The sequence below is a fragment of the Ascaphus truei genome, chromosome 3 (assembly GCF_040206685.1).
Source record: "Ascaphus truei isolate aAscTru1 chromosome 3, aAscTru1.hap1, whole genome shotgun sequence".
Taxonomy (NCBI): Eukaryota; Metazoa; Chordata; class Amphibia; order Anura; family Ascaphidae; genus Ascaphus; species Ascaphus truei.
This window is the reverse complement of record NC_134485.1, coordinates 89,621,271-89,765,449: the sequence shown is the minus strand read 5'-3', so window position 1 is coordinate 89,765,449 and position 144,179 is coordinate 89,621,271.

Sequence of the window (144,179 nt, the reverse complement as noted above, 5' to 3'; positions counted from 1 at the left end):
AACATCAGGCAACAGCTACAAGGTGTCAACACACACGTGTAAATTATACCTGCTACTCACTAGAAAATTTAAATAACAGACACAAATGTCGCTCATAAGGCAACAATCAACATTACAAAAGCTAAGACACACAAACACAACACACATAAAAACATTATTTATTCGTTCAGACACAGAAATAATAACACATGCCAACGTGTGACTGCTGGCACTCGGGTGGTCACAGCATTTCCACGGCACACACAAACCAGGAATAATGTCATGGACACACACACGTGCATACACGTCAAGTTACAAAGTGGTCTGTAAATGCATTTTACATGCATCGGATGCATATCGGGAATCTACAGGGCTGGTATTAATGGCTACCATCTCAGGAGACCCCCGGCCATGAATCAGAGGCAGGAAAAGTGCTTGTTTTTTTCTAAGTCCAGACATATCGCAGCTCATCGACCCATCTCACCACCAATCTGCCAACTTTTTTGTGGTGGATTGGATTTGGGGAGAAAATCGTCTTTTTGACCAGCGATAGGCTGCGATAGGCCGCGAGAACCGACTCGAGGGTCTCTGAATCGCGCAAGTTTATCAACCATCTGAAAATGGTCAATAAGCGGCTGATCGCATCTCAGTCAGCGAATTTCGGATAGCGATAAAATTTTGCGTCGATACAGGCCGTTATCGAGCACTTATCGAGGCTATCTAATACGAGTACCCATTTTGGGCGATAAGTGCTCGATAAGGGCCTTATCGAGGCTTTCTGAATAAGGCCCTAAGTGCCTATTTGGTTTTTAGATTGTCAGCCTTTGTAAATATAACCTGTAGTCTATCAAGAATTATTTGGAAATACAATATTGTCTTAGTCAATGCTAATGTTTACAAATTTTGAGTAGTTCTTTCATAATCTTCAGAACTGCGGTATGGAATATTTGTAGTCCAATTAGAATGGTGGCAGCTACTATATTGCTATCGATAAAATTCCTACTGTCAACTGCTTTAAAAAAAAAGATTTAGTTAAGACAATATTTTCTTCCACATACAAAATAATATCAAGGAAATCCATATTATTTTTGCCAGATTTTGAGGTAAACCTTAAATTCACTGTATTTGAGTTTAAATACTCCATAAATCTCCCGAATTAAGTATCATCCCCTACCAAATCAGGATCACATCATCTATATACAGATGAAGCCAGTTGTATCAATATATGTGCCGGTGAACTGTGGATCAAACGTGGAGAGTTCATGGCAAACTGAATAGCAGGGGGGAATGGCCCATCAGGATCAGCGCATTTTACACTTTGGTACATCGTTATTATTATAATTCTCTGTACTGTATAGTCTCATTGCTGAGTACACTGCAGGCACTATATAAATAAAGATGTGCAGCATTTGCAAATAAAACATTTCATTCTTTAAAAATACTTTTTGGTGTGTTCAAGTTTTTACTCTTTAGATTTCAATTAAATACACGCAAAGTAAATAAAGTACTGTACATCTGTGTGATATCGGATCATGCGCACATGAAAGGGAATAAGTGATGGGTTGCATTACAGTTAGATTTTTAAGACACACTAATTCGCGATTGCCGACTTGGGTTTCTGGGGCGGTATTGCAGATAACGCAAAATTTCCTTTTTCTTCCTGCGTTCAAACTACGAGCAAACCGCAGGGACAATTACTACTCACCGTGGTGCAAGACGGGAGGACATACGGGTAAAAATACAAAACTGCGAGCAAAACCAGGACTTTATCTGTACATGCATAAATACTTTTTAACTAAGCTATGTTAAGGTTAAACCTGGGAAATAAAATGATGTCATTTAAGTCACATCTAAATACGGAGGCAAGTAATGATATATACCTGCACATTTTTTGCAGCAGTGATCTGTATAAAGAAATTGACTCTATTGAAATTAAAGCTGATAGATAATTTACATACGATAAAGCCTAGAAGTTGCCCCACTTAATGTCTGATTTCTAAATAATAATTGTTGCTATGTTACTGACTGGTGGTTTGAAATAAAATTAAAATATTTCCAAAGCATATAAAATTAGGGAGTTAATCAAGTAAAATATATTTTATATACATGTTATTAAAAATATAATATCCATATGTAATACAATAAGTAGTAATATAACAGTTTATATTATTTGAATAGCATATGTATTTTAGCGTAAAAGAAAAGTACACTTAATGTTGGTTAAATAGGATGTTTAATTCCATTTCATGCCATTAAAAGGACTGATAACTTTTATTGAAATGAGAATTTCTGCACAAAACCAAAAACAAACTAACATTCAAAAAACAAGTGATTTTATTCTTGTGAAAGGACAAATGAACTTACATGATAAGATAAATTAAATGTAATGCAAATATAATGTATCACATTATGACAGTGGAAAATGCTTTCTAACTTTAAGAAATGACACAACCATTGCTCTTATTAGCAATTACACAAATGTTGTGGTTGTGAATCTTAACATTTTTGACATGCCAGAAAAAAAATAACAAAAGGATATAATTTCTTTTCTTTAAATCCTTATAACATCTAGAGATATTAGGTTTGCTAACCCAAAGCTATGAGAAACAAATTAGCATTTTATTTGTGGACTATGGCCAACGTTAAATGTGTATACATTATGTTTTCTATTGCAGAAAAAAAGTTCACAATTTGCTTTGGGATGTGGTTTAGTTCTAAAACATTTTTGTGTTTTATATACTGTACATACCTAATTTTTTACGTTAGTGCGTATTATTTTTTTATCTTTTAAAACTCTGCAAATGCAGCACCAGTGCGAAACTAAAAAAATAAGCTGAATCATAAACTATATTGGAAGAAACATAGATTAAAATGCCATTAACTGACAATACTCCAAGCCCCGCAAATACAGAGTATTGCTAATGTTGACCAGCTGTAAAAAAAGTATGCAAACTCTGCACAAAAAACTATTGTGGGACTCAATCAAGAAGAAACTACAGTACAATGCCAAAAGAACACAAGCCTACCTTGGAGTTATAAACATGTCTGATTATGAACTGTCAAAACCTGAGATTTCAGTTCACTCTAAGGAACTATCATTCTGTCCCACCACCAAACTAGATCAAATCCAATTATACTCCGACCTAGAACAAATCTTCTGGAAATTACGACAGAAAGAATATCTCCATGAAAAGGAGAGCACCCCGGAATAATGGAGTACCACTACACGTTAACATCGCAATCTATGTATAAGGTTACTACGGCCATCTTACGCAGCCACAATGGCTTCCTGTTTTGGAGAGAGAGGGAGAATGCTAGCCATCAGCTAGTTTAGCTTACACTGGTTGTGGGTCCTACGGTAATTATGTCTAGAGATGGGCAAATTTTGATCGGGCAGTTTCATTGATCAGTGAATTTTCTGCGGATCACTACTCAAATGGGAAATCTGTAATTGCGGATTTCCTTCTTCAAAAAGGGCATACAGGTTTTCGCTTACCAAATCATTAGACTCCACAGTAAATAAACAGACCAACACAGGATTTTAGGATCCATAAATTATAGGAACATTTAAAGTTTTTTTCCTCATTTAACCTTATAAAGGGAACTGTATCCAACTTAATTATCATTAAAGAAAGGGAATTATCCCTCCGAAGAATATTTTTTTCTCTATTCCCTCCCCAATTAGGCCGTGCGTATAGTGCCCGCGACAGGTGACGCGATGGGTGACATCACCCGTCGCCGCTAGCGATAGTTATATTTCGCTTTGCGGTGGTGGCGTGGGCATAGTGGCATTTGATTGGTTCAGGGGCTGTCTGTAAGGAATCTGGTGTCTCAGCGCCGTCAGCGCGACCATTGCCCACCCTCCGTCGGTACTCAGGCATCCCAGCGCCTGCAGCACAATTCCCACATACCTCCGTTGCCTGCCACTAGCACTCAAGCTCCTCGCCATCACAGGATTGCACCTACCGAAGAGGTGCCTGTTGAACCGCAGCCTCCGCGTGTATCTCCAGCTCCATGCCCTATGCACACACGCGCGTCTGTCACTGACCCCATGCGCATACGCGCGTCAGTCACCGAATCCACGGGCACACTTGCGCCAGCCCCAGATGTTATGCGCACGCATTCCCAGCTTACAGAGTACACGCCTAACAGAGGCCTTTTACCCACTGCCCCTGCAGTGAGGCGCCGCCCCCAAGCACTACACGGTTCCATGCAAATCAATGACTACACTCAGCTGGGCTGTAACACCTCCCTCCTATCAGGGAGGACTCCTTGCAGTCCTCCAGACCTGCCCCCTCTTCCCAGTGGCCTACCCAGCTTTATTATGCCTGTGCTTCCCATCTCTTGTCGCTCTACATAGTTCTGTATGGAAGCATTTGACTACTCTCTCAGTTACTCCTCAGGTATCGACGCGGCTTGGACGACTACCCCCTCTGGCTCTCGACTTCGGCTCTACTTGGACTTCGTGACTTCTGATATCTGTGACACACGGCTTATACCTTCGACCTTCCACAACTCTCCATTCCCTGATCTTGGCAACGGCAATAACTACTCTCCCTCGACTACCGGTACCGGCAAGTATTTTCTTCTTTACTATACCTGGCCTGGCAACACTAACACCACACTCCGGACGTGCTCCCTTTGCTGCGGGTGCGTGTATCCCTACGTCCCATCTCAGCACAGGGGACAGGTCTGGTCTGCGGGCAGCACCGGCGTAACACTGTCACATGAGGCGACAGCCCTTGAAAAATTAAATATTGCCAGCTACCAAAATTTGTGACGCTCCGTTGCTCCGTTGCATTGTCGCTGTCGCGCTTACTATAAGCACACACGCGGCGCCAATGCATTTGTTTTTGGGCGACGTCGACATCGCCCGTCACGAGCACAATATGCATGGCCTTAGGTAGAACATTTTGCTCAAGTTCTATCCCCTATATTATCTTTAACTGTTCATCAAATATCTTTAAATATAATGTACAATCCTGTTCATTTAATATAACCTTGTATTGTTATAGTAACTGGGCCCAGGACATATTTAAAAATGAGGGGTAACTCTCAATGTATTATTTCCTTGTAAAACATTTTATAAATAAATACATAATCCATTATAACTGTGCAACATTATGTCTTCCAAAATACAAATGCTTTCCTACAGGTAATCAAAATGGTTAGCCCACACTCAAATAGAAATTAACTACACACGAGCCCAGATAGAATAACGCAAAAAGAAGGTATATTAGCTCAGAGTGTATACATAAACACAAAAGCATATAAACAGAATTAGACACCAACACTACAATAAACTATGGAAGTTCACAATCAGAGGTAACTAAAACAGACGAGAAGATACTTATCTGTGAGCTCCTCAGTACTGAATAGAAAATAAAAGATACAAAATTAAAGTTGGTATAAAAGAGCGGTACACAAAAGGAATTAAAAAAAAGAGAAGGCACACTTATATCAAAGAATAAATAGACAATCACACAAGCATGGAAAAAGGGGTGAGGAGGGGAAAGTAGAAACAATTACGAAAAAAGTGACAAGCAGGGCAACGTTTCTGGGGTAAACCCATCATCAGGCTCATTCCTCCAGGTTATACACAACTGGAAGTACTTCCCTTAATAGAAAAGCCTCAAACTGTAACCCGCTTCACAAACCTGCAAAGGTAAAAATCAGGCACACAAACAGCATCAACACATAAGCAGTAACCAGGAAAATTTCCTTTGCAGTTCCGCATGAGAGTGAAGATGCCTGTGAAAAGTGCTGACTCCAAAGCAGCTGATAAAGGCCCAAAATGATGATGTCACTCTGTCACGTACTGTAGACGTGCCGATGGAGGCCAAGTTGATCCATTTATATATTTAGGGTCTAAATTGATTGCCAACATGGCTATCTAGTCCCCATTGAGTACCTAGGTAGCCAGAGTGAGAATCAATGAATTTAATGGCTTCGTTTTGATTATGTTATTGTTTATTGTAATGTCTAGTTTGTATAATGTATTTTTATTATGCTTTTCAATTTCCAAAAGCTTTATTAGCCACATTTGGCTAAAATGGCTCTTCCCCATTACAGTGGGGGGGAGGAGGATATTTTTTGGCAGGTAGGGAGGTTGAGGATGGGGTTTGCATCCCCGGGTTGGTAGCAAGGCCTCCAGTGAGGGTAGAAGGAGGGGTTAACCCCTTCAATACCTTAGGGGTAAGTAAAACATTGCTTAGCAATGCTTTACTAGCTCACAAGATAGTTAAGGGGAGTAAATATTGTATTTTAATATTGACAATGTTTTTTTAAAAAAAAATGTAAACAGTTTAATATTGATTTCCAATTTGGCTATTTAGGCTCACATTGAGAGGGCTTATCAACTTTATTACCTTAGTGGTAATGCTTTACTAGCCACAAAACAGAAAAACAGAGGGTCTTCCGCTCAGCTTAAAGTGAATGTATATGAATGTAAGGTGCTCCTCTGGGTAGAGAGATATATGATAAACTTTTACAAGACAAGTAAACCCAGTTGTGGGCACTCAGATCTGGTTGTGAATGTATTATGGTATAATTAAAATATAATTTATTAACATAATCCTTAAAATATATTGATTTAAAACAACGACGCAGTGTTGGATCCCTCAACACCTATGTAGGTGTCAGGATCTATATATTAAAAGGAGTATTTGTTGTAAACAATAGTCAATCTCCTTGGTTTGATAACCAACAAATGCAGTCTAATATCCCATCCATATATATGGGGATTGGTGTGGTAGTATACCTTAAATAGGCTTAAAGGATTTATAAGTCTCAGTATAGCAATAAGTAATTGTCAAGGAACTTGATAAATATTCCTCCTGGATATAGCTGCTTACAAGTATAAGGAGATTACCACCAGGTTCTGCAAATAAAGTGCCTGTTATATAATCCCTGGTGATGTCCTATTAAGGAAGCTAAATTATCCAGTTACTATTAATATCGGTCCGACTGAACTGTAAAACCATATCCCTCAAGCATAAAGCAAGAAAGGAGTCCAATTTGTATTGGATACAGTGTGCAATATAGGATCCTGCTTGAATGGGTTAGAATTGTTATTAAACCCTAGTATGTAATTGTCATGAGGTTATTCTATGTCAATGCCCCAAAATAAACTTGTATACCCTATTCAGAAAATATCATTTGCAAGTTCGTTTAAACCACCTATGTATAATAGTGGTAAAACAATACAGTTGGTAATAATATATATTATTGCCTCAAAATATTCCTTACATATAGGTTATGTAAAAAATCAGTTCAGACCTTCTTATACCATAAGGAACCTATAGCTGATGGAAAAACACTGTATAAAATGATTCAAGTATCCTAGGTACATTGAGTAGCAGTTCCCTGTAAACAAAGTATCCTGAGTCTGCTCACAAAATTTTTCACTGTTGTTGAATGTAAATTAACAATGAAACCATATGTAATAATGTGGTCATGTGTAGCAGATAGCATGTGAAGTCTCTAGGACTCCTCAAACTTGCAGGTGTTATAAAACACCCCCTTGCTTGTTCGGCTGCCTGGAGGCTATTATTGCTGAGTTTTTGTATATGCAGGGGAGCGCTGGTGAGTCCGTCTCTCACCCAGCACTATCTCGTTAGATTCCCATGCGTGTGCACATGAATTTATACAGCTTAATATTGATTTCCAATGTGCCTATCTAGGCCCACATCGAGAGGGTACAGGGACATACTGCCCCAATTCCACCACCCAGAAGAGCGTCAGTGTAGACGGAAGAAGGAGGACAATCTAAAGAAATTTTCTGACGGAGACACCACGTTAACATGGGATATCCTTGTTCCCTTACCCTGCACATGAGCTGAGGTAATATAGCTCCTAAGGGACTCTGATATTGTTGTTATTGGGCCTTGGAATACAGTATACTCTACCGGACTTATAGCTGAATTGATCCACTTCAACATCTATTACTATTTATGCAAATCTTTGCATTTTTGCGTGTCCTGATATTTGCAATTCAGGCTTTATATACATTTTTAATAAATAGACATACAATACCCACGCTCCTTATGAATCTCTGACCTACATTGGTATAAGAATTTATCATCTATATTCCTAATTGCAAGCAGATTGGGTTTAATTCCTGGTTCCTGAATTCATTAGAATTTGGTCCCAGTGTGTTTGGAGAAAGGCTTGGTTATTTCATGACTGTTATACTATCTTGGAGAATAGAAAATCCTGGTTCCTGGTTTTGGGTTCCAGGGGTACTGGAGAGAAGCCTTAATTCCCTATCCTGCTGTAAGTGGATCTCTCACCTATTTTGAAGGCCTATTGCAGACATACTACTCTATGTTTTTCCCCATCCCTCTTTTCTTTTCCTTTGCGCCTAGGTAATCTACAGTACATCATCCAAATCCTCTCTGCTTTTTTGGGGTCGAGACCTAATTGGCAGCATTGGAATAGGGAAAGCAATTTACTGGTAGTACCCCCCCCCCCCCAGTATATTTTAATTGTGTATTATATTCACACATTTTTGTGATATTGTCAGTTTGAAATTAGTTTTTTTGTAGCGCTTATTGCTCACACAAACACACACACACACACACACACACACACACACACATACACACACACACATATACAGCATGTGTATCATTATGGACATCAAATGTACACCGAACAAAACAAAACAAAAAAGAGAATCAGGGGTGAAGGAGTAAAATAAATATGCTGATAGTGATAAGTGGATAGTCATATAATTAATTTGATAATTACTATATTTCCACCTTAAAGCATTTTTTAAAGCCCTGTGTAAAGAATGTAATCTACAATAAGACTTTTCATTTTAAATCCATTTATTTTAAAGCTCCAAAGTGTCTTGCTCTGCCACTAATTTCAAACTGCCACATTCAAAGATTACTACCTTTGAGACGTAATAGTATATGTTTCTCTTCTAACTCATTGGTCCTGGGGTATGTGCATTTGATTGATGTGAACAACAAATAGGAAAGAGAAAATACATAGCACAATGCCTTTCATTGGATCAACAAATGGTTCTTCAGGTCAGGCAATTTTACAAAATTTCTAAGATACAATATTATACATTTTGCAGTATCATGGTTTAGATTTAGATGAATAAATTGCTGGTTAGCCATACAACACACATATACATTGATTGGGACAACTCTGGCAGTTTTCCAGGTCTTAGGGATATGGCCTGCAGACAGAATAGAGTTGACTATGGAAGCAATTGGTTTAGCAATGGCTGGGGCCCCAAATCTTAGGAATTTGGATTGCTGTAACTTAGGTCCACATTGGCTGCCCCACAAAGTAATCATTGAATGCATTTGCAATGTCAGTTGGGTTTGTCAGAGTAATATCCTCTTTAGTGATATTACTTGGTTGTTGATGAATAGAATGCTGGAATATATTGTTGATAACCTTCCAGATGTTAGCTGGGTTTGATGTATTTTGGTGAAGATTCTCAGAGTAATATTTTGCTTTTACAGGTCTTATTAGCCTTGTGCACATATTCCGCAGGCATCTGTAGTGATTAAGTGGTAGTGCCAGTTACTTTGTAGCTTTTCCACAGGGCATCCCTGAAATGGTAGACTGCAATAAGATCAGTTGTAACCCACGGAAGGTGCCCCCCCTCCCCCATATTCTTATTCTGTGCAGTGGAGCATGGGTATCACAGAGTTTTAAGAACTTGGATTGGAAATAGTCGAGCGCAGAATCAGGGTCGGGAATTAAATTGATTCTGTAACAAGGGCAGTTGGCAAGGTCAGCCAGAAACTGTTGCGGGTTAAAGTTTCTAAATATTCTAGGGAGGAGAACTTTAGGCTTGATTGGGATGGTTTAATTTTCCTTACACAGTACACTATTGCATGGTCACTGAAAATGTCGGGAAGGATGCCAGTGTAAGGATCGGCGAGTCATGCCGCCCTCGGGGTGCGCCCCACTCACCTCCGCTCTCTGTTCCGTCTTCCCAGCTCCCACCGCTGGCAGGTACGCTTTCCTCGGGGACCGCTCCGCAGGCGGCTCTTGCACCCTGCTTCGGGCTTTAAAGCTCTACTTCTGGTTCACGTCCTCGCTCCGACGTCGGGGGTGCGGCGTGCGTTCAGTGCACACAGGTCCCTCCTCCTCAGAAATGATCAATAATCCTCATCCCACCTGATTCCTTCTCCGGATTCGCCAACCACGTCCCTCGCTGCTGACGCACCTCCATGCAGCAGGTTTCTCATTGGTTGCTCACTCCTACTTATGCTCAGATGCCCCACTGGCAAATTGGCTAAGCATAATTCAATGTACCGTTGTGTTCATTGCTTCCTAGCCTCGCAGTCTTGTCTTGTCCTCTTGTTCGCAGCTCTCTGTTATTGACCCGGCTTGTTTTTTACTTCGCTCTTCTGTACTCCTGACCCTGGCTATCTACGACAATCCGCTCCTCTCCTACCCTTACTTCGGCATCCGTACAACGACTATTCTCCCCGCTCCAACCCGGGCACCGGCTAATAGTACTTGCAACGATCCGTAACTCTCCAACCCAGGTTTTAGGGGTTAGCCATGTTTCTGTGAGAATGATGGCTTTGGGGTTATGCATAAGGCACCATGCCCTTAGTTCACCCAGTTTGGGCAGCAGGCTCCAGATATTTATATGGGCGACAGGTAGACCTTTTTGGAATTGGAAGGGTTATTCCCAGGGGTAGGAGACAGAGTTGAAAAGGAAGGGCCTGGGTTAAGTTCAATATCACCTGCTAAAGAGAGTAATAGTATGAGTAGAAATTTGAGTAGTTCTTTACAAGTTGTAAATGTGTGATGTTTGCCATTAGAGTGAGCAGTGGTTGGTGTGCTGGTTTTGTGAGTTCTAATCCAACATTCAGTAGATAGTGCAAGGCATTTGAGTAATCAAGGGTGTACTGTTATGTTGGGTGTGGGACAGGATGGAGGAGTTTGTAGTGGATAGAGAGAGTAACATTTCCATGAGGCCACGAGAAAGAACAAAGTTGAGGTACATGCCAGGTTCATTATCATAGAGGTAGGTAATGTTGCATGAAGCTGTTGTGAACCACGTGAGTGAGTGCAGACTAAACAGCAGGGGTGTACCTTTTCCTTGTCAAACTGTTTTGCTGCATTGCAATGCTAGGGCCTATTCAGGGTTTGCAGAGGGTTGAGTGGGGTGAGGGGAGAGGGTAGTTGTGTGCAGTCACTAATGGGAGAGACTGTAGTAAAATAATGTGTAAAGTGGGGGTTAAATGTGCAGGCTAACAAGCATGGGATCATAGTGTGGTCATAGTGGATCACCGTTTGTTGCCTTGTGTAGAAGAGTTTGCAGTAGATCCAGTCCCCAGTCAAACTATAGTCTAACTATATATTCTCACTTAAAAATTATCATTTTAAAATGCATCATTCTTAAAATACCAATGCTAATGCCATCAATGCTAATGTTTGCCTTAAAGTGGTGTCACGTTTATACATCTAAAGCAGTAACATGAACCCCTGCCCCCTCATTACTTATTAATTTAAACACATTTCTTGATTGGAGTTACTGTAATGCTACTGATGATACATCCATTACTGTGATCTCTTTAACAGAATATGGAAAAGTCACCTGTTACTCCCTGATATTGCATTTCAAATAGATCATGTTGAACCAATGATGTGGATTTGATTAAACAGTATTTGAATTATATTTTCCTGCACAAACATATTCAATTTCATATCTTGTTATTATTTGCAATGCAGAAAGTATGGCTTTAAGATAACCCAAACGTTAATTGTATACCTCACTGTACTTACAAATGATGAAACATGGTTGCTCTGAAAAATAACCCACAACAAAGAGAAACATATCTGTGACTGAATGTGTTACATGCTACATCCTGATACACATCTGTTCAATTTGCTCTAAACCAAAGAATTATTTTCTATCATGTTTGCTGATCATGCTCACTTATGGAGTATGCTGTCAAATAGTCAAGATATATGATATGAACCAGATCCCTACTGCTTGATATATTGTCCCATTTATCAAGTCATGCTTGTCAAATTGCTTTATGAATTCATAAGTAATGATTAAATGAAGGATCTTGCTCAGCACTAATTTTAAAATAACAGACATAAAGCAAGGAATAACAATTTCTGATATCTACCATTTCTATGAGAACCACATTAAACTTGAAAAATTCTAAAATGTGTCAAGATTTACAAGGAGTTCCAAACAGTAATGGGAGTATCTGTGGCACATACACGAATAAGAGATAGGGTTGTTAGGGAGTGTAGAGTTATAGGCAACTAAATTAGTATATTTAATAAAGAGGTTTCCTAAAATCTGCAATTTCTCCAAAATGTTAAATAGTTGTGAACACCCCTGAGCTACAGTAGGTGTTTTTTGGACATATAAATGGGAATGTAAAAATGTATGGAACATGTTAATACTTATTTTTTTTCTTTTACATTATATCATTCTTAATGGTTTCCAACTCTTGCTCAAGGAATTGTTTTAATTCTATTTGATAGATAGTCGTTGGATCTTCCATAAGAATGGAGTAGGAGGCAGTGTCCCCCAAGAATCTGTGCATCTCTGGAATGTAGGTCGCCCTATCCTGAAGGACAATGCCCCACCCCCTTGTCGGCTTGTCTGTTTATAAGTTTATTGTTTACTGTTCCTAAGATTATCAACAGCCTCCAACTCTAACTTGGAAAGGTTCAAAGCAGCACATGTTTTGTGACATACATTTTCAAAGTCTCTTAACACTACACTATAAAATGAATCTATGTAACCACCCTTTGACTGATAAGGAAAGAATATCGATTTAGGTTTGAAGGGGGAATCCATAAGATTCAACTCTGAGTCCTCATTAATAATAGATAGACATCTCTCCTTGTCTCTGTCCTGGCAAGAGGCCCTGTCTAAAAAATGCTGCTGTTTGGGTAGTTTAGATTTAAGGTCCTTTGGTATGGCATCTAACTAACTGTCTCCTGAAACATTTCCAGGGCTATCTACTCTCAAAATGCTTAACCTACTGCCTGTTGGTGGGGCATCATCCGAACCTCTACAAGAAAGATTAAGTCCCACATGGTTACCCACCCCCATGGCAGCAGCATCAGCTGGCCTAACTACCTCATGTGATTCTTGTACATTGCTCACACCTGCCCACAAACGACCCCTAGGGGTGTTCCTATTGTGTCTTTTGTTGAGTAAATGTAAGGAATCCACTCCTGGAGTTGACTATAGCCTTGCAGACCTCTGCAGTTGCAAGCTTCCTCTGGCAATCAATGGCACATGTGCTGCCTTTCATTGCAGCTCCTGCCCTGTGCCCTATCATTGGAGGAATGCTCCCACACCCTTCCCCTGTGATTGGATCTCTGCTCTTTATATGTTGGGCTTTGGCTCTGAATCAGAGCCGAGCATAAATTCCTTCCTTGGACGTTACAGTGTTCAGCCACAAGCATTAAGGCTTCTCTTTTGTGTACTAACTCTCTCGTTCTTGCTGAGTATCCAGAGTCCTGACTTGCTGAGTATCCAGAGTCCTGACTTGCTGAGTATCCAGAGGCCTGACTTGCTGAGTATCCAGAGGCCTGACTTGCTGAGTATCCAGAGGCCTGACATGCTGAGTATCCTGAGGCCTGGTTCTATGCAGAGATCTGACTCTCTGAGTATCCTGAGGTCTTCTGCTATTCTCACGCAGAGGCCTGCTTTGGTTATCTGTGCTGAAGCGTTGATTTTCCCTGACGCTGCCCTGCGGTGTACTTCAGCCAGCCTGCTGTCTTCCCCTGCTGAGACTGGCGTTATGGGCTGAGGCTGCTCCTCGCACAGAGGCCACTCCCGCACTCATGCTCCTAAGCTGAAGCCGGGAACCCTCTGCATTCAAAGGTCCCGATCACGTGACCACGGCATGTAAACCAAGCAGAGGGATACCGGCACCCCCTAAAGGGGCCTGTATCTCGGGAAGCAGGGGGTCCCCGGACCTAAAACCAAAACATTGCTGCTCCGGAGACCCTCTGGCCCTTGGTGTGAGTTTAGGACTTGCGGGGGGGTTGCGGGTGCACTTAACCCCTTCACGACTGTAGCAGTTAATACCGCTACGGTCATGAAGGGGTTAACCCCTCCTGCTACCCCCCGCAAGCCCTAAACAACCACCATTGGGGCTAATACCCCCTTCACCCACCCCCGCTACCCACAATAAAAAAAATTCACACACAGCAGCCGCCCAAAAAATAAATAAATAAATCTAAATAAATAAAATAAATACATGAATATAAATAAATACATTTAAAATACATTTTTATTCATAGTGTAGATGTGCAGGGGGTCTCCGGAGCTGAACCGTGTTGGTTTCAGGTCCGGGGACCCCCTACTCCCCGAGATACATATGTATATATCAACAATCCCTATACATATATATATACATTTATACATTTAAAATCAACCCCACACTGATGAGACCCATTAAGGTCGAAACAGCTGTCTGTAGGTGGTTTTCTGGGTATGCACCTTAACCCTGGCTGTGATCAAAGCTGTGACAATGCAGAAAGCTTAAGCCTATAGGGAACCATGTTAAAAATGGTTTTTGAGGCAAAAAGTGACACTGTGCGTGCATTTGCATGTCATTTCCCAGAATCCCTTGCTGCAGTGGAAGTGCAGTATGCTGGGTGACAATGGGGAAAGGCGGGGTTGCAGACCTGCCTAAGACATGCAGATGAGCATTCAGTTGTATTTGCATATTTGCTTTCCTGTGGAGGGTTTTTGTAACTTTTTTTACTCACCACAACTTAACTCAGTATTATGGTGTATATATATATATATATATATATATATATATATATATATATATATATATATATATATATATATATATATATATATATATATACAGTATATACACACACATGATGAGCCAATATACTAATAAATGTAGAAGGGTTATCAAAATCATACTGGGACCCACCAGCAGGCCTCCAGAACCTGTTTAAAAAGGGCTGCTTGTACCCTGTAGGTCTGTACAGGTGCCCCGCCAGCCCACCGGGGACTCGCGTGGGGCTGCGTTATGAACCCTGTATGTAAAAGAATAAATCATGTATTTATGGGGGGGGCACAGGGGGTGGGTAATGTATTTAATAAATAGAATGATGTTTATTGTGGGTCACTGTATTGTTTTTATTGTGGGTCCTGGGGGTGGGGGGGGGGGTATGTGGGTAGGCCTCACTTGTGGGTAGTGGGTGAGGGGGGTTGGGTCTCACGGGGTGGGGGTTAGTGTGGGAGGGTATGTAGGCATCCCGAGTGGTGGGTGAGGGTGGGTTAACCCCTTAATGACTGTAGCGGTTAATAACTGCTATGGTGATTAAGGGGTTAGGGGACATTACTTTGGATGTTTTAATTTTTGTGTCTGTTTTGCAGAAGCGGAGGGGACATGGCCAGGAAGGGGGGGGGGGTAACGGTATGTGGGTAGGGGGTGAGGGTGGTTAGACCTCACAGTATGCACATCGGGTCCCCCCCCCCATTTACATACACTGCACTCACAGCAACACAGGCAGGGAGATTTAACAGAAACATTAGGGGGAGTGGGCTTTACACAGATCACAGTCAAGGAGGTGGGGTTATAACCCACTCCCCCTCCCCACATTTACATAAACTGCACTCACAGAAACACAGGCAGAGAGATTTAACAGAAACATTAGGGGGGAGGGGGCTTTAAACAGATTACACTCAAGGCAAAGAGATTTAACAGAAACATTAGGTGGGAGGGGGCTTTACACAGATTACACTCAAGGAGATATAGGGGATGTACTGTACTGTATGTTGTTTATTGCAATGCTTCAATGTGTGTACAGTATAATGTTTTTTACAATTAGATAGATGTAATCCTTGGTATTGTAAGGGTTAGCGTTGGTTTTAAATTTTGTATTCTGGTTGGTACTTATATATTAATTTTTGTTTACTTGATTGCTTAAAATAATTGACTTGTTTGGAGTTATCTGTATTTTGCTTGCAATGATATTGTTCACATTCATTTGCAGAATGTATATGGTGCATAGATTTTATGCATCATAAATACAATGTAAATGCAATGTATTGATTGGAATGTGAGGTTTTTCTTTGTCATTTAATGATTTAGATTGTAAAATCAGTTAGGATTATTAAAGGAAATTCATTGTAATGTAGTGTGTCTGTATGGAGAAGTGTTATTTGTAGTACAGTATGATTTTGATAACCCTTCTACATTTATTTGTATATTGGTTCATCATGTGTGTGTATATACTGTGTGTATATATATATATATATAAATATATATATATATATATATATATATATATATATATATATATATATATATATATTGTCACTTTTTTTACTCACCATAACTTAACTCAGTATTATGGTATAGCCTATCCCATAGCCTCTTTGCATACCCAGTTAAAATGAACCCCACACTGATGAGACCCATAAAGGTCGAAACAGCTGTCTGTGGGTGGTTTTCTGGGTATGCACTTTAACCCTGGCTGTGATCAAAGCTGTGACCATGCAGCAAGCTTAAGCCTATAGAGAACCATGTTAAAAATGGTTTTTGAGGCAAAAAGTGACACTGTGTGTTCATTTGCATGTCATTTCTCAGAATCCCTTGCTGCAGAGGAAGTGCTGTATGCTGGGTGATAATGGGGAAAGGCGGAGTTGCAGACCTGCCTAAGACATGCAGATGAGCATACAGTTGTATTTGCATATATATATATATATATTTTATATATATATATATATTTATCTTCATGTATTTATTTATTTATTTATATTTATTTATTAATTGTGGGGCTGCTGTGCGTGAATTTTTTTATTGTGGGTAGCGGGGGTTGGTGAAGGGGGTATTTGGCCCTTGGTGTGAGTTTAGGACTTGCGGGGGGTAGCGGGTGCACTTAACCCCTTCACGACCGCAGCAGTTAATACCGCTATGGTCGTGAAGGGGTTAAGTGCACCTGCTACCCCCCGCAAGCCCTAAACAACCACCGTTGGAGCTAATACCCCCTTCACCCACCCCCACTACCCACAATAAAAAATAATTCACACACAGCAGCAGCACAATTAATAAATAAATCTAAATAAATAAATAAATACATGAATTTAAATAAATACATTTAAAATACATTTTTATTCATAGTGTAGATGTGCAGGGGGTCTCCAGAGCTGAACCGCTGTGGTTTTAGGTCCGGGGACCCCCTGCTCCCCGAGATACAGGCCCCTTTAGGGGGTGCCGGTATCCCTCTGCTTGGTTTACAGGCCGCGGTCACGTGATCGGGACCTTTAAATTCAGAGGGATACCGGCACCTCATAAAGGGGGCTGTATCTCGGGGAGCAGGGGGTCCCCGGACCTGAAACCAACGCTTTATTGTGCTGCTACTGTGTGTAAAAAAATTTTATTGTGGGTAGTGGGTAGTGGGTGTGGGTGTGGTTATTTACACAGGATCCCCCTCCCCCTCCCCACATTTACATACAGTACACTGCACTCACAGAAACACAGGCAGGGAGATTTAACCGACACAATAGGGGGAGGGGGGCTTACACAGATTAGTCAAAGCAGGGAAGTTTAGCCGACACAATAGGGGGAGGGGGCTTACACAGATTAGTCAAAGCAGGGAAGTTTAGCAGACACAATAGGGGGAGGGGTTTTTACATAAATTAGTCAAGGCAGGGAAGTTTAACACACACAATAGGGGAGGGGGTCTTACACAGATTACAGTCAAGGCAGGGGGGTTTAACACACACATTAAAAATATGTATTTAATTTATTTATTGTTTATTCTGCCTTAACCCTTCATTGCCTTAGCGGCTATCAGCTATGGTAATGAAGCAGCATTTCTGTATTTTTAATAATATTCTGCAGGAGCAGGGGGTCCCCTGAGCATTAATTTCTGGCTCAGGGAACCCCCTGCTCACTGTACAATATTATTAAAATACAGAAATACTGCTTTAATACCATAGCACATAGCCGCAAAAGGAAAGAACGATTCTTTATTGATGTGTGTGTTTTATTCATACTGTAGATGTGCAGAGGGTCTCCGGAGCAGAAACTTTTGGTTTTAGGTCCGGGGACCCCCTGCTTCCCGAGATACAGGCCCCTTTAGGGGGTGCCAGTATCCCTCTTCCTGGTTGACAGGCCGCGGTTATGTAATCGGGACCTTTAAATGCAGAGGGCTACCGGCACCTCATAAAGGGGGCTGTATCTCGGGGAGCAGGGGGTCCCCGGACCTGAAACCAACGCGGTTCAGCTCCGGAGACCCCCTGCACATCTACTCTATGAATAAAAATGTATTTTAAATGTATTTATTTATATTCATTTATTTATTTATTTATTTAGATTTATTTATTTTTTGGGCGGCTGCTGTGTGTGAGTTTTTTTTATTGTGGGTAGCGGGGGTGGGTAAAGGGGGTATTAGCCCCAACGGTGGTTGTTTAGGGCTTGCGGGGGGGTAGCGGTAGGTGTTAACCCCTTCATGACCGTAGCGGTATTAACTGCTACAGTCGTGAAGGGGTTAAGTGCACCCGCAACCCCCCCGCAAGTCCTAAACTCACACCAAGGGCCAGAGGGTCTCCGGAGCAGCAATGTTTTGGTTTTAGTTCCGGGGACCCCCTGCTTCCCGAGATACAGGCCCCTTTAGGGGGTGCCGGTATCCCTCTGCTTGGTTTACATGCCGTGGTCACGTGATCGGGACCTTTGAATGCAGAGGGATACCGGCACCTCATAAAGGGGGCTATATCTCAGGAAGCAGGGGGTCTCGTACCTGAAACCAACGCGGTTCAGCTCCGGAGACCCCCTGCACATCTACACTATGAATAAAAATGTATTTTAAATCATTTTTAATGTGCCGATGTTTGCGCAGAGAGAGCAGCGAATCTCTCTCTGCTGCAAACACATCTCGCCCCCGCCGGCCTATAGTATCATTGATGTGCATATACAGTACTGTATGTGTACAGTACTGTATGTTAGGGGTTATAGGGGTTGTTGTTATACAGTATATATATATATATATATATATATATATATATACTGCATTACAATTCATGAATTTATGCCATCTGGTGGACACGCGAAGCATTGCAGCCTAGTAAATCCTGAACCATTATCAATTAACACATCAACCGCGCGTCAGCCGGGCATGCGCCTGGCAGGGAGCGCGGCATCCTCCGGGTGAACAGCGTGGCATTCCAGGAACATGCCAGGTTAAAGCCGGTTATTTGTTCGAATAAAAGCTGCCGCTGCTGTATCTCGAGAGTAGGAGTTTAAATTAGCCATAAACCCCTTGGTGTCATTTTGGTATCAATATAATTTGTCAAAGAGTAAGCGTCCCACCAATGACGCATCTCATTCTTGAGAAGTTTTTCTAGTTTGAAAAAAATATTTTTAATATCTATATTATCATTTGTTACATAGACAATCTCTACTGTTAAGGTGGCTGCAAATCCACTCCTCCTAGATACTCTTTCTTGCAAGGATTGCATCATGTTAAAAATCCACAATTATAATACTAATAAAACAATTTGGTGAAATAAATATACTATTACAGAGAAGCTGCCACTAGTTTGTTTAAACAAAACAAAACATAAAAGACAGATATAGTATCGCTAAACCTCAATACAAAAAAAAAGTATAATACTTAACCAATAAACTCAGTAATTGTGCAATATAAACTGGTGCCCACTTAGAAAGCAATATAAAGATAATATAGGGGGTCGGACAAAACATATACAATAGATAAGCAGGAGAGAGACATGCACAACACAAACATAATACAGTATAACATGAAAAAAAAAGTCCCAGATTCTTTGTCATACATGTAAACTCATGTTTGCGTATCGTCCAAATCCACATAGTAACCCTAGCTGATACATCCAACTACTAAAGCATAACAAATGTAAAAGTATTCTACATATAGAAAAGTGGGACAAAAATGCTCTATAGAAACTTCAAGGAACATCTTAAGACCTGTTTAGTAAACATACAGTAGAACAAAAGGTATACATGGAAACATATTGAAATACAGTATTAAAGGGAGGGGGTGCAACTTATTGGGAAGGTAACATCTTCACAGGAACACCATATTGAAAGGCATCATATTGAAAAACATGTTTGAGAAAAAGGAGAAAGGGGAAAGAGGGGGGCGAGTTCAGAACAGTGATGTTTAAACAGTGATCATAAGATAACCCCAATTATATTAAATTCCATTAGATTAAATAAAATAAAATGACCCACTAACTCAATGTAAGGATCCGCGCTGCGGGTATACCCGCGTCCAGCGCATCCTTAACTTTTTCTCAGGCCATTCAGGCTCCCTGGTGGCATTCCCCGCTCCTGGCTGCTGTCCACGCACCTCCAGCCCACGTGAGTCAGCCCTACGGGCGCGCGGGTACCCAAGCCGCCATTAGTTGGCACCGGGCGCCTGACTCCGCTGATGCCGCACATGTTCCTTGCGTGTCTCCGTCCAGTCAGCTCCGCCTCCCCGCTTCTTCTTCCTTACCTGACCCTTCCCCTGTCCGTCCCTCTGCTCCTCCCCTTCTTCTGTCTGCTCCTGGACCCTCCGGTGTGCCTTCCCCATTCTCCGCCTCCTCGAACGTCACGCACATGCCCTGCACGCCCCTTCCCCATCAGCCTTGCCTCTCAGGTTCTCCTTCCCTTTCTGTCCCTTCCCTTGTCTGTCCCTCTGCTCCTTCCCTTACTCTGACCACTCCCTTTGCCTCTAGCAATTCTCCTCTTTCTGGGTCTTACCTAGGTCACTCCTCTGTTCCTCCCCTCACTCCCATTGGTCCCAAACTTTCACACTCTGCTCTCCTATTAGGTCCTTTTTTGGGCCGCTCCTCAGTCACTCCCCTTTCTCTGATTGGTCCCAGCTCCCTATATAATCCCCCTTCACCAGTTCCTCTTTGCTCTGCATAGCTTCTGTACCTTTGTGCTGTTTGCTGTTGCCTTGCCTCTCTTGTCTTTTCAGTGCTTGCTCCTGTACCTGGAAATTCTGCTGACCACCTTGGATTTGACCTTTTGCTTTGGACTCTACTACACTGCTCTCTGGAACCCTTTGGACCTCGCTTTGGACTTTCTGCACTGCAGACTTCTACAACCCTTGGACACGGCACACGGATAATCTACTACGCTGCTCTCTCCACTCCACGACCCAGGCTTATGGACAATCGATTACGCTGCCCTCTCCAACCCACGACCCTTGGCATACGAACATAACCCTTCTACGCCGGGGCTGTCAAGTACGGTATCATTTAACATTCTAGTTACCCGGACCACCTACGCTACTTCCACACTCCGGCCGTGCCCCATTTGCTGCTAGGTGTGGTTTAACCCTTTCCACCTCAATCCTGGGGTCTCGTCTGGCTTGTGGGCAGGCCAAGTGTTACACTCAAGACAACAGATTGTTAAATTCAAAGTGAAGAGAACCCAATTGAAATACATATAGAAATTTCTTTAGAATTTAGAGTTTGAAAGTATAATTCATGTATAGAGGTACAGACCATGAGAAACTCAGTATTTGGGGGCATTCACTATAATATCATAACTCATATTGTGACAAGACCTGGCCATTGGGTGAAGTGTGATTTAATTGTCCAAAAAAGGACCCAGATCCCAATCGGTATTCAGGCCAAAGGGTATCCTAGTCTTGATAGTGAATATCCAAAAGAGTTCTCGTCGATTTAATGTACACTGGCGACACACTTTATTCGAGCTCGGTTAGTCCCACGAATTCTGGTATACTCGGGTGTATTGAGGTTTGTGACTGTTTTCTGCCCGAGTGCATTGCGTTATTTTCCAGGCAGGGATTGAAGCATTTTATTCCCGCTGGCTGCAATACTGCACAGTATATATATATATATACTGCATTACAATTCATGAATTTATGCCATCTGGTAGACACGCGAAGCATTGCAGCCTATTAAATCCTAATCATTATCATTTAACAGATAAGCCGCCCGTCAGCCAGGCATGAACCATGGCTGGGAAGGCAAACGCAACGGGGCTTGTCTGAGGTGAGGAGCGGCGCATTCCAGGTATCTGCCAGGTACATACTGGGTATTTGCTCGAATAAAGTGTGTCGCAGCAGTATTCAATTTATCACCACCTCTAATGGAGCAAGACACTTGCTCGATTCCCATAAATGAAAAACCTTCTTCACCACCCTGACAACAGCATGAGAAATGGTTAGACACTGGGTGCAGGAGGTCACCCCTCTCAATTAGACGCACATGTTCCATTATTCTAACCTTAAGGGCTCGAATAGTGCGTCCAACATATTGTTTTCCACAGCGGCAGGTCAGGAGATAGACAACAAACTTTGTATTAAAATTGATAAATGTCCTAGATTTGTATAGCTAAATGTCCTTTATTTGACCCCTTCTGGTTGATTAACATCATTCATAATAGAGTTAGACAGGGGGGTCTTTACAAATATGTTTTTCTTTGTTAACACATTTAAAAAAAAAATCTTACATTTTTGTTAAATTTATTGTTTTAATAATATGTTGTCTTTTTATTCACAGCACACTTTGTGGTCCAATTCCATGTTGTGCAGGATCTTGTGTTCCCCTTGTCACTCTCCCACCCCACACTCGTGGTATTCTGTGAGCCACTGGCGTCTAGGTTGGTTTTGTGCAAGCGCACTCCTCCTATGGTCCACGGCTCACTCTGTCTGCTCCGGCTGCGGGGAGGGATAAGTGTTTGGGCAATATAGATGCGTGCGCACTTGGAGCCCAGTGACGTGCACACTTAGGATATCATGATCACGCACTTCCCCCGCCTCTCACAGCCTCCATTGACATAGAGGACTTCCCCTTAGTTGGTCTCTGTGCATGCGCATACCATGGGGGGTTGATGGACCTCATATGCCTCCAGATTGGTAGCTAGGGGCGGTGCAAGTCATCGTCAACCCTGTGCAGGGACACAGGATATATATATGCATACACCAGGAGAGTATAAGCAATTAAAGAGGGCGGACCACATTGGGGCTGTGAGTATTGGTTTATTATATCATCTTGTAACTATATATATGTTAATAAAGTTGTGATATGTATACCTTGAGAAAGCACTCTGAGAAGCATGAAATGTTGGTGGGGCTCTCATTTGCCCTTTTTTCCATGTCCAATAAATAATTTTTTATGGGATACTCACCTTCCTCTCTACTTTTTTCTGCCAGTTTCCTTCCTTTCTACCAGCTTACCTTTTGGACAGAGGCACATCTGGGGACCGCTTACCTGCGGATCGCATGGACATTGCAGCACTCAGAGTGAGTTAACCGCTTGCTACATGTTTTCATGTTCAGGACTTTATTCTGACACTTGGTACATCATAGGGTGTGATTATGCTCATCACTCCTGGTTTTACTGTTTACATCAGCGTCACTTATTAGTGAGCTCATTATCCAGGATTTGCAACCCAGTACCTGTCTTCTATCAAGTTTATATTTAGGGGTCCCCCCACGATTATCTGATCATTCATTTACCCATCTCACTGTTGTGGTCTTTAGCATTACGCATTCATATGGTCTATTCCTGTTACCAGAAGGTATATGCAGCACATACCCACTAATGGCCACTATGTGCGAATGGGGGGGGGGGCACCTCTACATTTGGAGGCGCAGGTGAGATATATGTAAATGGATAGACTTTCAGCAAATCAAAGTTGGAAGTAAAAAGGTACGCTTCCAGAACAAGTGCTATTGAAGGAGGGAAGCTAGGTACAGTCGGGGAAATGTATTCCTCGCAAGGAACTATGAGCTAGATGGGCCTATCGGGTGAATGGTCTGGAGACACAAAAGGCTATTGCTGTTCTAAGTCGCCCTAAGGCAGATAGTCGATATACTTGGAAGGGGGGTGTACCTGGAAGCCACGAAGCTATTTAAGGAAGGGTCTGCGATACCGGCAGCCTAGAAGGGTTGGCGTAAGGGTACTGCAAAGGGAAGAAGCCAATAGTACTACTAGACAGTAGCCAGACTATAAAACAACAGATTGCTTGTGATGGACTGTAATTGTGTGCAGTGTATCGAGATGGAGCTTTGTTAGCCTGGGGTAAAACCTTCTCTGGGTAAATTGCTAATCTATATGCCGCAGAGACCACATGAAATGAATTCCCATCAAAACCACCCTGACCGCATGGTCCAGTTGCAAACTGCAGAAACCAGTGTGGCCACTTTATTATGGGGTAGCGCGAAAGCCATAACAGTGCCCTTTTTGTGTGGCTTAGGACTTCTGGGTCCACCAGGGGGAGCAGACAGTGAGGACATTGTGATTATGGGAGGGGCTGCAGACGATGTGCCTGCTCTTCCGATCGAGGAGCCTGCTGTAACTGGTCAAGTTCAACCCGTAGGTGAACTGTTTCAAAATGGGAACGGGGTGTACTGTTGGGCCTGTGGACACCCATGGGGACCACCCGGGGACTCCCGTTGGCCTGTGTTATTAATCCTGGGTCTATAAAAATAAATATTGGTTTTATGTGGGGGCACAGGGGGTGGGTTGTGTATTGGTGCTTCCTACATATTTTAAGTTTATGACTAGTGTATATGAGCAAGGTGTCTCCGGAGCAGAACCGAATTGGATTCAGGTCCGGAGACCCCTGCTTCCGAGATACAGGCCCCGTTATCCCTTATACATGGAAATGTCCTGATCACGTGACTCGAGACATTTCCATGCATAGGAGATACCGTCACCCCATAACGGGGCATTTATCTCGGGAAGTAGGGGGTCCCCGGACCTGAAATCAATGCAGTTCAGCTCCGGAGACCCCTGCTACATTTCTGTAATGTTTAAAATGAAATAAATCCCCCTCGATCGCCTGTGAGAGGCGTGCAGTTAGAGTGACTGTTTCAGCCCTCTTACTGTGCATCTCTTACAGACAGGCAGACCTCAATAGAACTCACACAGGAGGGACCCCTGCTGTGTTAAGCTGATGGGCCATTAGTCTGCCACAGCACATTTTGAGAGAATCTTGGGCAACTCTCAAAAACCATTTTGAGAAATGTTTGAATAACAGCCGCTGCATCTATACATTGTATCGGTGTGCCATTTTTCAGGTAGCTCATGATCATGACCCTTTAAATGAGTCATATAAATACTACAAATAATGTTTTACTACGTTATGTGAAGAAATACACGACAACTGTGTTATATAGTCGAACTTTCATATATTCATCAAATTCAACATTAATGTAATTGTATGAAGCATTGACATGAAATATGACTATTGCAGTGTGTCAAGTAGCCATACAACAAATGTAACTGTTGTTAGGGACACATGCCAGATTACTGACACAAGACATCCCCATTAGCTCATACTCTTGAAGGCATAGTAAAATAATGTATGTTATAATTGTTAATTAAGTGTCAATATACAATTAAGTATGGAATGTGAAGAATAACATTTATATAACTATTTGCTATCACAACAACTCCTAACTAATTGTAGTGAAGTATATAACAGTTATATATACTTTATAATATATATAAGTGTAAAGGTGATAAAAACATTATAAATGTTTGAATGTACAGTAGTTGGTAATAATAAATATAACTAATCATCTGCATATTCATCACTACAGCAATATCTCTTAGCTTAATGAACAACATTCAGCATTGTATGATGCACACATTGTAGGGGGGGGGATATGCTTTAGAGAATGACCAATGTGTTAAACACTCACACACCATTGTCAGATGAACTTGTGATAATTCAGTACAAAATGTCCACTCAAATTTAGACAGAGCAGGATCCTATGATTAGATTCACAAAATGAAATGTGCCACACATCACGAGATGAGGATATCTTCTCTAATATGTAAATGGAATTCTTACATGTGAAATAATTTTCTATTAAAGTCTTGCGGGTCTCCACCCCACTGGCTGTATGCTCCCTAACCCCTGCCGGAAGCACAGAAGTATGCTCCTCTAGATTCTCCTGAATGTTGCCTTGTAGATTGTGACATAGTGATTTGTTTTTGCAAACATTGCACTATGTCAACAACCTTCTGTGTCGAAAACTGTAGGGCCCCACCAGATCTATCAAGACATCTGAACCAACTTTTCAACAGTACATCAGTCCAAATGTTCTCTCAATCACTAAGCGGATGATACATGGGCCAAATTATATCGTTCCTCTGCAGGAGGCCATGGCCTGCTTCCATATCCTGAGTTACCTATATGAGAGTTAAAACACATGAATGTTAATATAATATGTAAGAAATATTACAAACATTGCCTATGACCATGTTCTAGTACATGAATCTAAAAGTGAAAAAGTACCACACATTTGCCATTACAATCCAATATTCTTGAATAATTAGCTTCCACATACTGTAATCAAAACATCAATTGAACATTATAAACTGACACCTCGGATGGCTATAGTATTGCTACTGAAATGTGGAAGCAATGACTGGGTGTTTTGGCCACTAATTCCCTGTTGTTGTGTGATTAGTAATTGCAGACAATTGAAAGCTCCTGCACATGAATTATATATTTTTGATGTAAGCTAAAAATGTTAAAATGTAAAAAAAAAAGTTGTTACATTATATATTAACAATGCATAATGAAACATTAACCTCTTCATGAAATGTACATATTAGTGCAGTTTGTAGAACATTGATTGACCCAATAGCCAACCGTCCTCAAATTCCCCCGCTTCAAATGCATTGAAGACTGATGAGTTTTGCAGGATATGGGAATCGTGGCAGGCACCTGGGAATAGGTCTACCACACTCAGAATTTACATGTGCGCGTCACATACGACCTGCAACATTAAATGAGTGGTAATGTTTCCTGTTACGGAAATGCCTCTTGCCTTCATGTAGCGGGGTAAGTGCAACATTTGTGCGATCTAATGCACCCATCACATTGGGTAGCCCTGTTACATTATAACAATCTTCATTGCCTGACACTCTGTCTGCTCTCTAGGAAAATGTATATAATTCCTAGTGCGTCTAGGCAGTGCACATAGTAACTGGCTAAGGGGCCGCTAGAATGTTGTCTGTGAAACTCCGCCTACTATGCCCACAGTTGTCTGAAAAGACACAGAAGCAAGAAATTGTAAAGAGCTCCGCAATTTAACAAGACCAGACACTGCTTGACTCCTATCTGCTCTAAATCTTCTCTTAACTCCTAATAGAGTTCAAGGATAGCTGCTAAGCTCAATTGATAGTGGCTGATGACCTTGGCCTCACTTAACCCCTCTAGGGAGCATCTTGTTCTGAAATGTCGGGCCTCCAATTCCCGACCTACAGGGAATTATAACTCTCTCTCCCTTTCCTTCTCCCTCTCCTCTCTCTCTCTCTTCCCTCCTCTCTTCTCCCCTCTCTCTCCTCTCTCTCTCTCTCTCCTCTCTCTCTCTCTCCTCTCTCTTCATATCCTAAATTGTAAGAGAATCTCCCTCCTCCTCACAAAGTACTCCATCAAACCACAATTCGCAATGACATCCATTTCTCCCTTAAAAGGTAAGTGTTTCCTTGTATCCTTTAAATAGGCAGCCTAATAAGCCACATTAGTGTAAAGGAGGGCACATGTGTTTTATATTATGTTGAACATTTGTATTGTAGTAATCCAAGCAGACATTATAGTTTGATTGAGATGTGTTACACACATAATATAAAATGATGTAATCCGAAAAGAAACACAATTCATTAATCCAGAGTCAAAGGTAGGATGTGACCCAATCTGACTCATTGTTGTTAAAAATCACATAATCATGACATTTGTATGTAACATGTTGAGTCATGAAGGTGTTAAATCACAGGAAGTTCTTTGTTGTATCTAGAGAGGTGTGGCAGAAGGTTAGATTAGTATCAGGGGGTTGTTTTCTGATCACGGGAGGATTGCTCTTTAAATTAACCTTCTCCTAATGTTTGTGGTTAGACTATAAAGTTATGAAGATGGATGTCATTCAATTGTTATTCATTTGATTCAATAACAGGTTCTCCTTCGATTAAAATTAATGTGAATCAGCTCCATGGACCCGGGGGACACACAGTTATTTACGCCTACAGCCTGGGATCCCAGGGGACACACAGTTATTCACGCCAACACCTGGAGCCCCCGGGAGACACACATTTATTCATGCCAACACCCGGGGAGCCCCGCCAGCCTTTTGTATTAATTGTGTGCATGGAAAAACAATAACAATGCTTTTATTCATGGCTTCATCTCCTTTGCGCCAGCATTTAGCTGGTGAAAAGAAATGCTGATTTTTTTAGTACGATACACTTATCACTGCTTTGTGAATCGCGCAGACTGGCAAAAAAACGGCGGGTTTGCCATTTTTTGCCTGACCGGGCGACTTTTTTTATCACAGAAAAAAAGCCTTTTAAGGGCGATACTGCACTTTTATCACTGCTTTGTAAAACGCGCAGCAGGCAGTATCGGTCTTAAAAGACATTTATCTCACATAAATGCAGTTATCACTGCTTAGTGCACAGCCCCCACAATATCATATACATTAACTAATTACTTAATTTAGTTTAAAGTCTTTAAAACACAATAAACCAACTCCTCTGGCAATAATTTTAAATATCATATAATTTACAATACGCAATAGTATGTTTTCCTAATTATTTCCTTATCTTAGATTCAAAAAGCGCACAATAACGTGGACATGCTTTTAAGCAAAATTATTGTCTTTGCATTGTTCACAGTAAATTTACTTATGTTTGCATCTAAATTGGAAGGCACATATGCCTAATTTTATCATTACATTGTATCATTTTTGTAAAGCTCAAATAAAATGACATGAGAATGAAGGAAAACATTTATCACACAGAAATAGCCTTGGCTAGAGATTCTGGTGCCTCAAAGGTGCCATCACTTTTGGCATATCAGAAAACTAGCTGTAGCTTTCCTTGTTAGAAACAACATCTGCCTCTTCAGTGGGAGAAACATGAATCTTAATAAAAAATATGGACATAGGATGTAAAAAGATATTTAGATACAATTTTTGCTCTAGTGACTGCAGGTTACTATCTCTGGGAATATGTGTTTTGTTCAGAGCTTACGTTACCAACAGTGCTTAAGAGCAAAAAGGTGTTGAGGCCAGTTTATTACGATGTATTTGATCATTTAAAAGGGTAATGCTTCCAATTATTTAAGCTGCTGCCAAACGATTGGTTCTCCTGTGATCGATTGTTAAAGATCCTGCTTCCCAGGGCACCAAATATGGCTGTCTATATCAAAAGAGGAAATTCTGTGGCTTCCTCAAAGGTTGTTATAGCAACCTAATAAAGCGTAATATATATATAAAAAAAAAAAGGGCATAAAGAATGAAAACAATGCAGTAAGTTTCATTTAATACTAAACAACAGATTTATAAAATAATGAAATGTTGCTTTAATCATTCTGTTTATATTTGTTATCGTTTTTGTTATTTTGATTTTTGATAGGTTATGATACATTTTAATAGACAAACATGATAGTTCTTCATAGATTACATCATAGTGAACAGAACTTTGCAAAAATCACAGACCTTCAGCTATACTGTTAACTACATTTACATAGTTTTCTTCTGCAAATATGTAGTTTACACTGAATACAGAAGGTTTAAATACATACTGTAGTGCCAGAGGTTAATCACAACAGGGATCTTTATAAGTGCATGATATATTAAGAAAATTTGCATATTGTAACTATAGTATTGCCCATTGGTGTACTCATCCATGGATCAGTGTGACATGTGAACAGATGTAGGTGTGAATAGGGCTGTAGACACATTCCCCCTAGAATGTGCTATAGGTGTTAATGGTTTCCATAATGAGCTATGAATCTACTGTCCTGATTCAAGCAATCTTCTTGGTATCCAAAATACCTTGGCATTTCAGATTCCATGGCATTTAGAATATCCTCCAAATCCACAAATTACAATAAAACCAGTTGGAAAATTTGGTGCTGTGGTAGTCATTAATATTAATGATAACATCAGAGAAGCAAACAACTTATAGACCACACTTTATATAAGAAACTATCAGCTGATCACAGGGAGCAACTTTGATCTAGGGGAGCAACATCCCCACTCGCTCTGTCCAGGGGAGAGAGGCACCGCAGCCTGCCATGGACCATGGGGAGAGAGGTCAGGAGCTGTGGGCCTTATAAGCAATATAATGCTGTCGAACTGAAATATACCAGCGCAAGGCAACGCCTATGTATTAATCTAAGCTGTACCATTTTCAGGTACATCTTCGATTGTCTGTGATGAGTTGAGATGAGTTGAGATCAATTGTATGGAAAACATACAGGACTCCTATAAGCTCATATTGAACCCCCAAAAGAACCACAATATATACATATATATATATATATATATATATATATATATACACATATATATACATATATATATATATATACATACATATATATACATATATATATATATACACATATATATATATATACACACATATATATATATATATATATATATACATATACATATACTGTATATATATATACATATATATATATATACATATATACATATATATATATATATATATATACATATATATATATATATATATATATATATATATACATATATATATATATATATATACATATATATATATATATATATATATATATATATATGCGTATGTGTCAAAGAGGAGTTGCTACTGAGCATGGCAATATATATTTAAAGATGATTACTAGAGAACAAAGACACCCTCAGGGCAGCACTCGTTGTATGTGAAAATGTAGTGATGATAAACTTAAAATTTAAATGCTTTAATTATGTTAGTTAAAATAAGTGTCAAAATCGTTGAAATAAATGAACAACTGACAGTGGTAAAACAACAAACAAAACAGACAGAAATACACAATACTAAAACTGAAATCTAGGGGGAGAGGTAGAGATCCTACCTATCTGCTGATTAGCAGTGATGAACAATCATTGACTGAATAGTTTGCCCCCTGGTTCAGCAATAACAAGGTTAAAAAGCCTGTAAAATAGATACAGGTGACGGTGGACTGACATGCAAAGGTATATGCCAAAAAATGCTATGCAAAATATACAGTAATAGAGTGAAAGCTCACTAATGATGGTGTAGTACAGCCACAATAGGCTAAAATGTTGAAGTAGCTCTGGTCGTGGAGGATCCCTCAATGCAGGGTTAATCAACCTTAACTGTAGGTTGGTAGAAATGGTAATCTAAGTGTTAATAAACAGTGCGCACAGGAGCTCACAAAGTGTGGTACTTAGCTCTGGGGCACGGATCTAGTCCGTATCCAGTTATAGCCCCCTAGTTCAAATGTGCCATTATCACGCTTATTAAAGCCTCACAACACGCAGAAAACAATAATAGTTAAGTAGTTATTTTGACTGTCGATAGCTAAGTGCACAAGAGCTTACAAAGTGTAATGTCCAGCTCTGGGGCACGGATCTCGTCCGTATCAAGTTATAGCCCCCTAGTTCAAATGTGCCACTATAGCAAGTATGGTAGCAGGTAGCAGAAACAAAGTGAGCAACCACATATAATTAGCAGAGGGAAGGAAGGGGTACATATACTGCACCGACACACTTTATTCGAGCAAATACCCGGTATGTACCTGGCAGATACCTGGAATGCGCCGCTCCTCACCTCTGACAAGCCCCGTTGCATTTGCCTTCCCAGCCTGGGTTCATGCCTGGCTGACGGGCGGCTGATCTGTTAAATGATAATGATTAGGATTTAATAGGCTGCAATGCTTCGCGTGTCTACCAGATGGCATAAATTCATGAATTGTAATGCAGTATATATATATATGTACTGTGCAGTATTGCAGCCAACGGGAATAAAATGCTTCAATCCCTGCCGGAAAATAACTCAATGCACTCGGGCAGAAAACAGTCACAAACCTCAATACACCCGGGTATACCCGAATTCGTGGGACTAGCCGAGCTCGAATAAAGTGTGTCGCCAGTGTAATGCAGTAATAATAATATGCAGCAGTTACATTTGAATATTCAGGGTAGGGTAATAATAAACACACCGTGCCCCTATCAAAAGTATATACCAAGCCCTCGTCAGAGCTTGCGCAATATAGTAACGCTGATGTAAGTTAGTTGCCAGCTCAGAATTCAACAGGCAGCGACACCACATAAAATACAGAGTGTCTATTGCATATAAACATTGTATCCCTTCATGCATACATCGGCACTTAGCGGCACTTTTAAAAAAAAAAGCGCCCCAGCGAAACGTGCGTCAGGTGGGAGGCGGCTACAGGACTGACGTCATCACGTATTGACTTGCACATGCCGGGCAGAGGGTGAGAGGCACTGCTAAGTGCCGATGTATGCATGAAGGGATACAATGTTTATATGCAATAGACACTCTGTATTTTATGTGGTGTCGCTGCCTGTTGAATTCTGAGCTGGCAACTAACTTACATCAGCGTTACTATATTGCGCAAGCTCTGACGAGGGCTTGGTATATACTTTTGATAGGGGCACGGTGTGTTTATTATTACCCTACCCTGAATATTCAAATGTAACTGCTGCATATTATTATTATTGCATTAAATGTACCCCTTCCTTCCCTCTGCTAATTATATGTGGTTGCTCACTTTGTTTCTGCTACCTGCTACCGTACTTGCTATAGTGGCACATTTGAACTAGGGGGCTATAACTTGATACGGACGAGATCCGTGCCCCAGAGCTGGACATTACACTTTGTAAGCTCTTGTGCACTTAGCTATCGACAGTCAAAATAACTACTTAACTATTATTGTTTTCTGCATGTTGTGAGGCTTTAATAAGCGTGATAATGGCACATTTGAACTAGGGGGCTATAACTGGATACGGACTAGATCCGTGCCCCAGAGCTAAGTACCACACTTTGTGAGCTCCTGTGCGCACTGTTTATTAACACTTAGATTACCATTTCTACCAACCTACAGTTAAGGTTGATTAACCCTGCATTGAGGGATCCTCCACGACCAGAGCTACTTCAACATTTTAGCCTATTGTGGCTGTACTACACCATCATTAGTGAGCTTTCACTCTATTACTGTATATTTTGCATAGCATTTTTTGGCATATACCTTTGCATGTCAGTCCACCGTCACCTGTATCTATTTTACAGGCTTTTTAACCTTGTTATTGCTGAACCAGGGGGCAAACTATTCAGTCAATGATTGTTCATCACTGCTAATCGGCAGATAGGTAGGATCTCTACCTCTCCCCCTAGATTTCAGTTTTAGTATTGTGTATTTCTGTCTGTTTTGTGTGTTGTTTTACCACTGTCAGTTGTTCATTTATTTCAACGATTTTGACACTTATTTTAACTAACATAATTAAAACATTTAAATTTTAAGTTTATCATCACTACATTTTCACATACAATGAGTGCTGCCCTGAGGGTGTCTTTGTTCTCTAGTAATCATCCTGTTCTCTCCCCTTATTGCACCGTTGTTTATCTCACTTCATTATAGGCTGATGCGAGGGTCTCCATCCCCTTCCCTTCCCCCATTGTTGTATCAATATATATTTAAAACCAGAGACAGAACATGAAACACAGATATATTTTGTCATGCTCAGTAGCACTCCTCTTTTGACACATATGCATGTATATATATATATATATATATATATATATTTATATATATATATATATATATATATATATATATATATATATATATATATATATATATATATATATGTTGGGGTTATTGTGGGTTTAATATGAGCTTATAGGGGTCCTGTATATTTTGCCATTCTAGTTCAGCTGGTCCTAGCTGATTTGGAGGGTGGCTCCTCCTTCCCTAGTTTGAAGCTCACCCCCTCCCACTTTTTAATGGTTAAAGACCTTCCACACTCATGGGGCGTGCAGTTTGATTGCGACAAATCTAATACAGAGTGCTTTTCCTGGTATTATACAGGTTAATAAGAGCTTCAATCAGACTTAGAACTATGCAACTAACTTTGACAGATTTATTATTAATCATTCTTCCTGGTAATGTACAGGTTATTAAGAATTTAAATTAGTGTTAGGACCCTTGAGACGTGGTCTGCCTTGGAGGGGCTCAAAGGCTTACGACACTTTGGCCAAAGAGTTAAACTAAAAGACCATTTTATTCAAAAGATATATATATATATATATATATTTAGGCACTGTACGGTGTATTCGTGCCATTGGATGTAGCATTGGCTCTGTCTGTGTTTCATGTTCTATCTCTGGTTTTAAATCAATTGTATGGAGCAAGTCAGAGCAGAGTTACATTTGCATATTGCCGCAGGTCTAAGTATTAACACATGTGTGACTTGTGTTACTTTTCTTGACCGTTCTCTGCGTCCGTTTTCTCTGTCACCTTAAAGGTAGCAGAAATCTTTTTCAATGGTGTTTGTTGTTGCACAACAATGGGGAGATGTTAGCATGGTTTCAGTGACGTGTGATTGTGATTGACATGACTTGTTCACAATTATTACTACTTACGTTTAAATCAGCAATACTACTTTCCACCATTTTTTTTCTTATTTGTTTATGTAAAGTATGTGACAATGTATAATTCTACATTCTTACCTAGGCTGGCAATCATTTGGTGCTCCTGTTATAAATTTGTAAAATCCTGATTGTGTACCTAATATAATGGCTGCCTTTAAGTTTCAATCAATCCTTCAGTCACTATCTCAGTAGCTACAATGTATCCTTATATTACTAAGGTAACATTATCTATTGTTACAATTTACAGCTCAGACTGCTGGGTACATTGGCAACAAATGATCACAAACAGGAAAGTGTTGAAAATAACTTGCACTGGTTGGGCAGTGTGCTAAAACCTGCTATAGAAATCAAACAATGCTTTAAAACTCATTAAAATTACATTAAGTTGAATAAAAACAACAACAAAAACAGTCACTATTATCTATTACTGCTGAATGGATTTATATTTAAAAAAAAACAATAGTATTGCACATGTTTTTCTGCTTTAACATTGCCAGGGACCATGGGGTTTATTGGTTTTGTTAAGTGTTATTTATTATCCACTGTTTTAACTAATGTTAAACAATTTCTGAGTCCTTTAATAATTGTGTTGTGTATTATTGGTACAAGGTATAAGAAATAGCAGAATTGAGTATGCACTAGTCAAATCTATGAAAATATGTTTCTTTGTGAGTCTGAGGGTACATTTTAGTAGCAATTATTATATGAACAAGAATACATATTTTGAGTATTCCAATTAAATGCTTCACACTGCAATCTTGAAGTTTAGTCTGTCAACTTTCATGCAGATATTAGTAATATCTTACCACCTATCCAAAAATGAAGTTTTGTAGTGGAGGCTATTGTAATAGGAATAACCTCCCATCTCATGTTGAGATGTGCATTGTTATTTTTAGCTAATAACCAGTTTAATCAATACTTGCTTTACTTCTATTTGATTAATGATCCGTTTGAGAATTTTGTCACCCTGTAGTTCTAAAAGTATTTTATTGTCTGCTTATTACATGGCAGCAAAAGTAAAAATACTAAAAAGGAGATAACATCAGAAATCTGTTCAGTATGTTGCCCCCAAAGAACCGGTAACCATTATCTATTTCTGTCTGTACTCATTAAAAAAATTCTGACCAGTAGTCAATGACAAGTAGACAAGGAACTGCTCTAAAATATTCTAAAGGTATCTACATCCGAGTGCTCAGGGTACAATCAGGATAATCTTGATTTCCCCATAATATTAAGAGAAATATCCCCAGTTGCTTAATTTTTGCTGCACTCATGACATACTGTACACTCTACGTCTTATGCCGTGGAACCATTTTGATATACCTGGTACAGCAGCGGCAGCTTTTATTCTTATAAATCACAGGCTTTTACCTGGCATGATCCTGGAATGCCACGCTGTTCACCTGGAGCATGCCGCGCTCCTTTTGCATTCCCAGCCAGGTGCATGCCTGGCTGATGCGCGGTTGATGTGTTAATTGATAATGGTTCAGGATTTACTAGGCTGCAATGCTTCGCGTGTCCGCCAGATGGCATAAATTCATGAATTGTAATGCAGTATTTATATATATATATATACAGTGTTCGACAATCCTATACATTTACACGCCCGGGGCGAGTGGATTTAACCCCCGGGCGGGTAAATATTTGCCCAAGCAGAAAACGTGCTTGTTTTTTTAAATTTCCCGCGCTCGCGCTAAATTTCCCTGCTCGCGCTGAAAATAAAAAAAATAAAAACTCCACCTACCTGATTGCTGATTGGCGCGCGCTCCCAGGCTTTGTGGGTGCGTGGCCAGGCTCTATATGAGCCCGCCCCCAACGAGCGGCCATTCTTTCTGGCCGGAGATCTATTGGAGAGTAAGTACTCTCCAATCTCTGCATTCTGCGGCCCCTCTGATCCTTCCCTGCCTCCTGCAAGCCTCCTCCCCGCTTCCCGCTAGGGGCAGGAGATGGTAGGGGGGTGTCCCCCCTTCTGTCCCTGTCCTTGCTTACTCCGTCTTCTTGCTGATCCCCGCGCGGGGCAGGGGATGGTAGGGGGGTGTCCCCCCTTCTGTCCCTGTCCCCGCTTACCCCGTCTTCCTGCTGATCCCCGCGCGGGGCACGGGATGGTAGGGGGGTGTCCCCCCTTCTGTCCCTGTCCCTGCTTACCCCGTCTTCCTGCTGATCCCCACGCGGGGCAGGGGATGGTAGGGGGGTGTCCCCCCTTCTGTCCCTGTCCCCGCTTACCCCGTCTTCCTGCTGATCCCCGCACGGGGCAGGGGATGGTAGGGGGGTGTCCCCCCTTCTGTCCCTGTCCCCGCTTACCCCGTCTTTCTGCTGATCCCTGCGCAGGGCAGGAGATGGTATGGGGTGTCCCCCCTTCTGTCCCTGTCCCCACTTACCCCGTCTTCCTGCTGATCCCCGCACGGGGCAGGGGATGGTAGCGGGGTGTCCCCCCTTCTGTCCCTGTCCCCGACTTCCTGCCGATCCCCGCGCAGTGTTGGATATGGTCACAGGGGGGAGGGGAGGGGAGGGGAGAGCGGGACAGGGGTGGTGGTCGCGCGGCCTTTCCTCTTCTTCCCCCTGTCGTGTGTGTGTCTGTGTTTATGCATGGGTGTGTGTGCATGGGAGAGTGTGCCCAGCTATCATGATGGCGCAGCATAAGGTGTGGGGTGGGGCGGGAGCGTCTGCCCATCTGCCCGTCTGCCCGCTCGACCACAAGCTTCATGCCCTCGAGGGGAGCAGGGCAGTGGCGGCCACGGCGGGGCTGACTGTCCCCTGGGGCGCCCGCTGGGGGACACATCGCAATGTGCCTGCCACCTCCCAAACTACGACCGTGTGAGGTATGGGGGGGATGTCGGCCTGCCCCCCCCCTCCCACGAGCAGGAGATGGGCGTGGGTGGGTGGGGGAGGAGCGTGGTGGTGCTGGTCATGGCCTTTCCTCCCCCCCTGTGTGTGTGTGTCTGTGTGTGTCTGTGTGTCTGTGTGTATGGGAGAATGTGTGACACACCAGAGGTACCCCCCCAATCAGTCACCCCCCATTCAGTGTCAGTCACCCCCCACCCCCAGTCAGTGTCAGTCACCCCCCACCCCCAGTCAGTGTCAGTCACCCCCACCCCCAGTCAGTGTCAGTCACCCCCACACCCAGTCAGTGTCAGTCACCCCTGCCCCAGTCAGTGTCAGTCACCCCTGCCCCAGTCAGTGTCAGTCACCCCTGCCCCAGTCAGTGTCAGTCACTCACCCACCCAGCCAGCCACTCACCCAGCCAGCCACTCACCCAGCCAACCACTCACCCAGCCAGCCACTCACCCAGCCTCTCTCTCTCTGTGTATCACCCACCCTCTGTGTGTGTCACCCACCGTTTCTCTCCTTTGTCTCCCCCCACACACTCTCTCTCTCCCCCCCCACACACTCTCTCTCCCCCACACTCTCTCTCTCTCCCCCCACACTCTCCCTCTCTCTCTCCCCCCACACTCTCTCTCTCTCTCCCCCCACACTCTCTCTCTCTCCCCACACTCTCTCTCTCCCCCACACTCTCTCTCTCCCCCACACTCTCTCTCTCTCTCTCCCCCACACTCTCTCTCTCTCCCGCACACTCTCTCTCTCTCCCGCACACTCTCTTTCTCCCCGCACACTCTCTCCCTCCCCGCACACTCTCTCTCTCCCCGCACACTCTCTCTCTCTCCCCCACACTCTCTCTCTCCCCCACACTCTCTCTCTCTCCCCCACACTCTCTCTCTCCCCCCACACACTCTCTCTCTCTCCCCCAAACTCTCTCTCCCCCACACTCTCTCTCTCTCCCCCACACTCTCTCTCTCTCCCCCACACTCTCTCTCTCTCCCCCACACTCTCTCTCTCTCCCCTACACACTCTCTCTCCCCCACACTCTCTCCCCCACACTCTCTCTCTCTCCCCCACACTCTCTCTCTCTCTCCCCCGCACTCTCTCTCTCTCTCTCCCCCACACACTCTCTCTCTCTCTCCCACACTCTCTCTCTCTGTCACTCACACTCTGGATCTGGAGCTCTTATTTACCCTATATATCTTAACTGCCCTATACTACACCAAAATCTTAACTGCCCTATACTGTTTTCTTCCAGATCTGACTCAAGCTTCACACGGAAGACATCGGAACCCCCCCCCCTAACTCAGAAGACAGGTAGGGAACACCTCCCCTCCAATGTATAACATTGCGGGAATGAGGGTACCTGGACATTGAGGGACTGCGGATCAGGTAAGATCCCAGGTGGGATAGCTGCTTTAGATATTGTGAAGCGGGGGCATCCAGACACTGGTTAAGGGGTTCAGGAAACTAGTCATTCACACCTGGCTTTTAATTCTAGATCCGACATTTACACACACACACATACACGTAACAAGGACTAATTGTAGTATAATATAATACAATAAATACATTTGTCAAAAACGAATGTTGTTCTGACTAGGAATTTATTAAATGTATATTATTTATATATTTTATTTTAAAGCGGGGTTGGGGGCGGGACTAGGGACGGGGTTGGGGGCGGGACTAGGGGCGGGGTTGAGGGCGGGACTAGGTTGGCGAGTAGATTTTTTGGTTGGGCGAGTAGATTTTTGGGTGATTTGTCGAACACTATATATATATATATATATATATATCTACAAAAACACAGAAAAAACAGACGCACTCATAGCGTAAAATTGTACAACAATAAATTTATGGAGTAAGGGATAAAAATGCACACTCACAAACAAAGCTGAAAAAAATGCGTTTTTGAGTACAACTCAGCCCGTTCAGATGCAGGAACCCAAGGAGGAGGACTTCGGTGTGATGTCCGCGGTGTGTCTTGCCACAATAGCCCCTCTAGGTCCTGGCAGGGACCGAGAGCCACGAGGGACGCCGCCTTCCCCTCTCTCCGGTGCTACACAGAGCATACACTGAATAGAGTCTTGCGTGAACTCGATGATGTCAGCGAGGTTTCAGCCGGGGAGAGTTCACAGTGTAAACAGGAACTTGAATGTCTGAATGGCTGGTAGCAAAATGCTAGCAAAGCAGAAGGAGTGCAATAATGTAGATGAGTGCAAATAAAATATATAACCTGGACAGTAGGCTCCACAGCAATCTCTACGCGTTTCGTCTCAAGCGAGACTTCATCAGGAGTGGTAGCATAGGCATTACATACAGTTATATAGTACACATGACCAATAAGATCATAAGAGGCAGAGGATTAGTAATGAGATACACATGATGAGTATTAGGGTTGGATTAACCCCTATATATGCCAGAGCACACATAGATAAGGATTCACAATTTTAATCCTAAAGACCAAGTATGTTATAGCATATAGTATTAGACGCTTCAACCAATGCATAAAATATATATCACAATTATAGACCAGAAATTAAACATATAAATCAGCCAAAAAAGGTTAACCTGAAGAATTAAGTAAAATGTCATTGGTCATTGGTCATTACAAATATCATTACTAATCCTCTGCCTCCTATGATCTTATTGGTCATGTGTACTATATAACTGTATGTAATGCCTATGCTACCAACTCCTGATGAAGTCTCGCTTGAGACGAAACGCGTAGAGATTGCTGTGGAGCCTACTGTCCAGGTTATATATTTTATTTGCACTCATCTACATTATTGCACTCCTGCTGCTTTGCTAGCATTTTGCTACCAGCCATTCAGACATTCAAGTTCCTGTTTACACTGTGAACTCCCCCCGGCTGAAACCTCGCTGACATCATCGAGTTCACGCAAGACTCTATTCAGTGTATGCTCTGTGTAGCACCGGAGAGAGGGGAAGGCGGCGTCCCTCGTGGCTCTCGGTCCCTGCCAGGACCTAGAGGGGCTATTGTGGCAAGACACACCGTGGACATCACACCGAAGTCCTCCTCCTTGGGTTCCTGCATCTGAACGGGCTGAGTTGTACTCAAAAACGCATTTTTTTCAGCTTTGTTTGTGAGTGTGCATTTTTATCCCTTACTCCATAAATTTATTGTTATACAATTTTACGCTATGAGTGCCCCTGTTTTTTCTGTGTTTTTGTAGATATCCTAAGGAAGTGGTGTTCCCTTCATTCGTGCTGCAGAGACTCTTTTGGATAGCAATTGGAACATTTTGGGATTTGTATATCTTTTACATATATTTTTCTGGACATTTTCTTTTTTGATATTTTATTATGTATTTTATTGGTTCATTATTTTAAAACGTTTTACCACATCCACTGTGCTTAGCATAGGTTTTTTACTTTTATTTGTAATAACATTTTCCATTTCACTTTTATTTATATTTTTACTCTATAGAGATTTTATATAGTGATAGGTTGGCGCTAATATATTTCTTCTTTTGTTGATATATATATATATATACATACTGTATAACAACAACCCCTATAACCCCTAACATACACATACAGTACTGTATATGCACATCAATGATACTATAGGCCGGCAGGGGCGAGATGTGTTTGCAGCAGAAAGAGATCCGCTGCTCTCTCTGAGCACACATTGGCACATTCAAAATTATTTAAAATACATTTTTATTCATAGTGTAGATGTGCAGGGGGTCTCCGGAGCTGAACCGCGTTGGTTTCAGGTCCGGGGATCCCCTGCTCCCCGAGATACAGGCCCCTTTATGAGGTGCCGGTATCCCTCTGCATTTAAAGGTCCCGATCACGTGACCGCGGCATGTACACAAAGCAGAGGGATACCGGCACCCCCTAAAGGGGCCTGTATCTCGGGGAGCAGGGGGTCCCCGGACCTAAAACCAAAACGTTTCTGCTCCGGAGACCCTCTGCACATGTACAGTATAAATTAAACACATATATAAATAAACACTCGTTCCTTACCTTAGCGGCTATGTGCTATGGTAACGAAGCAGCATTTCTGTATTTTAATAATATTTTACAGTGAGCAGGGGGTTCCCTGAGCCAGAAATTAATGCTCAGGGGACCCCCTGCTCCTGCACAATATTACTAAAATACAGAAATGCTGCTTCATTACCATAGCTGATAGCCGCTAAGGCAATGAAGGGGTTAACCCACCGTGCCCGCTTTGTGGTTAGCGGGGGTGGGTGAAGGGGGTATTTGGCCCTTGGTGTGAGTTTAGGACTTGCGGGGGGTTGCGGGTGCACTTAACTCCTTCACGGCTGTAGCAGTTAATACCGCTACGGTCATGAAGGGGTTCACCCCTCCCGCTACCCCCCCGCAAGCCCTAAACAACCACCGTTGGGGCTAATACCCCCTTCACCCACCCCCACTACCCACAATAAAAAAAAACTCACACACAGCAGCCGCCCAAAAAATAAATAAATCTAAATAAATAAATAAATAAATGAATATAAATAAATACATTTAAAATACATTTTTATTCATAGTGTAGATGTGCAGAGGGCCTCCGGAGCTGAACCGTGTTGGTTTCAGGTCCGGGGACCCCCTGCTCCCCGAGATACAGCCCCCTTTATGAGGTGCCGGTATCCCTCTGCATTTAAAAGTCCCGATCACGTGACCGCGGCCTGTAAACCAAGCAGAGGGATACCGTCACCCCCTAAAGGGGCTGTATCTTGGGGAGCAGGGGGGTCCCCGGACCTAAAACCAAAACATTTCTGCTCCGGAGACCCTCTGCACATCTACAGTATTAAAAAAACACACACATCAATAAAGAATCGTTCTTTACCTTTGCGGCTATGTGCTATGGTAATGAAGCAGCATTTCTGTATTTTTAATAATATTGTACAGTGAGCAGGGGGTTCCCTAAGCCAGAAATTAATGCTCAGGGGACCCCCTGCTCCTGCACAATATTATTAAAAATACAGAAATGCTGCTTCATTACCATAGCTGATAGCCGCTAAGGCAATGAAGGGTTAAGGCAGAATAAACAATAAATACATTAAATATATATTTTTAATGTGTGTTAAACCTCCCTGCCTTGAATGTAATCTGTGTAAAACCCCCTCCCCCTATTGTTTGTGTTAAACTTCCCTGCCTTGACAAATCTATGTAAAAAACCCTCCCCCTATTGTGTGTGTTAAGCTTCCCTGCTTTGATTAATCTGTGTAAGCCCCCCTCCCCCATTGTGTCGGTTAAATCTCCCTTCATGTGTTTCTGTGAGTGCAGTGTACTGTATGTAAATGTGGGGAGGGGGATCCCGTGTAAATAACCACACCCACACCCACTACCCAATACCCACAATAAAAAAAATTCACACACAGCAGCAGCAGCACAATAAATAAATAAATCTAAATAAATAAATAAATACATAAATATAAATAAATACATTCAAAAATTTTTTTTATTCATAGTGTAGATGTGCAGGGGGTCTCCGGAGCTGAACCGCGATGGTTTCAGGTTCGGGGACTTCTTGCTCCCCGAGATACAGGACCATTTATGAGGTGCCGGTATCCTTCTGCATTTCAAGGTCCCGATCACGTGACCGCGGCTTGTAAACCAAGCAGAGGGATACCGTCACCCCCTAAAGGGGCCTGTATCTCGGGGAGCAGGGGGTCCCCAGACCTAAAACCACAGCGGTTCAGCTCCGGAGACCCCCTGCACATCTACACTATTAATAAAAATGTATTTTAAATGTATTTATTTCTATTCATGTATTTATTTAGATTTATTTATTAATTGTGCTGCTGCTGTGTGTGAATTTTTTTTATTGTGGGTAGTGGGGGTGGGTGAAGGGGGTATTAGCCCCAACGGTGGTTGTTTAGGGCTTGCGGGGGGTAGCGGGTGCACTTAACCCCTTCATGACCGTAGCGGTATTAACTGCTACGGTCGTGAAGGGGTTAAGTGCACCCGCAACCCCCCAGCAAGTCCTAAACTCACACCAAGGGCCAAACACCCCCTTCACCCACCTCCGCTACCCATAATAAAAAACATTCACGCACAGCAGCCCCACAATTAATAAATAAATCTAAATAAATAAATAAATACATGAATAGAAATAAATATAAAGAGTATATATATATATATATATATATATATATATATACACTACCGACACACTTAATCCGAGCAGGGCTAGTTCCGCAAGCCGGGGGATGCCCCGGCTTGCTAGCCCTACTCCCTCGGCGTGCCGCGCGTCACCGATGCGCGGTCACGCGTCATCGGGTGCCAGCGCCCCCTGCACGCGCGTCCAGGGCTCCCCGAGGGAGCCCTGGTATCCCGCGATGTGGGGGACGGCGGCAGGGGGTTCCGGGGGACCCGGCGGACCAGGCAGCGGGAGGGAGAGCGCCCCGATCGGAGGGCGCTCTTCCGCTGCTTCGGCGCGTGCCCGGCACCCTCCGGCGCGCGCCAGGTTACTGCTGCGGCCGAGAACGGGCAAATGCTCGAATAAACTCGGCCGCAGCAGTATATATATATATATATATATATATATATATATATAACAACAATCCATATATATATATATATTTGGGATTTTGGGAAATGACATACAAATGAGCACACAGTGTCACTTTTTGCCTCAAAAACCATTTTTAACATGGTTTCCTATAGGCTTAAAAATAGTTTTTGAGGCAAAAAGTGACACTGTGTGCTCATTTGCATGTCATTTCCCAGAATCCCTTGCTGCAGTGGAAGTGCTGTATGCTTGGTGATGATGGGGAAAGGCGGGGTTGCAGACCTGCCTAAGACATGCAGATGAGCATACAGTTGTATTTTCATATTTGCTTTCCTGTGGAGTGTTTTTGTCACTTTTTTTACTCACCATAACTTAACTCAGTATTATGGTATAGCCTATCCCATAGCCTCTCATGCATACCCAGTTAAAATCAACCCCACACTGATGAGACCCATCAAGGTCGAAACAGCTGCCTGTGGGTGGTTTTCTGGGTAAAATTCAATTTAAGGAGCTAAGGCAATGAAGGGGTTAAGGCACAATATCTGCTTTATTGAGGGCAGAGGGGGTGAGTGCAGCGGGTACTTGGCGATTCATTCACTCCCTCTGCCCCCAATAAACATTACAATATGTTAAAATCACCAATACACAACCTACCCCCGTTGGTACATGAAACCATCATTTTTTTAAAAAAACAGGATGCATACCAGAGGCCTGTGGGGGTCCCCAGGTGGTTCCCACGGGTGTTTGGGGGCCCTTGGGTGGTTCCTACGGGTGTTCTTGTGTGGTCACAGTGGGTCCCCGCTGGCCTGCGATAAAAATCTATTTGTAAAAAAGATAATTGTGGCATACAATTCAATCAATCAATCAATACACCTACCTCCCCCCACCCCTCCCCACCAAACACATATAGTACAGTAATGGGCAAAATAACTATTATCCAGATATGGATAATAGCTCATTTGCCCATTATTAAAACAAATATTAGCCAGTCAGCAATAATAATGTAAATAAAAACCTTTTCACTTAGCCCTGTCATTATGAAGGGCATCCTCATCAGCATGCTGCAGGGCCATGTCCTCCATTGGCAGAAATAATACCTGAAATAAAACAATCTAATGGCCCATAACCCCTCAATCACCTTAGCGGTTAATAACCGCTATAGTAATTAAGGGGTTAACCCCCATCCCGCGCTTGCCAGCGGGATTACTAAGCACCTACCCTGGATCCACTATACCCACCCTGTACCCATTGATTGGCATAGTGGTACATCATACCCATATATTCTCTGTACACAATCTCTCTAGGTGACCTAATAACATCTCTTGGGTTTAAATATCACCTCTACGCTGACGACACACAAATTACTTTTCAACACCCGACCTTACACCTGCTGTACAAACCAAAGTTTCTGAATGTCTCTCTGCTATATCATCCTGGATTGCCCTCTGCCACTTTAAACTCAACATGGCAAAAACAGAACTTCTCATACTTCCTCCCAAATCTGCCCTACTACCTCCTTCCACATTACTGTTGGAAGTACAATCATACACCCAGTAGCCCAAGCATGCTGCTTAGGGGTCACACTGGACTCCTCTCTCACATTCTCCTCTCACATTCAAAACTTTTCTAAAACCTGTCGCTTTTTCCTCCCCAATATCACTAAGATACGCCCGTTCCTCTGTTGCTCGACTGCTAAAACTCTGACTCAGGCCCTCATTCTCTCCCGTCTTGATTACTGTAACCTCTTGCTGTCCGGCCTTCCTGCCTCTCACCTGTCTCCCCTACAATCTATCCTAAACGCTGCTGCCAGAATCGCTTTGCTCTTTCCGAAATCTCTCTCCGCGTCTCACCTCCTGAAATCCCTCTTCTGGCTTCCGATCAAATCCCGGATCTCACACTTGATTCTCCTCCTCACTTTTAAAGCTTTACACTCTTCTGCTCTTCCTCACATCTCAGCCCTAATTTCTCGTTATGCACCATCCCGACTCTTGCGTTCTTTTCAAGGATGTCTACTTTCAACCCCCTTTGAATCTAAAGCCCTCTCCCGCCTTAAACCTTTTTCACTGACTGCCCCGCACCTCTGAAATGCCCTTCCCCTCAATACCCGACAAGCACCCACTCTATCCACCTTTAACACCCACTTTAAGACACACTTGCTTAAACAAGCATATGAATAGCACTGTGGATAATACTGGACACGTGATATAAAGCTTAGCCCCCTGCAGACGCAGGTCCTCCTACTGTCTCTCTACGTTCTCCCTACCTACCAATTAGACTGTAAGCTCCTCGGAGCAGGGACTCCTCTTCCTTAATGTTACTTTTATGTCTGAAGCACTTATTCCCATGATCTGTTACTTATATTATCTGTTCTTTTATTTGATTACCACGTGTATTACTACTGTGAAGCGCTATGTACATTAATGGCGCTATATAAATAAAGACATACAATACAATATAGTATGGGCATGAAAAGCCACTTTACCACTCAATGGTCACCCTAATAAAAAGACATTACAGGCCCAAAATACACAATAATAAAAAATACACAAGCACCAAAACAACACAATTCAATAAATAAAAGCACTAGCCAACAAAACAATTAAAGAATTTAAAGTAGTAACCAACAAATCAATTAATCAATAAAACAACTAGCCAAAACACCAATTAAAAGCAGGAGCCAAAATAAGAAATAATTAATTAAAAACAGTAATCAATCCGATTCAAACATATAAACAAGCCAGCAAAATGTAAAACAATTAAAGCCAAAACATAATCTCAAATAGAAAAAAAAAAACAACATAAAACATGTATTTTCCAAAAAATATGGGCTAATACTGTATTTATCTGTGCCCTGAAGGGGCACAGATTAATACATTATCAGTCAATGGGCAATGACTCTTGTATGAATCCTGTTTTAAAATAAATAAATGATATTTTCATGTGTGGGCACAAGGGGTGAGTTGTATACTGCACCGACACACTTTATTCGAGCAAATACCCGGTATGTACCTGGCAGATACCTGGAATGCGCCGCTCCTCACCTCTGACAAGCCCCGTTGCATTTGCCTTCCCAGCCTGGGTTCATGCCTGGCTGATGGGCGGCTGATCTGTTAAATGATAATGATTAGGATTTAATAGGCTGCAATGCTTCGCGTGTCTACCAGATGGCATAAATTCATGAATTGTAATGCAGTATATATATATGTACTGTGCAGTATTGCAGCAAACGGGAATAAAATGCTTCAATCCCTGCCGGAAAATAACTCAATGCACTCGGGCAGAAAACAGTCACAAACCTCAATACACCCGGGTATACCCGTATTCGTGGGACTAGCCGAGCTCGAATAAAGTGTGTCGCCAGTGTATTGGTGTTTCTAACATATTGTAATGTTTTTTGGGGCAGAGGGGTTGATTGAAGGGCCAAGTACCCCCTTCACTCAACCCCTCTGCCCCCAATAAAACTTAATTTGTTCATTAACCCCTTCATTGCCTTAGCGGTTAACTGCTAAGGTAATGAATTTGACTGTAAATGCATTTTTATTGCATGTGATTGATGCCGGGGGTCTCCGGTGCTGATATTAATAGATATCAGCACCGGAGGTCTCCCGACATCAATCCAATGCAGGAAAAATGCATTTTTTTTCTAAGTACTGTCTCGCCGCTTATCGGCTGCTTCTCACCACCTTCTTGCCAACTTTCTTGGTGAGGCGATTTGGAGAGGAAATCTCAATTCTAGAGTCATGATTAGCCTCGATAAGCGAATTGAGGCTACTAGAATACGAGTTTGAAAAGCTGGCGAAAAGTGGTGATAAGTGGATTATCGGCGTGCGTTTTGCATTTTCTTTTGGCAAGAAAATTGCCGAAAAGCTCTTATTGCCGACTTATCGGAGCTTACTGAATAAAAGTAGGCTTTTTTAACGATAAGGTGGCGTTAAGTGGCTTATCGCTGCTTACTACATAGACCCCTGCATTCTTTAATATTGCCATTTATCAGGAATACTCTATGTTGTCCTCACTGTTAATTTTTAAAAATATATTCTACCTCTTAAAATAGGAATGGAGCTTACAAGCCTTTAGGAATGTACAGATATAGCCAAAGTTATTACTTCTGTTAACCCCACAATTATTTGCTGCTAGCTTTATCCTAAGTGCTATCCCGCGTTAACAGGGGTTATAATATCTGTACATACCCTTTCAAAGGTAAGGAAAATATGTAAAGTTTTATTACATCTACAAAACAGTCAAAGGGAATCATGTTATGATTGTGAATCAGAGTTACAATTAAATCAGGTAGCGTTGCACCACCAAAAACTCAATTTCAGTGCACAAATAAGCAAACATCTGATAACTTCAATATAAGGTCATACAGATGTAACCCATTTTTTTCTCAGACAGCAAACACTTAAGCAGCCATGGACAAAAAAAAGGAACCACTTACTATAGAAGGGCAGAATTGTGCACCATATTATTCATGTTATGAGACTTTTTTCACAATAATAATAATAATAATAACAATAATATAATTTCCTTATATAGCACTGACAGTGTACACATAATTTTGCAGGCATACAAACTAATATGTGTGCCTGAGGCACAGTGAGATTAGTGCCCTAATGCCCTGACACCAGGATTTAAACCAGACTCCTCTGCATCAAAGTCAGTGTTATTGTGTCTTATCTCACTGAGGCACTCCTTTAGCCCCTGGATACATGAATATACTAATACAAACTGTACATAAAATTAACATTTAAAAACAAATATGGAGGGACATATTTAAGTTTATACTATTAACAATATTCTGATGCTCAGAAATATTTTGGACAAAAGGTATACTGTAGATGTTGCCATACTAACTGTACACGATAGCAAGCTGTATTGCAGTAAAGGGTTTGTGCAAATTGCTGTACCGTGATAAAGGCTTAAATGGAAACCATTTTAAACTCTAGGAAACGTTGCACGCAAATTATTCATATCATGTACAACATTTTACAGTTTTTTACATATAGGCAGCAAATAAAGTCTGTACAAATGTTTCTGTTTATATGACGAGTCAAAGTCTTAAAGCCCTTAGACTACACATGACTTTAACAGTGTATAGAAACGTGTGATTCATTTTTGTATAACTTTTCTATGTGGAAACTCTTACATGGACTAAAATTGATAGAAGCAGGGAAATACATAAATAATATTTATTTATGTACCGTTTTAATGTCCCTCCTTTTATTGACTTTATGAAAAGTCCTTAAAAGGCGGGTCCATACTAGTGATTGCCTCCTGTATAGAAATACTTACTTGATCTTTAAAAAGGATTTTCCATTTTCTCATATACAGAGGGCAGTCCGCTGGCTGCCCGCAAGGGAATTTGTGTCTCCCAGCGGTTCACCCGCTACTGCTTGTAAAAAGCCGGGTGCATGCTTTCCGTGTGCGTGGCGCCGGGAGAGGGCGGGAGCCGCGAGGAGGACAAGACGGAACTGGAAACTTCATCTGTATATTCTTCAGTATTAGGTGATTTCTTTTTTATCTGAACTAAAAATTGATATTATAAGACAAGCTTTCGAGAGTTCTCTCTCTTCCTCAGGTCTTAATACTGATTTATAAAGATTGCATGAGTTTAACACTAAAACAAGAAGACTTAATGCTGATATGGTTTTTTTTTAAACACACTATCTTAATTTTTTGTTATGTTTCTACCCACCACTCTGTTAATTTCAGAGTTACCCTCCACCCCCCACCCACTGAATAACTCTCCCACCTCCCTGAATACTACTGATAGATGTAGGTTCTCACTGCCCCTTTCTTCCATGTATTTGCCATGTCTGTTTTTTCCTTCTCTGCATCATCTGCCTTAGATGGCTATCTTGTTTTAAGTTTGTTTTTTTATATCTGTGTTGTGTGGAGCACTGCTTAATCTCCCCCTCCCCCTTCCCTCCTTCCCCCCAGGAGATCGTGCCTAAGCTACAGGTGTTGTGGTGCTTGTTACCTGTGAGGGTCCAGAAGAGATGAGCTTCCGCGATGGTAACGGGAAACAGGACAGGCTTTTGATGATGCTTCAGGTTCTTTTCATGGTGTCAGCACCTCCAGTCACAGCAGGCTCCAGGGTTTATGGTGACAGTCCCCACCATGACAGACATCTCTTATATCTCCAACCCAATAGTCTGTTACTTTATTGAAGCAGCCACTGCAGTTGGTACAGTATTACATCGCATGCATCATATTTTAGAATTGGTCCCAGACCTCTGGATGGTGCTGGCCTTCTTACAATTTTGAGGACTTGGGCTCTGCACAGATCTTGGCTGCACTCAGCTCCAGGAGGAGCTGAAGGTATGACTCAACCACAGGTGGGTCTGAGCTGGACTCAATACAATTTGGAACACTTCCTCCCTAAGCCACAGAGGGGGAGGTAAAAGAGTCTGTGCCATGATTGGCTGTACACATACTCAGTTCACATCTATCCCTGTCACTCAGAGAGGCAGCAGGAAGGGGGGTAAACCTACAGGATAGCCTATCACTGCCTGTAGCTAACAGGGCTTACGTGACAGGGAGGCAGAAAGATAGCCAGGACCAGCCATGGCTATAAGTGTATGAAATCTTTGTAACTAATTATTACTGACCTAATTAAGAGAGAACTCTGAAAAGCATGTCATATTTATCAATTGTTAGTCCAAATAAAAAAGGTATCCTCTAATAGTGAAGTACTCTTTTACTCTGCACTATCGCAAATTAACTAACATGGCTACTGTATTTCCACTAAACTAAAATATGTAAAATGGAAGTGTAAACATGTACATAATGCAATGGTTAGCCTCTCCAAAGTTCTGCCAGGACACACGGTATTACAAAGAATAAATAGCACATAACTTTTCCAGATTAGGTATTAAAAAAAAGTAGCTACATGTTTACATAAATACAATATACTGTAGTAGAATAATTTAATGTACTAGCATACAGTATCAGGTAGGGCATAATACTATTCTCCATAAAGTGTCCCGAAAAGGAAAGCAGATGTGCTGAGAACTAACCATAAAATGTACTAATTATATTTAGTGCCAAAAAATTATAATTTTCTGGCTATATTCAATATTCTGTTAAGCTGCTCTGTGACCGAGAAGCATTTGAAAACCATTCATTTGAATTGAGCTGTGAACCTTCCCTTATACAGCCAGTTGGTTTGTCACTTAGTCTGACAGGAGACCCCAGATGGTACCAGAGGAATCTCTGTGACAAGACTAATTGCCCATCAGGATTAACACAATGGGGGACCCATATTATGAATGGGACTCCCGCTGTGTTAGTCCTACTGGGCCACATCAGTCTGGAAGAGACAGGCAGTGAGAGTAGACAGAATCAGTCACTCTCTTTGCGCACCTCTAACAGGCTGCTTTATATTTTTTAAACAATTTTTTTTATTAAGGTATTAGGATACAGATGGGAAAAGGGGGTAAGGGAAGCTGTTAATCATTACAATATATCAACAGTTGTTTTTTAACACAGAGAACTTTACCTAACATATTGTAAGGAATCGTGGAACACGTCCCTTGTGACGTGTTCCCTCCTTACCTGTAAGCTCTCAGACCTCCGCTTTGGCACCAGCGCATGTGCGCACCCCTGCTCAGCTTACAGAGCATGCACAACTCTTTTAGAGTGCCACGGAGCTTAGCCCCACCCCCTCGGACGCACCACGCTCTCTTGCGCGTGGCTTGCACCGTTCCCCAGATGCATGGCAAGTACTCGTTTAGCCCACTTGTCTTCTACAGCCAATCCTTGCCTCCGCTGAGGCCGCGCCTCCACTCGCCTCCTTTGCTACTGGTTCCTGTGTGCTACATAAACCCTGCAGTTACTCTCATACCTTGCTGAGCAGAACTTGTTGTAGCCTTGAGCTCCTATATCTGTTGTGCCTTGCTCCTTGTCCTGTGTTTATCTTGCAGTTTTACCCTTCGTGTACCGACCCAGCTTAACCTTGGAACCTCTCTGGTTATTGACACCGGCTTACACTTGACTCTGCGGACCTCTCCAACCAAGTCCACGGCTATACGGACCTCCACGATTCTAACCTCTCCAATCCCAGACCACAGCTATATGGACTTCCACGATTCTGACCTCTACAACCCCAGACCACGGCTAACGGACATTGACTGTTCTGAACTCTCCAATCCAAGACCTTGGCAAGTATCGATTAACCCACTCTCTCCAACCCAGACCTGGCTATGTTTGACAATCCGCCTGCCAGGCACGCTTCCGCTGCTGTGGGTGCGTGGTTTGCTACATCCCCACCTCAGTACCGGGGTCCTGTCTTGCTCGTTGGCAGCGCAAGCATTACACATATATTCATAATCATAGTTTTAAACAAGAATTGTATAGGTCAACCATATGGGAAGGGAGGGAACATAAATGAGGGATACAACACTAACAGATGGGGAAGAGATCAAGGGGGGTATAGGGAAAAATATCATATTATTCTTAAAATTATAACTCAACACCGTCCTATTTCCATCTCTGAAATACTCTTTCTTTTTTGATCCTTTTATTTCACCTTGTCTATTTTTACAATAATGCTAGCTCTGGATCAAGCACACATCACCTTCTTGTGTCAACCTAGGTTCCCAGACTTGAAAACACAAAGAAATGACCCTTCCACTTACCATAATAATATTGCATAGATAAGATACAGTTGCATATAGGGGAATAACAGAATTCCAATAAACAAAGACAATGATCCAAGAGTCACTATAAGCCCATAGTTTCTGTACTTAGATGTATAAATAAATGAATAAGACTATATACTGTAGTCCCAAGATCCAAATATCTCATGGGTAGGTACAAGTAGACTGCACAGTATATTCCCAATAGGTTACCATACTGTAGGTTACCTGGAATTGTAAAAAAAAACCTAAATGGGCCTAAATTATGAAATGTTTATGATATACTAAATAAACAACGACGATAGAACAGTGACAAATATATAAAGTGTAAGAGGTTAAAATTCCCCAGTATTGAGTGGGTGGGCATGAGCTATGTAATAGATGATTCATCATAAATGTGAACCAAAATTGGGTATGTTTACAAAGGCAGATGTGTACTGCCCCTGATCGTCTGAATCTGCAAGTGTATAGCAGTAGGGATTTGCAAATGACAAAAATTATTCAGAGTGGTATTAATCTTATGTATATCAATATCCCATAAATGAAATTGACTGTAATATACTGTACACATGTTCATACTTAGGATGGAATAAAAGTATGGCTGAAATCTCTGTATTAATAAACGGCATATTAGAGTATAACCAAGTCAAGAGATGTATAAAGACCAACCCCTAATTATAACCCCTCACAGATAGACAATTGAACAAAATATATTCTTTCTATATCTTGGTAGTATTGGGGATAAGGTAGGGCTGTTATAGGGGAGGAGCCGGCTGTCCAATAGGAACGCTCCTGCTCCGGTCACGTGCTTCCCCGGCTCACACAGGCATCAGCTGTGTGCTCTGTTCCTGCTGCTCCCACCAGATTAACAAGGACTTTGGCTGAAGCCACCACCACCAAGACTTTTGCTGCTGATCTCAGATGTCACCATAGTCTTCCTCACTGGTCTTCCATTGCCAGCTGCAGGTAAGTGTTTAACTATTTTCAGCTGCTCTGAAATTACCCTGTGCCGTTCCCAGTCCCCTAATTTCCGGGTAGCTGCAAAAGCACCGGGTAAGCCGGGTACCGTGTATTTTTGGGGTATCCAGTACATCACTAGTTATATTTTTATCTGGGACCCGGACTGGGATAGTCTGAAAAAGGTACATTATCCTGGGAAGGAGAGTTATCTTGACTGCCATAATCCTACCTATCCAGGAGATACAATATATATCCCATTCTTCTAAATCATTTTTAAGCTTTGAAATTGGTTGGGGGTAATTATATCTATAGATTGTCTGTACAGATTTTGTGAGGTTTAAACTTAGGTATGGTATATAGCTTGTGCGCCATGTAAAATTTAAGGTAATACTAAGAAGTTTAATCAGATCGTGAGTCAGATTAATACTTAGGGCTAGCGATTGACTGATTAATTTGGAAAATAGAACAAAAGATAAATGCACACCAGATTGTGATCAATGAATTATAATATATAGTTTATAGTGTTGATACAATGTCAAATAGTGATATACCCAATAATAATCAATTGGTAACCTAAGAAAGTTTAAGAATCAGTGATACAAATGGATAAACAGTGTCAAAAAATATATTTAGGTGTATCAAAAATATTTAAGTGTATCAAGCCAAGAGTTGTGAAGAAATGGATACAAGTGTAAACAAATATTGTAACCTCTCCTGTTTGAAACACACGAGTCTGCAGTTATTCTGTGAAGATGTCCCAGCATCGCAAAGGCTAATAGAAGAAAAACAAAAACAGAGCACAACTAATAGTATGTTAAAAGTGATTATATTAGGTAATTGCAGGTAAGGTAAGTATCACACGTACACTTACTGTAGATGGAAACATTCAGGCAGTACATGTTATGGATATGTTACCACTATGGTGTACACTTCTGGTCGTCAGGGCGCCAGGATATCAGATAAAATCTGTAGAATGTCCTACACATTTCATAAGGGTTACTTACTTCATCAGGGTTCAGCATGAAGAAAATGCGGCTCACATAATCCGCGGGTTCTGTTATTGCCTCTTGTATTCCTCGCAGGTTATTTCTACGTGATCTATTAACCTGATCTTCTTGATGTTCTACTAATTCCTCTACTTTCTCCTTAACTCGGATCAGTTCCTGGGTAAGATTCTCTTGTGTGGCTGCAGCCTCCATCATGTGCATATCCATATCATTGGTACACTTCTCTAACTTTTCAATATTCCCTCTTAGTTCTTTCACAACTTTTTGGACCTCTAATTAAAAAGTGTTTGTCATTTATATATACTTGTTTTATGTCTTTTTTTGTACATATTCGCGGGTCCAGGTCTTCTTCCGGGTCTGAATCCGGCTGAGCGGGTGAAGAGTCACCCTGTTGCGTTTGTGCAGTCACACGTTTACTTTTAAAGAAGTCTGGGGCGTCCCCTTATTTTAGGTTTTGGAGGCATTATTATGGGCACTGGTTATTCCGGTAACGTAGCTTTGTATTTTGGGTTTGATGTAAAGCTTCGCATCACATTTAGCCACTCAAGTGGTTCCCCTAGGTACAAAGCAGTCTTAAGCCATGTCTGCATGGCCTAGCATCACACATGCACCCCCCAATCTCCACATGCTCTCAACAGGTGGTAGCTGCTTCATTTTATTAGACCATAATCTATAGATTGTATTCTGTAGCTAATAGATTTTTTAAGTGGTCGCTGTGTTTGTGTGCCTGGTTGCTGAGCACCCCCCATTGTCATCACAGCATTCAGGGCACAATGAGGCCAGTCAGTCTCAATAGCTCTGGTCCTTAATAGTTTCTTAGTCCTGCATGTTTATTTAGTTGGGCTGTTTGTTTTCTCCCTTACCCTCGGATCACGGTTGAGTGTCTCTCTGTTATCAGGGCTGTCCCGCTCTCCCCCAGCCTGCTGGTCTAGGCCCAGAGGGGGCAAGCCCATCAGCCTCTGTGTCTCCGCCGCCTTACAGGCCCATGGCGCCCATTTTCTCAAACATCGACATGACCAGATGTCTCACTTTAAACACCCCCTCTGCTCTCCATGTTTTCACTGTTTCCTGCTCACCTCTGGCAGAGCCGGCCCTTCTGCTCCAGTAATGTCTCAGTTGATCATGTGGGTCCTATGGGAAGCTAGCGGGCTCGGTGGCCATTTTGGTGCGCTCGTGGAGCTGTCGGGAAAGGGGCCTTCATTTCTGGACAATCATCTGCTCTCTCCTCATCAATCGACTCCCGCCGGGTCCACTCGCTGTCGCCCCATACCACCAAACTCAGGAGGGTCAGTGGTTTCTCCCACAGCAGCACCGGTGCATGTCCCGCGTGATCACCAGACCTTCACCAGACCTTCTCTTAAGCTCTGTCAGATGCAATGCTACTTATTTGGGCGGCAGGCCTCTGCACCCCGCCGGCACCACAGTCCGTTCTGTTATGTGGGTTGGTGCCCTCCGCTTCCTCTGGACACGCTGCTCAGCAGACCCCACAGACACCGTGGGTATGCACAGCCCTAGCAATCGCTTCCCACCAGGACCAGCTGGTAGAAGATCCTGAACCTTGTCCCGCTGTGCACCCTTGGCGACCATCTTATCCTCCTTCTGCAGTGTTACTTTGGAGGCCTCAGTATCTGATATCGTGGCTGCATCTCACCCTCAATCAGCTCCTGTTGGGTCACAAATCCTCTGCTTAGCACCTCAATATGATAGGTACATTAATGTTTTATTTTTGGAGTGCTTGGTGATGATTTTCACTCATTTTGGACAAAGATGTTTATTTAGCCCGAGGAGCCAATCCGGCATGCGACCACAGATCAGGCCGCTTTTATTTTAATAAAGGATTGAAGCAAGGGGTCTCCAAAGCTGATCTACATTAATTTCAGCTCCAGGGTCCCCTGCTTCCCTAGTTACGGTGTCTGGTATAGGGTGCCGGTATCTCCGGCAGTTTTAAATGTCCCAGTCACAAGACACGGGAGAATTAAACTTGGTGAAGGAACTGGCACTCTATACAGGGCCTGTAACTGAGAAAGCAGGGGGTTCCCGGCACTAAAATGAATGCGGTTCAGCTCCGGAGACCCCCTGCTTTAATCCTATTAATTTAAAATAAATAAATTCAGCTTCATTATCTTAGCAGCTAGCCGCAAATGTATATATATACACATATAAAAATGTACTCTCAGGAACAATAGATATGATAAAAAGGTTTCTTGAGAAATCTCCTTAAGAGGACCAAAGTGTGGATCTTGTTTAAATTAAACCTTTCAACCATATTGATAGGTCCTGAGAGTGCCTAGCTTCTACATGTTTGTATATTACTTACTTCAGTGCACCCAGGTCGGTTTGTCCATTCAGTATGTGAGTGCTGCTTTTATATATATATATATTATTTAGTAGTTATAGTATTTCTGATCTGTTATTTCTCTTTTAATTGTATGTATAATTCAAATTAAAAAAGAATAATTCAAAAATAGACAAAACGCATGCGATATCAAGGATAGCACTGTTGCAGCCTTATCGGTGTATTTTTTTCTGTTTGTTTTCAAAGCTAACAACATTTAAATTAGCTAAATTCCTTCATCATATTAGTATTCTCTATATTATTTTAAAAATATATTGGGAACAGTTATAATTAAATTTAAAAAATGCTAGTTTTTGGATGTCTGTTCTCATTGAGAAGTTTTGTATTATTGTAAGTTTGAGGTCAAATTAAGGCTTTCTCTATACTGCAGCATGTTATGGTCAAAAGGGTGTTCTGAAAAAGTAATGCAGTATAAAATGTTATTTCTTTAAATTTGTCTGTACAACTCATTTTTCAGGTGAGCTAGTTTGCTTGTCAAAAGGTGGTAGGTTTAAAAAATGTAAGTGTAATATATTGACATGAACTGCAATTTGCTCAAATCCATTTGGTCATGAATATTTATTTCAGTGATTAGGGCTTATGTATTTTGCTTTTGAATTTACATTTTCTGACCAGCATGTGAACATGGGTATTCTTTAAAATGAATGAAAAGGTCCCCTGTTATCTTGTCTCTCCACAATGCTTACTTGTAGCGGAGTGATTGAGGGTTTCTGTCGTCATATTTTTACCACTGTGACAGCTAAATCTTAAAAAACATCCCTGTGGGGATGGCAGCAATATAATGTGTTGGTTTATTCCCTGCTTACATCTTTTCAGACAGTTTTATTCTTGTTATTCCTGCACTATCGGAAAGACAAATGGAAACATACATCTTGTTATTCAGGTTCACTTACAAAAATGTGCCAGTAGATGTTTTAAATTCAAGCAGCGAGCTTTCAATCAGGTATAGATTTTAACATTAAAAAACAACTTGCTTGTGGATATTACAACATAAATTTCGAGTGACTCAGAAAAACACCATTTAACAAGCCAGTTACAAAAATAATGTAAGCGTATCATGCAAATTTTAAAGCTTCTGGTGCAATGTGATTGCAGCACCTACGATTTTGGCTACTTTATAATACCTATTATCATTTTTTTTACCTTTCAAGGTTATAAAAAAACAAATACATTAGTGTAAGAGACCTGTGCAGAGGTATATTCAGGGAGACCAATTTGGGGGAAATGAAACATGGCTTTATTTCGACTGTCACTTTAAACAGCAGTTTAAGGCAATATACATATATACAAAAGAAACAAACACCTACCCCTTTGTATGGGCTAACTTACTTCCCCAGTTCCTATCTGCAAGACTAGGAGGAAGAGCCTCTTACCAGCCTACCAGCCTATCACCCCAAAGTCTCAAGAGGTACCTCAAGGCAGGTGGCCCTTCAGGTCCGTCTCTGGGTCTGGTGTCCGGGTGTCTTGATCTCAACACAGCCTTTGTGCTCAAGACATAATCTCCTCTGTCAGCACAGTTGTGTCTGCTAAGGAATCTTTGGGTCTGTTCCCAGCAGGAGGTTTTTACCCTTGTCTGATAACCCAGGTGGAACTGGTTAATTGACTAGCTGTAATTAACCAGCTCTCTGCTGGACTTCTCAGAGAGGCTTTTATTTAAACAGGGATACGTCCCTGTTATAATTACTGTAGCTAAAAGAAAAAGGAACAAAAAGGTATGGCTCAATCAGCAAAGTGTTTCCCTAAAAAACTTCAGTCAAAAACACCAGTATTAAAAAAAAAGTATAAAAAATACATGACTAGGGAGGCGGTCAGGCGGTCCCCCCCCGCCCCCCACCCGCTTTGTCCCCTTACATAACCAAAATAACGACAGGAGACGGTAAACTGGAGGTAAAATTGGCCGCGGCTATTTTATTAATACATAAACTACGAGGGGTAAATGCCACTCCTCACCAGAGTGTACTTTCCCCAGGAGGGGGAGGGGAGGGTCAGTCGGCCCCGCGCCGTTGCCGTCTGCGCGAGCGGGTTATCGACATCATGAATATCTGACCTCGCCCACTCGTGCTCCCCCCGGGCTCAAACGGCCCAGCTCCAGTCTGGCAAGAACAAGCACCTACCCCCCACGAGCCGCCGCGACAAAGGCAAAGCCGGTCAACGACCCCTCCTGCTTGGAACCTTGTTCCTTTCATGATCAGCAGAGTAACAGACTTCCATACTGCAACAGAACAGAGAAGCATTAACATCACATACAGTACATGTCCCGTGTTACAAATCCACCGCCCACGCTTCGTTAACGGTTACCGCTAGATTGCCCCAACCTAATTAAGGGGACGGGTGGGTGGGAATTTGCTGGCGGGAGGCAAAGAGGACTTGCCCCCGCCAGCTTGGCCTTAAGAGGCCACGGTTGGCTCCTCCCCTGGACAGGGGAGGGCGATGCGGGGGCGGGCCAGAGGGGGGAAAGCCGCCCCCCCCGTTCATGAAACCCCCCCGCCTATAGCTGGGGGGGGGTCGCTTACATTATGTAGAAACTAGAAGATATATCTCAACAAGTGGTGCGGCTAAGAGTTAAAAACAGTACAGTACCTTGAGGGAGACAATCATAAAGGGGAAGAAAGGTTCTTTAGAGATCTATTACTGATTGAGGCATACCGTCTGTATTCAGGTTTCTTTTACTACTTGGTGCTTATTATGGCTCTGTAGCTCCCACAAACAAATGCATATTTTTTCTACAGTACACTTATTGTTCAGTTTTTCTACAACCCTTATCTTAGATCAATACATTAGGTAATTCTTGATCACTTGTAATGCCGTTTATCCTGGAGTCATTTTACAAATGCCATATCAGCGTTGTCATCAATTTTGAAAGATTGTCATTTAAAAAAAGGTTATTTGTGCTCTAAAACAACAACAACAACAAAAATAGGCTGAAAAATGATAATGGGTTTACTAAGCAATTTATTCCAATACATTGTAAAGTGCTGTACAGTATGTTGGCTGGATTAGAACTATTTAGGATATAAAACCCAAAAAATATCTTACAGTACGTTTCAAAATAACTTTTGGTTATCATTGTGACAAAGGGATTATACAATATTTGAGCATACTGTATTTCAAAAGATAGTACAGATGCAGCAGCCGTTATTTGAACATTTCACGGAGCCGTTTTTGTGTGCTCTGCTGTATTCCACACAGTATTCGCGCCTCTGTTTCCTGCAGTTGATTTCTTTGAATTTCATGGATTCCGATTCCTTTGGGTGCAATTCTTCGTGTGTCCGTGGCAGAAATGAATGAATTGTAATGTGTACAGTACTGTGTTACGGTGTCAATTTGCAGGTGTTTAAAAACCAAAACATTAAAATGCCATTTTCTGCACTCGATAAAAACGAGTCAACATGCGTCTAAAGGCGGGAAGGTTGGAAGAAATCACGCTCCATAATATGGGTATTCCGAGGTTTACAACGCGTGAAATGTTCGAATAATGGCCGTTGCATGTAAGAAAGCAGGGCTCTCACAGCCCCTCCTTACCTCTTCCAGGGACTGTCTCCTCTTCCCCTTCTCCCTCTCAGCGGTACCCCCTCTGTAGGCATGATCTGTGTCAGCCGCCGCTGACACACGCCATACCCACACACCCCTGCTTCACAGCTGATGCTGCTTTGGGATTACAGCGCGCACCTATCAATTTGCACTCCACGGCACACCTCTGCTCCACCTACCTCTGTGATTGGCTATCCCACCTTTATTACCCCAGTTCCACCCTGGAATCATTGCTCTGTATAGCCTTTGCTAACCTAGTGTGGATCTCCTTGTGCTTGCTTTGTGTTTTTCAGGTTTTGACCCGGCTTGGTTTACTACTCCTCCTCTGGCTCTAAACCCCGGCTTGCTCCTCACTACGTTGTCTCTCTCTCATCCCTCGATCTCGGCTTGGACCTCGACCACCCGGACCTCTCTGGCCCCGACCCTCGGCCTCGGCATCTACCACGGTGCCTCTATTCTGGATCCGGCAAATATCTGTTTCTACTGCTATACCTACTGGCCTGACATCAACTTAACCACACTCTGGATACGCTCCCTCTGCTGCGGGTGCGTGTTACTATATGTCCCACCTCAGTAAAGGGACGGGTCTGGTCTGCGGGCAGCACTTCCGTGACACTGCATCTGTAATTGAACCAGCTTAGATGGCATATCTGCACATTGATAAGACTAGGCAGTATGGATATGTCATACTTCAAAAGGTTGTTATATACTAATCAATTGTAAATGGGTGTTTAGTGTTTCTCTGAGTTACCTTACTTTTATACACATACAGAAAATCAATTGAATTAATTTATTTTGCAAAGCAGAAAAAAATTATTGATAGAGAAATATCATATCAAATTTGTATATATTTTTAGATTTAATGTTGCCTAGGTAGATATTGCTAGTACAGTATTTTCAACGAGTTTGAATGAGGGAAAAGTTGAAGTGTGTTTTTAGTTTGTGTCATTTATACAATTTTTTATCATGACATATTTACAAATCTCTGAGTTAGAGAGACTGATTTTATTAAAGCCTCCTAAAGGGCGTATTGCTAATTCACTTGAAAGTGTCAGAAGATGTATGTACAGTATGTATATGTTCATTACATAGAGCCACCATCTACACAGTGCTTTTGCAGAATTATAATCAATATGGCCAGATGAGAGATCATTTCCAATCCCCCCCTCCCCACCCCAGACAAATATATCTGACCGACGGTCCTCAGATGGGTGTTGATAGATGTGTATCATGCAGTGCCAGTCAGGGTCTTGTTTATATGGGATATGCTGGTGCATCCGAGCGTCATGGTACTTTTTGGCAAGCCCAAAGTCGATAATGTAGACCACGTTGCCCTTCTACCCTATCGCATATATACACTGACCGCTGTCACACTCGCAATTATACACTGACCGCTGTCACACTCACATACATACACTGACCACTGTCACTTGATCGGTGCGGTCTCATGCATCTCCAGTCCTCAAGAGTCACCAACAGGGTAGTTTTTCAGGATACCCTTGCTTCAGCACAGGTGGCCCCATCGGTGGCTCAGTCTTGAGGACTGGAGTTCCTCACCCCTGAACTACACATTGTGGTGGGTAAATAAAAGTGACAAAAATCCTCCACCATACAGCATACAGCAACTAAAACAATCACTAGTGAGCACATGAGTATCCATTTATATACATTATACTGTATTGTTCTGTTTATGGTCTTTCGCACTATACATTTTTTTCATTATTTCTTTAATGATAGAATCTGAATTGCTAGAAAATCTTACCAGGGTTTGTCTGCTTTCCAGATAGTATATCACAATACTATCACTTGAAAGCAGGCAAACCCTGGTAAGTATTAAAGAGTGAACCAAACAAATATGCCACTCATTTAGTGTATCCCTGTAATGTAGCAGTCTAGCCTAGTTGTTATACTCACGCACAGTAAAACTGTAACCTAAGCCATACTATTGGGAAAGCAAAATCACTTGGATGTGAGTGACACCACATACTGTAGGAGTCTGTGCCATAGATGGTGGATGACTTGTTGGTTTTGGAGTTCACCAGGTGTACCTGTGCGGGCAGAAGGAAATCCCATGAGATCTGTCCCAGGACACTTCCTGAGACACCATCCTAATGACAGGAGAGGCACCACGTGGGCTAACCTATCTCCTTTAGTGCTGTGTTAGTCCTATACTCAACCTTTTCCTCTGCCAGGCTGAACACAATGGCATATATATGTTTTCTGCACAAAAACAGACACACCATCTTTAAAGCAGAAGTACAAGCAATATCGTACATGTGTTTGTTTTAATAAATCAGATATGTACTATGAGAAATTCACTATGGTAATAAAGGGGTTAACCCCCCTCCCACTACCCACCCAGGATGTCTAACCACCCTCCCCGGGGCAAATACCCCACCCCCTCCACACATTTATTGTGATTGTGGTAAACCATGCCTACAAATGGGCATGCATTGCCAAAATGGCAATGAATGGGCAAGCTACAAATAAAAAACAAGCACTAAATAAAAGATATTAAATGTGGTTACACTCCGGAGACTTCAATACTTTGTTATTAAAATAAATTAAAAGCAGCGCGATCGCCTGTTAGAGGCGCGACGGTAGAGTGACTAATTGTGTCTCACTATTACTGCATGTCTCTTACAGACAGGTGCAGCCCGGTAGTAATAAAACAGTGGGAACCTCGTGGGTAACCCTGCTATTCACTGCGCTGTGGCTGGTCAACGCTTTGCACACTGCTCTGCAGCCGCGCGACCGACCATAGCATCTCTATAATATATGTGGTACAGTAGCAGGTTAATTTTTACCAAAATTATTTAGCCTGACCAGGAGATTTGAAATCTTTCTCTTTGTTCCTCATAATTGGTGGGTAGTTTTCATCGAAGATTTTAGAACATTTTGGGGGGTATAAAACCCCCTAAGAATGTTACTTTATCTTTTTCCCAATTAATTGAAAATTGATTTTTGTTAGTGTAACCCATCCGTCTCCCCCCCCCCCCCCCAATCTCACATAGGGTGTCCTAAGCTCAGGCTACATGTCTGTATGTGGTGTGTAACTGCAGGCAACAGGGGGCCCTGAGTCTCCCGTGATGGCATGGGGGAAGACTGGACAGGTTTCTGGGGTTGTGCACCGTTCCCTTCACTGGTGCAGCGCCTCCATCTCCTGCATCTCCTGCAGCCCCCAGCAACATGGAGTGGAGTACCTACAGAAGAACTTGTCTCCCCCTCCTCCTGATAAACTCCACTCTCAGGCAGGAGCTTGTATAAAAAGTGCAGTATCTTTAGTCCTCCTTATTCACAGCATACAGGCATACCCCGCATTAACAAAGGCAATGGGACCGGAGCATGTATGTAAAGCGAAAATGTACTTAAAGTGAAGCACTACATTTTCCCCACTTATCGATGCATGTACTGTACTGCAATCGTCATATACGTGCATAACTGATGTATGTAAATAGCGCATTTGTAACAATCTCTATAGTCTCCCCGCTTGCACACAGCTTAGGTACAGTTATGGAGCCAGTATTGCTGTTCAGGACGTACTGACAGGCGCATGCGTGAGCTGACGTTTGCCTATTGAGCGAGATGTACTGGCTCGCGAGTGTACTTAAAGTCAGTGTCCTTAAACCGGGGTATTCCTGTACACAGCAGACAGTTGCACACAGCCAGCTGTCTTCTAGCAGGATGTCCCCTGACTCCACTCTGGGCCTAGGGCCACCCAGAGTGGGTCTAGCTCTTCCCCTACCCCCTATGCAGGGTAGGAGGTATATGGTCCACCTATTGCACTCTAGATCTAACAGCTCTACTCGTCCTCCTCTCTCTAACACTATCTGAACTCTGACCAGCTAAATAGGAAGTGCAATGCCCTAAGTAGTTTCAACAGGCACCGCCCCTGTGTCTCTTGATTGGACACAGAGTCAGGTGACCTGCCTTCACTGTCTCAGGGCACTTGCTTGAGGTGGGGAAACCCATGATAACTCCCGCCAAACCTGCCCTTATGCAGGGATTACTGCCAGGAGGAGGGCAGAACTATGTATAGCCCAAACCACACAGGGCTACACTCTCCATCAGGTGGAATCCATTGATCCCCACTTGGACCTAATTTGCTGGGCCATCCTGCAGGTGGACAACCTGTGAAAATACAAACATAATGCAGTTAATACATTACATGAAGGCTGTAAACACCTAGGGTGGTGACATACAAAAAGGGAAACTCCCAACATGGAGAACCCACAACTAGTAATAATGGCGGGGATCAGGCTTCCTTATTTCCCATCCATTATGGTCTATGATCCTAACAAAATATGATTGGAGAGGACCATTCTCTGGCCTGTACACTACATTGTGCATGTAGATATTCCTGCCTGTGCTCCATATTCTCATGAGGGAACAGACTTTCTCTTCGGTCTGATATGCAGAGCTACTGCACTTAATTCTTAGATATTCAATCACAGCATCTCTGACAAAGGTGTCTCTCTGATCCTCTATTTCCTACAGGTACACCATTCACCAGGGGGAGAAACTACAGTAACAGAAAAAGGGGAGTCAACTAAGTATTGGGAAGAGCCTGCCATTATGTTGGGCATTTGACTCTGTTTGTGGCTAGGGGTACATTTTCACAGTCTATGGGGTAGATTTGGTGTCTGGTCGGAAGTTTTTCATTCGCTTAGCACTTTAAATGCTATGCAGTGCTATCTGTTACAGATGCAGCGGCCATTATTCGAACAAATCACGGCACCGTTTTCGTGTGTGCTGCTGTACTCCACGTGGCATTAACGCCACCAATCGCCCCAGGCACACGTGTTTATCATGGTTGCTTTGTTTGAATTTCATGGATTGTGTGCAATTAAATGCAATGAAATCAGAGAATTGTAATGTGTACATTACTGTGCTACTGTGCTACTGTCAATTTCAGGTGTTTAAAAGCCACAACACTAAAATGCCATTGTCTGCACTGGCGTCTTAAGGAGGAATGGTTGGAAGAAATCCCGCGCCATGACATGGGTATTCCGAGGTATACAATGCATGAAGTGTTTCAATAACGGCTGCTTCATCTGTACGGTACATTTTTCCCCTGCCCTCCCAAATTGGGGTCCTAATTATCTCATAACACAACCTTGTTTTTCAGGTCTTTAATAATACCATCAGTATTGACTTGCTTCTCTAGGACTTCCCCCAGGGCTGACTCTAGTGAGGATGTTCTCCCATGCAGGATTGTCACCTCCATTTTGATCCCTTTCAGGGTGCTCTGCAGTACATCCTGAAAAGTCCTCCTTTTCTCCTGGACCAAGCCTTTAGTTCTCTCCTTATTCCTGAGTCACCTTTCGATCCCAATTCTATTCAGAACTCTGTTGGTCTCCATTTTGTTTTTCAAGTTGGTGTCTTTTTAAAGACCAGAGAGACTTCTGGTCTTTGAACTTTCTGGACATGAGGGGCATAATGTCCTGTTTTCGTTGTGCTAAGGGGATAGTACTGTAAATATCTGAGCTTTAACTCCTTTTAGCTGCTGTTTGCTGTGTCGGAGCTCTCACCTCCCAATGCCATCTTGAAGTCACACATGCGCCTCCCAGATTTTTTTTTTAATATTGCAGCTTTATTTTTCCAGTCCTATATGTGCCATGTGTGAGCTACAGTGCAGTTAAAACGTGTTAAATAAAACCAAGGTGCCATAAGATATAGTGGAAAAAAATCTAAAGAATTGCAAGAAAATTTTTTACATAATTCCCAAGCTTATTGCTGCAGCAAAGGTTATAAGTACCTTTTTCTTGGGAGGAGAAATCTCTCAATGAACTACTGTAGTGTTTTGGGATCTTTTGATTAAATAGGGGTAGGATAAATGAGTTTAAACGAAGAAAAGGGATCACGTACGTCCCAACAATTTACAATTATACACAATTTTTACAGGTTCAAAACCCAGACTGACAGTATTCTATTTTTATATATTTCATTGTGCCACCTGGAGTGCTACTGGGAAAGTGACCTTAAATATAACAGTAAACTAAGAAGCACCAATGCTTCACAGTGAAACAATTTGTCTGGTGGATGAGATCATCCTGGAAAATGATGAGTGATTTGCAGCAGATGTTCGGGAGATTCTGCAGAAGAAGCATGAGATTCCTGTGTCTGACGCGATTTGGGCTGGATATTTGGACGTGTGAGGTAAAGTGCTGTACTGTACATAATGTACAAATAAAGTACATACAATGTAATGTCTCTGTTTACCTTGCATTTTTATTATGTAGAAATGTTTCAGTATTACACTAAGGTACCCTATGGCTTATTCTGAAAAGTACTGTACTCCAGCATAGGCGGAGGGGGAGGGAGGATTGCAAAGGAATGTCTTTGTTTCCTTATAACTGTGTTTCTGGATATACTGTTTGTCTATAGTAGCCAAATCAATTATGTCAGCACTCACTACCATAGTAGAAAGATATAATTTATTTAACCCATTTTTCTTATTATTGCAGAGTGATTCCCATGATAAGGTATGTTACCAAGCATCAGCAAGGATTGAGACTGGAGAAAAGTTTGATGATGTTATATTTTTGAATTAGACATCAGTCGCTCTGCAGAGATTTTCCACTATAGAATTCCGAAAAAAATATTTTAACCCCTTAAACCTCGGCCAAAGAATTCACTCAATCTTCATGTGTGCGGGACAATCTTGAGACTTGGACCACAACCCATAGTTGTATTTGAAAGTCCCTATCCCTGTATAACAGTTTAACAGTATATTTGTTTAACATTTATACTCTAATGGCATCTGAATAGGACCCAGTCCCTGTATAACATTTGTTCAAGGGTAGTACTCCATATATATACAGTACCTGAATATGACCATGTCCCTTTATAACAATGTTATAATTGTTTTTTTCTCCAGGAATCATGGATAACGTGTACTTCCAGGAGGCCATGGGTACTCTACATCGATATACTCCTAGATGTCAGATAGAGTTGCTATCTTATCTGTACTATCTTAAATGGCAGAATATATCATATGAGCATACAGTAACTGCAGACGGGTCTCGTTTTGAATATACCTGTATTAAGTGCCATATTCCATGCCATGTATAAACGGAAGGAAACAAATATGCTTAATGTATAATGTTTTAAGTCTACAGTTGTGTGAACTTGTTGCTGTACTTCTAATGAAAAGTATAAGGTCATTAAACAAAGAAAGGCTGTGTTTAAAGCAAGACATTTCTACATTATGTTTTGTATTGAAACATGTGTGAAGTTGGCATGCAAGGACACAGATATACTGTAGTAATATACAGTGTGCCATGCACCATCTACCGTATACCCCACTTCACAATTACCGTATGCAATAAATTAATAAAAGTGATCAGGTTTAAGACAGTAGCTAGGAAAAAAAGAAGCGGTAAGAGAAGATAACCCTGCCAGGACCCTCCTTCATTTCCAATTGTCATAGAATTTAAGAAAAGTTAACGCTTGCACTACAATTCACAGAAATTACAGTACTGTATAAATGTTCCATTGACCTCAGATCTCAGTGTGCTTTACAAATGTTGTCTCAACAAAATGACAAAGTTGTCTGGTTCACGAATTACAGTGGCAATGTTGTACATATTAAAAAAAATAGGAAGAATGATTTCTATGACACAATTTAATAGCTGATGGGTCTGTCCATAACAGCTTTATTCATGCAACCATTTTTCACCAAGGTTAAACATCCTAAGAATAGAATAGCAACAATTTAGGACCATTTTATGTGCTAAAAAATTAGAACAAAATATCTGTAGCCATGGGTGGTCCAGACTGCCTCTCTGCCTCCTGTCACGTAAGTCCTTTGTAGCTACAGGCTGTGGCAGGCTATCCTAGGGCTTTGACGCCCTTCATGCTGACTCTCTGAGTGACAGAAGAGGTGGTGAAACACGGGTCTGTGTACAGCCAATAGTGGTGCAGACCTTTTGCCCTCCCCTTTTGGTGCATCAGAGAGGAAGTGATAAATTATAGCAGTTCAGCTCCCACCCTTCAGGGGTGAGGAAGCAAGAAGCTCAACTCCTCCCGACCGGGAGTGATACATGTAGTCAGTCCCCCATGGGCTGACTGAGCAAGAGAGATTACAGGCCTCAAGTCTACCAGAGAGCAAAGGCACCATCCAGAGGTCTGGGGACCCAGATCAGTCCTCATGCATACACTGTACTGCTAGCAGTGGCTGTTATAATAAATCATCCCTTTTTATATACCCCTGCCTGAGCTTTCAATCTATTGGGTAGGGGTATGGATGAAATCTGCCCTGTTGGGGGACTGATTCTGGAAATCCTGGAGCCCACTGGAGCTGGAGGTGCGGACACCCTGAGTGAACACTGAAGATCTACAAAAGCCTGTCCTGTTCCCCACACCATCACTGACCATTCAGCTCTCCTGGACCCACACAAGTATGCATGCACCACAAACAGCAGTAACCAGTAGTGACATCTTCCAGAGAAGGGGGGGGAGGGGAACTGTGTTACACATGTGATGTGACAGTTAATTTCTTTAGCTTTGGAAAAAATCTGTGCATTGCTGTTCTATCTTTTAGAAAGCTAGCCCGGTCAAGGTGAAATATTATATCCATAGTATAATTCAGTCTATTGACAATGACCTTTGGAAGATATTTCCCATCGACATTTTACATTTATTAGAAAAAAGTGCAAACAGGATTCCCTATAACTAATAATAAACCAATAACAGTGCAATATAACTGGAAGGTAGAGTGATGATCCATGTGCCCATATGCAAGTCCCACCAAATGTATAGATAGCACTTGCTGAGTCAACATACCGTATTAACAGTTTTATAAACTGTCACACAACTATGTAATTTACCTATTACAATGCGGGTGTTACAAGAAGTATATTTTTCGTACTATAAGACCTTTACGGTCAAGGATTATCGAACATTTACTGTACGCCTTATTAAAAAGAAGGATTTAGCACATCTGGTTGATCGCCATTTCTCTACCTGTCTTCAGGGCCGCACTGAGAATTTCTCATGTAGAGGCGATTGAACACATTCCATCTCACCCACGAGGGGGAGACAGATTGAATAAGTTAAACAAAAAAAAAATGTATTGGATACCTTGAACACCTTGAGCCCTCTTGGAATTAATATCGAATGGGAACTTAAACATTTCTTGACAGATTGAGGGTTATAACTCGGGGTGTTCGAGGTGAGATCGTTTCTATACTTTATTATACATTTCTATGTACTCTTGTTCAATTTTATATTTATATGATATGCCTTATTCTCTCTTATACTTTATGAGTATTTCCTGGACATCCGTACCTCTATTTTTTCCACTTAAACTAGACAATTCTATTCGATTCTATTTATTTATTATCATTATTATTATATTTATTAAAATTAGTCCATTGATAGTTTATATTTATTTATATCTGACTTTTCATGTGGGTTTTCATTAATGTTATATTATATTTGGTTTAAAATATATTGTTTTCCTTTATGAATAGGGTTAATAACAATATGATTTTTTTTATTAATGATGTGATTATACGCATTTACAATTATTATTATTTTTGGCATTTAGGGTTATTCTATCTATCTTTGTTCTAAGTTATTACAGGATTATGGTTAATCATATTTTATTTATTATTGTACTATTATAACTAACATACAGATACAGCGGCCGTTATTTGAACAAATCACTGCGCCGTTTATGTGCGCTGCTGTATTCCACGCGGCATTAATGCGGCCAATCGCCCCAGGCACACGTGTTTATTGCTGTTGCTTTGTTTGAATTTCATGGATTGTGAGCAATTAAATGCAATGAAATGAATGAATTGTAATGTGTACAGCACTGTACTACTGTGCTACTGTGTCAATTTCAGGGGTTTAAAAACCAGAACACTAAAATGCCATTTTCTGCACTTGCGTCTAAAGGCGGTACGTTTGGAAGAAATCCCGTGCCATGACATGGGTATTCCAAGGTATACACTGCGTGAAGTGTTTCAATAATGGCCGCTGTATCTGTACTTAGTTAGTTTATTCTATGCAATTTATTTTTTGATATTTTCAGTTATTGTTTTGCTTGCTTGTTCACACATTGCTTAGTTCATTGGTTTTATTTTTAGAATTGTGTCCCAAGTCTGAGCCGCCAGTTTACAGGCGACTGTGATATTCGGGCCTTTGACAAGGAGCATGCATAGGACTATTCTCATACCGGCTGTGGGTAGGTAACAGGTGTGGAGTTTCGGCTCGGCGGGATGCCTCCAGCATTGCACTTAGGAGTGAAGTTTACCCTGGGTATGGGTAAGTCTGCCCTGGTTGGGTTACTCGAGGCCAGGGCTTTAGTGCTCCATTCCCCAGGGGTGTAGGAAGAGGTGGATGCTTCTGCCTGATAGGGGACCCCGAAGGAGGGTCCCTTGGTGGCCGTTGCCAGGGTTGCTGATAGCTCACGGTATAAGTGGACAGCCCTCCGGCAGGGCCTCCAGTAGATTTAGGGCATGAGGAGCATCTTCCTCGCATATTTCTTGGCTCGTTGCCAGTATTAGGGCACTCCAATGACAGGTGGGGTCATATCTGCAACCTATGACCTGGGCGTCGGCTAGACCGGGGAGTTTTCTTACAATGGTCATGGACGACACTCTTGAACGTGAGGGCGGAAACTCCTCCCACTGCGACCACGTGGCATGAGGGTTCATGGAGCTCTAAGGCCCAGTCGTGGACCTCTTGCTGGGAGGACACAAACAAGGTTTGGCTAATTTTTGCTACTGATGCGGACACCCCAGGTCTGAATCTCACAAGCGCCTTCAAATGTAGTCACATTCCCCCCGTGTCTAGGGAAACTACGTGTGGTGCATTACCTGATTGGCTCACAGGAGGCCTGATCCTCCGCTGCATGGAGTCTGGGGTATACCTGATTCTATCTGGTGACAGCGCCTCCACCTGGGAGGGATCCAAGCACAATTGGATAGCCCCTTCCCAGGAACACACAGTAAGGAATAATTATATACACAGTGAAATAATAAATAATCTTTACTGGTAACACTAACTGATAACCCAAAAACATACAGGCCACGCATGGCCATACCCACACAGTACCCCACTGTACGATCACCACCATTTCCACACCCTGGTGAGGTTCCCCCAAAGTACTGAGGTGCCCTGGGCACCTAACCACCCGGTGTCCACAAAACCAATCCCACCCAAAGTGTGTGATAGCGCTACCCACAGAATGTGTGTTGCCGTTGGTGCACTTGTAGAGATGGATACCTGCTGGGCGCTCCAGCACCTGGGCATCACCAACTGATGAAATGATCCGTCTGATCCAATAAAGACGTCCGCCTCTGCGTGCGGTGAAATCCCATTGGAGTGTCTCACCTTTAACAGTCTCTCAATTGCTGTGGGAGTCGGGTCCCAGACCACAGACCGCACGACATTGCACTGCGTCTCTGCTGTGTCTCTTACACTATTGGGCTAATGGGGAAAGTGTCCCTAAAGCACCCACAAGCTAATGGTGAGTCGGGGCCTAGCTTGGGCCTGAAGAGGGACTCTAGGCCTAGTCTCAGGGCCACTGGCACCTGAGACACTACCTCACCCTCTTCTGTCCAGCTCCCGACTGAGCGCGAGGTCCAGCGCGCCAAATGTATCAATCCCTGTCCAACTGTAGTTCCGTTGCGGAGCCTGTCCCTGTAATGGCCTCAAACAAACGACAGAGAAGCCCAATGCTACATCCAATATGACAAAAATACACAGAAAATACTTATATATTCTCTTGAAAAAGGGTCATTTAGTTTAACCATTTTGCCAAAGCATTGTAAGCCTGCGAGCCACGACAAGGCAGACCCAGTTCGCAGGTTCTAACACTACCAGCTAAAATACTAATATACCTCTATTAGGATTACAATTCTCATTTACCACGATTAGGAGGGAGGAAGACCAACATTGGATCTATATCCAATAGAATGAAAAAGACCTGCTGACTTGGGGAGGGGTGAGCTTAAAACCTGGGAAGGAGGGGCCACTAACCTCCAACAGCTGTGACAGCTGAAAATAAGTTAACAAACAACACACATAACCCCAGCAAGCTAATTTTAGGAACCCCTGAGTCCCACAAAATATATATATATGTATATGAGTGCCAAAAAGGAGAGCTATTGAGCGTGGCAAATGTATACAAAAAGCGACAGAGAAGCCCAATGCTACATCCAATATGTAAACAATACACAGTAAAATACTTATATATTCTCTTGAAAAAGGGTCATTTCGTTTAACCATTTGGCCAAAGCATTGTAAGCCTGCGAGATGCCAACACCAGTCACCAGTATCTGTGTATACTGCAGACAGTAGACATTTTATAACGGCACATATCCAGCAGCCACATTGTAAGTTTGCCTTTTGACTGGAATTGCTTATTAAATTGTGTTTTAGTTTACATTATCACATTTTCTCTGTTTATCAATTTTGGGCCGTTATGGGAATATTATCGATGCAACACAGCAGTTGATATTATCCAGTATAAGTCCATATACTGATCACTAGAAAATACTGCATGACATTTTCAGTGAGAGCAAGTTTCCATCAGGAGCCTTGAGAAATAAAAGTGTCTGAACGTTACTGCACTCTGTGTGCTGGTTTTGTGTTTATTTTGCAGTATCTACAGTATGTTAGTGAACCACTAGTATTTCTAGTCTATGCTATGAATGTTGCATTTATTATTAAAAATCTAAAGATCTTCTGTAAGCTACATACTTACTGTACTATAGTACTTACTAAACATTAATAGATGACTCCCATTTTCATGTATTTGTTTAGCACTTTATTTCTAAACAGACTCAGCAATCCCAACTTTTCACCCAAAAAGTTAAAGACGTTTACTTCAATTTAGTAAATATATTTATCCAATTAAAATTTGTTATGATCATCATCTAGTTGTGGAATATTTGCTTTTTATAAGACATTTTGAAATGATGTGTGCTGAATTGCTGTAGGAGGCATTATTCCGGGTAACCAGACATTTTGGAGTGTTTAACTTCATTACCTGCAACCTTTTTTCTCACATCTCCCTTTCTCCTCCCCTCTTCTCTTTTGTTGCTGGTGGGTCTTAAAGGTGGATAGAGAGTTTGCTAGTCGGGTACTGAGGGGAAGGGCATTCCAGAGGTGTGGGGCAGTCAGTGAAAAGGGTTTAAGGCGGGAGAGGGCTTTAGATTCAAAGGGGGTAGAAAGAAGACATCCTTGAGAAGAACGCAAGAGTCTGGATGGTGCATAACGAGAAATTAGGGCTGAGATGTAAGGAGGGGCAGAAGAGTGTAAAGCTTTAAAAGTGAGGAGAAGAATGGAGTGTGAGATGCGGGATTTGATCGTAAGCCAGGAGATGGATTTCATGAGGGGAGATGCTGAGACAGATCTAGGAAAGAGTAGAGTGATTCTGGCAGCAGCGTTTAGGATAGATTGTAGGGGACACAGGTGAGGGCAGGAAGGCCGGACAGCAGGGGATTACAGTAATCAAGACGGGAGAGAATGAGGGCCTAAGTCAGAGTTTTAGCAGTCAAGCAACAGAGGAAAGGGCGTATCTTTGTTATAATGCGGAGGAAAAGCGACAAGTTTTAGAAATTTTTGGAATGTGAGGGGCGAATGTGAGAGAGGAGTCGAGTGTGACCCCTAGGCAGCGTGCTTGGGCTACTGGGTGAATGATCGTAGTTCCAACAGTAATGTGGAAGGAGGTATTAAGGCCAGGTTTGGGAGGAAGTATGAGGAGCTCTGTTTTAGCCATGTTGAGTTTAAGGCGGCGGAGGGCCATCCAGGATGATATAGCAGAGAGACATTCAGAAACTTTGGTTTGTACAGCAGGTGTAAGGTCGGTTGTTGAAAAGTATATTTGTGTGTTGTCAGCATAGAGGTGATAATTAAACCCTAAAGATGTTATTAGGTCACCTAGAGAGTGTGTACAGAGAAAAGAGAAGAGGTCCCAGGAAAGAGCCCTGGGGTACCCCCACAGAGATATAAATAGAGGAGGAGGTGTTAGCAGAAGAGACACTGAAAGTACGATGGGAGAGGTAGGATGAGATCCAGGATAGAGCTTTGTTCCGGATGCCAAGAGTATGGAGGATGTGAAGGAGAAGAGGGTGGTCCACGGTGTCAAATGCTGCAGAGAGGTCGAGTAAAATGAGCAGAGTGTAACGACCTCTGTCTTTGGCAGCATGGAGGTCGTCAGTTATTTTAGTGATGGCTGTTTCCGTGGAGTGAGCAGTGTGGAAGCCAGATTGTAGAGGGTCTAGGAGAGAATAGGTGTTGAGAAAATGGAGCAAGCGAGAGAATACAAGACGTTCAAAGAGTTTAGAGGTAAAAGGCAGGAGGGAGACAGGTCGATAGTTAGAAAGACAGGTATGGTCAAGCTTGCTGTTTTTGAGTAATGGTATGACTGTTGCATGTTTGAAGGAGGATGGAAAGGTTCCAGAGCAGAGGGAGGAGTTAAAAATGTGTGTGAGCATAGGGATTATAGTAGGACCAAGAGGTTTTATGAGATGGGAGGGAATGGGGTCAAGAGGGCAACTGGTAGAGGGAGAAGAGGTGATCAACAGCGACACATCCTCCTCTGAGACAGTGGAAAAAGAGTCAAGGAAGGCAGGAGGACAGTTAGGAAGAGTTGTAGGATGGGAGGAAGAAACAGAGGGGATGTTCTGACATATGGATTCCACCTTTTCCTTAAAATAGTCAGCAAAGTCCTGAGCGGAGATGGAGGAAGGAGAGGCAGCTGAGGGTTGTTTGAGTAGAGTATCAAAGACTGAGAACAGTCGGCGTGAGTTAGACTTGTGCATGTTGATTAGTGAAGAAAAGTAGGCTTGTTTAGCTTGCGAGAGGGCAGAGTTGAAACAGGATAGCATAAATTTGTAGTGAAGGAAGTCTACAAGAGTATGAGATTTTCTCCAGAGGCGTTCAAAGGAACGAGTGGAGGAACGCAGCATGCGCGTATGGGAATTTAGCCATGGTCTAGGGTTAGAAGGGCGAGGGTGGCAGAGAGAAAGCGGGGCATGTAGATCAAGAGAGGAGGACAAAGCAGAGTTGTAGTTCCTGACCAGGTTGTCAAGATCTGTAGCAGTGCTGAGAGAGGAGAGGGAGGAGCGTAAAGAGGACTCAAAGTCAGGTAAGTGAATAGAGCGCAGGTTTCTGCAGAACCGGGGGGTAGATGGAGGTGGAGAAGGGGAGAAGCGAGATAGAGAGAATGAGATGAGGGGATGGTCAGAGAGAGGAAAAGGGGAAATGGAGAAATCGGGGAGAGAGAAGTTTTTAGTGAAAACCAGGTCTAAGTAGTGGCCATCCTTGTGGATGCTGGCTGCAGTCCACTGTTGAAGGCCAAAAGAAGAGGTTAGAGAGAGAAAGCGGGAAGCCCAAGGGAGAGAAGGGTCATCAATGTGGCAATTGAAGTCCCCAAGGAGAAGAACAGGGGAGTCTGAGGAGAGAAAGAAAGAGAGCCAGGATTCAAAGTGAGAGAGAAAGGCAAAAGGGGGATGAGTAGAGGTAGGTGGGCGATAGATGACCGCCACATGGACAGGGAGAGGAGAGAAGATCTGGACAGTGTGAGCCTCAAAGAGGGGAAAGCAAGAGATGGAGGAATAGGAAGGGTTCGGTATAGACAGCAGATGACTAAAAAGGAGCACTACCACTGGAACAACAAAAGACTGAGAGTGTGTGAGCCATACAAACCAATTATTTATTGGTCATGCAGACAAACAAGGCGAAGGTGTCACCCCACCAACGCGTTTCATGCAAAAAGCACTTTCTCAAGGTATTCATACCATTGTGTAGGGTAGTGGTTCCCAAACTTTTCGGTTTAAGGCTTCCAAAGGTGAGCAGGATTTTTCCACGGCGCCCAAAGTGAAAACAAATTTGTATATACATACCTTCACACACACGCTCTCACTCACTCTCTCACACTCTCTCACACACACTCTCTTTCTCTCTCTCTCTCACACACACACACTCTCTCTCACACACACACTCTCTCTCATACTCACACACTCTCTCTCACACTCTCTCTTTCTCTCTCTCTCTCTCACACACACACACACTCTCTCTCTCACACTCACACACTCTCTCACACTCACACACTCTCTCTCACACACTCTCTCTCACACTCTCTCTCACACTCTCTCTCACACACTCTCTCTCACAAACTCTCTCTCACACACTCTCTCTCACACACTCTCTCTCACACACTCTCTCTCACACACACTCTCTCACACACACTCTCAGACACACACTCAGACACAATCTCAGACACACTCTCTCAGATACTCTCACATACACTCTCACATACACTCTCACATAAACTCTCACATACACTCTCACATACACTCTCACATACACTCTCACATACACAGGGGGGCCATCAGAGTAAGGGGGGGAGAAATCAGAGCAGGGGGGAGAAATCACACACTCACACTCTCTCAGACACTCTCACAGACACTCTCACAGACACAGGGGGGCCATCAGAGTAAGGGGGGGGAGAAATCGGAGCAGGGGGGGTGGGGGAAATCACACACACACAGACACACTCTCAGACACTCTCTCAGGCACACACACACACTCTCACTCAGACACACACCCCGCCAACCCCCAACATTTTCATCTCCCCAGACTGGCCCCCACGCCCCAAACCCCCCAAAAGAAAAAAAACTGTCCTTACCTTATTTCAGCAGACGTCTCTGACTCTGAATCTGGCTCCGCCCCCGCTGTTCTCTCCTTCACTCGACAGGCAGCACGAGTGCAGGATGACTGCGCCCAGCCACCGTCCTCAGGTTAGCTGCAGCAGACTAGCCTGCATCCACCGCACTCGCCCCCCCCCCCACGCGCTCACCCCCCCCCACACACATTCGCCTGCCCACCGCTAGGCTTGCCGACGGCCGCTCGCAAACATGGTAATAATTTTCAACCGGACAGGCATCAGAATTACCGGTCTGTCCGGTTGAAATCGCGGCGCCCCTCTAGCCAAGCCACGGCGCACCAGGGCGCTGCGGCACACAGTTTGGGAACCAATGGTGTAGGGAATGTAAATTTTAATCTATGTTGCCAATCAATACACATAACTGGGAACCTCCCACCCTGTCGCCATCGGCGCCTCGGGTATGACATCACCACATCCCGCACGCGGAGCCGATCCATGAGGGCGCAATGCACCAACCGACAACGTTAGGCCGAGGCCTGCTGCCTAAGTCAGCATGCCCGCACTGCAAGCAGGCGTCGCTTCGACAGGCAATTGACCGCTACCTGTGGTCCGTAGGGAGCTGGAGCGGGAGTGGGGGCGTGGTTTGGGGAGGGGTCTATGGTTTGAGGAGGGGGGGCGTGGTTTGAATGGAGGGCTGCAGCGGGGGTCTCCCGACTACAAGAGGGTGCAGCAAGCCCCCACAGATGCCCTCTGCTGCTCGCTCTCTGTGCTGCTCCACCCCCCCGGGTCGGTCCATCCGTCCATCCCCCCCTGGTCCCCCCCCCATACAACACACACATATACACAACACACACACATATACACATACACACACATACATACATACACACACCTCCCCCCCTATCTTTTGGAGGTGGGGGGAGCTCTGACAGTTCCAGCCCCCACCGCTGATAGGCTCACCAGCGCACTACGAGATGTGTCACTGCTCTGGATCGCAATCCTCTTGCATCCCCTGGCGGCTGACGCATCATAGTGAGCCTCATCGGAAGGAGGCAGCAGGGACAGTCAGGCATGGGGTAAGGGGCTGGTGGCCCGAGCGCGGCCATCCACAGTGGGTCCTCAGCCTTAGGAACAATCGCGCACTGGCAGGTAGCCTGCGCATATGAAGATCCCCCCAATCCAGACGCCAATAACCCCCACATTTCACACAGCTGAATAATTGTGTCCTAGCCGCAGCTCGTTAAGAATCGTATCCCAGAAGCGAACGCCGGACGTGCACAGACCCAAAGAACAGTGCTGACATTACTCCAACACTATTGAAAAATATAAAAACAAACTCTACACACAGAAAAGTAGTAAAATACTACAAAAGATAACCCAGTCAGAAAATGGACCATCTACTGTATGTGGAAATAAAAAACATAACTATACAGATGTATAGTAGACACCTTAGTTTTTAAAGACTGCAGATAGCAAATTCGAACATGAGAGTAAAAGGAGAAATAATAATTAACTATTAATTTCATACAGAATGATTATTCTTTAGTTGATATCCTATGTATCTCTATCCACCTTTAAGACCCACCTTAAGACACTTGCTTAAAGAAGCATATGAGTAGCACCGTGGCTTATATTATACACCATACATAAAGCTTGACCTCTGCAGACGCACTTACTAGAACGCCCTCCTACTGTCTCTGTATGTTCTTCCTGCCTACCAATTCCATTGTAAGCTCCTCGGAACAGGAACTCCTCTTCCTAAATGTTACTTTTATGTCTAAAGCACTTATTCCCATGTCCTGTTATTTATAGTATTTGTTATTTATATGATTGTCACGTATTACTACTGTGAAGCGCTATGTACATTAATGGCGCTATATAAATAAAGACATACAATACATACAATGTATAACCCCTCATCACTCATGATGAATTGGATGATGTTAATCCAAGCATGCTTTGAGATACAGTAAGTACCTAATATGATATTAGCCTTTTTATAAAGATGTGGAAAAGTTTTATGTATGTATTAGCACTTACAAAATGAGCTTTTAAGGAAAAATATATATTTAGTGTAACAACTTCAAGCTACTCAGGTAAGTCTCAGGTAAGTCATTCACAAACCCCAAAATTAATTTCTATGTGATCTACTGTACAATGCTTTCCAAAAGAACACAGTAGGGTACAACAGGGGTTCTTAACTCTAGTCTCAAGATCCCCAAACAGGTCAAGTTTTAAGGATATCCCAGCCTCAGCACAGGTGGATATCCTGTTGAGCACCACTGGGGTACACCACGAATGAAAATATAACAAATATATTATTACTGTATATGAAACTGGTTGTATACTGAAGAAGCGTGGTAGACACGTGAAACGTGCGTCGGGACGTAAGGCGTCACAGGAGTGACGTCATCTGAGTGGCGACTTTCAGTAACCAGCTCCAGTAGCAGGCTTGTATTGACAAACACCATTATCATGGCAGCCAGCTCGCGGTGTGAATAGGCAAATAGCGCGATCCATAGGCAGCACTTATGAGTCAATTTGGCGCCATAGAAGTTTCGTTTTCGCTGTGGTATTGCTATACATATGCTTTGCTCCATGACCACACACATATAGACATTTGCTCCTAATGCAAGGCTTATCTGGGTGATCCTGGTTTATGATCTAAACCCCCCAGCACAGCATAACGGGTTTTAAGTGTGTAAGAGACACAGTGGGTTCATTATACCAGCGGTTTTCAGTCTATGCTACAACCGGTAGACACATGTACACAATTTATGTTCTGATATAACAGCATTGAACACTATATATATGTATATGGTTTCCGTTACCTGATCACCACAAACCCCTGTCTACACCCCCTCTGGTGACCACAGTGTGACTATTTCCTATCAATTTACACCTGCAATTTTGAGCCTGTTTGGTCAAGAGACCTGAAATACAGCTAAAATTTTATTATTTTTTTGACTTCCTCTGTGAGTCTGGACATTCCTCAGACATACAGTAATTAACTGTGAGACCACTGCAGTCTAACTACTTACTGATACTATGTATATGACAATAGTGTGCGAATAATAAGGGTTCCTTCTCTATGATCAATACTCTTTGATCACCACCGTTACTACTGTATACAGAGTGAGAAAGAATCAGTGAACATTAACTATTTTAATATAAAATATTAGTTTTCCTGTTTGATACGTACTGTATCATGCTCACCTTGGGGAGCATTGTATAACTGCATCGTTAAGTTCTCTGCTTCAGCTTACTGATTTCCATAGTTACTGCAAAGACTTACAGATTGTAAGTCTCAGTCTATACAAGGCAGTAACCAAGAAAATAACAGAGCACAAATATGAGTGAGCAGTAAATTTAAATTTTTTTATTTTAAATCAAGGCAAATAACATCAGATTACCTAAATTAAAAACAGACATTATTTTGTATTACAGCCTTTGGTTTAACTCATTAGCATAGGCTTAAAGACAGATTAATTTAGCAGTGTCAATTAACATGACTCCCCTAATGCATGTCCTGCATGAATGAGGGGGACGGGACAGGACGGGGGGCGGGGGTGGGGAGGAGGAAGAAAGACAGAGATATTTAGAGACTCTTTGTTAAAGTTCCAATTTTCTCATGTATCTACAAAAAGAGAGAGAGAGAATAGAGAGAAAGGGGAGAGAGAGAGAGGGGAGAGAGAGAGAGAGAGAGAGAGAGAGAGAGAGAGAGAGAGAGAGAGAGAGAGAGAAAGAGAGAGAGAGAGAAAGAGAGAGAGAGAGAGAGAGAGAGAGAGAGAGAAACAGAGAGAAAAGAGAGAGAGAGAGAGAGAGAGAAAGACAGAGAAAGAGAGAGAAAGAGAGAGAAGAGAGAGAAGAGAGAGAGAAGAGTTACGAGTTACGAGTTACTTATATACAGTACCTCCCCAATCACAACTGAGATACCTGGGATATATGCTGTTGAAAATTATAGAGAAGCCATCACATGACTGAATGTTTTAACATTATTGAACACCAGTACACTGTAGGTTTGACCAATTCTTTTCGTTAGGAGCATTGAAGACGCATCATGCTGCTTTTCAACTCTCAGTAATGACACATAAACCTTTAAACACCATTTGTACGAGATAGAAATCACAAAATGACTTTGCATCGTTAAAAATGCACTAGCCAGTGAACTTTCATTTATGGTAATATACAGTACGATTAATTGTTTCCTCATTGTCTTACCTAATATTATTACTTGAAACATTATCTCTCATGTTGACTTTTTAAGCAAATTAAATAGTTGTGCAGAAGGACATTCAGTATCTAGAGTTTTCAGTACAACTATATATAATATTCTAAAAATTAATGATGTCACCTCTCTGTAAATAAATGGCATTGGAAGACAAAAAAGCATGAAAAAGGAGACAGAGGAGAGACAAAGAAAAAGGGATTAAAGGGCAAGCAGTGAGGCACCAGATAGAAATCTTTGTTTAAGGAAAGCTTTACATAAACCAGCTTTCACTGGCTACATTTGTCCCTGACTTAATGGAACATTATATCATAGTGCAGATATTGGCCTTGTTTCTATTTGTCTAATTGTTGCTAAGCAACACACAGTTTTAAAGCAACAATAATACAGTATATATATGTGAATTTTACATATATTAATATATAACAAAATAAATAAATATACTATTCTAGCCTTTTGATAATAGTGTTGGTATATCCCTCCAAAAATTACCAAACTGTTTTGTTTAATAATAAAGACGTGGCAAAATATACTGTCTACCAGACTTCCAAATATTTCGCATATAGCAACAATATTTGGTAATTGTCCAACAACTACAAATATGTTTCAGATTTGTTTTTTTTTTTTTTGTTTTTTTACTGTTAGGTCCATCAGCTATATTAAATTAAATCAGCTTTAGCTTTAAAAGCAAAATAAAACAGTATGGTTGTGTTGTCATAACATTCTATACCCAGAAATAAGCATGTTTCTCAAGAGTTTTAAAATGTAGCAATTATTTATGCTATTTTTCATCTACAGTACATGTTGGCGCAAATATAGAAACAAACTCTTGTTGGGTCGATATACAGATGTATCCAACGTTATTGCAACAGGTAACACAAAATAATGCATTACCGCTGGAGCGAGTTTTAATGATTATTATCATGCTTGCCACATTCTATTGAAGGCCAACCCGGAGACTTTTTGCAATTACATTTTTTCAATGTATTTATTTTATTTATTTCTCTTACCTTCAGTGGCAGCGGTATGCAGCGACAGCGGTATGCAGCGGCAGCGGTATGCAGCGGTATGCAGCGGTATGCAGCGGTATGCAGCGGTGGCACATCCTGATATCTGCCCCTGCAAGGTTCAGTCAACATGGCTCTGCAACGTCAAATGGTGGTGTCAATTGCCATAACAGGACACGTTATGGCGCCTATGCGTCACGTGATGTCCCATTGTCATGGCAACGGGATGCCGTGACATCATGTAGCATCCCGTTGTCATGGCAATGTGAAGCCGTGTGATGACATATAGCATTCCATTGTCATGGCAATGCAGTGTCATTTGCTGTCGCAGAGCCATGTTGATGGGGCCCTGCCGAGGGAGTGGGAGGTGCCACTATCGCTGCCCAGAGATTTTTCAGGTAAACCCGTACCCCGAAGATACGTGGCCGAAGCTAGTAGTCTCCGGGTCGAACTCATAGTTTTGGCAACCCTGTTTATAATGAGATTTACAATTTAAATCAAATAAGCCCTGAGTTTGAAAATATCATAAATGAGTGCCTTATTGAATAAAAATGTGTGAAGCATTCTTTAAATCTTTAAATCAAAAGCTGTATAAAGTATAAATTCCTAATAGGGAAGGAAGATGAAAGAGACAAACTTCCAAACAAAATTCTGAATACAATCAACAATCCAATCCTCCTTCATATTTGACTTTTTTCTCTGCTTGTTTTTTTATGACTGAAATGTTGTGAACATTTGTGAAAAAGTGAACATTTCATTTTCCCTCCCAGGATTTAAAACAAATCCAAAACCAATTGTGTTGGATTGAAACCAATTGAAAAAAAGTTTTAGAATCAAAATGAAAACAAAGTGAAAGTGTGCAACCCTACAATAATTACTTACATAGTTAAATAGTTACATACTGTAGTAGATGAGGTTGAAAAAAGATTTCCGTCCATCAAGTTCAACCTATGCTAAATTTAGACAACAGATACTTTATCCTATATCTATACTTATTGATCCAGAGGAAGGCAAACAAAAAACCCCATTAAGGGGAAAAATTAATTCCTTCCTGACTCCAAGAATTGGTAATCGGATTAATCCCTGGATCAACATCCTTCCTATGTAAACTTATTTGGTATATCCCTGTATACCTTTCCCATCTAAAAAGATTTCCAACCTTTTTTTGAACAAATCTATTGTATCTGCCATCACAGTCTCCATGGGTAATGAATTCCACATTTTAACTGCCCTTACTGTAAAGAACCCTTTCCTTTGTTGCTGGTGAAATTTCCTTTCCTCCAACCTTAAGGGATGGCCCGAGTCCTTTGTACTGCCCGTGGGATGAATAGTTCTTTTGAAAGCTCCTTGTATTGTCTACTTATTTGAATAAAGTAGAAATAGTCATGTTAGTCCAGTTGCATGTATGTACTGTATGTATATCTTTATTTATATAGCACCAAAAGTATACTCAGCGCTTTACAAAGACAATACAGCACATTGAATTATAATAATACAATAAGCGCAGCAAACTCAGACAATAGGAAAGGTAATCCCTGCCCCAGAGAGCTTACAATCTAAGTGGTATGTTGGGAGACTTACAAAGACAGCAGGTGAGGGAATAAGTACAGTAGATGGCAGTGCTTGGCCAGTGACCGAGTGTGGGATAGTAGCATGAGTCCAGGCTATTGTGATGCTTCTTTTGCGATGTGAGTTTAAGGTTTGTCGGTATTAAATTAGATGGGTTAATACCATTAGCAGGGAAAGAGGTGGCATGGAGGCTTGGGGGGAGATCAGATGCGTATATGGCTAGGTCCACGATTAGGAAAGATATGCCCAGCATCAAGGAGGAGTAGAGAAAGAATGTGAAAAGAAGATCTGTGGAGATGCTTTTTATTTAGGGGTGTTGAACTTGTTGGGAAAAAGGTGTGTAAATAGTGGTGCAGTGTATGGGCACATGCATAGGTGGATGGGAGGAGTAATGAAGAAATGTGGACAGGAGGGGAGTGGGGAAGTTGGTGAGAAGACAAAAGTTTACATAGGAGTGAGAAAACAGCAAATAGGGAGGGCATAATGATATGCAGGGAGAGAGGTAGGAGGAGAGAGTTCCCAGGTATTGGAGGATGAGTAGGAGTTGAAAGAGAAGGTCTATAAATCAGGCCTGGCAGGGCAGTGTAGCACTGAAGAATAAGCATCAGATTAGAACCTGAGTCTATAAATGTGTACAAATTGTCAGAGCATTAAGAAAGTTAAGTTCTCACAGTTGCAGGGTTGTTTTTGCTGAAGTGTAGTGTCCAGTTCTTCTTGTATTCTTCACCTCCCCTTCTAACTCCAATATTAACGCCACAGACACTTCATATGTGACACTTAAGATGTTCCACAGCTATATGGCACAGCCAAGATAGACTCACTTAAATACTCTAAACATATTCACTTGACTAATAATTAAGGGAGGGGTTTGCCTATTCAGCTCAGACAGACATACCAAGGCGATGTTTATGATGGTTTGTGATGGTAGGGGTAGCCAACTGTGAGGAATCAGGGATCGCGGCGTCCGCGCCCTGGTTCCTCTGCTCATATATTCCCCCCTGCTGCCGTGGCGTGCATCCCTCGCCAGCGCCACTCACCTCCGGCGGTTCTGGGGGTTCACCGTCGTCCTCGGCGTCCCCGGTTTCCAGCAGTACCTCACGCGGTCGCCATGTTGCTCGGGCGCGCGCCTGAACAGCGCGCGCCAGGCGAAGTTAATTTATTCACTGCTCTGGCAGTGAAGACCCGCCCCCAACACAGGAATATGATCTCCTGTCAAGACAAGAGTCCTCACCTGCCTGCCAATCAAGGGTACCGGCAAGTATTGCTAGCTAAATAACACCTGGCCTGGCAACGCCAAATCACCACACTCCGGACACGCTCCCTTTGCTGCGGGTGCGTGCTTCTATACGTTCCTCACCTCAGTGAAAGGAACGGGTCTAGTCTGCGGGCAGCACCGGCGTAACACCAACTTAACATAATTATGGTGAAGCCCGGCTGGCTGCCCCAATTCCGCGTGTAATGGCCGCCTCTATGAGGCTCATTTTGGCCAGTGTATGTAATGTTTGGTGTAACCCCTTCCAGAAAAGAACTAATCACTGTGGAATACCTGTAAGGGGGGAAACTGTATGGTTTGGGGACCGCAGATTGTATAATAAAGAAAAGCACTTTTATTCCCCATGTTAGAATGTAGCATGTTCCCCATAGTCAGCAAGCCAGTAATGTAACTTCTGTTTTAGCATTTCTCTGTTTCCAGACCCAGTAATTCACTTAGCTGGGCTGTCTACAGAGAAATACCATGTCATGACAAACGGCTGAGAGCAGCTAAGTACCAGAACAACTGGTGAGCAGGGAAGGGGTAATTACCACTTCTGGGAATGGGCTCTCAGTGGGGTAGAGCCTTTGTTCCCTGTAGACACTTAGGCGCCTACCCAGCAGGATGTATAGGGCTGGCCAAGGGAACCGTTTGCCGGGTCTGAGCCCTTTTGACATGATTTGAATTGGCAAATTCGAATTTTCCGCTTGCCAGCAGCTCTGTCATCAAGGGGTGGTCCGGAGTACTTAAGGCAGCCCTCTCCTCTGATTAGCTGCCCTGTCACGATCCATGCTCTGATTGGCTGGTGGCTTCTGCTCCATTTTAAGTATTAAAAGAGGGGGAGGTGATCAACCGCTCAAACTTAATATTCGATCAAGTAAATGAATATTCTTCAAATAATGGGGTGCATGGGAATAAGCACTAATGAATACCAATTGATCAAAGAGTGATCACAGAAGAATCCCCTATCACAGCACTTCCACAATGTAATTTATTTTCTAAGCAAAATGATGGTGCATCTATACAGTACATTACGCATACATTGTATGTTATTGGAAGATATGGGTACAAATTGCATAATCATCTAACCACTTCAAAGTCGATGTTGTTGCAATATGAAGAGTACTAGCACTTAAAGTATTTATGAGCGCACTGGATACAATTATAAGAAACTACAGTTACTAAACAGGCTTTTTGCTGACTAGCTAGCCACAATTGATGTGGCTGCCTTTGATTTGATTGTAACTTTGTTTTGTTTCTCCACGGAGCTCATGTGTTCAACAATTGTGTGAGCTACTGTATCAGCCTGAGAAGGGAGTTTGTGGATTATTGAACCCATTCTAATGTGATACCCTTTTATGTGTTTATATACTGTTGTCACAATGTATCTGCATAGCTGCTGTTAAGTAATGTGTGTCTCTTGAGAACCTAGTACCTAGAACCCAGAACCTAGTACTGGGTCTCCTGAGAATCTCACCATAAATTTGACATCGGCATTCTATCCCATTTTGGGATATTTCAATCATTTTATCTCTGCACAAATGTATGCACTTAGATGAGTTTTCTAATAACATTTTATTTTTTGCATATTTTACCCTTCTCAGAAGGAATTTGAACACTCAGTCTATACCAAAACAATTCATTGCTAAGACATATTATTAATGGTAGAGTGCAGTGATAGGGGATTCTTTTGTGATCACTCTTTGACCAATTGGTATCCATTTTAAATATAGCAACTGAGGGCTATGTAAGGAGCGCAGCCAATAAGGGAACCAGAACAACTTTAGAGATGATGATCGGAGACATGACTGGTGGGAGATTCAAAATGGCTTTGTGTGAAATAGCACTGAGAAAGCACTGAGAAGCCGGGGAAGAAGACGCTCATGGCAAGCTGACTGAAGCCAGTCTTTGCACCTAGTTGGGGCTAGTTTCGTGCCCCCCCCCCCTGTTGGTGAGTGTTTCCCTTTGTTTATGTATTTTGTGTGTTTACTTACTTGCCAGAATAAACTTTTGTTTATTCAGTTATTGTGTCCTGTCTGGTGATAGTGGTCCCGGTGGTTTTGGTATTAAAAGTTCTGGTCCCCCGTGACAATGTTAATTAGATATAAGTTGCAATTGGGGTTAAATTGATAGATGCCTTAAGCTCAGACAGACATACCAAGGGGATGTTAATTAGAAAAAGCTTTATTTATATAGATACTAGCTGATATACCCGGCGTTGTCCGGGCGTGGAAGGGCAGGGGGCATGGAGTGGAAGGGCGGGGGGAGGAGGGGCATCGAAGGGCGGGGAGGGGCAAAGGGCAGGGAGGGGCAAAGGGCAGGGAGGGGCAAAGGGCAGGGAGCGGCAAAGGACAGGGAGGGGCAAAGGGCAGGGAGGGGCAAAGGGCAGGGAGGGGTGGGGGGGGCAAAGGGCAGGGAGGGGTGGGGGGGGCAAAGGGCAGGGAGTGGCGGGGGGGGCAAAGGGCAGGGAGGGGTGGGGGGGCAAAGGGCAGGGAGGGGCGGGGGGGCAAAGGGCAGGGAGGGGCGGGGGGGGCAAAGGGCAGGGAGGGGCAGGGAGAGGCAGGGGGGCAGGGGGCAAAGGGCAGGGGGAGGGAGGGAACGGGGCAAAGAGCAGGGGGAGGGAGGGCAGGGGGCAAAGGGCAGGGGGAGGGATGGCAGGGGGCAAAGGACAGGGAGGGGCAAAGGGCATGGAGGTGTGGGGGGGGGCAAAGGGCAGGGAGGGGTGGGGGGGGCAAAGGGCAGGGAGTGGCGGGGGGGCAAAGGGCAGGGAGGGGTGGGGGGGCAAAGGGCAGGGAGGGGCGGGGGGGCAAAGGGCAGGGAGGGGCAGGGAGAGGCAGGGGGGCAGGGGGCAAAGGGCTGGGGGAGGGAGGGAATGGGGCAAAGAGCAGGGGGAGGAAGGGCAGGGGGCAAAGGGCAGGGGGAGGGATGGCAGGGGGCAAAGGACAGGGGGAGGGAGGGCAGGGGGCGAAGGGCAGGGTGAGGGAGGGCAGGGGGCAAAGGGCAGGGGGAGGGAGGGCAGGGGGCAAAGGGCAGGGGGAGGGAGGGCAAGGGGCAAAGGGCAGGGGAGGGAGGGCAGGGGGCAAAGGGGGCAGGGGGCAAAGGGCTGGGGGAAAAGGGCTGGGGGGGCAGGTGGGCAGGGAGGGTAGGGGGGGCAGGGAGGGTAGGTGGGGTGCAAAGGGCAGGGGGAGTCAGGGACGCGGTAATTCCCCTGCGTTTCCTCACCTTGAACACGGCCGCGCTTTTGTTCCTCCGGGTACCAGCCGCCCTCCTCCTCCACCTCGGGCTCCTCAGTGGAGAGGCTGAGACACTCCAGTGAGGAGGTGCTGCGCCTTTCGCGGGGAGAGGTGGAGACAGCCGGAAGAGCGGCCTCTGGGACGGGGAGTGGCCTGTGTGAGGGGAGAGCCGCAGAGAGCGTGCTCTGTGTGTGTGGGGGGGGAGGGAGGGAGCGGCCTCTGTGAGGGGAGAGCCGCACAGTGCGTGCTCTGTGTGTGTGGGTGGGGGGGGGATAAGCGGGCGGGGGGTAAACGGGGGGGGGGTGAGCGGGGGGGAGAGCGGGAGAGCGGGAGAGCGGGTGTGTGTGTGTGTGTGTCTCCGTCTCTCCTTTGGGCCGTCACTCCGCCTCAGGCCAATGAGAGTTGTGCGGGGGCGGGCGGGCCAAGGAAGCAATCTCATTGGCCTGGCCCAAGGTCCAATGGGATTGCCGCTAGGGACACAGGGAGGGACACAGGGAGACACATACAGACATAGAAACATATGACGCTTTCACAAATATATAGTAAGATAATGTATAGAATGAAGAAAAATCCAAAACCAATTGAGTTCCAGCAAAACCAAAATAAGAAAATGTTTTAGATGGATGAAAGGGACAGACCAACACAGGACTGCGATCCATCAGCAGTGTGCAGGGGGTGGGGATGCAGGGAGGGGGAAGGGGGGTTAATTGTAAAATTCACAGAGAGGCAGGGAGAAACATTACAAGTAATTATGGTAGTGGGTTAAAAACTCTGTATCCGCATTAAATCCTCTTGTTTTAGTGTCAAGGTGTATTATAATTTTGAGTTCAAATGTTTTCCGTTCTTGAGTGCTTTTAAACATCCCATTAAGGATTTGAATTTTTAAGTAATTTATGGAATGATCTGACTGTGAGACGTGGTGTACCACTGCAATGCAATATGTTGTTTGTCTGTTTAGATTAGTTCTGGTTTGAAGATTTTGGCTGGTTTGACCACTGTATCATCCATAGTCACATTTGCTTCATTGAATGATATACACCACGTTCCTGGATGTGTAGCAGAATGTTCCTTTGACATTAAATGTTCTATGTTTGTGACTAGATGTGGGATCTCATTTATTTATTTATAAAATGTTTTACCAGGAAGTAACACATTGAAAGTTACCTCTCATTTTCAAGTATGTCCTGGGCATAGAGTTATGATAACAATACATGGTTACATTAAATGAACAGAGGTTATACAGTCAATTCACAGACATTTCATGGACAATTAGAGTTGGAAAATTAGGTATAGGTGATAAAAGGACTGTGAGTTTCAGATTGACATAGAGCAATTATAACATCACCAAATATCAGTGAATGGCAGCAAACGGCTCACACCCTTTAGCTGATATAGACTGAGGGTGTGATTTCAGAGTCCTTTGTCCTCCAGGGTCATTAACATTCCAGAGAGTGGCATAGAGTATATGTTTGGAAAGTTTGTAGAGTGGGTTGTTGCATTGTCTTGTGCCATTAATAGCATCTTTCAGTTGGTTGTTAATTTTTCTATTGACTAACTAATGTCTGAGGTTTGGCGGTTGCCAGAATGCAAGGATGGGAGGTTTGGGGAAGATGTCTTTTAATGTTTCATCCTCTGTCAGGATGGTTTGAAGATCTTTTATTATTTTTCGCATTTCCTCTAGGGCATCGTTGTATGTAGCCACTAGTTGTATGCGTGTGGTTGTTTTTTTCTTCTTGTATTAGAGCAGGGGTTCTCCTGGGAATTTAAGTGCAGTTGTGATTGTTGTGGCAATAGTCTTTGGCTTGTATCCAATCTGTCTGAATGATTCAGTCAGGGTTGTGAGGTGTCTGTGTCTGTCTTTAGTGTCAGAGCATATGCGATGATATCTTATAGACTGGCTGTATATGATGGCTTGTTTTGTATGACTGGGATGGAGGAGCGAGTTATGGAAGTAACTACATCTGTATGTAGTTGTATACAGATGTGTGTAGTTTGCCATTCTTCTGTGATACTGTGGTATCTAGAAAGTTCACTTGGTTAGCCAAATAATCTATTTTGAGCTTAATCGATGGGTGGAATGAATTCAAAGACTCATAAATTTGTTTAAGATTTTCTTCACTCTGTCCATAATATAAACAGATCATCAATGTATCTGTAATATTTGTAAGGTTTGTGGCGGAATGTGGTTAGGAATCTCTGTTCAAGATTGGCCATAATGGGATTGGCATATTGCGATGCCATCCTGGTGCCCATTGCAGTCCCCATTAGTTGTAGGTACATTTCCTTGTTGAAGCTTAAGTAGTTGTGTGTGAGGATGTATTCTATGCATTTGGTAATTACTTCCATGCTCTATTTCTGATCCAGGGGAGATGTTGCGAGAAATTGCAAGCATGCGTCAGTACCATCCTTGTGGGGATTGTTACTGTACAGGGATTCTACATCCATGGTAACTAGTAATATGTTGAATGGTAGTTGTTTGATGTTAAGTTTATTGAAAACATATGTGGTATCCTGTGTGAAGCTGATGGTGTTTATGACTAGTGGTTTTAGGATATTCTCTACTATGCCTGATATTTGTTCAGTGAGTGTATCCATACTTGTTATAATTGTTCTGCCAGGGTTTCCTGGTTTGTGGATTTGGGGAAGCATCTAGAAGATACTAACTCCTTTGTCTGTAGGTATTAGTAGCTCCAATTCTGATTGCAGGTGATTAGGGAAGGATTTGATGAGATTCTTAAGTTGTTTTGTAAATTCATTGGTTGGATCATGGATCAGTTTCTTGTAGCAGATGTTTGAGTTGTCTGTTGCCTTCTGTGTATTTATATGTATCCATAACCACCACTGCGAAAAAAGAGAGAAAATTTGCGCCAGAAAATTTAGCCTACTAATTGATGTGTAGCTTCAGTCCTTTCCACAAAGTGGTTCCGCTGCCTGAGTCTTTCAGAGGTGATTCACCAACCTCTGTATGAGTATGGGTAGAAATAGGGGTGAAAATGTCCTCGGGCGCGTCACTCTGCTTGCGGCTCCACGACGTTAAATACGTGCAAAGTAGAAGAGAAAGGGGAGGGCCACAGTAAGAAAACAGCACAAAATTATACACACTTCTTCATAAGGATAGGGAGAGGGGAAGGGAGGGGTGGGAGGAGAAGACAAGGGAAGAGAGATGTTGAATCAAACTTTTTGGTTGGAGACACACTCACATCAAATCTCTAGTATCTTGAGCTGATGTCTCCTCCTCTATATATAGTTAGGTGGGTTGTAGGTGAGGAAATGCCCTCTAGTGTCTTCCTTGACAAAAAATAAAAGGGAGAAAAAAAAATAGTGCAATACAATTTAATTAACAGTGGGTGAATGAGATTTAAAACTTACAAGTGACCGATATATTTAGGCATAGGAAGGAGATGCCGCCAGACTCCGCAACGTGTCCCTTTCTGGGTTGGGGTATTTCGTCTCGGCTGATCCCTGCTGGCAAAGGTTCTTTCCGTCTGTTTGCTGGGGTGTATGCGGCTGTAGCGTGGATAATCAATGCCCGTGCGCAGGCTATGTTCTCCTCCAGTCGCCTCTCCCCTCTGCAGAGACAGTCTTCAGCTTCCTAACTCCGTTGCGCATGCGCATGCGCAGACGGCGGGACACGAAGGATTGTAGGTTCTGGATAGCGGACATACGATAAGATGCGGGGTTCCTGGGCGGCGCGCCGCAGTGAGGCGGGATACGGAGACAGAGCGGCTGCTGGTGACGGGTGCACCCAGCTCCCGTCACCAGCAGCCGCTCTGTCTCCGTATCCCGCCTCACTGCGGCGCGCCACCCAGGAACCCCGCATCTTATCGTATGTCCGCTATCCAGAACCTACAATCCTTCGTGTCCCGCCGTCTGCGCATGCGCATGCGCAACGGAGTTAGGAAGCTGAAGACTGTCTCTGCAGAGGGGAGAGGCGACTGGAGGAGAACATAGCCTGCGCACGGGCATTGATTATCCACGCTACAGCCGCATACACCCCAGCATACAGATGGAAAGAACCTTTGCCAGCAGGGATCAGCCGAGACGAAATACCCCAACCCAGAAAGGGACACGTTATGGAGTCTGGCGGCATCTCCTTCCTATGCCTAAATATATCGGTCACTTGTAAGTTTTAAATCTCATTCACCCACTGTTAATTAAATTGTATTGCACTATTTTTTTTTCTCCCTTTTATTTTTTGTCAAGGAAGACACTAGAGGGCATTTCCTCACCTACAACCCACCTAACTATATATAGAGGAGGAGACATCAGCTCAAGATACTAGAGATTTGATGTGAGTGTGTCTCCAACCAAAAAGTTTGATTCAACATCTCTCTTCCCTTGTCTTTTCCTCCCACCCCTCCCTTCCCCTCTCCCTATCCTTATGAAGAAGTGTGTATAATTTTGTGCTGTTTTCTTACTGTGGCCCTCCCCTTTCTCTTCTACTTTGCACGTATTTAACGTCGTGGAGCCGCAAGCAGAGTGACGCGCCCGAGGACATTTTCACCCCTATAACCACCACTGCACCTCCTTTATCTCCTGGTTTGATGGGAATGTTGTAGTTGGCTAACAGTTCCTTAATTGCAGAGTTCTCCATGGGGGAAAGAAAGGTTGTCAATAATTTTTCTTCTGTGCTGATGTTAGTGAGGAAACTCGCAATCTGAAGCTCTCTATGTACAGTAGCTGTCTAGTTTGCTATTGCATCTTGCTGGTGGTGTGAAATACCCTGTAGATGTTTCTCTTCTTGTTGTTGTACTCCATCATTATGTGGGTGCTCTCTTTTTTGTGGAAATATTCTTTCAGTCATAATCTCCTGAAGAACTCTTCTAGGTCAGAGTATAGTTGGATTTGATCCAATTTGATGGTGGAACAGAATGTTAGTCCCTTAGAGAGAACAAAAATCTCAGGGTTTGACAGTTCATAATCAGACAGGTTTAAAACACCAAGGCCGGATTTGTGTTCTTCTGGGTTGACAGTGTTACGCCGAAGCTCGCCACAAACCGGGACCGGACCGCGGGGCTGAGGTGGGGTTATATAATCACCGACATTAGTCCGCGCAGACTGATCCGGAGTGCGCAGTTCGTAGTCGTACATCGCAGGGTCAGGATTGAAGAAGGCAGCATCGTCGTTATTGAAGCCAAAGTCGGGGTAGGAGAAGACAGGACAATCGATGGCCGAAGAAGGGTCAGGATAGAAGACATCCGGGTGGTCATAGTCGTAGCAAGGAATCGGCAACAGGCAGACGGGAGTTCCCTGCTTCAGCTTAGGAGCATGAGCGCGGGAGTGGCCTCTGCGTGAGGAGCGGCCTCGGCCCATGACGCCGGTCTCAGCAGGGGGAGACAGCAGGCTGGCCGAAGTACACAGCAGGCCAGCATCGGGGAAACCAACGCTTCAGCGCAGAAGTCCAAGGCAGGACACTGCATAGAGATAGTAGCAGGCCGCAGGAAACTAGGGGTAGCCACTGCTAGGAGTGAATGCAGCAGGTACCAGGAAATAGGGGTAACCACTGCTAGGAGTGAATGCAGCAGGTACCAGTGCTGGCAACAACGCTACAGCACAGGAGACAGGAACAGGCCTCTGGATACTCAGGAACTTGGAAGGTAAGAACGCTAGGAGAGAGGCCTGGGGCGGTTTGTGGCAGAGACAGTAACGTCCCAGGTAGGAGTTATGCTCGGCACTGGTTCAGTGCCAACGCCCAGGATATAAAGGGCGGAGATCCAATCACAGGAGGAGGGTGTGTGAGTATTCCTCCAGTGCTGAAGCACAGGGCAGAAGCTGCAATGAGAAGCAGTACATGTGCCATAGATTGCCAGAGGAAGCTTGCAACTGCATAGGTCTGCAAGGCTATAGTCAAAGCCAGTAGTGGATTCCTTACAGTACCCCCCCCCTTCAGGTGAGACCTCCAGATGAACAGGAACCATCACAGATTTGGGGGACATGGAATTGTTCCTAAACCTCCTTAGGCGAGAGGTGGCGTTGAAAGCCCATAGTTTGTTGGGATTCCTTTCAGTACCCCCACCACTGGGTGAGAAGCCTGGGTGGACAGGTCCATTCATAGGTCTGGGAGACATTGAGTTGTTCCTGAAGTGTCTCCGGCGAGAATTAGGTCCACAATCCAGTTGTACATTGGCGAGTGCCATAAAAGACAGCGGTGGCACTGCAGTTCTTGGTACATGGACAATGGGACCTGAGGGCTCCGGAATGGGAACATCAGAAGGGCAGTAGCCAGATGTCCGGTGCATAGTAATAGTCCAAGAGTACGGGACACACGACACAGATTGTCGGACAAAAATGGCAGAGGGACCTTCAGAGAAGGAAATGTCTTTGGTGAAATCAGCACGGAGGAAGTTGCGAGAGTCTTTAGCTTCCAAGGAATTCCGGGTGATGGTTAGCGAGGGAATGGGGCGGGAGGGTTCACTACACACTATTGCAGTGGTACTTTTGATACAAAGCAGGGTTGCTACTGTATCCCAAGCAATTTGCGAGAGTCTGTAGCAGTGTGTATGCAACTCATGGTACTGGCAGTTGAAGGATCCGCTTCCTTTGGTTTGTGTTCTTTAGAGAGAATCAACTCCGAAATTGTGGCCTTGGTGAAGGACATAATAAGCATGTCTATACCCATAGTGGAACCATAGAGAACAGGGACGGACGCTTCAGGTAAAGCGACGAGGTCCAGTAAGGGTGTCTTCGTCTTAGAGAAAGGCAAAATAACATCCAGAAAGGGCACTTTAGGCACCGCACAGAGACCTGCGAGTAAGGAGTCTGTTTGAAAGGTGAGAAAACAGATTTTATCCAAAAAAACAGGCAGGCGGTTAAGCGGTGCATCAGCCTTAGGAATAATAGTCTTGAGGTTAACGCTGGGTACCTCCAACACAGAGAAAGAAAACAGAGAACTAGAGCTTGGCTTAGGAGTGGAGGTCCCAGGTACCCAGGTCTCGCATGATACTATGGGAGAAGCAATGCTAAATATTACTGTTTTAAACATAGGGTTCTTAACATCGGTAGCTCCAGGCACCTTCTTGAGAGGTAACCCTAGTTTTGGGACAAGACAGTCAATAGCAAGTACCCCAAGTATTGTGGAAGAAACAGGGAGATATAAGTCCATCTTCAAGACGGGGTCTTTTGAAAAAAGGGACACAGCGGGTATTACTGAAAGTTCCAAATGCGATACCCCTGAGTTCGTGGTAGTAGACATAAAGCCAGTAGTGGATACCCTGAATACTGTGGGCGAATCAGCGTGAAACAGTAATATGAAAGGAGTGGGCATCCCAGACTTAAAGTCATTTTTAATTATCCCAAAGGCTGTGGCATGATCCGTGAAAGAAACTGGGGAAGACTCTCCAATAGAAACAAGGGACATCTTGCTAGTCACTGAAGTGGGTGATTGAGAACCAGCAGGAACTGAACTAGCTACTGTAATGAAATCAGATAGCATTGCGCTTGTTTCAGAATTGGATCCCTGAGAATCCCTAGTGAGGGCATCAGACTCCATGGGAAACTCAGTTACAGGGGTCTTGGAACCAATTAAAGGAATTGCAGGTATCACAGACTCAATAGGAGAAATACCTTGCAAAACAGACATTTTAGTAAAGGTGATAGGCATAACAGATAGGAAAAACTGAAGTAAGCTAGAGAAGGTTGCTTCTATAACAGAAGATTTGGCAGCGGCAGAGCTTAACTCAGCGTCTGCTGGAGAACTTTTAGCTACAGTGAGAAGGAACTGTAGGTTTACAAAATCAGGGATAAGGGAAGTTTCAAACTTGAAAAGCTGATCCTCCAAATAGGAGGGCCCTGAGTGTAATTGTACTAGTGGAGCAACAGCAGATACGCTGATCTCAGAAGGGGTTACTTGGAAAGGGACATAATATGTACTGTTCGCTTTAAACCCTAGGATTTGAGAAGAGGAGAACACAGACAGTGCAAATGGGGCAACCACGACTGTGCTGGTCTCTGAAGTGGGTATTTGGGAAAGAGTGTCTGGGACATCAGAAACGACAACAGATTCCACGAAAAGGGGTCTATGCTCAGAAGCAGGGGTCTCAGCTCTCTGAGTGACAGACGGGGTCAGCAAAATACCTAGGAGTAGGGATTCTGCGAACAGGTTTAGAGAAACAAACGGCTCCAGAATACTTTTAACTGGAGCCAGTATTATTGCCGAACGTTCAGGGGGCATAGCCCCGAGAATTTTAGCCGAGTCAGGGGACATAAGTGGTTCATCCTCTGAGGCTAAGGAGGTGTCCTTGACTGACGGACTACAGGGATTTACCAAGGGAGGTTCATAGGGCTGACCTCTAGGGGTTAACATAGGAAAAACCTCAAGGGTTAAATTACTCTGTACCTGAAAATCAGAGAAATAGAAGATAGTCTCCGAGAGTGGGGTCATTGGGGGTTCTGCCTCTTGCCCTAGGGACCTAACATTAGACTGCGGAATACTAGGGTTAGCAGTAGGGACCTCACAGAGCAGACTAGCAGGAGTTAAAACAGAAAAAACCTTGGGAACAGAGCTTAGAATTTTTGGGTTAGAAAAAGAGGGCCAACAGGATTCATTCTCTGGTGCTAGGGAAGACACACTGACCTGGGGAATGCAGGGATTTACAGTGGGGGATTCATAGGCCTGACTAGCAGGGGTTAAGACCGGAATAACCTCGGGGACAGAATTTAGGGAGGTTAACTCAGGATTAGGGAGCGTGGCAGCTTCTTCCTTAGCGGGAAGCAACAGAGAGATGCTTTGGCCATTCTTAGGAGAGGGAGGTACCCCCACAGGTTTAGCAACAGGACTGGCAGCATAGGGGATCTGCCAAGCAGCAGCGTAGCTGGCAAGAAGGGGGTCCTGTTCTTTTATGCAAATGTCAAGTGTTAAGGAAAGTGAAAAAAGTGAACAGAGTAAAGGTGCGCAACTACAATACTTTAAGTGACGTGATAAATGTGATAAAGAATAAAATAAATGGGTAACCTTAAATATAAATTGAAATGTAGGGAGCGTCTGCAGCTGTGACACCAGGGATGGCTCTGGTCCCCCCTATAAGCACACAGAAATACAAAAAACACAGCACACAACGCTCATAGTGCATTAAATGATAATTTTAGTAACCAAGGTAAGGAGGTAAGTAATGTGCGTACATTTAAACAAAATTAAACAAGCATTTCAGGGTTATTGTTACCCAAACACCAACGGACGCTCGTAATGGTCTCGTGGCTCTCTCCTTCTCACTCCAAAAAGAGCCTCGGTGTAGGGCCTGGATAGTCTCCACTCCAGTCACTGGTGTGCCAGCCCCTTGCCTCAGGGTAGGTCTTCAGCAGTCTCACGTTTTTGGTAAACAGCAGTCCCGTTTATTATGCGCAATGCCCGTTACTGCACAGGTCCAGCTGGCAATCGAGCAGCAGAGCGCACGCTGTTTGGCGTCCTGCTCAAACACTTCCTGGTCTGTGACGTCATGCAATCGCGAGAGTTCGCTGCGAGTCTGCAAATCACCGGACCGGTTCTCTGGGAGTGCTGTGTTGTAGGAGGCTCGCAAAGGTCTTACAGTTCTTTAATCCAACGCGTTTCGAGACCACATGGGACCCTGATGAAGAGACCCATGTGGTCTCGAAACGCGTTGGATTAAAGAACTGTAAGACCTTTGCGAGCCTCCTACAACACAGCACTCCCAGAGAACCGGTCCGGTGATTTGCAGACTCACGGCAAACTCTCACGATTGCATGACGTCACAGACCAGGAAGTGTTTGAGCAGGACGCCAAACAGCGTGCGCTCTGCTGCTCGATTGCCAGCTGGACCTGTGCAGTAACGGGCATTGTGCATAATAAATGGGACTGCTGTTTACCAAAAACGTGAGACTGCTGAAGACCTATCCTGAGGCAAGGGGCTGGCACACCAGTGATTGGAGTGGAGACTATCCAGGCCCTACACCGAGGCTGTTTTTGGAGTGAGAAGGAGAGAGCCACGAGACCATCACGAGCGTCCGTTGGTGTTTGGGTAACAATAACCCCGAAATGCTTGTTTAATTTTGTTTAAATGTACGCACATTACTTACCTCCTTACCTTGGTTACTAAAATTATCATTTAATGCACTATGAGCGTTGTGCGCTGTGTTTTTTGTATTTCTGTTAAGGAAAGTACATGGAGTGTATCTTGAGACTAAGCCAACATGAGGAGGGTGCCCTGTTATACTAGATGAATGTCCAGTGATGAGGCCAGGGCATAGAGTGCCTCTTGGGCGTCAGCCAGTTCCATAGGGTACACGTTATCCCAGGTTAAAGGGGAATCAGGGGAGCGAATACAATCGGCTAGAGACTGTTTTAAGTTCTGGATGCAGCAAGCCTTAAAAAAGAGATCACAATGGCATTGTCTTTGCAAAGGGGTTAAACCTTCATACGTAAACAGGTCTTCAATCAGGGCTATTATTTCACACAGATACTGGCCTTCATAGTGGGACTGGTACGCAGGCCGGGACATAACTTCAGTTGGAAAATTGCCAACCCCCGCCACGGCACGGTCCGGTTTTTGTTGGCCGAGCATACTGTTTCACCGATGCTCGCCACAAACCGGGACCGGACCGCGGAGCTGAGGTGGGGTTATATAATCACTGACCTTAGTCCGCGCAGACTGATCCGGAGTGCGCAGTTCGTAGTCGTACATCGCAGGGTCAGGATTGGAGAAGGCAGCATCGTCGTTATTGAAGCCAAAGTCGGGGTAGGAGAAGACAGGACAATCGATGGCCGAAGCAGGGTCAGGATAGAAGACATCCGGGTGGTCGTAGTCGTAGCAAGGAATCGGCAACAGGCAGACAGGAGTTCCCTGCTTCAGCTTAGGAGCGTGAGCGCGGGAGTGGCCTCTGCACGAGGAACTGCCTCGGCCCATGACGCCGGTCTCAGCAGGGGGAGACAGCAGGCTGGCCGAAGTACACCGCAGGACAGCGTCGGGGAAACCAACGCTTCAGCGCAGAAGTCCAAGGCAGGACACTGCATAGAGATAGTAGCAGGCCGCAGGAAACTAGGGGTAGCCACTGCTAGGAGTGAATGCAGCAGGTACCAGGAAATAGGGGTAACCACTGCTAGGAGTGAATGCAGCAGGTACCAGTGCTGGCAACAACGCTACAGCACAGGAGACAGGAACAGGCCTCTGGATACTCAGGAACTTGGAAGGTAAGAACGCTAGGAGAGAGGCCTGGGGCGGTTTGTGGCAGAGACAGTAACGTCCCAGGTAGGAGTTATGCTCGGCACTGGTTCAGTGCCAACGCCCAGGATATAAAGGGCGGAGATCCAATCACAGGAGGAGGGTGTGTGAGTATTCCTCCAATGCTGAAGCACAGGGCAAAAGCTGCAATGAGAAGCAGCACATGTGCCATAGATTGCCAGAGGAAGCTTGCAACTGCATAGGTCTGCAAGGCTATAGTCAAAGCCAGGAGTGGATTCCTTACAGACAGTGAGTTCTGTATCTGTTTTGAAAAGTAATTTCATGTGTCTAATTCTAAGTTACCAATGCTGGTGGTTAGTTGTTTTTATAGTGGAAGGATTGATGGGCATTTTGTTAGTGTGATATACTTCATGTTGTGCCCATGGTCTGCTGTCATACTGAGAGAAGCATTGTAGTTTTCTCTTGATTTAATCCCACTGTAGTTTCTTTTGCAGAGTTTGCATCTCTTTTTCCAGCTGATGAGTATTTGCAATCATCTGCATTTGCAGGGTTTGGAGTATTGGATTGAGTATTCTTTATACAGTTAGCTGATTCAGTTTTTCACCGTTGTGGTTCGGTTTGACTTTATTTATGGAGGTGTGAGCCGGAGGTATTTTTTACAAGAAGCTTTGGACATTTATCACTAAGGAATGTGTTGGAGCAAGGGGAAGGCATTGCCCTAAATTTCCTGTGTTGTCTTTTCCCTAATATACTATGGGCCCCATTCTAGTAGCCTCGATGAGTTCACTGCTACATCGCAAGGTTTGGCATGTGCTCGACGAACAGTTTGAAATTTGAGTTATCACAGTATTCTGAAAGACTCTGAACCCAACTCAAACCGTGCGGCTGGAAAAGGCCAAAACCGCCAGAGATAGCAGAAAAACTCATCTCAGCCTCCCTCAAAGTTCTCCTTGTGTGATCTGGCTGCGAGCTGCACAGAGAGAGACGTCTCCCCTGCACATATCTCACCAGCGATCGCAGTGCTTAAATAAAAATGTTAAAACTAGTGTACATCAGCAGGGGGTCTCCGGAACTGAACCTCGTTGATTTCAGGTCTGGGGATCCCTGCATCCCGAGATACAGGCCCCAGTATTGGCTGCCGGTATCTCCTATGCATTTAAATGTCCCGGTCACGTGACACAGGACATTTAAACACATAGGGATACCGGCACCCAATAAAGGGGGCTCTATCTCGGGAAGCAGGGGATCCCCGGACCTGAAATCAATGAGGTTCTGCTCTGGAGACCCCTTGTTCACGTACACTAGTATTAACATTTTTATTGAAACAGCTTCATTACCTTAGCGACTAGCCAATATTGCAATGAAGGGGGTCACCTTCAATAGCCTGTTTATTAGTGCAGAGGGGGTGGATGAAGGGTGTAGTAGCCCTACGGTGGGAGTTTAGGCCTGCTGGAAAGGTTGTGGGAGGAGTTAACCCCTTCACTATCATAGTGGTAGAAACCTCTATGGTAATGAAGGGGTTAACCAGTCCTGCTACCCCCCGATTTGCCGAAACTATCACCTTCACCCAATCCCTCTACCCCCAATAAACATTTAAAAAAACAACACTAATACCCACCTCCTCTACCCCCAACAACTCCCCCAACACATACAGTACAGTAATGAGCAAAATTACTATTTTACAGTACAGAGCACAATTAGATTGGACCTGGATATCTGACCTTATATAAGGCCTGTTCTGTCTCATTTTAGCTGAAGATGCCGACGAGTCAACATCAGTTTTGGATTTAACATGGGGTACATTGGATTACAAGTAAAGAAGATGGAAGAAAAGAAGGAAATGATGCAAGAAGAAGATGTAAGAAGATGAAAGAAGATGGAAGAAAGAAGATTTTTTTTTTACCTGATGCTGATCTTCACGGTGGATTGCAGAGGATGACGTCTTTGGTCATTGTTGAGGGAGAAGGAGTGGCTCAGTGAGTAAAGACACTGACTGGCACAGAGTTTGAAACAGGGGAGCCTGGATCAATTCCTGGCTCCTTGTGACCTTGGATATGTCACTTTATCTCCCTGTGCCTCAGGCACCAAAAAACATAGATTGTAAGCTCCACGGTGCAAGGACCTGTGCCTGCAAAATGTCTCTGTAAAGCACTGCTTAAAAATTGTAGCGCTATACAAGAACATGCTTTTTAATTGTATTTTTTCATTTTTATGTTTTTCATTGCCCATTGACTGCTAATGTATTTATCTGTTCCCCTACAGGTTACAGATAAATACAGTGATAGACAATGCATTTTTTGGCATATGCTTTTTTTGAATTAATAGTTATTTTTTCTATTTCTGTTTATTATTTAGAGTTAATTGTTGTGTATTTTGGGGCATGTTGATTTTTTTAATGTTGCCCATTGACTGCTATAATTGCTTATCATGCCCACATTATATGGATTTGATGTACCACAGTGCTAATCAATGGGTACAGGGTGGGTATATTGGTCCCGTGGTGGGTGGTTAGGCCTCCCGGGTGGGTAGTAGGTGTGTGTGGGTTAACATCTTAATTACTATAGCGGTTATTAACACTAAGGTGATTAATGGGTTAGGGGCCATTAGATTGTATTTTTATTATTGTGTTCCTGTCAACGGAGGACATGGATGCAGAGGATGATGATTAGGACACCCTTCATCCTGACAGGGGTAAGTGCAAGTACTATTTACTTTATTTATGCTGGCTGTATATTGTTTTATTTAGAATGGGCAAATGCACTATTATCCATATCTGGATAATAGTGCATTTGCCATTACTGTACTGTATGTGTTGGGGGAGTTCTTGGGGGTAGAGGAGTAGGGTATTAGGGTTGTGTTTTTTTAATGTTTATTGTGGGTAGTGGGGATGGGTGAAGGTGGTATTTGGACCACGGTGGGTGTTTATACCTACTGGGTGGGTAGCGGGAGGGTTAACCCCTTCATTACCTTAGCTGTATTAACCGCTGAGGTAATGAAGGGGTTAACTCCTTCTGTGCCCCAACCATCCCCCCCCCCCCTCCGCAAGGCCTAAATACACAGCATGGGCCAAATACCACCTTCATCCACACCTGCTACCCACGATAAAAAGGGCACTGGTAGTTAACCACTTCACTGCCTTAGCGGTTAGCCGTTAAGGTAATGAAGCTGCCTGTAAATGCATTTTTATTGCATTGGTTTGATGCAATTGTGATGCAATTTTTTTATTGCATTTGGTTTGTGCTGACATTAATGTGTATCAGCTCTGGAGACTCCCGGCTTCAATCTGATGCAGCAAAAATGCATTTTTTTCCCCAAAGTCTTTCTTGCAGATTCCATCTTGCCACCCTTTTGCTTGCGAGATGAATCTTTGATAAACCTGCAATTTCAGAGCGCCGATAATCTAATGTACTAGAATAGCGTGATTTTAGAAAAAAATGCAATTTCCAGATGTTTTGTACTGTAGCTCCCGCGCGGTGTGTTTGGCCAGGAGCGAGAAATAGCCCCAAAAAGTCCTTCCTGTGCGATTTAACCTATTTATCGAGGCTTTCAGAATAGCTAACTTGCAAAATTTTGCGATAGCTGCTCAAAAGCCTCGATAACTTGGTTATCAAAGTTACTAGAATGAGGCCCTATACTGATGCAGCCACGAGCATCCGAACACTTGCCTTTGAAAATCTGGGGCAATCTCCCAGTAATGCTGCAACATTTCTGTGACATTTCTGCAGACAGACTAACGGCCCATCGGATTAACACAGCAGGGGTCTCTTGCAGTCCCATTCAAACTGAATAAGACTGCCAGGAAACACCGCTGTGTTAATCCGATGTGCCATTAGTCTGTTTGCAGAAATGTCACAGAAATGTTGCAGAATTACTGGAAGATTGCCCCAGATTTTCCAAGGCAAGTGTTCAGATACTCGTTGCTGCATCTCTATGTCTAAGGCTAAGGCCACGGTAACTCAGCTGCAACGCGCGCCCGCGAGATTGGCGGCGCGTGCAGCCGATTCCCTGGTCTGCAGCTCACTGCAGGAAGAGAGACCGAGGGGGGGGGAGTGGCGAGGGAAGTGATGGGGGCGCGGCCATGACATCACCCGGCAGGTTCGCCCTCATTGGCTGAACCGCCGGGGAGCGTGCTGTATCGCTCGTCGCGAGTCCTGCACTCAATTCTATTGAGAGCAGGAGCAACTCTCGCCCCAGCGCTGCGGCCCCCCCTCGCAGCCGGCCCGGCGCCATTGAGGGGAGGGCTCTCATCCGTGCAGCGGACGCTGTAGTAGGCAGCGGGGTCAAGGCCTTAGCAAGTACTGTTAACACGGTTTCAACTTTACACCCAGCACATAGATACAATTCTGCCTCATATGAACTGACACTCGGAAGTTTCATTTCTATCCATATACTAATACAGCTATTCAAAACAAATAGCAATGTTTAATTCCATATGCCTGGCATAAATCTAGATGCACTGTTGTGGAGTTTCTCCAGTACTTTTGAAGTCACTAATATAAGGGGCCTAATCTAGTAGCTTTGATAAGTGACCTAACGCTTGTAATGGGCACTTTACAAGCAATTTTGCAAGTGTAGCTATTCAGTAAGCTGTGATAGCATATCAAAATCACCTGCAAATGGACAAACCATGCGGTAGATAAAAAAATGCTGCATCTCACATTTTTTTTTACCACTAACTGCTATTCACGCAAATGACGGCTTTAAAATGCCAAATTTTTGGTGCCACCTAAAGGGTGGCGAGATAGGTTTTGAAATTTACATCAGATGGAGTTAAATTTATTTTTTCCACATAGGATTGAAGCCGGGAGTCTCTAGAGTTGACCCGCATTCATTTAAACTCCGGAGACCCCTGCTTTAATCCTACAGTATGTAATACAAATAAAATAACAGCCACGCTTCATTACCTCAGTGGCTAGCCGCAAAGGTTATGAAGGGGTTAAACAGCAGCATCCAGTTTGTTAATGTTAGAGGGGGTGAGTAAAGGGGGTAGTTGCTCTAAGATAGGTGGTTAGGTCTCCAAGAGGAGTAGCAGAGGGGTTAACCCATTCATTACTGTAGTAGCCATTAAGGTAATGAAGGGATTAATTCCTCCCATAACCCTCCCAGGAGGCCTAATCACCCACCCTACGGCAGCTACAACCTTCACCCACCTCCTCTACCACCAGCAAAGTACTGGTGGTTAACCCCTTCAGTACCTTTGCGGTTAGCCACTACGGTAATGAAGTTCTGCTTTAATTTTAATTTTAATAACATAGGATTAAAGCTGGGGTCCCAGAGCTGCTCTGCATGACTTTCAGGTTCCAGGACCCCTGCTTCCCGAGGTACAGACCCCATTATGGGGTGCTAATATCTCTTGCAAATGTAAATGTCCCAGTCATATGGGTCCAGTTTATTGTTTATTTGCCCAGTTTTTGCCTGATCTCCAAACGCTTTTTATTTATTTTTCTAACTGAAAAATATTACATGAGATAAATGAGAGGTGGGTAGGGGTCCATGTTGCTCTTTAAAGTATCCAAAAAGCAATACCACACAGAACGGGAAAAGAGGAGCCTGAGGTCAGTATTCTGTGCAAATGCATTGTTTGCAAAATGTGTGCAACTACATTATCAATGCATCTAATCTTTTTATGCAATGTAAAATATTTTGATGTGCAATGCAAAGCAAGTTGTGTTCAATAAGCGGTAATGTAGAAAGCCATGGTTTTGCTTTGGCCAATCCCCAAACCGCACTTTTCTTTAATAGCTCCTTGCTCAGAAGTACAATTGGTAGGGGAGTGAGGGGAGGGATTACAATGTGTAATGCTATAACAGCAAGTTTCTGATCTGGTTTTGGTGTTTAGGGGCCTAAACCTGCGCACAGATGTAGCGTAATTCAAGTTCACTTATAGCGGGGTGGACTAAGGATTAACAAAGCGGGAGTCCCTGCTTCTGAATGTAACTCCCATTGTGTTAATCCTACCGGGCCGCTACTAGTCTGAAAGAGGTGCTAATCTGGTCAATAGGTCCTTTGCCCATTCGAAAGTAATCAATGGGAACTGAAAGAAAATAAAGTAGTACTTAAGCCTGTCATGATGAAGGCCATCCCCTTCCTCATCCTTCCTCATCCTTCCTCATCCTTCCTCATCCTTCCTCATCCTTCCTCATCCTTCCTCATCCTTCCTCATCCTTCCTCATCCTTCCTCATCCTTCCTCATCCTCCGCCCTAACATTTAAAACAGTAGCTACAGGCCAGTAACCTCTTAATTACCTTAGCTGGTAGTAACCACTACGGTAATTAAGGCGTTAACCCTCCTGCTACCCCCTTTACAGACATGTTAAGGGTAGTCATAAGACTGGAAGATGTCCAGTACAGAAATAGAAAAGCAACAACAAATATTGTTTATCCAATCCTCAGTTCTCAAGAACAACCAGTAAGCCAAGTTTTAAAGACTTTTCTAATAAACATTCAGTTATGCAATTAACCTAAAGTACAGTATGTTGGTTTCACTTAAAGACTGGATTTGAGGAACATTGCTATAAAGCAGGCCTGCACAACTCCAGTCCTCGAGGGCCGCAAACAGCACAGGTTTTCAGGATATCCCTACTTCAGCACAGCTGGTTCAATTAGTGGCTCAGTATGACTTAGCCACTAATTGAGCCAACTGCGCTGAAGTAGGGATATCCTGAAAATCTGGCCTGTTTGCGGCCCTCGAGGACTGGAGTTGTGCAGGCCTGCTATAAAGTGTTTCACATTTTTGGTTCTCTAGAAACTCGTACCATTAAACATACTGCTAATGTGGGAAATAACTCTCATTCGGCTTTAAAATAATCCTTCACTGTATACAGGTACATCTTTCATTCATTATATTTTTACCTGCATTGTAAATTATATTTTGAGTAAACCATGCATAAAAATAAACTAAAATAAAAATAAAATAAACCGCTGTTAATCCGATGGGCCATTAGTCTGTCTGCAGAAATGTCACTGAAATGTTGCAGCATGTACCCAGCATGTACCTGGGTCTTGTTGGTGATTGCCCCAGATTTGTTTTAGAATACTCGTCGGCACTACAGTAAGTCATCATCGATCTTATGTCAATGTAATGCATTAGGAATTTATCTCACACTGCCAGGACAACCTGAGACACAGTCCTAATCATGTCCCTTTTTGTCATTACCCCGAATCACATATCATTACCCCTCCTACATACAGATGCAGCGGCCATTATTCGAAGACTTTACACGTTGAATACCTTGGAATACCCATGTCATGGCGCGTGATTCCTTCCAACCGTACGCCTTAAGACGCGAGTGCAGAAAATGGCATTTTAGAGTTCTGGTTTTTAAACACCTGAAATTAACACAGTAGCACAGTAGCACAGTACTGTACACATTACAATTCATTGCATTTCATTGCACACAAACAAACAGAATCCATGAAATTCAAACAAAGCAATTACGATAAACACGTGTGCCTGAGTCGATTGGCCACATTAATGCTGCGTGGAATACAACAGCGCACACGAAAACGGTGCCGTGATTTGTTCGAATAACAGCTGCTGCATCTGTACATCATTACCCTGCCCAAAACATAATTATTCTGCCACTTGTACATACTCCCCATCTCCTTCTTCAGGCTGGTTTCAGAGGTGAGGAGAGATCTAATGTAATTTCAAGCTCCTAAAGAAGCAACCCATGACAGCTATTCAAGCCTCGCAACACTGCAGTGCACTAAAATCTTATTCTGCTTTAATATTTGCCTTGTTTACCCAACCACAACAGGTTTCAGATGAAATGAATCCACTAATATATTTTACGCTGGCACTTCTCAATTCAATACAATTTTTCAACAACTGTTATTAGAATAGAAACAACATTTGTGATGTATTTAATCTGCAATAAGCTCTGCTGAATACACTGTTTTATTATCATTTTGTGTTCTAAGCCGTACTTTAGAAGTATTAAAACGTTACAAGACTGAAAGGATGTATAATTAGAATTATAATCTTTAGGAAGGATTACCTACGGATACAAAATAGGGTCTGTATTATACTGAGCAATTTTAACTTCTAATTTTATTCCAAAGAAATAAATTGAGATTTTTAGCAATCACTCATTGTGCTTTAAATTGATCACAAATTAAGTTATGTAGAACAAAATATTTAGTTTTTATACTGTAGAAACTATTCAAAGCTAGGCTAGTTATATGTAATAACATATGACTGCAGGAACTGGAAATTACATTACAAATGTGTCTGTGACTGCTTGAATGTGACTACTGATATTCATACATTTCTCAATTCAGATACAGATTTCCACAATACAAAATAGAATGAAGGTAACCTTGTGTCACTCTTAGGAGGTTATTCATCCATCTCCGTTATGGCCAACGCATCTGTCACAATATAGCCATGTAAAGGTTGAATTTTGTGTGCTGTATAGCAATCAAGGGGTTACACATGTTTTTAAGTTCTGCCTTGTGTGGGGGTATGTGTCATAAATGAGGTTTAGTTGGAATGTCCAAGTAATAAAGTAATTAAGGGAATACAGATGTAGACAATGTTATTGCACCCACTGGTTTAAGCAAGCGTGTGAAATGGTTAGGTAGCCTGTGGCACATTGTGTACTGTATGTGCCGCTGGCAACATGCTAGTGAGAATAATAATATTGGCTACATCTGTACATGATGTTATTTTAGGAACCAACTTGCTCTAATTCTTTATAGTAATATGACAGCTAGGGTGCAGCATTTTTTTTAAAGTACCCACATAATATAGTGTGAGTGAGCAGGGCCACCAATGGGGGAGAGGACTGAAACAACTGGTTGGGCATAATATCTGCATTCGACTGCCAGGCCTCTATTGGCTGCTGGGCCCCAGGTCTTCCAATCTGCGACCTGGCCTGCATGCCTTTCCCACTCCCCAGTGTGCCAGTCTGCACCAGAAGTTGGGCCTGCCCAAAAGTTAGGCCTAACTTCTGCATCTGCCCACAGGATCGGCAGAGCACATAGGCTTCACCCCCAAGGTAAAATTATTGTCAGAGGGAAGTCTGTGTCTTAGTGTGTGTGTGGGGGGGGGGGGATTGATGTGTAGCCATGTCTGGTTTTGGCTACTATCCTACCATATGGTATGGTAAGTCCTGGTAGAGTGCAGGCAGTGTTAGGCCTAATCTGGGTGTTCACGCGATAGTAACGAAGCGTGTGACGTCACGGTTGGGGGCGGGAGCTATACTACATAATGGAGAACTCAGTAGACGCGCAGTTACTCTTTGATAAAGGGACAACTGTCCTGAAACGCGTCAGAGTGCTTGCTGTATACTTCAGATGACCACTCAATAAATCGATTTTTAACTGGAACTGGTGTGCAGCCCCGAATTTCTTCAAACAGCAGTGCTCTGCCGTCGGACCCCACGGGACCACCTTCAACTTCCCCAGAAATAAGCATCTCCTTGAGTGACAGGGGGAGGCGGGAAAAGGCCTGTGATCTGCCCAATCCTTGGCTCAGATTTTGAACCCTCCCCCAGGGACTTAAGGGGTTGCACTTCCTAAATTTAGTTAGTTGTCTTTCCCTTTGAGAGAGACTGGTCTCACACAAGAGGTACACATGGCTCTGTCACCTTCTATCCCCTCCCTTAGGGGAGTGGGAGTGAGAACCATACCATGTGCCTTATCACGATCCGCGCCTCTCCAATCCTGACCTTGGCAAGTACCTTTGACTATTCTGACCTCTCTAACACCGACCCGGCTACCTCAACCAATCTACACTCCAGACGCGTCCACTCGGCTGAATGTTGGTGTTATATCAAATCCCTCTATACCAGACTACCACCCACTCTATCCACCTTTAAGAAACACTTGCTTAAAGAAGCATATGAGTAGCACCGAATATATTACTAGACAAATGATACATAAAGAAGCACTTACCAAAATGCCCTCCTACTGTTTCTGTACGTTCCTCCTGCATACCAATTAGATTGTAAGTTTCTCGGAGCAGGGACTCCTTTTCCTAAATGTTACATTTGTCTGAAGCACTTATTCCCATGACCTGTTATTTATATTATATTATTTGTTATTTATATGATTACCACGTGTATTACTACTGTGAAGCGCTATGTATATTAATGGTGCAATACAAATAAAGACGCACAATACAATACAATACAAAATCCCCACAACGGCCCCGCGGTCACACCTTGTTTGTGGTGAGCACTCCGTTACAAGTATGAGGAGGGGAAAGGGGTAATTGAGTGTATGGAGGGGAGGGGGGAATTTAGTGTGTGGAGAATAGGGGGGAATTTAGTGTGTGGAGAATAGGAGGGAATTGAGTGTGAGGAGAGGAGGGTGAAATTTAGTGTAAGAAGGGAAGGGGGAATTGAGTATGATGAGGGGAGAGGGGTAATTGAGTGTATGGAAGGGAGGGGGGATTGAGTGTGAGGTGGAGGAGGTTGAGTGTAAGGAGGGGGATTGAGTATGAAGAGAGGAGCAAAGAGTGAGAGAGAAGGAGGGGTAGGGTGAGTGAAAGAGGGGGTGTAAGAGAAGTAGGTGAACAAGGGTAGTGGGATTGAGTGGGAAGATGGGGCATTGAGTGAAAGAGGAAGACAGGTAGAGTGAGTGAGAGAGAGGCTGTAAAAGATGGAGGGTGAGATTGTAAGAGAGGGAGATTGATAGAAGAGGAAGAGTGTGAGAGGGGAAGAGTGAGGATGGGAGTGAGTGGGTGAGAGAGTTAGAGTGTGAGTAAAACAGGGGACGTGAGTGAGCAAGAGAGGGAGGGGGAGAGGTGCGGTTATAAGAGAGGTAATCAGAGAGGTGAGGGAGAGGTGGAGCAGTGATAGAAGGGGATGAAGAGTGAGAAGGGAGTGAAAGACAGAGGGGGTGGAAGATAAATACATGAGGGAGAGAAAGGATGAGAAGAGGGAGATAAATAGAGGGGGTGACAGATTGAGGAAGTGTGTTAGAGGGGGAGAGTTTGAGTGAAAAAGGAGTGCTCGCTAGGCCGCTGACACAGGAGCCCCAGTACAAACTCTAGTCCTGGGAATCAGGAAAGCTGTCGGTGGCCCTGTGAGTTATTCTCTGTAAACTTCTAAGACTTAACTTTAGAGAACAATACAGTGGGTTACCAAAGAACAGAATATTCTACAGTATATAATTAAAGGCTCTAATGTACACCTTTTAGTGATATGTACAAATCTGTACATAATGTGTGTGTACACAATTGTTATAATGTAAAAATGATTACAATAGCACCATGACAGATATTAGAAAACCTACTTCACCACAAGGCTTACATGGGGTCCATTACATTGCATATATAACATATTCTGTACTTATAGTACCAGACATCTTAGGCACACTTGCACACTGGCACATTGTACCTAACAGCACATCAATAGGAGTCAATGCCCTTTTGGGTGTGTTAACCTGTAATGGAGATTACAGTATAAATGTAACCGAGGGTGTTGTAATATTATCGACAATACAAACTAGTTTCAGCCATAAATTCTGACGAAATAGTATAGTTTGAAAAGTTGAAGTATCAAATTGATTTGGTACAGTACTGCCCAGCAATTATGTAAAACTCAGGAGACCAGCGTTATATTTTAAAAAAATCTGTATTTATTCAGAGAATCTGATATGTTTTCTTTTTTAAGAAGAATTAATTAAATAAATATAGTTTAAAAAAAAAATTCAACACTAGTCTCTGGATTTCTATCTACTTGCAGTGCAGAATCTTCATTGTATGCCTCAACTGATGACACACCCAACATGAAGTCATTTACTGACTAAACATGTTGGGTGTGTCATCACGTTGAGGGTGGAGCTACGTTAGGATTCCCTGTGACGAGGTCAGCTGTTCTGTTGAGATACCGCTCCTGCCTGACTGCCTCCGATTGAAGAGTGATACTAATTGCCTACTGTTGCTGTTGTTTGGCTGTGGATTTCCATTCTAGCACATGCCTGGGTTGAGGTTGCCTGATCGAGCTGGGAGAAACACCCGTTGAACACCACGTGAGTGTTCTTGTGAGATGCGCTGGTCCTGATGCCGATTATCGAGGTACTCCCCATAGTGCTACTATATCTCAGCTTCCAATTACTCCTATACGAGGCATCCAGCTGACAGACACACAGGCTGCGCAAGTGTCTGTTCAGCTTACACCTGGGCACTTCTGTTTAGGAGACTGATACTGCCATCCTTCACATTGGAATTGCTTGAGCAATACAGTTGCTACTTTAATCGTTTACTCACTTCCTCTAAGGAGGCGAATTAAGGCATATCTCAAACTGCAGGACTCAGCAGACTTTTTACCTACAGTACGGTATATCTCAGGTTCTCCTCACTAAATTGCTGCAGCAATCTCTCCCTCTATTTTTATTGGTATTAATTCTGTTTTGCTTATCTACCTTTATATGATATATATGATATATATATATATATATATATATATATATATATATATATATAACACTTTGGGAAAGGGGGAGGGGGAAAGGAAAGGTAAACCCTCGCTACAGCCTGGCTTGAGGTGCTACAATCAGGGGCAATTAAGAATGCACAACAATAGAAAAAGAAACCCCTATAATGAGAGCACTCTGAAAAGGCTACTCCACTGATAACATCGGAAGGAATATAATATTGTAATGTACAGTAATGATGAATTATTTAAAATAATCTTTATTCGGAGATAACTCAAAATTAAAATAGTACAGGTAAGTGAACCTGAGGCGTATACGGAAAAAGCTGTGTTAGTCCAGTTGCAATAGTGCTAAATAAATGAGTACTTCAGTATTAGGGGATACCTTTTTTATTTGGACTAACATTGTATGCCATAGGATAAGCTTCCGAGAGTTCTTCTCTCTTCCTCAGGTCAGCAATACTGTTAACAAAGGAATCTACAGTATGGCTAAAACAGGGGTTAGGAGAGAAGATTAAAAAAAAAAAACAGAGATGTACTGTAGATAAGATAGGTTGAGAAAGTGGTGTTTGAAGACATTGAAAGGGTAATAAAACAATGCCAAGGAACAGCATGGAAGGGGACGCTTTGTGTGTGGGGTGGGGGGGGGGGTGGAGGTGTGGATAAGAACATTGGCAGAGAGGCAGGCAGGATAATTACAAACAATTGTGATAGTGTGTGAGAAACCCCATATCCACATTAAGTCCTCTTGCTTTGGTGTCATAGAGTCTTATCATTCTGAGTTGTATTGTATTGTATTGCATGTCTTTATTTATATAGCGCCATCAGTGTACATAGCGCTTCACAGTAGTAATACAAATGTTTTCCATTCTTGGGTGCGTATAAACATTCCATTGAGGATTTAGATTTTTAAATCATTTATGAAATGATCTAGTAGTGAGAAATGATGTCCCACTGGTGACCAGTATCTTCCTTCTTCGTGGTGTTGTATATCAGCAAACATACTGATAGGTAATAGCACTAATACTAATAGCTTCAACAACATCTGTAAAGAGGAACATCAAGCGCTCTTATCTCAAGAACAACAAAGACATTAGTATCAAGGCTGCAGATAAGGGAGGGGGCATAGTTGTCATGGCATACTCTGACTACAGGACAGAAGTTCTGAGACAACTCAATGTTAAGGATTACTACAGAAAACTTGACCCATCTATAGCATACAAAAAAGAAATTGATTCTATAATCCAACTAGGAGTTAACAATCGGTGGATATCGAAGAAGACAGCGTAATTTCTTACTCAGGATTATCCAATAAAGCCTGTTATATATACCTTACCCAAATTCACAAATCCTAGACCAGACCAACAGGGAGACCGATTATATCTGTTAGAGGTTCTTTATGTCAACCCCTCTCCCAATTTGTGGATTTTTATTTGCAGCATTTTGGAAGAACATGTCCTCCTATGTCCGGGACACCACTGATTTCCTCATCAAGCTTGGGAAAATTACAGTGAAAATGGACAAGGTGATACTGACCACACTGGATGTCTCTAGCCTCTATACGAGCATACCAAATGAGGAGGGTATAGCCGCCATCAAATACCACTTCAGTCGCTCGACTAATTACACGGGACCTTCCTCGGAATTCATTCTACTATTGATTGAAATAATCTTACACAAAAACTATTTTAGATTTGAACGAGGTTTCTATCTGCAGCTCATGGGAACAGCAATGAGGTGCAATATGGCCCCATCTTATGCAAATCTCTTCATGGACGTTTACGAACGGACGCACCTTGTAATGGATGCGCCACATGCCGAGTGTATTTCACACTACACTCGGTACATAGATGATATCTTCTTGATATGGTCTGGTGATGAAGAGGAGCTCATGGAATTTGTGGCACACATCAACATGATACCTTCAACTATTCGATTCACATCCTGCTACAGCCGAACGGAAATCACATATCTGGATACAGTGGTATTTATTCAGGATGGGATATTGGGCACCAGGATTTTTAACAAACCAACAGATACAACTCTTTGTTGGATGCCAGAAGCCATCACCCGCAGCCACTCAAGAAGGGGTTACCGTATTCTCAGAATCACCAGCGATCCCACGGAAGTAGAGTCAGCACTTGAGAAAATGGCAGATCGCTTCCATGATAGGGGCTATGACGAAAGGCAAATCAAGCTTGTCCTTGAGAAATCTATGATACCTTCTAGAGAAGATCTTCTCCAAAAGGGTATGTGGGCAAGTACGCCAACACACACTCCTAGTTATCCAAAACCGTAGGGTATTTAGATGTCACTTTGAGAGTTGTTACATACAGTATTGTGTCTTTTTGGCATTGGTTACACAGATATATGGTTTAACCTCAGACATACATTTTAACTCTCATTGCTTATTATTATCCTTTAGTCTCATATCGCTTGATATTAGTGTTAATGACTTATACACCAAGCAAAATTATGACTCACATCTTTATTGAGTTTATTCATAGTAATACTTTTGGACAACATGCCTATGCTATGCTTTGATTATCTCTATGATCCACCTATGCATTGTCCACACTTCCATAGTGGTTAGTATCTTTTTGCCCTCACTGTCTCACTTACCCTCCCCACTCGTGCTATGGTTGGTCCTGTCACATACCTATCCCTTCTTCCACAAGGACCAGGGGAGCGTCGTAGGTAACCATAAAAATAAAGAAACATCACATAGTGTAGTAATGTTAACAAAATAATTGGCAGAAAGTGGGCTCGCAAATGGCTACTCACAATAGAGTAGAAATATCAAGCAGTCATCCAACTCAAGGGGTGGATGTTCCCATAGATGTGCAGCAATATTCAGCAGCCAATCTCGAATGAAAAAGAACAAATCAATGTGTAGAACGAAAAATCTATTGACACACAGTGAAATACAATTCAAGGCTTACACTTAAGATGATTTTTAAGCTTAGTATATAACATGTAGCAGGTGCACAGCGGGTCGCGATCTCCCTGTGTACTGCACTGCTCTCCGGAATACTTCCACATCCAAGCCGGGGGTCACACGTCACTTCCGGTGTGGCTGGAACCTCCGAACTCGGTGGTGCAGATGCGCTCTTGGTGCTCTCTGGCACAGATCTCTTACTTAAACACTCTACGCATTTTGCCGTTGGTCAGCACGGCTTCGTCAGGAGTATGGTGTGCTGCATCATGGGGATTTATGTACCCACACCCTACCTCTAATTAGACATAATTGGCTATCCCACTTATGGTTAACCCTAAATCAGCAGACAAGATCAGGTAAACAATACCCTTGTATTCTGGTAAACCTATATCTTTACAAATAACTTTACAAATGATAAAGTATGGTGCCTGAACCTAATATCAATTAAATACAATACAATTTTAATATAACAAATAAAATTAAATAAAAAACATTTACTAATTATGATAAAATGTGACTAGACATCGATAACAAATGTATATAAAAAATCTTAAAATAATTAAAAATGTAAATAATTAATACAGTTTATTTCATGGATATGTTCTCCCCAAATATCATTATCCCTACATAAACTATACTAAAGGAGACGTTGATTGATGTTTCTCGGAAGAAATAGAAAATACACATTAGTAACAGTACTGTATATACAAAATATCATTATTTTATAGAGAAGAATGGGGGTTGTTATAGGAAAACCCCCAATTGTATCAAAGCAAAGCAGAGTTGAATGGGGGTAATTATAAGAATACCCCAAATTCAATATCCACATTAAGTCCCAGAGGGGCTAAAGTTTTCATGGAGAATATCCAAAAAGTTTCCCTTTTTGTTAGTAATAAATTTCTATCCCCTCCCCTCCAGTGAGGCAAAACATGTTCTATAACAGTAAAGACCAATCCCACTGTGTTTCCCTGATGATGGGAAATAAAGTGATCAGATAAAAGGTGGGTTGTAACCCCTCTCCTTATATTACGTAGATGTTCCAAAATCCTCACTTTAACACACCTGGTGGTCTTCCCAATGTACTGTAATCCGCATGGGCAAGATATCAGATAAATCACATGATCACTCCTACAGGTGACATGTTGTTTAGTAAGAAATTTTTCTTTTGTCACATGTGATGTAAAAGAGTGTTTATCAGCTGTTTTATACTTGCAGGCTTTGCACGTTGTGCACCCAATAAAACCTTTTACTGATAGTAACCATCTATTTTCATCTTTCTTTTCTACAGGTAAGGCACTTGGTGCCAATTTATTTTTCAATGTATTTGCCCTCCTGAATATCACAGATGGTATCTCTGAAACAACTTCTCCAAGCAATGTATCATTCCTAACAATATGCCAATGCTTCCTTATAATTTTGACAATTTTGTCAGCATCTTTATTAAAATTAGTCAGAAAGGAAAAACTGAATTTGTCTTTTTCATTGTTTTTTTACATTGTGTAACAGATCTTTTCTTTCCAAATTTCTAGCTTTCAAAAAGGCATTCTGTACATTGTCAGAATCATACTTCCTGTCAAGAAATTTGGTTTCTAATGTCTTCGATTGCAACTCAAAGGTGTCAATGTCAGTACAGTTGCGTCTGACCCTCCTAAACTGGCCAAATGGCACATTGTTAAGCCATCTTTGGTGGTGGCAACTAGATGGCAATATGAAATTATTACTATCAACATCTTTGTAGAATGTTTTTGTTTTAATGCATCCGTGTTCCACAAAAATGGTTAGGTCCAAAAAATTGACACACTCTTTACTATAATTGCAAGTAAATTTGAGATTGGAATTATTATCATTAATATAATCAATAAACCTAAGAAGACTCTCTTCATCTCCCCTCCAAACAAAAAACACGTCATCTATAAATCTCCGCCATAGGACCAAATTCGCACCCAGCTCTGCTATGGACCAGATGTAATCCTCCTCCCATATTCCCAGAAATAAATTTGCATAGCTGGGTGCGAATTTGGTACCCATGGTGGTTCCACACAGTTGCAAATAAAAAGTATCCTGAAACCAAAAATAATTATGCCTCAAAATGAACTAAATACCATCCAGAATAAAATTGGCGTGTTCATCAGGCATATCTCTGTCCAAAGCTAGAACTCTATCAATTGCTTCAAAGCCCTGTGAATGATCTATTGATGTATACACTGGCAACACACTTTATTCGAGCTCGGCTAGTCCCACGAATTCGGGTATACTCGGGTGTATTGAGGTTTGTCACTGTTTTCTGGCCGAGTGCATTGCGTTATTTTCCAGGCAGGGATTGAAGCATTTTATTCCCGCTGACTGCAATACTGCACAGAATATATATATATATATACTACATTATAATTCATGAATTTATGCCATCTGGTAGACACGCGAAGCATTGCAGCCTATTAAATCCTAATCATTATCATTTAACAGATCAGCCACCCGTCAGCCAGGCATGAACCATGGCTGGGAAGGCAAACGCAACGGGGCTTGTCAGAGGTGAGGAGCGGAGCATTCCAGGTATCTACAAGGTACAAACTGGGTATTTGCTCGAATAAAGTGTGTCGCAGCAGTATAAAGAAGTCCCATCTCCTGTGACTAAAAAATATTCATCATTCCATTTAAAGCTTTCCAATATTCTTAGGATGTCAGTTGTATCTTTTAGATGTGATTTGAGTTTGGATAAATACTTTTGGAGGTATACTGTATGTCAATGTAGGCTGACAAATTTGATGTTAACGAGTCTATGCCTGCTATAGTCGGCCTCCCGGGTGGGTTTGGTCAGGCTCTTGTGCAACTTTGGTAAGTAATAGAAAGTGGGTCGTATTGGATTTTCTTTCAACAAGAAATTATATTCTTGTTCTGTCAATACTCAATTTAGTTTATCTTTATCTAACATGATTTTCAATTTTCTTAGATAATCAAAAGTTGGATCTTTTGTAAGCTTATGATAAGTCTTTTTGTCATCGATATCCTGTTAGATTCCTTTATATAGTTGCATCTATTTAAAATAGCCACACACACCCCCCCCCCCATTGCCTGCCTGTTAAATGACTATACTTGTGTCATCTGTTAGCTTCTTCAGCGCCTCTCTCTCTCTGCTTTGCTTAGATTATGATGGAATATATTTTCCTTCTTTGTAAGGTTTTCAAAATCTTTGAGGATAAGTTGTGAAAATACTTCTAAATTCTTCCCTTTAACATGTTTGTGGTAAAATGTTGACGGGAGTTTAAGACCTGAATGTTTTAGACATAGTTCTGTCTCTGGCCTTTCTTGATTCTGAATAGGGGGAATGTCTTTGACTAAGTTATCTCTGGTTTTTAATTCTAACTCTTTCCCTTTAAAAAATCTCTTAATAGTCAATTTTCTGAGAAACCTCTGAGCATCTATAAAGAGCCGAAAGTTGTTGGGGCCCGTAGTTGGAGCAAATTTGAGCCCTTTTGCAATCAAGCTTTCTTCTGATTCTGTTAGGTGATTGGAGCTCAAATTAAAAATACTATTTTTTATCTTGTGATTTTCTTGGAGTATTCCTTTTTGCTTCCTTCTCCCCCTTTTTCTTCTAACCTTCCTCTTCTCTTTTCTGATGAGGGGTCCTTCTCCATCAGCGGAAGATACCAATTTGAGGAGGACCCCCCTCCCCTAAAAAATCCCTCTCCTCTGCTCTAGATCCATTTTTAGAAAATAATTTTCCTTTCTTATCTCCGTTCTGCACTAAAAGCCCTATCTGTATCTCCTTCTGAATTATTATCCTGACTATAGGTTCTCTTAGTGTGTAGGGTCTTTTTTTTTGTTTTGGAGGCCCTTTAGCTGGTCTTTGGGGAGATTTAGGTTCTTTGGATCTCCAATTCTCCGTCAGGACTGAATCTAGTTGTTTCCTTACTTCTATCTGTCATAATTTTCGAATCCTTTGATTTGTCCCTCTTTTGTTATTTGTTTGGGATCTGAAATATTTTTTTTCTAGGTGGACCATTTATATATTCCTCCTCATCTCTTATTTATTTTTTTGACTTTATTAGCAATAATCTCTTTTTCCAATTTATCAATTTTTGCTTGTAAGGCTTTATCTTTTTCTTTGAAATATGGTGTCTGATCTAATTAACCTACTTTATCTTCTATTGTTTTTATTTCCTTGTCAATTTCAATAAGATGTTTTTTCTGTTTACTAATTATAAGACCTATCAGTTCCTTGGAACTTGTTTCTAGGATATCATACCATTTTGGTAGAAATGACTCATCTTGCAAGTCAAAAGATTGGTCTTTTCATAGTCTCAACCCTCTTGGAACTCTTTCACTTAAAAGATATTGCTCAATAAATGTGAGATCCCAAAAACATTTTGTGTCTCTGATAAGCAGTTCTCCAATTTTATAAACTCTGGTCCCCTATAATTGGGGCATTCTCTAGATTTAGAATACTCTTGAAGTCCGCAGTCCTCAAGAGTATAATGGGACAGGGGGTGGAGCAGAGGCGTGGCCCCAGCAGAAGCTGGGATAGGCTGCGGGAGACGAGGCACAAATGATGCTTGACACGCAGCTGGGGATCGTTGCACGTCGTCACGTGCACACGTCGCATGAGAGCAGCACGCTCATCCGGGGGGCAGAAGCAAGCTCCGTGGCAGGGGCTGAAGAGCTGCTGGTGTGCGTGCGCTCTGTAATCAGAGCGGGGTTGCGCGCATGGGCGGAGAGTGGAGCAGAAGCACTAGGTAAGGAGTGAACACGTCGCAAAGGACGTGATCCCAGTGGAGTATTGATTTTGTAGACTCCGGGTTGGTTGGGTGACCAAGGGCCCCTAGGTACTGTGGGGACGATGACTCCAGTGGGAAGGTACAGCCGTGCATGGCCTGGTGGGTAGGCTGTATATCATATTCCTTCGCACCCAATAAAACTGTTCTGTTATACCAGATGTGTATTTCTTATGTGTCCTGTAACGGGGTCATTCTACACTATAGAATTCCGTACAGTTGGAGGCGCTACCGAGCATCACTCATGTGCACCCCAGGTTTCCAGCAACGAAGGCTCAGATCTCCTGTGCACCAGCAGGTATTGCACCACATTCACACACCGTAGCCACACATCTCCCAGGGGGTGGGGGAAAGTGCGCTACATAAGGAAAAAGGGGGAATGTAGTATTGTTGCTTTAGACCAGAAACAAAAACAGACTTTAGGAAATATCAAAAACTGCAAATATATTAAAACCAAAACATCAGTTCTAGGGAGCATCTCTAATAATTTGGTAAACTAATACACAAAGTACAGTATGGTTGAAAGATATTATTTAGAATTAGTCTGTCTTAAAAAGTACATTTGCTTTTTTACCTTAAATGCTTGAGTGTACAGTATGGAAGTAATTGTACTGAAAATAGACATGTACGGCAAGAGTTGTGTGTCATACATGTGAGGATTTGTGTTCATTTTCATTTGCTTTGCCATATTTTCCCCCCACTTTTCATGCCTCTTACACCTGCATTAACTAAGTGCCAATCCAGCGTTACCTGCCGTAACCTAGAATGGCAGAAATGTTGCATCGGTCTGCAGTACCCTGCATCCACATTTAGTGTGTCTTCCTCTTACATGGTAATCACGCACACTATGAATAAAAATTAAATGTAAACAGCTTCATTACCTTAGCAGCTATCCGCTAAGGTAATGATTTTTGCATTGGGGCAGGGGGTGGGGGGGAGGGAGGTGCTTGGTATGTGTGTGAGAGTAGGGGGTCTTCCGAGCTGAACAAAGTTGATTTTAGCCTCGGGGACCCCCTGCTTCCTGAGATATAGTACATGCCCTGTTATGGGGTGCCAGTGTCCCTCTGTTTTGTTTTGATCCCACGGTCACGTGACCCACAGGATTTTAACATGGGGATACCGGCACCCCATAATGGGGCCTGAATCTCGAGAAGTAGGGGTCCCCAGTCCTGAAATCAATGCGTTCAGCTCCAGTGACCCCCTGCTACATTACTGTAATGTTAAAATTAAATAAAAAACCCTTGATCACCTGTCAGAGGCGCGCAGGTGTAGTGACTGATTCAGCCTATCTCTTACTGCGCGTCTCTGGCAGACAAGTAGACCCCGGTAGGATTCACACAGCAGGGACCCCAGTTGTTTTAATCTGATGGGCCATTAAGTCTGCAGCTGACCTTCTCAGACCACCACACACTATAATGCGTGATTCAACCCGGTAAATGTACAGATAACTGCCGCTGCATCTGCATGTGTATGAAACATAAAACTAACGTTTCTGATATTCCTTGCAGTTGCTCGAATAGGGGATTATACTGTAAATAGTGGCTTCATGGCATCACCCAAATTGTTAGCACAATTCACAAAAATAGAACATAATTAATCCAAGCAATTATACCACCACATACATTAGATTGCAAATGATCTTTAAGAATTTCATCTTGGCTAGAAAAAAATGTGCATTCTGAAACACGAGTTATCACTTCACTTGTCATTAAATAATATGCAGAAACCATTTTTCTTTTTCATGTAAGAGCTTCAACATTTATAAGACAAAATCTAACCACATTTTAGTGAGTAAATTACATTAATATGCATTTTTGTCTCTGAAATACTTTACATTTTTGCCATTAGATGTTTTATCAGCATGAGTCACAGCTTGAAACGTATGATGATTAGATTTGCATGAGGCCAGTAAGAATGGATTTTTCATGCTCAGTATAATTAATATAGCTTTTTATGCTACTGCAGTAAGTAACAGAAAGTCAAGGGAATATTAATAGAGATGCCACCTGCAATTTTATAAATAGAGCTACTAATGCATCAAATATCTATCCTAATCCTCAAAGGTATTGTACACAAATCTGAGTCGATTTTTCATTCTTACTTAAAATGCATAATATAATTTTTATTGCTATTTATGCATATATTAGTCATCCAAAACAAAGAGTGTTTACATGTGATACATAGCTGAGATTCTTTCAAGACTGAAAGTTAACAGGTTGCATAAAAGACATATATGAATATCCTCAGTTGATCAATGTGTTTCTATTTCATCTAAGGGGTGTTGCAAAGGGTAGTTTCACCACATGTTCTATTCAAGAATCATTGCACATGCTTTAGTAACAGTTTAAATGCCTATATATATTTCCCACTGTACATTTCCATAAGAAAGAAAAGTCTGCAATGGAAGTAGCATTTGCCCAAACAGCATCAGGGACGATACTTTTGTTCTTATATAAAGCTTTAGCATGATATGGTGATTGCCAGCAGCAAAAAGCTCTTTCTCAAGATTTCAGAATTAACATACTGCCATCTAGTGGTGAGAACATTTATATACGAGAATATGAGAAATGAAAGCACCTATCTGTAGCTATATTTTGTTCACATTTCTGAGACATGCAGTCCACATCACTGAAATTATATAAATTAGCAATCCCTCCCTACTCAAAATGTTTTGTCCTTTGTTTTTTTCTGGCTATTATTAGCTCCCTATTTTTAGTGACCCCCTTTTCTGGAGATTTTCCTATTTTTTATGTGTAACATGGCTGGTCCTGTTGCTTTTCAGCCTCCTGTCACACAAGCCCTGATAGGTATTGCAGGCTGTGACAGAATGATCTAGGGCTATTGACCCCCCTTCAGCTATCCTCTGATTGACAGGAGAGGAGGTGACATGGTTTGTGTGTAGTCAATGGTGGTACGGACACATATATTGTTACTAAGGGATGTTATTCCACAATTATATGTATCTTTGGTACTTTAGTTACTTGCTTTTGGAGTATGTTGATTTGCTTGTTTGCTCTAGTGTGTATATACAAGTGTATTGTACATGAAACTACCCATTTGGGATCTATATACTAGTAGCAACCTATAGCATACCAATTAACCTATGTCAGTGTACAACCTTTATTACTACTAGAACTTTGGATTTATTCATTGATACACTGTGAAAGCATCACAGTGCATAACCTCACTAGAGGCCTCATGCAGTAAAGTCCGATAGAAAAAATCGCCAGGGTTTTTAAATTGCCATTTTTGGCAGCGTTGCTATCACGGTGTGCAGAAAGCCCCAAATACCAGTGAGAGCAACATTTCCAAAAATGGCGAGTTGCCGGCGCGGAGATGATCTCCCCTCCGAAAGGGGGTCTCTCACCCTGCACAAATCTCGGCAGAAAAAAATCTTTTTTACATTTTAATTTCATTACTAGTGTAGATGAGCAGGGGGTCTCCGGAGCAGAACCGCGTTGATTTGAGGTCCGGGGACCCCCTCCTTCCCTTCTTCTATATTAATAGATATCAGCTCCGGAGACCCGGGCATCAATCTGATGATTGAAAAATGCCTAAATTTTTCTAACTGCCATCTCACCGCTCATTCGCAGCTTCTCACCATCTTCTTGCCAACTTTTTGTGGCGAGGCAATTTGAAGAGCAAATCTCCATTCTAGAGTGGCGATCTGCTGCGATAAGCTGATCGGGGCTACTAGAACACAGCGAGTTTGAGAAGCTGGCGATGAGCGGCAAAAAGTGGCTTACCGCCGAGCAGTTTAGGTTTTTTTTTCAGGGGAAGAAAACAGCGATTTTTGCTCTTATTGACAGCTTATCGGGGCTTACTGAATCGCTGTAAGTTTTTGGCGATAAGCTGGCGATAAGGGGCTTATCGCTGCTTACAGCATGAGGTCTTAGGTCTAGTTACACCTACTTGGCTCCTATTGGCTATGAATATATTAATTTACGAATATCTATCTTTAACATTTATTGTCACTGCATATAGTTTTGTCACTATCGTCGTTTTTGATCATTATATTAAAATGTTATTATTTTTTGGTTTAGATAGAGTAACATTGGTTTGCTCAATCATGTGATATTACTTGAGGGCCTGACACCAAATTTCAGCCATGTGTAGGGATATTTATATCCTGATTTAATAACATTACACCCTATTTTTGACGAGTTGAGTGCAATTGAGAGGTGATCCTTGTGACATGCCATTGTGATTCTCTATATGTTTTTATCCTCTCTGCACCTTTGCCATTTTATTATAAGATACAAGTATGTGTATTTTGCTGGCTGAGCAATTAGTGTCTATGTAATAGTTCGTTAACTATGTATATAGGCAGGGATGACGGTGGATATTTTTTCCATTATATATATTCAGGTTTTAATAGAATAATAGAACACAAATACTATAGTTCCAATACCTCGGCTTCCCAGGCCTTTACTAGATACATAAAGTTTACTAGATATATAACATGTTGTAGTGTGTACTGTAGGTGCAAACTCAGTTGAAACAGAATGGTGTTTTCTCATAAAAGTGCACATTTTCACAGGGAAAAACATCTTGCCATATTCAATAAATGTTTTTTGCATGTTCAAACATTGTGGAAATGGCAGTTAAGGTTGCAATTTAATTCTAGCAAAACAATTAAAAAAGCATTCTTTTTTTTTAGACAAATTTGCATTGGCAAAGCTCACAGTTTAATGAATAGGTCCCATAGTAAAAGTAGATGTAATACCAGAGGATACAAATTATTATAGGTAAAAAGATTGTTAACATTTTTAAAGCCCATTTGGGCTATCCATAAATGCATTTCAATTGAAGCAAGAATATACATTTTTAATCAAGTTCTAGTTAAACACAAAATATAGACTGCTGTCAGATTGATGATTAAAAGCCTATTTTATATAGATATACAATATTGATTTGAACAAAATGTGATAATATTTCTGCATGAAATAAATGGGTGAATTAAGGGGCTAAGTAAAAAAATATGCACTCGCTATCCCCCACCAGGCATATTTCTGCTGTATTTGCACATAACTATCATAGTATAACAGAATACAGGCACTTTAATTTTGAATGATTACTTTTGGCAAGCAGCAGGACTTGAAAAAAGAACTACTGTAACTAATAAATTGAGCAAAGAAGGATATGTGGAAGTTAAATGTGCATACTATGTAGTAAATGTTGAGTCAAGGCAGAAGTCCAGCTTAAAGGGCATCAGCACCGACCCGCCCTGCACTCCTTGTCACCTTCATATGAGTAGGAACCCAGGTGCAGGTCCTCTTAGTGGGGAGGACGCTAACGGGACCAGAAGGTTAGAAGTGTGAGGGGAAGTAGAGGGAACAAAAGGGGTTAAATGTCGGGTGCCAAAGTTATGTCCACAACATGGGGTCCCAAAGATATTTCCACCGGCGATGGATCGGGGTATGGGTTGGTGGTGAGGCAAGGAGGGGATAACAATCAAGAAGAAAAAACTACAGCTGTGCTTTATCTGGGAGGTGGGTGCCCCCCCTTCTGGCAGTGGGCCATGTTTTAAGCACCATACGCCTCCTGCTGCTGTGCAGCCTTATTTCCCCCTCCTGCTGCTGCTGTGGCACCATGCTCACTCTCCCTTGCCAGTGAGCAGATGGGGGAAGGCCTGAGACCTCGCTCAGACAGGCCGCGTTGCGACATGCACGTGCTTATGTGCACATGCATGTCCGTCGCAATTTCTGGTTGTTCGGTGGCAGTTTTCAAACTGAAAACTCCACCGGCAGCCACGTGCAGCATTGTCGCAGCGACATTCTGCCGCCACAACTAAAATTAAATTTGGTGCTACTGTCGCGTGACGTGAGCTGTTTCAGCCAATAAAGGCTTTGTAACGTGTGTGTTATGCCGTCAAACGCTGCGACCCAACTCCTGCAGTTTGAGCAGAGATTGCTGGTTGCATGCAGGAGCATGCGGCAGAGGCACGAACGCAAGCACGCCGAAGTAACAGCCTGTCTAAGCAAAGCCTGAGGATTACAAGGGACAGCAGCAGTTGTGGAGGACAGTGCAGGTCCACGAAGCTCAGACACTTGTAAAGGTAGCAAATCAAAGGAAACAGTTGTGCAACAGGAAAAGTTACCTGCAGGGCACTAGGCAAGTTGCAAGTGCCGCAGGGGAGGGGACGCAGGGGGGTGGAGTTAGGGGGCATAGGAAGATTCTGTAGTGAGTAGCTAGGGTGTGCATAGTCTGTGCACAGTCTGTGCACTCAGACAGGTTTGTGAGAAGGTGCCCCCAGCTGAATTATTACTATGGCCCAAAAGTAATGTGTGCATAATATGATAAGGTGACTTGGCATCATGCAAATTATACTTATTTTATTTTACTAAAAGAAAACCTGTTTGTCTTTATGTAAAGGATATTAGAGAAAGAGAGCAGTTGGGCCCATATACTCCTGATGAGCAAAGTTTGTATCTCACACTGGTCTAGCAATTGTAGTCTGGTGCTGTTCTATTCTCACTTCACAAAAAATCAACATCACAGCAGTCAACATGGTCTATTTTCTTTACTAAATTCTTAAGGCTGCAAAAGAGGGGGAAATCATTGCTAGAAAATTGCAATAGATTTATCAAAGGAAAAACTCCAGTTGCTTTTAAGTGGATTTCTTTTATTTCATAAATGTGGTTCTGTAGTTTGCACTAGTTTTGTCATAGTTTTGCATCCGAGAGACTCTGGTAAAAAATGCTAAAACAAGGACAAACTTTCTGAGATAGCATGCAAGGAGCAAAGATTTGAGGAATAAATATGTTTCATTGTAGTACTGCTTCCTTTAGTAGAAAAACAAAACGAAATAAATGTACATTTTGAATCATTCCTGCTGAAGCAGTAATACTTATATTCCTCAATTTCTAAAACATCAGTACTACATACATCTAATTGTGAGACATTATCCACTAGTACTTACCTGTAAGTAAATTCCATACAAATTACAGTACAGTATGTATGTTTGTATAATTTTATATATATAGGTTAAAAGAAAACAGGCATGACATGTAACATAGGTTACCGCACACTGGAAACACAGATTAGGAAGTGGACATCAGGATCGCTTCTCATCGATGTCAACTTCCTGATCTGTGTCTCCAGTGTGCGGTAACCTATGTTACATGTCATGCCTGTTTGCTTTTAACCTGATGTACGCAGAACCTTGAATTACTATTAATAATATACATTAATGTTTCACACTTCACGATGAGCGTTGTGCGCTGTGTTTTTTTTTTCCTCCACTGCACTGTTATCACTTTTTAGTGAATAGCAAAGCAGGCAGTATCGCTCTATAAGGGCATTTGCCATGCGCTTAACCCATTATAACTGTTTAGTGAAAAGGCCCCTATACGTGTTTGTAATATGATGACCTACATAATAATAATAATAATACATTAATTCCTCCTCAAAATGTGCCATATAAATATTGGCATAGGCCAGAGCCATTACTGCCCATGGCTGTACCCTTAGTTTGTAAATAATGTTGTGTCTCAAACTTGAAATAATTACATGACCCCGCCGCATTGCCTGAAGACGGCTGAATTTAGGTAAGGGAACTACAGAGGCATCGTGCTGAAGAGTGCGGGGCCTCTGCAACCGCCACACCCTAAAAAAAATCTAACATCCCCCAGTTTGCGCACCTTGGCTAAAGGATACCCTGCCCAACAGAGCTTACAATACAAGTGTTACAGTATGTTGGGAGACTAACAGACACATTAGGAGTAAAGCGTGCATTATTCGAAGTGTAGCATTACCGCCATCTCTGCAGTGCTATCGAAGCCTGGGTGCCAGTGGGTAATGAAACCTCTAGTCCTGTGAAACTGACCCAGACTCTTTATCATTTATATTGTTATCATGTTGTGTCATCTTGAGAATTTCCTTAGGGAACTGAGACTTTAGTATTATATGCAGTACCCGACTAGCACCCTCTCTATCCACCTTTAAGACCCACCTTAAGACACACTTGCTTAAAGAAGCATATGAATAGCACTGTGGATATTCTGAACACATGATACATAAAGTTTGGCCCCCTGCAGACGCACTTACAAGAACTCCCTCCTAGTGTCTCGTTCTCCCTACCTACCAATTAGACTGTAAGCTCCTCGGAGCAGGGACTCCTCTTCCTTAATGTTACTTTTATGTCTGGAGCACTTATTCCCATGATCTGTTATTTATATTATCTGTTATTTACTTGATTTCCCCATGTATTACTACTGTGAAGCGCTATGTACATTAATGGCGCTATATAAATAAAGACATACAATACAATACAATACAATACAAAGCATGGGGAAACACAGAGAAATCAAATGTCAGTCCTTAGTTAGAGTAGATATGACATAGTTCCAAGGCCCTGTTTATCTTATATTAATAAAAGATAGAGAGGTGGCATGAGCATCTCTTTTATAAATAGAAAATGGAAGTTATCTATGGCCGAGTGCAATTGAGCATGTAAATTAGTAATGTTCATACAATTTAATAAAACTCTGAAGAACTGTAATACAGAAATCCCAGCCCTCCAGTTTGCAGTTTATTTGACTACTGTACTTGTGAAGTGACTGTTTTTGGCATGTGCTGCGGATATATAGTGTTCACCATATAAAATGACAAACTGGCCCAAACGCAAGCCTGTAATTGTAATAAAAAAAAAAAAGAAGAAACGTACACATTTTATCATACATAAAGTGTCAATCATAGAGCCTACACCCTAGATTCCTCTAAAACTGCCCTCTAGATGTAGTAAAATATTCTGACTTAATAAGTCATAGAATCTCAATATTCTTGATATGACAATATTATATAAGTAAGTAATTTGCTTAATTACCGTAGCAATATTCTGGGAAATACCAACAACATTGGTTGAGTACTGAGAACATCAATTACATAACATTCTAATGATGATGCTACTACACAACAACACACGTGATTGATATGTACAGTGAATAGTTAAAAATCCCCAAGGTGAGGCGACACAGAGATTCACAATATTGGATAACCTGTAAGAAGGTAAATATAATACCAATAAGTGTCTCAAAATAGTGTCTCTGATAGGGTAGTCAGAGATACATCCAATCAGGAGCAGAGATTTAAATTTAAGTAGGGTAGATGCCTATTGTATAGTAACACAATTAATACTCTGTATTGGTATTACAATTCATAATAAATGTATCATGATAATAAGTGATCAAAAATGAGTCTGTCAATACAGAACGCAGTAGATATATATATCAGAAAGTAAGGGACAATATATCCTATCAGCAGCCAATTGTATAAGATGGCAAAATTGTATAAAGCCTAGGGTACAAATGATGTACTATAACTCTATAGTCAGCTTGATATGTACACAACTCAATAACCAGTATCTAAGCATTCATACGAAGTTGTTATTATAAATGCTGATTTCAGTTGGATCTAAGCAGTATATGCAACAAATGAGTCTTTTACTGACTATTGCAACAATTGTGTCATATGTGAGTTATACAGTATCTTGGCTAGCCAGAATCTATAACCACTAAATTGCATACCCCATCATGGGTGATAATATAGTATGAAACCTAAAGTGCAAGTTGTAACCTGTAACTCTACAACCATAAATAGGACCTAGTTGTAAGGTTAAATTATTAACACATAGGCAGGGAAAACTAGTTTAAATGGTTCCACAAGCCATTGCTATACAACAGATCTGTTGCTGCATGCTGTTTCTGGGTATGAGTCACCTCCCACGTTGACGCTGCCATCGTGATGTCACTTAAAACCCTATGCACGTTTTACTGTATGTGCTGGTACACACTTCTTCAGGGAAAGAGGAGGGGTTAAATTATGTAGCTGTGCCATTGATTAAAGTACTCATTTTTGTGGGAGTGTCGGTTTCCCTGCACCAATCCTCATCATGTGCGTCCGAGCTGCATTGCGAACAGCAGATTTGCAGACATCATGTGGTGAACGATCCTAAGTAATTAAAGGCATTCAATAGCCGGGTAGACTGACTGTATCTATCCTTCAGAGAGTGCATATCCCATACTATATAATGACGAAATCTGATTTGTAGTAGAGCCTTTCTGATAAATCAGAATTAGAGGAGTAGACATGTTTGTGTGCATACATTGACTTCACATAATATAAATCATTGGATTAGCATCCACCTACAGATGCAGCAGCTGTTATTCGAACAAATGACAGAGCCGTTTTTGTGGTCTCTGCTCTATTCCACGGAGTATTAACGCGGCCAATCACCCCAGGCACTCGTGTTTACCGCGGTTGCTTTGTTTGAATTTCCTGGATTCTGTTTCGTATCCGTGGCAGAAATGAATGAATTGTAATGTGTACAGTACTTTGCTACTGTGCTACTGTGTCAATTTCAGTGTTTAACACTAAAATGCAATTTTCTGCACTCGCGTCTTAAGGCTTGAAGGTTGGAAGAAATCACACGCCATGACATGGGTATTCTGAGGTATACAACGCGTGAAGTGTTCGAATAATGGCCGCTGCATCTGTATATATCTTGATATACAGTGGGGTGATAGGTATATGGCACAGGGGGAGTGGAATGACTAGAAGGTCATAATGTGTGCACCTTGCACTATACTCATGTGAAAGGAGGAAAAAACCTAAATGATATAACCTGTGTGATATAGGAACAAAAACTGCAATAAAGTGTATAAGTGGTGCTGGCAGGGAAAAGGTTAATGTTGATCAAAAAGATAAAGAAAAAGCTCCCTGTACGCCGCACTAGAGATCACCTATATCTATGTTAAAACTTAATATTTATTAGTAAACAGTTAAAATTTGTTTATTGCAGCAGTGATGTGAACCAAAGTAATTAAAATAATTGAAATAAAAACGGAGAGGTGAACTGTGTACCTCATAGAAATGACAGTGTAGAACAGAAACCACTATTGTCAATTAGAGTGTCCCACCACTATATAATTATACTAGAGGTGGTAGTGATTAAGCTACACCGGGCCCCCGATGAAGCCACTACAGGAGACACATATGTAGGGCAAGCTAAGCGTTACCACCTAGTACGCTGGCTATATCGGAGAGGTCTGTTGCCTATTCCTTTCAGAGTGTTTCGGAGACTTCATTAGGAAGCACAACACTCTGACTACTCCTTAACTATTATGGTTCATGGTTCACAGTACAAGACACATACTTTGTGATCTTGCATCAACTGCTAGTGTTCACCATGACAGACCCACAGGCTCACTAAATATTGAACCTGACGGTCTGGCACAAATGTGTATGTATACCTGATCTATTATTGTATCTACTTGTCAAACCAAGCGTACATATCAATTCAGGTTACACCCCTCACTACCATCTAGGAGTAGGTTTCATATGACAGAATATTGTAGCTTAATCACTACCACCTCTAGTATAATTATATAGTGGTGGGACACTCTAATTGACAATAGTGGTTTCTGTTCTACACTGTCATTTCTATTAGGTACACAGTTCACCTCTCCGTTTTTATTTCAATTATTTTAATTACTTTGGTTCACATCACTGCTGCAATAAACAAATTTTAACTGTTTACTAATAAATATTAAGTTTTAACATAGATATAGGTGATCTCTAGTGCGGCGTACAGGGAGCTTTTTCTTTATCTTTTTGATCAATAGGTATATGGCACCATTTAAAGGAAGAAGCAAACAAGGTATATCATTTGTTTGTATTTCAAAGATAGAGAAATTATCTAACTATAGGTTAATATTATTATATCCTAAAACAAGGTAGTAATATATCTATATGATCTTCATTATATCTCTGATGGAAAACATAATACTGTCCCTTATATATAAGGAATAGTACCAATAATCTCTCGTTTTAACTGGTCCAGTTAAGAAGGTATTAGTTGACATATTGTCAATGATCATTATTCTACGAAGATTTATACTAAGAAAGTGTTTTTCAATAATTCTGTAAGAATCTTAGTGAGTATACTAAGAAAGTGTTCTTCAGTAATTCTGTAAGAATCTTAGTGAGTATACTAAGAAAGTGTTCTTCAGTAATTCTGTAAGAATCTTAGTGAGGTACAGTGAGGTACACATTTTAACATGAATTAACCAGTTAGGAAAATGAGTGATTCTGAAGAAGTGCCATGCATGCCATATTGCTCTATACAGCAGCCAAGTGGTTAATGTTTCTCACATCTTCACAGTATCCTAACTATCTACCCATCACATTACAAAGAGACTAGTAGTGTATTTCCATGCAAATCCTTACAAACTGTTATGGGTGGGTGACTGACTGCATGGGTGACTGGGTGACTGACTGACTGGGTGGGTGACTGACTGGGTGGGTGACTGACTGGGTGGGTGACTGACTGGGTGGGTGACTGACTGGGTGACTGCCTGACATGTGTGACTGACTGACTTACTGGGTGACTGACTGGGTGACTTACTGGGCGACTGACTGACTGACTGGGTGGGTGGGTGGCTGACTGACTGACTGGGTGACTGACTGGGTGGGAGACTGACTGACTGACTGACTGACTGGGTAGGTGACTGACTAACTAACTGGGTGGGTGACTAACTGGGTGGGTGACTGTCTGGGTGGGTTACTGACTGGATGGGTGACTGACTGGGTTAGTGACTGACTGGGTGGGTGGGTGACTGACTGGGTGGGTGGGTGACTGACTGGGTGGGTGACTGCCTGGTGGGTGACTGACTGGGTGACAGACTGACTGGGTGACAGACTGACTGGGTAGGTGACTGACTGGGTGGGTGACTGACTTGGTGACTGACTGACTGACTGGGTGACTGACTGACTGACTGGGTGACTGACTGGGCGACTGACTAACTGACTGGGCGACTGACTGACTAGGTTACTGGGTGGGTACTTCTGGTGTCACACACACACACACTCTCCCACTCAAACACACACAGTGGAGTATGAGAGGCAGTGATCCGAGCAGGCCACCTCCCCCTGCACCCACTGCCCGCCCCAGCCCAGCAACCGGGGGTGGAGGAAGAAGTGTACCTGTGCAGGTGAAAAAGAACCAAGACTCAGCCTTCCAGCCTCCCCACCCCATGTGTGCCAGTCCCTCACCAGCTTCCCCCTCACACTCCACCCGCATCAAGTGGGCAAGCATGGAAACGGGAGCGCCACACACTGCCAGCCACAAAGCCGCGGTTAGCAGGCTTGGCATTATTTGATCAAAGGATGTAAACCAAAAGTCTCCTTTTATCTTGTAGATATTTACACCATACATATATATATATAAAGCAGAAATAAAGTATATATATATATATATATACAGTGTTCGACAAACCTATACATTTGCTCGCCCCGGGCGAGTGGATTTAACCCCCGGGCGAGTAAATATTGGCCCAAGCAGCACACATTTGGTACTAGGTGGCGAGTAGATTTTTTTGTGTGGCGAGTAGATTTTTTGGTGATTTGTCAACCACTGTGTATATATATATATATATATATATATATATATATATATATATATATATATATATATATATATATATATATATATATATATATATAAATTAGAAGAAAAAAGCGCCCAATCCTAGTGCATTACTGTGCAAAAAATGGTTTAATTCCCAATAAAAGGCTCATAAAATGAACTCACAAACATAAAAGATAAAAAAGCATTGTATGAGTAATACTCATGCTCCAATTTTGACAATTGCAAGCGTAGTAATTTTAGGTATTATACATTATTTACAAGCTTATTCTGTGTAAGATTAAGATTGTTATGGTTTAAATCTATAGCTGCATATGTTTTCCTTATGTGGGGGTATCAGATTCATTCTCATTATGCTAATTGTTTACACCTGATTTTTTAATCTATCTTTGCATAGCTAATTGGATGTGTGGGTGTATATATATGTGTCTAGCACACCCATAGTCCATCTCCTGATGAAAACAGTTTAGCTGTTGAAACGCGTAGGGCCAGGTGTGCTGTGGATTCCTTCAGCGTTGATTTATGAGTTCTGCCTGACATTCTCCTGCTTGCCATCTCCGTGCATGGCGTGACGTCATCTGTTCGTTCCGCCGCAAACATTGTCCCCGGTGGGAACCTAAACTATCTGGAGGTGTGTTCCCGGGGAAAGAATACTGTGAGGAGCCTGATGACGTGAGTTCCTGCTGGCAGAGATACACGAGGGCTGTACTGGATGCGGTGGTGTCACGAAGCAGAGTAGCAGAGCAGCAGAGCAGCAGAGCAGCAGAGCAGCAGAGCAGCAGCACTTACAGATCCTTTGGAGCATGAGTATTACTCATACAATGCTTTTTTATCTTTTATGTTTGTGAGTTCATTTTATGAGCCTTTTATTGGGAATTAAACCATTTTTTGCACAGTAATGCACTAGGATTGGGCGCTTTTTTCTTCTAATTTCTATGCAGGTGAAGAGGGAGGTCATTGTGCCCTTTAAAGAAGCAGCCTTTTTCCTGTCAGTGCTTTTCTGTTTCTTGCATTTGTTGGACTTCATTTGGACTTCAAAGGATTTGTGACAAAAGTTTGTTATTGGGTCCACAGCACATCTTTTTATAACTATATATGCATTTGGTGAACGTATTGATTGCACAGTTAAATATTATTATTTTCATTTAGGTTTTTTATACATTTATACATTTTCTGATCATTTATTATTATACTATTGCTGTCACACCATACCCAAGCGCAGTCCTTTTCTGTATATATATATATATATATATATATATATATATATATATATATATATATATATATATATATATATATATATATATATATATTATCATTGATTGCTATCCCAAAGGGAGAAGCGCAGGGATTCACTTTCTGTTTTGCATATATACATATATATATATATATATATATATATATATACCCTCCTCCTTTCCCCCCCTCCCCAATTCCCACCCCCCTTTCCATTTCCCCTCCCCCCCTTTCTTTTCCCTCTCATTTCCCTTCCCCCCCTCACCCCCCTCTTTTTCTTTCCCTTTCCCTACCCTTACCCACCTGGCCCTGTCAGCTTGTCAGCTCCCTCCCCTATGTTTTTAATTACTTTTTTTATACTAGTTTTTTTCAATGTCTATACCTATGTATACTTTACACTGTTATTTGTGTGCAAGATTATGTTTATTCTAGATGTACATTTATGCACGCAATATACATCCATGTTCACACATGTATATACTTGGGTAATTTATCAATCATATTGATCTATTTATGCTTCTGCTCTTACATTTACAGTATTTCGCATGATAATTTAATATATATCTACACCCATATACAGTAGTGTTTATTATATATCAATATGCGTTCAATCTATATGTATTCACTTATGTTATTCATTTACTAGCCGTGATTACTATTAAGTGTTTAAGTTATAATTTATTTGATTTTTCTCAACCTGCCCTCACCACACTCCAGCCTTTCCATCTAATTCACCAAATATGTTTTAAAATAATAATCAGTTTTAATTATTTGTTTTTTTTGGAATGGTTGTTTATATATATATCAATTGTTTTAACTAACTCATATAATTTTTTATAAATGATGTTTTTATTTTTGAATTGATGGAATGGCGCAGTTGTCTGGTGTGTCTATATATGCGGATTTCATCATATTCATCTAAGTTTCATGATGTGTTCACCTGCTAGCCATGATTAAGATTGTATACAGCTGTCTGCTATTAGAGGTTATTAACCATGCTATAAGGAGCCAGTTCAGTATCTGTAATCTTATTACTCTGCATCTCAGGAAGAGGCATACACCAGAATTTTACCTATGAGGTCTGACATGGAGAAAATTACCATCTCTCCGTAAGATTTGGCAAACAGCTGGGTCTCATTACATCACAAGAGAGATTTCTTCTAGGAGTGAGCACTGTTTTACAGCGGAATCAGACTGCACGTTGAGAGGATTTACTCCGTGCACCATCAGGTCTGTCTACAATACACCTATTTACTTCTGAGAAGGATCATTCTCTAATTGGTGACTACTGTTCTCTAGCTGTAAGCTAATACACAGACTACAATTACTCTTATATGTTCCAGTGGTTACCTCCTCCTTACCATCAATTGCCTCCTCACTCACAAGTTCCTCATATATGTCACTTGCATATTGCTGCTAACCATTTCATTTTATTTTTTGTCAATATTGCTTTTTAAACACACCAGTTTTGCATTGTCCTTGAGACTATTCTGGTTATTAATAAATTCCAGTTTATATTATTCATTGTACGGAACTGGCGCTTCTTTCTTTTTTGGTTTGTACTGTAGTTTATTTTGGTCAGACTTGACCATTTAGAAGCATTGTCTCTTCCGTACAGACTGTTCCTATGCTAACATCAATATTTCATCTACATATTTAATATTAACTGCACTTCCCCTTCACTTTTTAAACATTTATAACTTTTTGCACATCACGATTATTTCTATCACAAACTAGCGCTACTATTTTTTTTGTGTGTGTGTGTATATATATATATATATATATATATATATATATATATAATTGAAAACGTTGTATGTTTGCTGTTCTTATGGGCAATCTGATTGGTCCATCGATCTGTCACAGCCTCTGGACAATCAGATTGGTCCGTGGCCCGGCCCTGCCCTCGCATGCCTCTCATTGGCTTGCTTGCTTCTATGACCTCACCCAACCACCTGGCCACTCTCCTCTTCTCCTCCTCCTGCCTGCATTTAACCCCATGGGGAGAGTCCCCCCTCACAGACTGGAGGGAGCATCAGACAGCACAGGCAAGAGGCTCCAACTGACTGCAGTATTTGTGTGTGTGTGTGTGTGTGACTGGGTGTGTGTGTGTGTGTGTGTGTGACAGTGACACTGTGTGTGTGTGTGTCTCACTGTGTGTGTGACACTGTGTGCTGTGCAGGGGGGAGGGGACGAGAGCTGCTCAGGGGGGTGGGGATGACGACCGGAGCAGCGCAGGAGGGGGACACGACTGGAGCTGCGCAGGGGGGGGGAAGACTGGAGCTGCGCAGGGGGCGGGGGAGCGGAGAGAGAGGGGGGAGCGGAGAAAGACAGGGGAGCGGAGAAGAGACGGGGGGAGTGGAGAGAGGAGGGAGCGGGACATTTTAATCCCGGGCAACGTGGGGTCTCTCAGCTAGTATATATATATATATATATATATAATGGTGGGGTTTGAGCTTACTGGGAATGTGTGTGATATATATATATGTGTGTGTGGAGATTAACCTTTGATAAAAATCAAAGTTTGCCATTATCCTGGGCATATAATACAATACATATAATCAGTGGTTGACAAATCACCAAAAAATCTACTCGCCACAGAAAAAAATCTACTCGCCACCTAGTACCAAACGTGTGCTGCTTGGGCCAATATTTACTCGCCCGGGGGTTAAATCCACTCGCCCGGGGTGAGCAAATGTATAGGTTTGTCGAACACTGCATATAATATATACATATAATACAATATTCAGTCCCACTTGTATTAAAGCACGATATAGCTTTGATGCTCACACACCTCTCAACTGAAAATGATCACACCAAGGCACTTGCTAAGAAAACAAAATTACAGCTGATTACAAAGACTCTTTCCTGATTCTTTCTAGTTCCCACTCAACACTAATAATGGCTACAGGGAAGTCTGTGATTGGAGATATTCCAATTATTAGAGAGTACCACTACAGTACTGTACATTCTATTTTACTTACATTTCTCTAGCGTGGCAAATGTGACAATTTTTCTTAAATCTCTCTACCTTGGGGAAATTAAAATGCATCAATTATTCCTATGTACTTTTTATATCAAGCATTGATTAATGTAGTCTCAACTTTCTTGATGTAAGAAATACAGTAATATGTTTTCTTCTACTCCAGAGCTGTTTTAACAGATACATGTGATGTGACCTGTAGTATTAGTTAATGGTTGGTTTCTAATTTCCTAGTTTCAGAAATGATTATACAGTATATATGTACATGTTTTGATAGTGTCATGGGATAGTGCTATCAGCAGTTCTGTAAGCATTGGGTTTGCTGCCAGGCTTTTCTCCTTTGAAACAACAGACTAGATAGATAGATGGATGGATGGATGGATGGATGGATAGATGGATAGATAGTTTATTGGTTTCCGGAAGTCATGGACCTATTACAATGCAGCCAGGTCATTTAAATAAAACAACATTTTAGTTTTAACTCACCTATGGAAGTACCAGCACTCTCTGTCTAATGGCTAAATGATCTACTGAATGTAAATGTCATAATAGTAAATACATTTAATGACACTATAGGTAAACTGGATTTAAAGCAAGTGTATTGCAAAACAAATAAAGTGTCACATGGGAAATAATGTCTCAAAGCGAGGGGTGGAGAGGAAAGAAGGAGAAGGGGAAACAAAGACATGAAACATTATGAAAAAAACACATAATAGGAGAAAAGAAAGTATGCTAGGGGGCAACGTTTCTAGGAACTCCCTCTTCATCTGGCCCATTCCCTCTGGTCCCAAAGGTACTTCCCTAAGCCTTCCCTCTCCGATCAGATGTCTAGTCAAACCCCACAGAAATCTACTAACAGTCATTTAGTATGAGCTAGAAAGAGTTCGCATGAAAGAACCAGGAGTCAAAAATAGCAACTGAAAAAGCAATCAAACAATCTGTCCTCTGCTCCTCGTGCTCTGTGGAGTGCTGGGGACTGAAGCAGCTGTATACTCTGACATAAATAGTAATCCGGGCTGCTGCTCCTCAGTGCAGTTCAGGTGACGTCATCACCAATCGGCTCTCCGCTACGGTAATTAATTATTATTTATTGATATGTGTGTTTTGACTCTAGTGTAGATGTGTATGGGGTGCCGATATCTCTCTGCTTTGTTTACATACCAGGGTCATGTGATCGTGACATTTAAAAGTAGAGGGATACCGGCACTCCATAACGGGGCATGTATCTTGGGAAGCAGGGGGTCCCCGGACCTGAAACCAATGCAGCTCAGCTCTGGAGACCCTCTGTACAGCTACACTATGAATAACATTTTATTTAAAAATATTGTTTTTCTGGCGAGATTTGCGCAGAGTGAGTGGCGGATCTCTCTGCTGCAGACAGATCTCGCCAGGGGAACCCTTCTCGGCAGGCAGATCGTCTCGCCACCGGCTACTCGCCATTTAGAAAAAGGTTGCTCTCACAGGTATTCCGGCCTTTCTGCATACCGTGAGAGCAACTCACCAAAAAAATGGCGAGTTCAAACTCCTGCCGAAAGTGCTTTTCCGTCGCTTACTGCACAGACCCATATGTGTCTCCAATCCTCTTTTAATGTTGTAGATATGCTCTGCAAAACGCCTCTTAAGTGGTCGTTCCGTTCTTCCAATATACTGTAACCCACACGGGCATTTTAGCACATACACACTATAGCTTGTTTTGCAGTTGATAAATGACTCAATGTCATAAGTTTTGCCTGTGACATTGGATTTGAATATGCCCATGTGACCAGGGGGCTTTAAATTGCAGAAAACTGCAGAGATACTGACACCCCCTTTGGAGGTAAGTATCTTTGGAAACAGGGGTGCCTGGAGCTGAAATAAATGGGGTTCATCTCTGGAGACCCCCCAGCTTTAATCCTGTATTTAAAAAAGGGGGGGGGGGAGGATGAAAAGAATGGCTTGATTGCTCCTTTAAAGCAACACCGTGTTTAATAGAAGAACTTCATAATGGTGAAATAGCTATTTTAAAGCTATTTAAGACCAAGTTAAAAGCAAAAATAATTGAATTGATAAACAGCATGAAAACAATCCATATAGCCATTATTTTACCTTAGTAAACCAAGAAACGGTGTCCATTAAATGGTACCATACTACTTGATATCAATATTTATCTGAAATAGACAAATACTAAATGATTTGAGAATAAAACATATGCTTTCATTAATTGCCACATTCGTTTTTGAGGTCGACCAAGTCTACGTATCATTTATTTATTTATTTATTTTATTTATAAAATATTTTACCAGGAAGTAATACATTGAGAGTTACCTCTCGTTTTCAAGTATGTCCTGGGCACAGAGTAAAACAAAATAATACATGGTTACAAATACAGTTACATAAATGAACAGGGTATACATTATATACAAGACATTGCATGCACAGTTAAAGAAAATATATATTATGAGCGTATGAAACAGTTACAGACCAGATTAAAGTGTGAGACAGCCTTAGATTTGAAAGAACTTAAGCTGGTGGTGGATATGAGAGTCTCTGGTAGGTTGTTCCAGTTTTGGGGTGCACAGAAGGAGAAGGAGGAACGTCCGGATACTTTGTTGAGTCTTGGGACCATGAATAGTCTTTTGGAGTCTGATCTCAGGTGATAGGTACTGCATGTGGTAGGGGTGAGGAGCTTGTTCAGGTAGCTGGGTAGCTTGCCCAGAAAGTATTTGAGGGTGAGACAGGAAAGGTGAACTTTGCACCTAGGCTCTAGTGATGACCAATCTAGTTCTTTGAGCATTTCGCAGGGATGTGTGTTGTAGTTGCATTGGAGAACAAAACGACAAATTGAATTGTAGAGGGTGTCAAGTTTGCTAAGGTGGGTTTGAGGAGCCAAGCCATATACTATGTCATGGTGAAACTACTGTACAGGCATACCCCGCTTTAAGGACACTCACTTTAAGTACACTCGCGAGTAAGTACATATCGCCCAATAGTCAAACGGCAGCTCACGCATGCGCCTATCAGCATGTCTTGAACAGCAAAATTGAACTCCCTACCTGCACCGAAGCTGTGCGCAAGCGGGGAGACTATAGAGCCTGTTACAAATGCATTATTTACATCAGTTATGCACGTATATGATGATTGCAGTACAGTACATGCATAGATAAGTGGAAAAAATGGAGTGCTTCACTTTAAGTACATTTTCGCTTTACATTGCGTACGTTAATGCGGGGTATGCCTGTAGTCTGTTTGCCTCAATCTGAAGTGGAGGGGTTTCTTATTCTCTGCTCCTTTATGTTAATGTAGCCATGGCTGGTTCTTGCTATACTTCCCCTGTCATATAAGTCCTGGTAGCTGCAGGCTGTGGCAGGCTATTATCTTGTGTTTTCCTCACAGTCAGGCATCCTCACTGAGTAACTAGGGTGGAGGTGGAGCTTGGTCTGTGTGCAGCCAAACTAGGAGAGAGATGTGCCTCGGCCCCTCAGGGGGGCTGAAGAGAATACCAAGCGGGCTTGGGAGGCCTCAATTCTGCCAGGAGGCCTAGGCACCATTCAGAAGCTTGGGACTTGAGAAAGCATACTACCTCTGTGTATAACATCTGCAGTAGACGAATAAAGAAGCCTTTTTGTTTTCTATACCCCTGCCTAAGTCTACAGTCTATTGGGTAGGTGCATGCTTCATGACTTTCACAGTGGGGACTGTCTCCAGCCATGCTGGAGCCTGCTGTGAATGGAAGTGCTAGAACCAGAGAAGAACACAGCCTGATGACATCCCAAAAGCCTGTCCTGTTTCCCCATACCTACGCGGACCCTCAGCATCTCCTGGAACCTAACAGGTACTGTATGAAGCACCGGTAGCAAAGGCCAGATCTCCCAGGGGGTGGGGGTTTGTCAGTTCTACATTAATGTATCAAAGTACCTTGCATCTATTTTCCCATGAGATTAATCTTGTAAAAAAGTGTCAATAGGGGTGTTAGGAAAGATTTATTATTGTCACTAAGGATTTAGCAATATATTTAAATGCATACCAAAAAAATTATATCTGGACAAGAGACAAAAGAATTAAACACACCTACAGTAGCGTTAGTCACACATACAAAACAGCCCTACTGTATATACAGTACCTTTACATTTTCTTTTGCAAAACATATAAGATGATTCAAATATATAACATATTAATAACTATTCTTATGAGTAATAGAAAATAAATCATTGTGATTTCTTAAGGAATTCTCACACACCGTAAAAATAGAAGTGCACGATGAAAGTATTTCACAGAATCCCATGTAGCAAAACTAAAAATATTATTGCTAACATTATAAATAATATTAGCAATACAAAATTAATGCTTGTAAAAATATTTACTTGTTTATAAAATGACGTGTGAAATTGGATTGCTTCTCCATGCTAAAATTAGGAATACATCAATTAAGCAATGAAGCAACTTAGAAGCTAGAAACCTTGATTAAAATGAGGTATCTGTTTCCGCAGCCACATTGCTGTAAAATCCCATGAGAGACCAATGAAAACAACATACATTAAATTTGTAGTCAGTCCCTGTGCATTGATTTTGCCCTGTACTACAGTAGTTAGCAATGGTTAAGTACCATAGTATTCATGAATCGCATACTTGCCATTAGAAACTGCTTTTAAAGAGGATATTAATTAAGCAATATAACATATTGCTTAATTAATTTGATCTTGAGTTTTTGTTTTTACGTGAACTAGTGAACTGTCATAAATCTTTTGCTGATCTCATCCAACCGCAAACACTTTTTTGCAGAGTATTTCATGCACACAATTGAAAGATATAGTACAATGAAATTCTAAAACTCAAGAAATTATGCCAGCAAGGTACTGTAGGCAATACAATAGTGTAAAAAATATTACAGAAGTGTGCAGTTACTGTATATATGAAACTGTACAAGTAGTTTGGAGAGCTTGAATATTTATTGTATGTAGAAGCAAACAGTAGGGGAAAAAGGTGGTAAGTGAATGCAGAAAACAATACGATAAAATAAAGGGGAAAATATTTTCTTTCCCCAGAGAGGGGGTGGATTCTCGCTTCATGCTGTAAAGCTGCATTATACTGTATATTTATCATACTGTAGGTGAGAAATGATCAGGAATAGGTTTCTAACTTTGAATGCATCAGAATATCATATTGGAGGTCTATAGATCTTACATGGGTATGGCATGATTTCATTAAGTCACATTATATCATCAGTAAATGTCTATGCATCCCCATTGGACTGGGGTATGAAATAAATAACACCTCAGGGATCATATCATTCAGCATGAAAGGTTTCAATTACTAAGTGGTGATAGGCCATAGGATTGTAACAAAAATACAAATTAAATGCCGTCTGACAAAGGGATCTGTGACAGGGTGAATGAACGTCACCAGCCATATACCTGGCAAACCTATGTTTAGGCTTGCAGTGCAGCAGTAACGAGGTTACGTTTCAGTTGAGAAGGGCTGCTTAATTAGTCTGACCCCAGCTGCATAATCAAGGTGTTTTAAAACCCCCAGGCTGTACACACATGTAGGCTAGCTGGTCAGGAGACAGGACTGAAATACTGAAGAGATTACTGCTATAAGGTCTGTTTTTCAAAGTACATGTGTGATGAACTGTCTGTATCCTGCATGCTGAAGAGAAGCTGCCTTGTTTTCTATGCTGAAGAGAAGCTATTTTGTTTTTGTCTGCTGAAGAGAAGCTGTTTTGTTTATGTATGCTGAAGAGAAGCTATTTTGTTTTTGTGTGCTGTATATTTTTAAGGCTCAATAAAGAAGCCTTATGAAGAGAACCCACGTGTGTGGTTGCATGTACCCTGCAACATATGGTGTCAGAAGTGCCGAGATTTTGAAAGGCCCCCGTAGTTGAAGGGCCACACACACACAAAAATGAGAAAAATGAAAGAATTTTTAAAAGAGTTTATGTGCAAGCAGACCAGACAGCAGGGACTGTTAATGAAGGAGCAGACCAAACAGCAGGGACTGTTAATGCAGGAGCAGGCCCAACTACTATTGCAGCAGCAAACCCAGCTCCTAACCCAGCAGCAGGCAGCACAGGATGAGCGGATGGCCAAGCTGCTGACCTAATTCCGGGGGTCTGCTTGCAAGTTCTGGATACTCCTGAGGAAAATGGCTCCGAACGATTATCCAGAGGCTTTTCTACTGACATTTGAAAGGGTTGCCGAAGCTCAGGGCTGGGCTGCAGATCGCTGGGCAACTGCTTTGGCCCCGCTCCTCATAGGAGAAGCCCAGGCCTCATATCAGGGCCTCCCAGCAGATCAGGCAATGGACTACAAACAAGTAAAAGCCGCCATACTGGATCGCTTAGGTCTGAACCCAGAGACCTACCGGCAGCAGTTCCGGAACCTGAAGTACACCACTAAGATGAGACCCGGGTCCTCGCTCAGCGGTTATTGGACTAGTGTACTCGCTGGATACAACCCGAGGAGCGCACTAAGGAGGCAATTCTTGAGCAAGTGGTGTTGGAACAATTCCTGCAGATAATACCCCCTTCCGCACGCTCGTGGGTAAAACGCCATGCTGCGGAAACCTAGTTTTGGCGGTCCGACTCGTTGAGAACTTCCTTGGGGCCGAGGATCAGGCGTGTGCCCTGGACCTGACGGATCCAACTTCACCCGCACTTGCGGAGACCCAAAGAGGGAGATTGGAACAACGGGGAAGTGCCAAGAAAAGAGCAGTCCTTCCAACAAGGAAGAAGTCAAAACGCCAGGCACCGCCGAGACCCTCATCCCCTTCCTGATGTCGACTTGTCGCCAAATGAGAGGAACTTCCAAGGACGTCGCCCACAGGACTCACCAGATGCCTGGTCTCCAGTATCTGGCCCAGCGGAGCGCTATCCTACTGTCCACAGATGGATTGTTCCTTCAGCAGGACCGTCGCCTCGGCCTTCACTGGAGAAAATTACAAGCCCTGGCTACTTCCAGGCCAGGTTGGGGGAAAAAACGTCCAGGCCCTTGTAGATTTGGGCTCTGGGAAAACTCTGGTCTTCCAGGACCTGTTACCGCCTAACGTGTGTTCTTTTGACTCTCCATGGAGTATAGAATGTCTACACGGCGATGTAAAACGGTATCCGACGGCCAAAATCCGGCTACAGGTAAAAGGACAGGAGGCCTACTTCGAAGTAGGAGTCGCTCCTTGGCTCCTTGCCCCCGTTGTGCTCGGCCAGGACTGGCCTTTCTTTTTGAA